The sequence below is a fragment of the Peromyscus leucopus genome, chromosome 18 (genome assembly GCF_004664715.2).
Source record: "Peromyscus leucopus breed LL Stock chromosome 18, UCI_PerLeu_2.1, whole genome shotgun sequence".
Classification (NCBI taxonomy): domain Eukaryota; kingdom Metazoa; phylum Chordata; class Mammalia; order Rodentia; family Cricetidae; genus Peromyscus; species Peromyscus leucopus.
In genome coordinates, this window is record NC_051078.1 from 5625602 (window position 1) to 5769780 (window position 144179).

Consider the following 144179-nt stretch of genomic DNA (forward strand, 5'->3'; position numbering starts at 1 on the left):
GTTGGGAGGGGCACTGGGGAATGGGAGGAGGGAGGACAGGGGAATCCACGGCTGAAATGTGAAATTAAGTTAATTATAAAATAAAAATATTTTAAAAATATCCCAACTTAACAAAAAAGAAAAGATTAAAAAATAGTGTGACAAAAGGGCCCCAAGCCTCTCCACTGATAAAGACAGGTAAACAAGAGATGTGCATTTTGAGTAATTGTTATTTGTTCTTAAATGGGACAATATAAATGAATTTCTAAATTTCTTGGAAAAAAGAAATTTGCCCTGGAGATGATCTCAACATGAATAGAGAGAAGCTGTTAGGAAAGGTTTAAATATCCCAAAGAAGGCAGTCTGGACACTTTCCTAGGAGAGCAATCCAAGAAGGGAAGAAAGGGAGAGGAGAAATATGTTGAGCAGAATGAACCTGGTCTTTTAAGGGGAACAATAATGTACCCCTCAGCTTAAGTTTAGGAACTGACATTTCCATGAACTATGCACTTGTTGTTTTTAAAAGAGAAAAACTTAAGTTTTCAAGCTTATCTAGAAGCACACGGCTTGATATTACCATCATGTTTTCACTATATTACCCAGGACCGTAACAGCATTTAACTTTGAGGATTAATGATCTAAAGTTACATTATTTAAGACTTGTAAAAAAATTTATTTTTTGTTAACTATTATCTCTGTCGGGAGTATCTATACACTTCTGGAAGTGGAAACAGAATTCTTTTAAAGGGAAAGATGCAGCAGACCACTTGCTGGGCCCTTAAGCTAAGTCTCCCAAGTGGAATGTGGGCTGAAGTATTCTACAAGAGTCATGATGACCATAAAAATAACTTCATACAGAGATACGTGTGGACAATGTCTCTGCCTCCAGGGCTGTCTTCATAAAAAAAAAAAAAAAAGATACTATCTTAAACCAGAAAATTTGTATAAAAAAAATTCTAAAAGGAATGTGTTAGGTGTCCTGGAGGGGAGCAATGTCCTTCAGAGACAGATAGTCCTATCCTTGTGACAAGAGTTTAAATATGAATTAAAAAAATAATGAAAGTATAATTATATTACTTTCCCCTTCCATTCCTTCCATCATCTTCCATTCATCTCCCTCTATTCTCTTCCCTATGTCCTTCCACTTTCATATTGGTAGCCTATTTTATTTAATTATTCTTGTTTTATGCACACACAAATCATACGTGTGTGTTATATATATTGACAAATATATAAATACAATGTGCTGAGTCCATTTTTTTGTTGTTATTGTGTGTATTGTTTCAGGGTGGATGACTTTGTATTTGATAACTTATCAAAAGGTCATCTCTGGGAGAGGCTAGTTCTCCCTCTACCCACAGTCATTAGTTGCCTTTAGTTCTTAGTCTAGGGTTTGGGCCATGAGCATTTTTTGTTCCATTCTATGCTAGCATGTCTAATGTTATTGTCATTCTTCAGGTCTTGTTTTTGTAGCCATTTCTAAGAGAGGCAATATTAAAACAGACCATCTGATATTCTGTCCCTTACAGTCTTCCTGGTCCACACTCTTTTGGGATATTACCTGAGCCATGGATACGGGAGCTAGCTGTACTGCAGATATATCCATTGGATCTTGGCTCCCACAATCTATTGATCTTTCCATCGTGCCCAATTATTGTATTCTATAATGATCTATTTGCCATAAAGAGAAGCTCCTTTGATGAAGGGTGAAAGGATAGGAATTAAAATGTAATTAAAGAGTTGTGCTCGTCGAGCACAGTGGTGGCAGTAGATCTTACTTGCCCTGCCTGTTGGCTAGGTTTCAAGTGCTAGGCCTGATTCCCCATCCCCACTGAGTGGATCCTAAGGTCACTTAGACAAGTGAGGCAGGTTTAGGAATATCTTGCCATGCTGCTCATTGTTGCTGGTTTATAATTGACAGAGCTGGATAGAACATTACTTATTTCTTTCCTCAATTTTCCAGTACAATGGAATCTAGACCACATGGAGGAAGTTTTCAGGTTAGATCTCTCTGAATAATCCGAGTCTTATGTCCTAAGAATGTGGTGTATTCAGCAATAAGAGCTTATCTTCAACCTCTGAGAGGCAACCAAGGTTAAAAACAATAGCCTATATTTTTCTGGCAGTTGTTTGGACTACCTGGACCCACCACTTAAGAGGAAGTATAAAGCATAGGTTGTTTGAAAAAGACTCAAGGAGTCATAATATTACCTAAAACTATATATAAGCTTATATATACATATATATTCATATATATATATATATATATATATATGTGAGCAAAGTTATACCATTTCTTCTGACAATGCTCCCCATAAGATCCATAGGCTAACGAAATGCACAGTAAATATGGAATTTTAAATATTTCCAACTTAGATGTTATTACTGGTGATTTTTCCCCCCTAAGGAAGATGAGCCTTCCTCTCCTGACAATAAGAATCTAAGGAGTGACACTCTGAATGCAGGATAACACACACACACACACTGTTTACAATAAACTCTCCCAGAATTCTTGATTTTATTCTCAACATCTAAAACAGGGGTGGAAGTGAAGCGGCTGCCATCTTGAATCCTATCTGAGCATCAGGATCTACATGCCACTGTCATGAGAACTGCCACCTGGCAACACTTTTACGTATTCGCTAAGGCCCCCCGACTCCCTAGCCCACGAGTTTAAAGAACAGTAATGTGTTGGACGTCTTCTTCAGAAGCCCGGTAATTCAAATAAATATTCCTTCTAGAACTGCACCATTTCCCATTAAATTGTTTCCTGACAAGATGTTGAATGTGTGGCTAACGTCTAAGAGGCTTTGGGGCTTGGTTTGGTGTAAGGAAGACATAGTTCACAGATGGCATTTCAGTCTGAATTAAAGGATGGAGAGGAGAGGTTCGGGAGGCGGACAAACGGGTTCAGACCTGGCAGTCACTAGAGTGTCTTCCTGACTCCTTCCTTACTACTGACAAAATGCTCAGATTTCTTTCATCAGACGTCAAACTTCCTTCCAAAAACATCAAAGTGCTTCTTTTTTTTTGTATAACAATTTACTACATGCTGAAAAGAAGAAAACAATGCAATTTAGATACAGTGACAGTAGTTCTAGTTGTGTCAACTGCGAAGTGTATGTAGATAAGCTGTATGGAAGACTCATTTGGCACCTAAAGCCTTGACAGGTTAAGGATGCACCTCAAGCTGCCCTGACTATTGGTCCTGTAGAATTCCTTACAGACTGTTCTGCTGAGTGCAAAATCCTGCTGGCTGGTGGCGGGGAGCTGGAGGACATGCTAGGTTCTTTGCCAAGTGATCACTCATGGAGGCCTGCTCTTCAGAGCTGGTAAGGGCAAAATCCTTCCCAGTACAGGCATTGTTATTCTGTGTAATGTCCCATTACCTAGCAAACCCTGACTCCATCATTACGAAGCAACTGAAGAAAACCTAAGTGTCAATCTCCAGCAGCTGTCCACTTGGATTTTGAGACAATCTCATTCTTTTGGGGCTCACAAAGTATGTTAAATAAGTTAAATAGATCAACCAACCACAGGGATCCACTTGTTTTTATATGGCCAGCTCCTAGACACAAGCAGACACCAACCCATTATGTATTGAGCATGAAGAAGAGAAAGGAAGAAATAACATTAGTTAAAATGATAGGTTTCTTAATTGATTATAACTAATGTATTCATGGTCTACTTATTAATTTTACTCAAGCATTTTAGGTAAATATTCTTTACCTTCATTTTATTTATGGTAGAAGAAATTGAGCTTCAGATATGAGTGATTCCTATGGAGTTCATAATTAAGCATTTACCACAAATTTCTCTGACTCCAAACATTGAGCTCATTACAGCCTAATGTACATTATTTGATGATGAATTAAGCCATGCCCCTGGTAGATGACAGTGTATTGACATATTTAGCTTCACAAAATTTTGACTGATACCCAGAAGGTTATTACAATGTCATAGTAATTTGTAGAAATATTTTTTGAACTCTCATATTTACAAATTCCCTTGACACCTTTAGAAAGAAGAAAAGGTTCAATAGTGGGATTGGTAGCCTCAGGAGGCCATTGCCTGCTCCCTTGGCTGGGAAGTAAAGATGTTCTGATTTAAAAGGCAGGTAGCAATTAAGAAGCACAGGATTAGACAACTCTGAGATTAATGGCAGCTGAGTAGGTAACATGGGATGCTTTTAGCTAATAGGAATTCTACATCACTCTTGAAGGTGCTGTAAAAAACACTCAAAGAACTTGGTTTGAAGGATTTTCAGAATGTCAGACATGCTTCTTAACATTGCATATCGAGTCAACCTATCTAGTGAATGAGGGCAGTTCATTATTTCAGGCTGCAGGTACTATCTGAGACCCACAGTGAGCAGGCACAGAAAGCTTTATCTTCGACCAGCTTTCTTTTCATTTAGTGAAAACTACTTATCAGTGTAGAATTCCTCTAAAAAGTTGATGGCCTTCATACACTTGTGATTCTGGGGATTGTGTGTACCGATGAGGACTCTTCAAAATATTAGTCTAATCATAACAAAATATCAAATGGCCACTGTAAATTACATGGTAACCTGAATGACATAATTAAAAAATTACATTCCCAAGTGATTTTTCATTGAAAACTTTTTTGTTGTTGTTGTTCTCATGTGTTTCCAAATCTCATTGATTTCAGGCTTGAAAGAAGGTAGCCCGGTTCTCATCACTGATTCTTCTTTATTCCTGAGTCAATGTTGTGATGGACTACTGCGTGAAAGTCACCCAGTGCTACCAAGTCCTTGTTGTTAGACCTGTGAATGTTATCTAAGACGAGAAAACACATCCTAGCCAGTACGATTCAATGAAGGGTGGGAAGACAGTCTGGGAATCTAGTCTGTTTCTCTGTATCACAGATGTCTGGAGAGAAAGGATGAAGAAGTCCAGCACAGAAGGGAGGACTCAGGGAAGACACAGGCAGATTGGAATGCTCCTGCACAAAACAAGGGAGTGAGTCTACAACCACAGGGATGTGGGTGTGGCATGAAATTCATTCTTTAGTAGAGAGCACAGCACATGGCCAATTACACATGCCTTATCAGTAATGCAGTGACAGATGATGCTTCCCTTTTATTTTCTTACTATTGACTAGATATGCTAAGTGTCCAAGGCTGACAAAAGATCCTCACAGGCAGGCAAACATTCTCATAGTCTAATAGATGAGAGAATTTAGAATCTGGAGGGGAAAAAAAGCTAATAAAAATATATTAAAGCCAGAGTCCCAAGGTGAGATTTTCAGTTTTGGTCTTTCCATTATATTTGTTATTTTCTAAACTAGTGAACAATTAAATTAGCTTCAAGTGAAATTTGATTTGATGATGCAAATTATATATAGTACTAGGTCTTAGTTTAAATTTATTTCCATATAATTCAAAATACTTTCTCTCCTGGCAAAGAGTTATTTATTGATTTATTTTGGAAGGGCCTTGATCTGTAGTTAGCTGGCTTAAAACTCAGTCTTCTATCCTGATGAGTTAACATTTTTTTCATTTGTGTTCCATATATACTATAGTTTTAGAAATAATAATTTTGTAAGTTAAGACAGTTTGGATTATAGATTTTAAAATGCTGTCAATCTGATATCTTCGATACATACTTTCAAAGAAGAGCCAAGATGAGATGTACTAAGCAACACTATTTTTCCACATTACAAAATCTGTGATTTTTGGCAGAGAGTTAGCTCAGTGGTTAAGGGCACTGGCTGCTCTTCCAGAGGACCTGGGTTCAATTCTCAGCATCCACATGGTGGCTGACAACTGTCTGTAACAGAAGACTTCTTCGGCCTCAGCAGAGACTAGGCATGCACATTGTGTACAGGCATACATGCAGGCAAAATACCCATACACATAAAAATAAATATATTTTTTTTTTATAATTTTTGTTTTCTTTTTTTTTTCTTTTTTTTTTTTTTTTTTTTTTGGTTTTTCGAGACAGGGTTTCTCTGTGTAGCTTTGCGCCTTTCCTGGGACTCACTTGGTAGCCCAGGCTGGCCTCGAACTCACAGAGATCTGCCTGGCTCTGCCTCCCGAGTGCTGGGATTAAAGGCGTGCGCCACCACCGCCCGGCTATATTTTTTAAAGAATAAAAATAACTGTGATTTGATTGGGCTTTGAGTATGTTTTTATATTTGTTCATCTCTAGTAGTCAACTGCACCATCCCATAACTACTGCTTCAGAGTATGATGTACTATTGCCTACATATTTGATATATACACATGAATGATTGAAGCAATAAACCAATTGAGTGACCCTGGCTGTAATCCATAGCTATGGGGAGGCTGAGGACAGAGGATCAGACATTCAGTGTCTTCATAGGCTACAGAGTGAGTTCAAGGCTAACCTGGTCCACTTGATAAGATTCTGTCTCAAAAGAAAAAGCATAGATGGGGCTAGAATGAAGCTTGGTTGTGGAGCACTTGCCTATTAAATGTAGTGAAGCACTTGCCTACTAAGTGCAGTGGAGCACCTGCCTAACTAACAATACATCTGTCTGTATATCTAGAATGTCAGTTCCTTTTACCCTAGTAATTCTAAGGTAAATACTTAGGGTCAAATATAGCAGCTATTCAGTGCCATTCTTATACGGCTGAGGGTCTCTGAAGTAATCAGTGAGTGTTGTTGTATATTTGTACATGTGTATGTATGTATATGTGTGGGTGGGTTTGTTGTGTGTATATGTATGATATTGTGTGGTGTATATGTATATGTGGTATGTGTGTTTGTGTGTGAAAGGGAGCAAGTAAGAGCTGTATTTGCATGGTGTGTGTGTTTATGTGTGATATATATGGTATATATATATATATATATATATATATATATACATATATATATATATATGGTGTGTGTAGGGGGCATGTATCCATGGTATGTGTGTATGGTGTATATATGGTGTGTGTGTGTGTGTGTGTGTGCACTCACATGCATGCATGTGTACTGTATAGATGTAGCTGTTCATGTGTGTGTATATATGGTGTGTGTGTGTATGCACTCACATGCATGCATGTGTACTGTATAGATGTAGCTGTTCGTGTGTGTGTGTGTGTGTGTGTGTGTGTGTGTGTATGTGTGTGTGTGTGATTATGTGCTGTTTATGTTTGATCCAATAATTTGCCTGAATCTGTAGTATAATTTCTCTATGGGCATCTTTAAATGACTTTATTATAAAAAACTTAAAGGTTTTGCTAAAAACTAGACTGGTCTTGGTAACAACACAAAACATTATCAACAAGGGATCCTAAAATCACCAGGGAACAAGGAAATATCCAGTTATACCTAGGAAAACAAAATCTGATAGTAATTCATGAAGTGCTGACTACTGTTTTACCTGAGAGGTGAGGGAAAGTGTATTAACTGGTAAACGTGGCAAGTGTCTGCACTGGGAGCCAATTTAACTTTCTTTTGGGCCTGCCTCAAGTGAGTTATTAGAAGTTATAAAGGCCATCTCTAATGGCTTCTTAGTGGAGGAGAGTGATAAAGAATATGCTTTTCTGTTGAGATTCTAAATTTAAAAACGTTAAAGAACAAAACTTCAGCACACAGGAAAAAATCAGAGGGTAGCCAGAGCTACACATTCTGGTCAGAAAGCAACAATCTTTAACCTTTGTAGAGAAAACAGCAAACATCAGGTAGGATCCAGTATTTTATCTGCTGAAACCAAAGATAGATGGAGACCTCAGTAAAGAAAACAGAAAAATACATTTGTAACAGTTTGGGCTATTTATTATTAGTGTTTAATACTTACAGTTTTTAATGTGTGTGTGTGTGTGTGTGTGTGTGTGTGTGTGTGTGTGTGTGTGTGTGTATGTGTGTGTGTTGCTGGAGGGCTTTTCTCCAGGTTCCCCAAGCCCCGCAGTCCCACAATTCACTTATAAAATAATCACTCAGACGCTTATATCACTTATAAACTGTATGGCCGTGGCAGGCTTCTTGCTAACTGTTCTTTTATCTTAAATTAACCCATTTTTATAAATCTATACCTTGCCACGTGGCTGGTGGCTTACCAGAGTCTTTACATGCTCTTGTCCTGGCGGTGGCTGCAGTGTCTCCCCCTCAGCCTTCCGCTTCCCAGAATTCTTCTCTCTCCTTGTCCCACCTACTTCCTGCCTGGTCACTGGCCATCAGTGTTTTATTTATATAGAACAATATCCACAGCATGTGTGTGTATGTGTGTGTATTTGTATGTGTGTGTGCGTATGTGTGTGTGTTTGTATGTGTGTGTATGTGTGTGTATGCTTGTGTGTGTGTATGTGTATGTGTGTGTGTATGTGTGTGTGCGTATGTGTGTGTGTTTGTATGTGTGTGTATGTATGTGTATGCTTGTGTGTGTGTGTGTGTGTGTGTGTGTGTGTGTGTATTCACTCACTGGTAACTGATCCCCTTGGAACTGAAGCAGTAGGCAATCAAGGGCTAACTAACATGGGTGCTGGGATCTGAACTCCAGTCCCTTCTAAGAACTGCAAGCATTCTTAACTCATGAACTATCTTTCCCTTTAGCCCTACTTACTATCATTTTTATTCTAATCTGATCAATTCTGTCAGATAACGTCATCACAGATATCGCTTTGTTTCCATGCAAGTCCTGACAAAACATTAAATTTGGCAGGAAATGTAAAGGTTATTTGATCTGAAAATCTTTTTTAAAAGAGATCCCAAAATGTTTACTTGTTGTGATGAAAACCGATTGATTTAGCCAGTGATCATTCTTAGAAGCCTTTCTGTCAGTCATACTCAATAGCAGGAGACATTCCCTTTGGTAAATCTTAGCTGAAGGGACATACTAAAGGCTGATCTTATTTAAAGGCCAGCAGCAGATTAAAGGTCTTGAGCTGAAACCTATTAAAAAATTTCAAGAAAGTCCACAGATGCAAGCCAGAGAGCAGACAAAAACCACAAACAAGCAAGGGGGCTTCAGGGTGACTCTCCTTGGTGTTCATGAAGCTTTCAGAACCCCAAAGTTGAACATCTGCTGCATCAGAAATGCTCACCTTCAGCCTCTGACTGGAAGCAGAACATCAGCTTGTGCCAAACCTCACAGTGTCCCCGGTGCTTGAGGGCCTTTGAGGACAGTATTTCCAAGTCTACAGAGGCATGGTGAGGATATTCTTCAAAATGTGAAACCTGGTGATTTATGTTGATTTTATTACACATAAATGAACAGCCTGTCTAGAAGCAAATAGAAGGTAGATGCTTCAACACAGGGGACTAATTAAGATGTCACAGTGTCACCCAAGAGTCCCCTAGTCATTTTCCTGGTAGATTTATCATCTGGAGAAAGTTGAGGCATTCCCTGTGGACTAAATTCTTTTCCATGATGTAACCAAGGCTTGTGTGAGTGATAAATGGACAAACTGAACTGAAGGCGATGCTCATTAATGAGCCTGGAGACTTTTTTCATTGTGTTTTATAACTAAGCATTTTATGTCACTGCTCCAGAATGAGAATGAAATACAGGATTCGGGTGACGTCATTGGACCGGAACTGAGAAAGGCATCACCCTCGTCCCTGTCTATAGTGTGACTAATGACTGTGATGTTGTCATCGCTGTTTCTGTTTAGATAGACTATAAAAGATGAGTCTCCCAGCTCACTAGCTGAGAGATGTCCACATATTTGTGTATTCATATATTAGAAAACATCTTACTGATTGAAAGTGCTTTATCTGACAACAATGTGCTGGTTTGAATGAGAAGTGTGCCCGTAGGCTCATATACATGAACACTTGGTCCCCATTTGGTAGAACCATTTTGGAAGGATTCGGATGTAAGGCCTTGTTGGATGAGGTATGCCCTTGGAAATGGTCTTTGAGGTTTCAAAAGACCATACCACTCCAAGTCTTCCTTTGCCTGATGGTTGTGTATGAAGCTGTGAGTTCTTAGCCACTGCTCAAGCATCAAGCCTGCCGACCTGCTGCCATGCTCCTCACCATGATGATCGTGAACACGAAGCCTCTGAAATCATAAGCACCAAACTAGACATTTTCCTTTATAAGTTGCCTTGGTTGTGGTGTTTTATCACTGCAAAAGAAATAAATTATATAACCAAGATAAGCACTATGTGAGTGTATATATATATATATATATATATATACATATATATATATATGTATATATATATATATATTAGGATGCCTTATTTTTTAATGCTTGACTGACTTAATTTTATTAACTTAATTTAAGAATGAAGACTATTAAATAAGATTCTTGAGGTGCCTTGATTTGGACTGAGTTCCTATATAAGGTCGCAAGGCACCAAACCAGGAAGTAATCTCTCAGGCAAAATGTCTGTGTAACTGGATCACAGCTGACTTGTTTATTTAAACCCCCTAGAATTCAGGACAGACACGGCAGTCAAGTCCTCGACACACCCTTTGTCTCAAACCCAATCAGGAATCATCGCATGCTTTAACCTTTACGGGAAACACGATCTAATGCAGCCTGATGTCAGCCAGCATGCCTTCCACATTACACTGCTCTCTTCTTGAGCTCAAGCCATCTCACAAGCACAACTGCACTGTCATGCCCGACGTCATGAATAGCTAATAAAACCCAACCTCGTCTTCAATTTGGTGATACTACGCCATTGTCAAAAGACTGTCGAGTGCTTGCTTGACTGTAACGTGACTTTTTTTCTATTTTTATTTGTATTTAAACACATTAAACATATACGTGCAATGTGCATCTTATAGTAAAATTCATCACTGTAATTTTACTAGTTTTTGAAAGACCCTCTGGTGATATATAAAAACTGTGAAACATTTAAGAGATTGTCATTTCTAGGATAATTGGACATTGAAAAATTATTAAGTGAAATTTTAAGTTTTGTTAAATAATGATAGCAGTAAAATTTAATGGTGTCTCCACACTTAGAAAAAGATGTAAAAATACCCAGGACAATGTTAATTTTGAAAGTGTTGTCATAGGGAAATTTGTGACAGACCAGTGGAATGAGGATGCTGACAAGTTTAATGAAAGGAAACACAGTATACATTAGTATGGTGAAACGATCAGGTATGTTAGGGGCTTAAGGATGCATTCAGAAATTATGGGCAAGGGACTGGGGAGGTAGTATAGTACACAAATTGCTTTTCCTGGAAGCTTGGGTACCCCATGATCTCAGCCACCACATAAATACAAGGTGGGTATGGAGGCCTGTTTAGGCTTATAAGTAGATACAGGGAATGTGTGGAGTACAGTAGCTCACTGGCCTTGTTATAGAGGCAAACTCTGAGATCAACTAAGAAACTCTGTATCAATGAGTAATGTGAGTATCAGTGATCAAGACTCCTGCTTCCAGCTTCATGCCTCTATGTGACCATGTGCACACATGTACCTATGAACACCTGTGAGCCCAAATACATACCAGCACCCATGTGTCCACACACATGCATGAAAAGTAAGAGATTAAGAGCCACTAAAGGGGCATCTAACACAGATTTCACTGCCCAACAAAACATTTAGAATATGTTGGATTATAGAAAGTAGGATGACCATCTTAATACCCAGATGATATTCTTTGGGTAGGCTAGATTGTAATGAGGCCAGACAAGTGGAAATTGAGCCATGCAGTTTGTTAGTACAGATGTGCGGTAGTCATCTTGGTCAGAGTAGATCCGGAGGAGTAGATGCGAGACCTGAAACATCTGTTGCTGGGATTGCAGGAAGATGGAGGGAGGGCAGTTTGAGAGCGGCATGCAGCATTGTCCAGATGTTATTCACAACCAGCAGTAGCAGCAATGCAGGGTGAAGAGAAGATGAGCTAAGGAAATGTCACATGACAATTTCAAAAATGGCCAACTCACACGAGGGAGATGGCATGGTGGTTAAGATATTTGCTGTGGGGCCATGAGGTGCTGAGTGTGAATATCCAGCATCCGTGTAAAATGTTGGCTGTGGGAGTGAGCTCCTGTAACCCCAGAGCTGGGGAGGAGGCGACAAGTGGGTACCAGGGAGCATATATGGCTAGCCAGACTTTATCTATCAGTGAGCTGGAAAGATAATGTCTCAAGCAATCAGGCAGAGACAGAGCAAGACATCCAACATTGACCTCTGGCCTACAGATAGACAGGTAGGCATCTCTGAGAGGGAGGTACTCTCTCTCTCTCCCTCTCTCTCTCTGAGTGTGTGTGTGTGTGTGTGTGTGTGTGTGTGTGTGTGTGTGTGTGTGTATTCATGTGTGTGGCCACCTGGGTTCAAGACAGAAATATTGTCCTCATGATCATTGACAATTTCATTGATGGTTTGATTCTTAAATATTTTTTTAATTTGTCCTCACAAATTGCAAAATAGGATGAGTGACCACCTATTATGACTGATAGACATGTGACTTAACAAAGGTCTTAGCTTCATGGTTCTCCTAATTTCCCACACTTAAAGCAAGTAAAATTAAACAGACTGAACAGATTGCAGTTAAACATTTATGAACAGGCACACACACACATGCATTCACACAATCAAAGTAAAAGAGGCCAGAAGCCATGAATTTGAGAGAACAAGTGTTGGCTGTACTTAGGAGATTTTGAAGGGAGGAGAGGGAAAGGAGCAAGCTATCTGATTCTATTTTAAGTTCAAAATGTTTTTAAAATATTCCTAAATATGTAGTTGGTCTTTTAGCTCGTGGCTACAAATTCTATTACTCTTTATCTTTCATCTGGAGCAGTATTCTCAACTTCTACGTTGCAACCCCTTTGGGAGTCAAATGACCCTGTCACAGAGGTCAACTAAGACAATTGAAAAACACAGATATTTACATTAAAATTCATATCAGTAGCAAAGTTACAGTTATGAGATAGCAACAAAAGTCATTTTATGGTTGGGGGTCACCACAGCATGAGGAACTGTATTAAAAGGGTCACAGCATTAGGAAGGTTGAGAACCTTTAAGTTATTGCATGTATTAGGAGTGGGCAAAGCCTTGTGGAATACTCTATGAAGAACTCTTTCTAATTAAAATCTTTGAGGGTATATGACATCTTATAAAATTAAACATAAACCCAAATTCCAGAGGAGAAGAGCATGGGATCACTTTGAAGATTCTACCCAAGTAAAAGTGACCTCATGTCAAGGACACCAGTTTGTAGGTCTTGATTTCAGCCACACTCTAAGCTCTTTGGCAACTCCAGTTTTCTAGGTTCCTTTACAGAGCAAAATGTGTGTTAAAATGCCTGCTTTTACCCTCAGTTCTGATTGTATGTCTGTTTTCCAGTTCAACTTTGAGCCAAGGTGACATGAGTCTTTCTGAGATAGATAAGCTTAGGTTGCAGCTGCAGGAATGACTTCATGGTGGATGCCTCCCCATGAGCCTGGCTCTCCAGAAGAAAGACAGGATGTTACCAGACAGATAGGTCCATAGAACTGACTGCCTCCATTTTCTTGAATTTTAGAAGTTATTAGAAAACAACAACTGGTAAAACCAAAAAAAAAAAAAAAAAAAAAAAAAAAAGATTTATTTACTGATTGCCCAAAGGGGATTGATGAAGAGATGAAGAAATCTAATTTCCACCTTTGCTTCAAGCGTTTGATTATCTTTCAATTTATACAAAGCCATGAGGCAAAGTCTAGAATATGTGTGTGCATTTAAGTTTGAGATTGGCTGGTAAGCCCTTTTCTGGTTGGAAGGGGACCTTGCTCCTCTGTCATTTCAGCTCCCCTTTATGAATGAAGTCTTTTATGCAAATCCAGGTAGAAGAAAACTGAGGCTTCAAGATCCCTGATTTGAAAAGAGAAAAGAACCATGAGTTTTGTGAGGTCCTGGGACGTCTGCTGCTGGCTTGGCATAGTTCTTCCTCAGTTCCTTTGAAACATAGAAGTCTTTTCTTCAGAGGTCAGCTCTACTGTGGGACTCCTGAGTTCCAGATAAATACACAAATTTTGCAAATGACAGGGGAAAGGAGAGGCATAACTATCTTTAGAGTACCGCCTCTTCTGCGGGCCCTTCAGTGTGAGATCACCGATCACCATTGATTTCTGCAACTTCATTCTTCCATCCTGTGGCTTTCAAACTAGACCTGGGTCTCTAGAAATTTTTATTTTCTCAAGGAATGATCAGCTCCCTTGGGTCTACTAACTTTACCAAACACTTTGGGAACATACTTTATAAGCATTTCCCAAAGTGTGGCTTCACTTAACAAAATGTCATGATTATGCTTTGTGCTATATGCATATGTAGGGATGTTTAAGGTAAGACACTAGTGTTAGCCAAATATTTCTTACCAATAATGCTTAGGTCCAGAAGTATTATATAGTTTAGTTTTTAAAATTTCAGTATATTTTCATATCCATGTGAGCATCTTGGAAATGAGATTCAAGTCTGAAAAATGTATCCATGCTTCATATACAGCATATACATACACTCTGGAGGTAATTTCATGCAACATTTTCAGGTGCTTGTGGTTGGACTGTGACAAATCACCAGATCAGATGTGGTATTTAATAGTGATGGTATCACACTGACATTTAAAATGTCTTGGATTTTGGAGCATTTAGATTTGTGGTTTTCAGACCAGGGATCCTATGATGTATTTACATGATTCAGAGAAACAAAACTAAGCTTTTATATGGTGTGCTGCAACTGACATTGTCTTACCCCAAAGAGTCTCTTTCTATTTATAAGTAAACTAATTGTCATAGCAGAGATAAGTGTCACATGACTATCTGCTATCAAAAAAAAAAGTGCCCAGCTCTGATCACCTCAGCCATGTCAATGAAATAAACACAACATTACAGGGACAGATAGGACTGTGGTAAAGGAGCTGTTAATGTGTCACATAGAAGGAAACACAAGAGGATACCCAGGCCATCTCTTCAGATTTCAGCCAGGATTCCCACTTGTTTCAGTTGCTCACAGTGTAAAGGGTGGCAGAGCATATACAGGATGGAAGGATAGCAGGGGATGGTGTTGCTGTGGCACTGCTTTCCTGATGTGTGCCTTACATTTGTGTGGGACTTTTAAAGGGTGGAGCTTCCCTTGAGGCTCAAATGGCTCTGTGCACAAACCCAGTGTCCCTGTTGGCCTACCCAACTAGACTTGGGTAGAATTTTCTTTGGTGAGCTGCTGTTTCTGGGGTTAGTGGCTATTTTAAAATACATCGCCATGGAAAGTAATTCAACATCAATTAAAATATACCTATGCAATAGAATGTTCAGGGGTATCTCTCTGTCCCATGGTTGAGTTTTGGGCTCAATTATCCCAAGTTGGTTCTGCCTTTTTGTGTGAACATTTACTCTTGTATAACTTTTGTATAACTTTTTTTGAGAAGGTTAATAAAATTTTGCACATACCAAAAAATGTATGGTTCAGGGGTACAGAGACCGTCGGCAGTTAAGAGTGTTTACTAACTTGGCATATATATGATCTACATTCATTTCCCAGTTACCCACATCAGGTACACCAGTTCCAAAGGGATCTGATACTCTCTGGATTCCAAAGACATCTGAATGCATATGAAAATATATATTTTTTCATATATATGTGTGTGTGTGTGTGTGTGTGTGTGTGTGTGTGTGTGTAATCACTAATACAACCTCAAACACATACACATACATGAAAACCATATTTCTTTCAGAAATATGTATGGCTTTTCAAATCATATTCATGAAAATGCCAGTGTTATGCAAATCTCCCATGTAGGCACAATAGAGGTTATTTTTTTTTTGTTTCATTTTTCATTCATTCCTTTTGGTGGTGCTGAAATTTGTTCTAATTTTTAAAATGAAATAATCTGAGGGGTCTTAAATGCTAAGGAGGAGAAAGCTGTCTAAAGTATTTCTTGTCAAGTAATTCGTGAAAAGGGCAGAAATCATGTTCCCAAGACAGCATTTGTGCACAATAAGGGGAAGCTACTAGAAGATGAAAAGAGAGACAAGAGCCTGTCCAGCTTATTTAACAGAGCTGTGAAATGAATCTGCCTGGAAATTGTCATATTTGGGTGTAGGTTCTCCTAGACAATTGGGGAAAGCCTTCCTGGGTCATTGGGTAGGGTCGTCTAGTCTATCCAGGCACACGCTGGCCAGTCCAGGCAGATAGTACAGCAAATATCAATGTGGAACATGAAAAATAATCATGTTTTTTTCTTTAGACCAGTAAGTTTATTTTGCAATGGTGAAAGCAGAGTGAGATTAAATAGTTTTGGTTTGGATTGATGGTGTCAGCGATTTTCATTCTTTTCTGTTTTTGGTGGTTCTGAAATTTTGTTTTAATTTATTTACAATGGGAGAAACCAAATGGGAATTAAATGTTAAAGAGCAGAAATAAGTGTAAAGACAATATCTATGTTCCAGAAAATGAAAGTGATATTTATAAAACATAAACTTAAATAAGAAAGTTGGATGTTAGATGATTTAATGTACTTAAAAGAGAAAAAGACCGAAAAAATGCAAAAACAAAATGTCTCCTTGGGTTTTTTTCTTGCTTGTTTGTTTGTTTTCCATGAAAGAGAGATAAAAAATAAGTTGAGTGAAGAGGGAGGTGGGAGGACCACAGAGGAGTTAAGAAATGGGAAAAACATGATCAAATATACTCTATGGAAATATTTTAATAAAATAATAAAAAAGAAAGGATTGCTCTCTGAAGGTTTGATGGGTGAATGCTGAGGTCATCTATGTTAGCATTCTATTGTCACATGACAGGCAGTGCATGCTCATCTCAGCCCTGCCCGAAAAAATGTTCCAGGGTTCTGCAAACAGAAGAGGAGCTCTAAATATTGTGTGGAAATGAAGGAGGAATGGGGGAAGTGATTCAAAATGACAGTTTCCCTTAGACAGCTCTAATGGCTCTCTAGCTGGGATTTAAATTGCAGTTTTGTGATCCTTATTACACAAAAGAAAAGCCAATGTGTTTATCATGAATAAACTAGAGAGAGCGAGCCATACTCTCTCCTATACAAGTCTCAGGGGACACCATGAGGTCCCTGAGATTTGTAAGCAAAAGCTGCTTTCCAATGGCCATGTGAAAGTATTCTCATTGCACTGGTCCTTCAGTGCCTGATGCTAGACTCCAGGCCCAGAGCTATTACTTTTTCACTTTCGTTAAGAAGCATTAATCCAGCCGGTCAATGATGGTTCATGCCATTAATCCCAGTATTGTGGAGGCAGAGCCAGGCAGATATCTGTGAGTTTGAGGCCAGCCTGGTCTACAGAGCAAGATCCAGGACAGGCACCAAAACTCTGTCTTGAAAAGCAGAAAAAAAAGCATTAATCCTTATTCACACAGGGAACATATTTTTACTTTGCAACCATGCCAAAGTTGTACATTTTTAGAAATTTCTCTCAAACACCCTAGTGCAGGCTCCTGATGGAATTAGCACCATTGCTGATTAATCTTTAGTTTCCTGTCGCAGCATGAGAGAAGAGTATATATAAAGAAGAATAACAACAAAAATATGATGCCTTGGAAGCCAGAGATTTTAAGCATCACTGTTGTTATATGTTGTAGTTTTACAAATAAGAAGTGAATTTTTGCAGAAACTTGTATATCCATAGGCACCTAATTACATTATATATACATAATCACTTAGTAACATATACATGCAATTACGCCCTCATCAGGTTTGAATTATTTTTTTACTACTCGTGAATAGGTTGAGGCACAGAGGGATAGAGAGAATAAGTGAGTTGTCTTAAGCCACACAACTACCAACGGCAAAGCCAGGAGACAAACACAGGATGTTCATTGACTCTCTTGAATCACTTGACTATTTTGTATTCATTAGGTTCTGTGCCGTTTTCTTCACATAAATTTAACACACTGAAAATAGTCACCAAGAAAAGTTGCCAGTGCCGTTAATATTACAAACAACATATTATGTCAAGCATATTAGTCATACTAATTTAATTGAATGTTATCTCCCTGCTAGGCTGAAATGCTTGAACCAACCACAGGTAAGTGAAAAACACAGATAAGCTGAATGTACATAGTTAAATGCAGAGGTGAGGTGAAAACATAGATTACTTAAATGCACAGATATACTTTGTGGTGATATCAATAAGCAGAAAACTATAGACATGTAGTTTTAGGAATTTATTTGAAGAGTTGTTTTAGTTCTTATAAATATATTGTAGTATAATTCATTAGTAATTGATATAATATTAGGAAAATGTTATGTAAATATGTAAATGTGTATAATACCACAGACATAACTGAATGTCATGATGCTACATAAAGGATGATAAAACTGAAGAAAAATGAAAATATATTTGTTTAATAACATTCCCTGAAATTGAAAACAGTATTTAAAAATGTTTAAAAATACAATGAGAAAAGTTCAAGCAACTTACATGTATTTAAACACATATATTTCTAAAGGAAATTATTGCCTATGGAAATGTAATCACAGAGCTTTTATGTAGAAAGTAATTCAGTGTACTTAAGCAATAGTTCCTGAATAGGAAAAGTATTATATGATAACCCATTGTTTTGAAGCACACAGGATTTCTAATTGCCACTCAGATTAAATTCATTCATAATGTAACAGTCAGAATCTTGTAGGGTTCAAATTAATTGCAGCTAGATTAAAGTAAACGTTTAAAGTTACTGTAATGGCGTCTATTAATTAACTGTGAAAGGCAATATCTTGTATTTGTTTTCTATAAGTAAAATAACAAAAAGGAGGAGTAAGAACTTCCTATTTGGATGGCTCTGTTAAAACAGAGAGTAGCTGAGAGGGATATTTTTCTGTTTGTCTAAATAGGGAACAAAGTTTTAGATTAAGTTCTGAATAGCCATTGAAAGGAAATGAAAAAGTAGGTGAGCACTGAACACACTACACAAGGTTACTTAGCATGTAGCAATTGCTGGAGTGTGTTAGGATCCACCTGTACAACATAAAATCAACATGGAACCTGCTTTTTTTCTTTGGAAACTATTTGATTAATAATGTGTACACTAAGATCCTGCCCGAACTCAAAAGTGCACCAAGTCATTAATTCCAGCGTCCCCATTAAAATAATTCTAGAATGAGTCCATTACACTTAATTTTTATGCAAATTTACTTGCTCTTATTGTCACAGTTCATTATAGTAGTGGGTAAGGATCAGTTTCAGGAGAGTTATGAGCACCAATGAAGAATGGGTGAGTGACTCTGAGAGCATCCTGCTTCTCATAAATGTATTTTTTTTCCTAGAGAGAGTGCCATGAGCACATACTCTCAGAAGTCACTCTTTTCTTTGATCAGAACATTCTCTAGGGCAGCAAATGCTTCATAAGCAGCTATCTTTGCAACAGTAATAAAATATGATTAGGAAGTAGAACAAGCTTTTTTGTACATTATTATTATGCTTTCTGGATCTGAATTAGAAACATGCATGTGCTCTGGTTAACATGCCTAGTACTCTTTACCCTATTTGAACCAAGTACCTTTATTTAGAACTTTGAGGAGATAGTGAAGCAAAATTACTTTGAAATTTAGAATATGCCCACTCTGCCTTTTTTTAATGTAAGGCTTTATAGTGCTCAGTCCCTTTACTATCAAATGAATAATTGCTTCTTCCTTCCACATTTTCTCTTCATTCCACAGTGAAATATAAATACTTAGGAAGAAATTGCACAATGCATATAAAAGGATTCAGCATAAACTAGAACCCAATTTATCATTCCTTCCTGAGCTGTTTCTATTAATTTCAATATTCAGTTCACTTTCAACATTTGCCATTCCCCTAATGTCTTGTCTTTCATACCTCAGTGCACTTAAATGTGTCAATCCATCTGCTAATCGATCTACTGTCAAATCCTGCTGTTAGTAACCAATGGTAATGCAACTTCCATGAAATAACCACCAATCATCACCAAGAAGATATTTTGAAATACACACTGAAATAGTACATCTAATTCATTTCTATTTATCCACTCTATTGTGTGACAGTCTGCTTTTCAGGTAGAAGTATTCAACTAATGTTCTTGATTTTAAATAATTATACTTCATCATGAGGAATGTCATATTTGAGATGTTCCTAAAGTACTAGGAGGAAATATGATATTTGATTTGACATCAGTCTTAAGAGATTACAAGAAAGTTATATAAAACAAAAAGCAGCTGGCATAGTTCCTGTAGAATGAGAAGAGATAGGAAAACATTAGAAGAGCACATGGTTGTACTGATGAGGAAGTACAAAACTACACACATGCATACCTTCATAAAGCAAATCTTTAAAAGTAAAAAATGGTGATAACTCAAGAGCCCCCTCAATTACCTAATGAAGCAGTGTTATCTGTTGAACAATGGGACTCAAGAGACATCCTCAAAAACAGTCTTTAGTCTCTGTATTAAGAATATAATATTTTGGTTAAGTACAGTTTTAGGAGAGATGTTACCAGTACCTCAAGACTTCCATTCTTTGTTCTTGACCTCCTTTAGAATGCTTTGGATAAATTTTCACTTCATCTTTGAAGTCTTAGGGAGACCCAGAACCAAAGGCATACTTCAAATATGACATGACACCCAACATAAGTGTGTAGCAAAAAAAAACCAAAACAAACAAACAACAACTGTGGTGATAAAATATTACCTCTCAAGTCCAGAATGACTTGTGTATACATCACATTCACACATGTGGGCACGGTTCCACATTCCTATTGTTGTGTACGTCGTTAGAGATATGACCTTCTTCATAAGAAAACACAATACAATGCTGGTTGTGAATGTGGAGTACCTGTCCCAGAGCCTAACATCTGTCAAGCATTTAATATGTTAACTCTTTTCCTATATCTTCTCTGATTATAAAAGCAGTCTAGAAAGACAAAAACAATGGAATGTAATTATAAATTATCAGCATTTCCAGAGTATATAAATTGGTGATTTTCAATGTATTTATTTTGTGTGTTCATTTTCTCCTCTCTCTGTTTCTCCCCTCTTCCCCCTTTCTCTCTGTGTGTGAACTTATACCACTTGTGTACAGGTGCCTGTGGAGGCCATACCATGGTATCAGAATTCCTTGGAGCTGGAATTGTAGGCAGCTGTGAGTCACCAAACAGAGATGCAGGTGCCCTTAAGGATTGAGTCATCTCTCCAGTCCCTAGGGTGATTCCTTAAGTTAGTTTTAAAAGGAGAACTCAACACGGACAAAAAGCTTATTGTAAAATGATGACTTTCAGTAAATAATTGTCAAGATACACACTCATATATACACATACATATCACTTTTACATGTATATGAAGAAATATTTACATTAATCATTTTAACAGGTGCCAATAAATTGAATAACAAAATAAGGAATAAATTCTCACCAAGTCTTGCCTCTACTGGTGTGTAAAATGAAAAAAGTTTCTTAATAAAAAAAGGAAAAAAATTCTCATGAAGTCTTTATTTCACTTTTTTTTATAGTTTTCATATGTTAAATAGACTTATGACCTTTGTATTCACTGTGGCCCAACACATTTTGGTTGACTGTCCTGTAATTCATTGAGCATACTATAGTTTCAGTGTTTGAGTGATATGCACATGGTTAGTTTTGTTGTTGCTGTAAGATTATATTTCTTTCTTTTAAAATATTTTTAAAGTTTTAATTATGTGCATGGTTTTGTGCCTGTGTGGTTGTATGAGCATATGTTCATGGATGCACCTAAAGGACAGGAGAGGTGTTAGATCTTCCAGAGTTGGAGTTACAGGCAGTTGTGGGATGCCAGGTGAGTGCTGGGAACTGAGTCAAGTCTGGTAGAAGAGCAGCAAATGCTGTTGCTGGCTGAGCTATCTCTCCAGCCCTGTATTTCAGTTTTAAAGTCAATTTCAATAGTCATTTGGATTCCAGAACAAATGCTTTGAATTATTGTTCCTGCTAAGTGACAGCTATTTTCCCCAGGAAGGTAAAATTCAAAGCATATAAGCAGTCATTTACTGTGTGAATATTATTTACTGAAACAAAAAATAAATAATGTGAAGCAAGCAATCTCTAATGGTACTTTCTTTATGGCTATTTATATTAACTTAAATAAATTTTATTGATCTATTTTGAACTTCTCATCCAGAATAAATTTGATAACTGATCCTGGTCATTAAAATTGTGTACAATGTTCATTAATCTAATGTAACTCCATTCTTTTTAATAAAATACATATTCATAATTTAAAAATAAAAATCTTTGAAACTGCCAGGTGGTGGTGGTGCATGCCTTTAATCCCAGCACTTGGGAGGCAGAGACAGGTGGATCTTTGTGAGTTCGAGGCCAGCCTTGGCTACAGAGTGAGTCCCAGGAAAAGGCACAAAGCTACACAGAGAAACACTATCTCAAAAAAAAAAAAAAATCTTTGAAACATTTGTTAGCCTTCTTAGGACTTGTCATCCTAAAATATATTTTATAATTAACAGAGTCACCTTCCCAATATTTGAGAAGCATATTTGGAGTGAGTCTTCTACTTGTGTAAGTCAAATGACACCAGAATTTCAAAAACAAAAAAGAAAAAAGAAAAAGAAAAGAAAAGAAACTATGCCAATCTTTTTTAATCTCCATATCAAAATGTAATTTAAAAATTTTTCAATCAATATAGAGGAAGCTCTCTGTAGAAACAAAAATGATAGAATATGATTATACATAGATAGTGTATATACTCTCAACAAAAGTCCTACACAAAACAGTGTCATCTTGAATTTCATCAACTTTGAAGAAAGTGAGCATACAGCTTCTTGTCCATTGTGCCCACTGGGGCTCAAGAACCTACATTTGGAGGCCAAGGGCAGATGTTTATTGATTTACAATGAATAATGCATAGAAGGAGCCCTAAGCTTGAATTTCCACACTGAAACCTCCTTCCGGTTGAATAGTGTATGAGCTACAGACTGGAGGCCTGTTGAGACTCTTATTTGTAGATTCTCTTCAGATAGACCCTTGACATAAAGAGCAAAGAGTGTTGTTGTCCTAGTACTGCAGTACACTCTTTTGGTGTTTGTTTATGCACGGATAACAACTTAAGATTTTCTCTGCAGCCTCAGGGTTTTAGACTGATGAAATGGTAGAAGCCCCCTTCACGATTTATCTCCTCTGTGTTGGCCAGGACACTATTGCAAGCAGTGTGAAACAACTGGACACCAGACCAATTATCATGAAACATTATATATTGCATTATCTAACTTATTACGAAAACACATGAGAATAAAGAATTGCTCAGTGTATTTAATTAAATAATAATAAAAAATAAACATGGTTTCAGGTTTTTTTCAGCATGAAGATGATGCTAATGCTATATATACATTAAAATCATACTAAAATATCACTCATATTTAATACTTTAGTGAAAATAAATTGAAAATATAAAGAGAAACATTAGAATTAGGTGCTTATTCAGTTGTCTCTAACAAACAAAATGCACATTTAGATGAAAACTTGCATAATGGCTTTAAGAAGCTTTTGTTGAAATATACTGAAAGAGAAGATAATCTTGGCTTTCATTTTGTATATTTTATTATTTTTCAAGTTACTAATCTTATGTATGAAGACAAAGAATTTTAAAATAAAAAAGTGCTATTAAAGTAAATGAAAAACATCTTTTTTTTTTTCCAAAGATAAAAGCAGTTAGCCCCTACCTACCATTTGTCCTTTAACCTAAAGCCCATGGAACAATTATTTTCCATTTTACAAGTCATGGGACAGAAACAGGGATACATGGAGAAGACATGTAGCAGGACCTGAAACTTATGTGGCCTGTTGCTAAAAATCATTATATAATCACGTGTATTTTTCTACTTAATATTGCAGTTTGAATTTTCTTACTCAGCATTTAACAATGATGGGATGTAAACAAAGGACAGAAAAGAGGAAAGTTTTTTACACAGTCAGACTTGAAAGCCACGGGGCAATGGAAGTGGGATGCAGAAACAATCCTTGTCGTTATCAGTGCTGACCATTAGTCTACCTTTAATTCTCCTCAGTTTTTGTATTCCTTGTACACGTGTGCTTCATTTTTTTTTCCCTTTGATATTCTGAGGGGCCTAAATATTAATGATGCACAATTAGTATGAAAATAAATTTAGTGAAACTCACAAAATTAAATTCTTGATCATTAAAACATTTTCCTGAGTTGTCAGTTCATGCCATGCATTCATAAAAACTCTTCATCTTGCTGGGCAGTGGTGGCGCACGCCTTTAATCCCAGCACTCGAGAGGCAGAGGCAGGCGGATCTCTGTGAGTTTGAGGCCAGCCTGGTCTCCAAAGTGAGCTCCAGGAAAGGCGCAAAGCTACACAGAGAAACCCTGTCTCGAAAAAACCAAAATAATAATAATAATAATAATAATAATAATAATAATAATAATAATTGAATATTCCAAATATGGGGCTTTAATTGAAGAAGTCTGAGAAGTAAATCAGAAAATAATTCTTCATCTCACAGTGAAAACATATTTCAGAACATCATAGTATATATCAGGGATGCATATAATAAGCCAAACAAGTTGGAATTCTCCATATATATCCCTATATAAATTAAATATTTATATATCATTTTTATACTACTCAGTTAAAATTTAGTTGAATTAAATTTATTAAGTTAAACATTACAATATTAATTCTATCTGAATAAATGTATTACTAATGTGATTCACACATAGAAAAAGCAAATAACATATTTAGACTTAAGACTCATTTCGGTTTAAGTTAAAAACCATGTTTGGAAGCCCTAGATTTGTATTTGTCTTTTCTTTTTTTACCTTTCATCTTAAACATTGAGGTAGGGTCTTTTCTGAACCTGGATATTTCTGTTTTGGCTTGTGTGATTAGCCTGCTTGCTTTGTGGGTACCTTGTCTTCCCCCAAGTGCTGGTAATAAGGGAAGATAGGCATACCCACTCATTCTAAGTGGATTTGAGACATCCAGTTTCCATCCTTCTTGTTTGTATGATGAATTCTTTACCTGCTGAACCATTTCCCTAGCCCCAGATGTGTGTATTTTTGTCTTAAGAGAGTCAGTGAACATTAGCATTCCCATTATCCTTAGAAATGGGAAAATATTTTAATTTAAACAGCAATAATAATAATCTTCAAACATGATCTCTACTCATGAACACTCTCCTTCCATGTTCCCTTATGCTTATTGAGGAAAATTGAATCAATGTATCACCATCACTTTTATTAGCATGTATAGCTATAAAATAATAACTTCCTATGTGCCTGGGTGTGTTGCCTGCACACATATGTGTAAGTATCATGCATGTACAGTACCCAAGGCGGCTGGAAGAGGGCATCAGACTCCTGGGACTGGAGATAGGGACCGTTGCGAATTATGATGTGGATCCTGGGGATTGAACCCTAGCCATCTGGAAGAGCAGCCAGTGCTCTTAGTCACTGTGTCATCTCTTCAGGACAGATAATAGCATTTTAATGATAAACTAGTTGACACGATATTACAAAAATAATCAGCTCAGGTAAATGTGTATTCTGCCCTTAGAACTATGGCATTCTAAATGTCCTTGTAGATGATGATTTCAGCCGGCCCTTACGGCATCATGTTTCTACCGTAGTTAAGAAATGTAAGACAGGGGCATTTGTTCCCGTAGGAAGAAGTGGAAAGGAGCAATGACTTGGGAGTGTAAAGGGTGAGACTGTAAGAGAAAGGACTCTGTATCTCACCTGGGAGGAAGCCAGGGGAAGGTGGTGGAGGGCTGAGAAGGCTATGAGAAAAACACCAACATCGAAGAGAATCACATAATCTGTGGGCTGGTATATATACATTTACATAAAATTTGCATATATGAATTTCTGAAAATACAATGGATGAGTTAGAAAGTGTAAGGGAGCATTGGGACAATACACAAAGCATAAAATTTCAGAAACTTCATCCTCAGGATACTGAGACAGACGAGCCAAACAAGTTGCAGAAAATACTGGAGAGACTACTAAAATCTAGTTGGAATTCTCTGTAAAACCCAATATCAATACTCCATGGAGATTCAGGTTTGGAGACTGGTCATATGTCTTAGCAGCTGGGAATTTGGATAAATTCATTCTACTTTAAAAATCTCAATCATAATGGAAAAAATTGTTTTCATTTCAGAAATGACATACTATCGATATTTTCTTCACTTTCACAGTTCATGAATTTTCATATAATTTAACCATTCCTCATTTCTTGCTGAAATAGCTACTGACCTTTATATTTTTTTAGTTTAAAGAATTGTTTACATTTGTTTGTTGGGTATGTGGGTTGGTGTTTGTGTGCCAAGGCACATGTGCAGAGGTTAGAGGACAATTTACAAGAATCTGTGCTACCCTTCCTTCATGTACATTCTGAGGGATCCAACTCAAACCATGAGGCCTGGCAACAAGGTCCACTACTCACGAGTCATCTCTTGGGCCTTCCCTGACCATTAAAGAAGAAGTTCTGCCGTGATACTTCTGTTGTCATATGAAGAATTCTGAATTGACAACATGCCGTGCATGAACAGAGGCAATTACCTATAATTTGTAGGTTAGACCAACGTGTTTGTGGCAGGATGCAGTGCATTTGTATGAAATTATAAAGAAATAAAAGCATATATATGAACCCTAGGCAAATAAAATGGCAAAAAAAGCAATGGAAATTTCTTTATCCCATCATAGAGAACTTTCTGCTTTTTTTTTCAAACTTTGCCATCTTGCTTCCCAAACCTGTGTAAAGCTAAGCCAGTAACTTGTTGCTGTCTAGCATGAAGCTGGAGTGAATATGTGTTTGTTAGTAATCAAGATAAGACAGAAACAGTTTAAAATTTGTCCCATAAGTGATGGATGTCCCCTGGCAGCGTCTCCAGTACACTGAAAGTAGTGACACTAGAATAAAAATGTCTTCCTGTGCTGCATTGTATCTGTGATGATGTGGGTACTGCTCCATAGACACTTTCATTGCCTAGCATGAAAAGCTGTGTTCCAGATTTTATTTTATTTTTTTTGCATGACATTCCTATGATCTTAGCTTTCTCAGGCAGATTTATTGGGCCCTTAGTACAGTTTGCCACCTTTGTGTCATCCTTCCAGTAAGGAGCCCTCTAATTACACCAACTGGAATTCATTTCAATAATTTGCAACTAAGAACCACAAAGGCACACTCATTGCCCAAGAGGCCTGATCACGTAGGGACTTGAAACAAATCTGGAAAGAAAGTTAGCTATGTTAGAATGAAAATAATCTGTAAGAGATATTCTTACATAGAAGATAAAACTGTCTTCCAATTAAATTCAAATGAAGTATTGCTATGAACTCAATCATCAACATGGCTTTAGTTTATTGGTCAATACTCATGCTCTTCAGTTACTTTTTTTTTCTGCCTTGTGTTATGTTAGCCTTGTAAATATTGGTCTAAATACATGACAAAGATAGCAGAGGTGATTATCTTATTGTCAGTATCACATTGTGGAAATATTGTCTTTTGGACTTTGGCCCTCTTTATTAATTTTATAAAACAAGAGAACTCAAAAGGAATCATTTTCCATTGTAATGGAGAAGGAAGACTAGTAGGCAAAACATAGGATTATATTTCTGGTGAGAGGTGAAAGTTTTGGGTTAAATTTCTTTATCTTTGCTATTTAATTGACAACATGATTTGGGAAGAAACAGTCTTAGGATAATTAACAAGGGCACAGATTTCCAGTTTAGGCACCTTCTCTCGCTGCCAAAAGAAGTTCTTGACATCATCAACTCACAAAAAAGAAGAGGCTTGTTTTGACTCATGGTTTCTAAGGTTCCAATCCATGATCTAGGTCCCTGTTGCTCTGGGCTTGTGATGGGCCAGAACACAGTGGCAGAAAGCATGTGGTTGAACAAGGCTACTAGAATATACAGTATGTATATGAATGTCCCGCTACTGTCAACGATCAATGAGAATGAGGTTCTGGATGCAGGGTTTTCATCCTCTACTTCAGTACAATCATGTGTGTCTCCAAGTGTACTCCATGGAGGCCCTTTGTCTCAGGAATCTCGGAGCTGTTGGTCTGGTGACAGGGAGAAAGAGGAACAGCAAAACAGCCCCAAGAATCAAGAGATTATTTTCTTGAGACGAGAAAGAATAAGTAACTAGAGTAGAAGCGCTGCGTCCTTGAGAACTGCTAGAAGGCAAGCCATTGCCAGCAGAAAGGGGCTTTTGTTTGTCCCCTGACATAAAAACACTGTGGTGGGAAAGACAGGCCCCAGCTCACCCATTGAGTAGATGCTCCGTCATAAACTTCAGTGCCAGTCAGAGGATTTCCTGGTTGGTTCTGCTGGATGGTGTAAGCCTGATGCCTCTGCTCTTTCGATTCAGTTATTCCAGTCTTTTCTGCGTTATACTGTAGGTACTCTATCAGGTGGTATTATCTGTTATCCTGTCTGTATGCTACTTGCTACTTCCACATGCCTAATAATGTAACTACTTCAAAACTGAAAGTATGGATATCATAGATAATTATCCTTGGAGAAAACACAGCACTGTCAACTACATTCTATAATTCAGCATAGTTATTCTGTATATGTATACGCATTTTGTATCAGTATTAGGAATGTAATCTGACTCATCACTAGGCAATAGCTAACCATGTGAATACATCAGAAATTATTTACCTCTTTACCTAGGAGTAATATTCGTATTTTTTTTGAGATTTGTGTTATTGCAAATAAAACTTCTATCAGTGTTTTAAAATACATCCTTGTTTAGGTATATGCCTTCATTTTCTAAACTTATTACATTATTGTGTGTTTCAGCCAGCAACACGTGAGTGTTCTTGTCCTTCTTGTTCATCAATAGTTAGAATTGTAACTGGCCAAAGCTTAACTGTAGTAGTATGTGTACAATCCAGTCTAAATATGATTTTCATAAATGCCATTTTAGTGACTAAGACTGAGCATTCTTCACATGCCTACTCTTTCCACACAGCTTCTTTGGTGATATTTCTATTTAACGGTGGTAGGTAACAAGTATTTAATTCCCTATTATTGAAATTTGATAGATCTTAAAACTATTTAGGATGTAAGTCATCACCTACATAATTTCAAAAAAGTGGCTTTTGCTGATCCTAAGGTTTTCATGTTGAACACGAATTATCATTTCTTTTCATATATTGATTTTGTCTTTTAATTCAAAACAAAGGAAAAATTTTCAGGGTAGAGTTCTATATTCTCTCCCCCATTTTGTAGTAGAAATTGTAGATATTAGGTTTTCATGGATTATGACACATTTTGTTGTTTTTCATACATGGTGGTTGGTATCTGGATCTATCTTTGCTTTATGGTGGCTACTGGACTTGATGTACACTGCATTTTGAAGAGAGTATCTTTTATCATTGAAGAGATTTTGTGTCTCTGTTGATAGGATTTATCATCAGCTTTGTAATCAGGCAGTGTTAAGTCTCTATGATTGTTTGTTTGGTATTTAAGTTGCTTTTACTGTTTCTGACCCTTAGGTTTGAGCATAAATTTAAAAGAAAATAGCTTTCAATTTTCAGACACAACTCGGGTTGGGATTTTCATTGGCTTAGAACGTTATCTAATGAACAATTTGGGAGAATTAACAGGTTAATTTAATTTTCTGAACTCTGAGTGAGGCTTACTTTTTTTATTTTTAGATACTTGATTTATCTTAAAAGTGCTTTCTGCCCCTTGGTACACAGGTTTGAATATTTGTCAGGACTTTCTAGAATGTTTTGTATTTTTAAGCTATTATAACAATTGTACTCAGAATGGTAGCACAAATCTTAAAAGGTCTTATTAATGAAAATAAACCTGGAGCCAGGTATTGGGGTGAATGCTGGAAGATCAGAGAAGCAGAACAAGCCACAGCCACCTCACCTTGCCAATTCCTCAGCTAATCCTGTTTCCTCAGACTGGACGAATCTGAGTCCTCATCCGAATGGCTCTCAACTGAACTGTTGCTCAAAAGCCTAAAAGTTTAACCAGTCTACTTCCTGGTTTTCACGCCTTATATACCTTTCTGCTTTCTGCCATTGCTTCCTGGGATTAAAGGCGTGAGTCACCATGCCTGGCTATTTCCAGTGTGGCTTTGAACTCACAGAGATCCAAATGGATCTCTGCCTCCAGAAGGCTAGGATTAAAGGTGTGAGTGCCACCATTTTCTGGCCTCTATGTCTGTCTAGTGGCTGTTCTGTTCTCTGACCCTAGATAAATTTACTAGGGTGCATAATATATTGGGGAACACAATATCAACACACAGATTAGGATCATATTAGCTACTAATTAGATTAGTGTGGCTCTCACCCCTCATCCAGAAAGCTTCTCTATCTCAGAAGACCATTCAAAAAGCCACAACCTTGGGTTTCCCCGGCACAACTGATAAATGTACAACACAGATCCTCCACCTAAGGCTGAGGGAACATCATGGAAAATGGTGTGAAAAGATTGTAAGAGCCAGAGGACCAGGAAATCTGAGGCAAAACTGTGTCTTCTAAAAATTACAGGGCACCTATATGCCCATGAAATCTCAAAAATATGGATGTCTAAACAAGATCTAAATCTTTCCAGCACCAGTTGACATCCAACTGTGGACAGGGGAAATTTCACAGAGCTCAACCCTTAGATGAAGAGCTATAAGGAATTAATAATGGTTGCTGAGTAAAGAGGTCTAATCTTTCCTGAGGATGAGTCCCCTAGTTAGTCATCCAATACCAACTGGCCAGTCCCAGAAACATACATATAAAAGCAAAACTGAACAGATTCATCAGGTTACATTCATGTATTTCTGCATTTAGATAGGTATGTAACAATGAATATTAATGAAAAAGAGTCTATGAATTTGAGACGAATGAAGTCAGAAAAAGACATAGGAGTTGGATGGAAGAAATTATGTACTATTCTAATTAGAAACAAAAATTTATAAATAAATTTTAAAAATAGGGTAAAATTGTAGAAATTGCCTGAATTATCATTTTTCATGCTCCTACAAAATTTTGATATTTTATTGTGAAAATTAGTGTATTTCCATGCCTATATTGTTGACTAAACTACAAGACTTATTTAAATTCCAACACTTTTGTATACCTGCAGTATTTTACTACATTTTTATTTTTAGAAAAGTGGTCAGTTTATCACATACTGTATACAGTTCTTTGGAATTTTATCTTTATGACCAGAATATGATATTCTCCAACTTCCACATCTTATACACACACACACACACACACACACACACACACACATACACAAATAATATTAATGAAGGCCAGATTGTAACATATCTTTTTAGGCCATGCTTTGGGCATCGTTTCTAAAGACTTTTCCAGAACTTAAGCCATTAAACTATATTCAATGTGTTTTATATTTTTTCACTTTATATTTTTAAAATATTTTATATTTTATAAGAATTTTCTTGCTATAAATAATGAATTTAGGTCAAAGTTCCTTACTTTTTGCCTATGAACCTATGTTACTTTCACTGGGTTGAGAATTTTCATCTTAGTAAAATTCTTTTAATTTGTTTCTACTGTTTTAAATTTGCAGTCCTACAGCGTTCTGACTTGCTTTCTCCCTGACAATAGATTGCTGTCTTTGTTCCTCTGCACACTATTTACCATTTTTCTCATTGTTTTAACAACCCTTTCTCATTTATTTGAGCAATTACTTATGATGTGCATATGCAGTTTACTGATGGTTCCCACGTCTGGGTATTATACAACAAATTGACTTGATTTAACATATTTTTTTTTATAAAATTCTAAACACAGATATTTTTAACAATCATTGCTCTTTGTTATGTTGTTCTGGTGAGTATCCTGTCTCAACTCTGTTATCATGGAAAGGCTTGCTTCAGTTTTCACATAGCTCATGAAAGCTGTTCAAAATTTTAATTATTTTTTCCTGTGTTTTGTTTTGCAAAGAGACCTATCCTCCTGAATCTTTTATGAATATTATTATTTTTATGAGTTGTTCAGGTTATTTTTCTACATTTTCTCTGGTGTGACATTCATCATACTCAATGAGGTTTTTCCCTCCTATTTTACTATTTTTAATCTTTAGAAGTTCAGTTAATATTACTTTGAATTCATCTGTTTAAATCTGATATTTAACACCTATAAAATATTGTAATCATAAATAGTTTAGTATCCACACTTTTAATTCTGTCTTACATATCAATTCTAGGTCTGTCTTGATTAAATGAACTTTAAACTTTCAATGTGAATCAGGGTACCCATGTTTATTTACATGTCTTGATGATTTTATTCTATTCCATGTAATGAGAAAATTTCCCTATTAAGTGTTAGATTCTTTTGTTTATATTTTCCTGACCTTTGCTCTTTGCCTCAAATTTTTTTAATTTTTTTGTTAACAGTAATATTAATTTTGACCTGGTTTTCAAATTTATTTGGCTGGACCAGATCAGTATTTAGTGTAGGATAATGAATTGCCTTCTATGAGATATCATGTTTCTCTCTTCTCTACATACTCTATTATACATGAAATATGCAATATATTTTTGGTGGAACCAAGAATTATTTCTTGACTTCTATGAGATTTGGATGCTATTTCCTCTGCATGTATCTTGTGATTCTTTACATTACGTCCTTTACTCCATTTATTTCATAAGTGTGAACTCTTAGATGCTTTCTCTTTGTTATACAAGAGTTTTTCCCTTTTGAAACTTCTCTCTCCTCCATTGATTTCTGCATAAAGACCTCTATAGTCTATATTTCCATTGCTGCCTTAGCTTCATATTTTCAAATAAAGGAGTATGCCAGGACTCTGCCATAGATCCCTTTCTATGTGGGGAAACCATGTTGAGGAAATCAACAGAATAAACATGAGGTATCAATTTTTTTTGGTTACTCTTCTAGGTAATATGAACTTTTCCTGCCTCTTAATGATTATCTGAAAGTCATTATACCAAGAATTGGTATTGTGCTTTGTTTTAGGCTAGTGGATAGTTCATTACTATTATTTCAACATTGGCAAACATTGCTTTTGATCTATACTTCAGTTAAAACAGGGACATGCATGTATGCTTGCTAGTTTTCTTAAATAACTGACCCATTATCATTCAGACATCAGCAGAGCATCTGGACATTTTGGCATGTCTGAGAAAGGATTTGTGTGGAAAAAGATTTTTCTGATACAAGCAAGATGAAGCTCTAAAATCACATTCTATCTATTTAATATCTGGTCTGAGTTTAATCCAAAAATAGTGGGTTCATTGGGGTTTTGAAAGGACTAATAAAGCAATGATTCTATAATATATAGCAGGCATTTCTTTTTTACTACGTAGAACTGTATTATAGATTTAGGGTTAGAAGTAATTGGTGGAGGATGTGTTTGAAAATACATTTTCTATAATTTTAACAGCTTTGTAGTATTCTTCAAAAGGATTCAACTTCTTCAATAATGGAGCAATTATTCTAAAAGTTGGCTTGGGTTTGGAAACTTAATGGGAGTCTAATTTCCCATCTGTATTGACTCAATCCATGTTTCTGTTCATCAACCCCAGAATTTTTCTGAGTAAGCTTAAATAATATTTTATTAGACTGACTCCATTCAAGACACAAGGTGAAAACTTAGCTTTCACTAAAGTTCCTTATGGGGCAAACTATTCTAATTGCCTTTCTAGTCCACTGGCCATTATACAGTTTCTAGCTCCTGATTTTAAAGTATTGTCATGTGTTTCTAAATCTGCATCAACACAATTTTTATTGAAATCAAAGACATTATCCAGAATGAGGAGCCGTTTCCATTTTCTTTGACATTCATAAAATAACTAAAGAGTATTCAAGGCTTCATTTTTTTTCCAGTAAGACTTTCTCTAATGCCTGTGATGGAAAAAGCAACCCTGTATTATTATAATCCCAAATAACACAGTGTTAATATAAATATGTGGCTCACAGACATTGCTTTTAGTTCTCTGATTTTAGCTTCATACACACATATTATGAGAGAGGAGTTCTGTTATCTCAATAGTATTGGATACAGGCTACACTGAACCATAGGTTTTGGCTTTGTCTCCTCCAATATACGATAATTCCACTTAAATTCCTTTTATATACATATGCAGTTTCTACAGTAGTAGGTTTCAATATGCTTTTCCAATGGTCACTGGTATTAGTTATTGCCTTTTTACCTCCTCTATTCTGCCCTCCCCATTTAATCCCTCTATTAAAATTTCCCCTTTGCCTCTTGATAACACAATATTTTGTTTCCTTTTTTAAAAAAAAAAAAAAAAAAAAAAAAAAACTCCCTTTTCCCCCACTGGTATTCTGCCATCTACCTAATCTCTGCTGATACTCTGAATGGAATGCATATCTAAAACTTAAAAGCTAACATCCACATATAAGAGAAAACATACAATCTTTCTGGGTCTGGGTTACATCAGTCATGATGCTTGTTTCCTGCAAATTTCATAATTTTATATCCTGAACAGCATTGCACAGTATACAGGTATCACATTTTCTTATCCATTATGTGTTGATTGGCATGGAGGAGGGTTTCAAATTCTTTCTATTGTGAACAAAGAAACAATGATCCTGTATGAGCAAGTATTTCTGCAGTAATGTGCAGAGTCCTTTGGTTTTATAATCAAGTGTGTTATAGTTAGATATTGTTGTAGATCTATTGTTATCTTTTTGAGGGACCTCTACATTAATTTCTACAATACATTATAAACTTTCAACAACAATGAATATGTGTTTTCCTTTTCCTACATCTTCTCCAGCATCTGATGTCATTTGTTTGTTTACTTATTTATTCATTTATTTATTTATTGAAAATAGATTCTTTTCTCATACAATACACCCCAAACTTTTCTTTTATTGGTCGTGGCCATTCTGTTTGGGAAAATATGAAATCTCAAAGTAGTTTTAACTTGCTTTTCTCTGATGTCTAAGGATACTGGACATTTTAGTATTGTTTCTCAGCCATTTGTGTATTGGTGAAATTATTAAGGCCACTCCATTTAGTTAAAAGGAAGATTTATTTAGTGGGTGACTTACAAATGAAGGAATAGGTAGATTGCAGGGGTCTGGGGAAGGTGTATCTTAGTCCAGCGGTGTTCTCTGGATCTCTGCTCAGTCAATCTCCACCGTCTAGGGTCCAGGAACAAAGAGAGCGATCACCCATCAAGGTCTCGGGTCTCCAGACACCTCCCTTGGCCCCGCCTCATAGGCGTGACAGTTGCCAGAGTCTCAATGGGGGTTGGAACTTCCAGAACCAAGCTGGAATGGCTGCCCACTACATTTGTGTCTGATGTTTTGAGAACTCTCTGTTTAGTTCTAAATCACATTTTTATAATCAGGTTATTTGTTTTCTCAGTGTTGTGTTTTGAGTTTTTAGATCTAACCTTCTGTTGGGTAGATAACTGGTAAACATTATTTTCTGTAGGCTGTTTCTTTGTTCAAATGATGGCATCCTTTGCTGTAAAGAAGCATTTTCACTTCACAAGGTCCAATGTGTTGTCAGTCTTAAAGCCAGAGCTATTGGAGCCCTTTTCAAAAAGTCCTTTCCTATGCCAATGAATTCAAGTCTATTTCTTATTTTCTCTTTTTCTTAAAATAAGGATCTCTTATCTTATGTTAATTCTTTTGAAAGTTTCCTGTCCTAATACTTCCTCAAAACAATCCTATTGGCCGGGCGTTGGTGGCGCACGCCTTTAATCCCAGCACTTGGGAGGCAGAGCCAGGCGGATCTCTGTGAGTTCGAGGCCAGCCTGGGCTACCAAGTGAGCTCCAGGAAAGGCGCAAAGCTACACAGAGAAACCCTGTCTCGAAAAAACAAAAAAAAAAAAAAAAAAAAAAAAAAAAAAAAAAAAAAAAAAAAAAAAAAAAACAATCCTATTAAAAGTTATTTTCCTGAAATTGTTATATAAAACCATCATTAATTTGTAAATGAAACCTGATAAACTCACTATAAAAATAAATTCAAGTTAATGTATTTTGTGATAATAAACAGTATAATATTTAGATGTCTATGATGCTCATAGATTCCAAATCTTCAGAAAAAAAACTTTTAAAAGTTTTACATATCATGATAAAATTTTCTGGTATAAAAAAATCAATCAAAATAATATGTTATATTAAAAAAACAAGGTAAAATTTAAGTTCTTATTTAAACTGACAGAAGAGGAACTTAAAATCTAACACATTTTTATGATAAATATATCTAAGAATCCTAGGAAAATAAAATCAATATCCAAACATATGAGTGGCACTGAAGTAAATAAATACTGTGTGATATACTGTGATAAATGCTGTGTGATAAAATACTGTGTAATATACTGTGGTAAAATACTGTGTGAAATAATGTGGTAAATACTGTGAAATAGCTACAATATCATAGACAATGATAAAACTAGAAATCTTTCTTGCAGAATCAGAGACTAGACAGAGAGCCTTACTTACTCTTCTGATGTTCACTGTTGTCATGGAAATTATTAGCCAGAGATATTGCACAAGAAAAAGAAATATGGAAAATTCAAATAAGAAAGGGTGATATAAGACCATCTGTATCCACTGATAAGATGATCCTATATCTAATACATTTACCAACACACACACACACACACACACACACACACACACCCTTACACAAACACAAATCAAATAGCGCTAAGGAAGTCAGCAAAATTATATTAGAAACATTTCTATGTACACTGAAAAAAATCTCAAGTAGAAATTAAGAAGGCAGTTATAACTGGGTTGATGACCCACCCCTGTAATCTCAGCACAAAGAGGGTTGAAGCAGGAGGATCATAAGTTCCAGACTATCACACGGTACATAGAGAGAAACTGTAAAATTTTCTTTTAACACTAGCTCCTAAAAATTACTATTCTTGAAATAAATGAAAGGCAGGTGACACTTATTGTTAATGGCCAACATCACAGGGTCTAGATTCATCTAGAAGACAAGCTTTCTGGGCATTCCTGTGAGAGAGTGTTTAGTTGGACATACCTGTGGGTGACTATCCTGAATATTTTAACTTATTACCCAACTCTTATTGGTGTAATTCCTAGGCTAGGATCCTGGGCTATACAAAAAAGGAGAGTGTATGCTTAGCATGAGCATTCATTGTTCTTTTCTTTCTAACTATGGATGGATGGAATACCACCAACTACTTCAAGTCCTGCTGTTCTGCCCTCCCTTGTCATGAAAATGTACTCAAACTGCAAACTAAAAAGAAGTCTTTTACCCTGAGTTGATTTTTAGGTTATTTTATCACATGAATTACAAAAGTAACTGAGACACTTTGTATACTGAAACTTGAACTATAAATCATTGCTGAAAAATATATATGTAAGTTGTATATTAAATCCTATATAATATGGAAGTTGTCACATGTTTAAGGAGTAATAGTTGATATTAATACTTAATGTATTAAGAATTGATACTGTTAGGATGTCAATTAAACCCAAACTCTCTATGAATCATATATAATCTCAAAATATACACATCCTTATTTTTAAAAATGAGTAAACCAATTTACAAATATATATGTAACTGAAAAAGAAATTCATCAAATCCAAATAATTGTGAAAATAAGAAAAAAATTATAACATGCATCTTTCTATTTTGAAAATCACCACAAATATACTGCTTTTAAAAGCATGATTCTTGCAGAACAATAGACATATGGGCTAATGGAATAGAATAGAGTACAGCACACCCTGAAATAAGCCATCATGTAGATTGGTGGTTGATTTTTTAACAAGAGAGACAAGATTGCTCATTTATGAAGTGTGGAGTTCTTAGAAACAGTGATGGGAAACTGGACATGTATGCTGAGAGTTTTTCTATGCCATCTTTACTTATTAGCACACACAGTGAAAATTCAGACCTAAAAGGAGAAAACTTTCTTCATGTTGGTTTTAGAAAGTATTTTATGGTTATGGTCTAATAAATACATAAAATAATGAGAGCAAAAACTTGACCTAATGAATGGCAATGAAAAATGGAAAAGAGTTGAAATCATGTGCCAACTAATGTTTTAATATCCATACTCTATAAAGAATTCATAAGACACAAGAGAAGCAAACAACTTCTGATAGAATCTTCAAGTTGAGCAGATCTGAAATCACTCAAGACACAAGACTCTAGCGAATCTCTAAAGGATTGTATAGAAAATCTTCATAGTTTTAAGTGGAAACTACATTAATCTACCAAGAACATTTTTCTTTGCCTGCCTGCCTTGTAGCTGTGACTATGAGTCCCTCAAAAATATCTTATGAATGACCATGATTACCTCTAGACTTTCTATTCAAAGAAATGAAAACAGGGACTATATCTATGAACTCGTGTTTACAGGAACACTATGTATAGTAGTTAAAGGAGGCAATCTATCAAGTATCTATCAACGGATGAGGTAATAAACAAAATGAGGTATATTTCCACAATGGAGTATTAGTTTGCAACCAGAAAAAGAAATGCAATTTTGATATAGTCTACAAAAGGAGGAATGAACACTGAAGTAATTTTAATTACTTAAATATGACAGACACATAAAGAAAACATTAATAAATTCACATGTATGAGGTACCAAAGCAAATTTATAGAGATACAAAATATCAGAATTTATTAAGAGTTAATGCATAGTAATTTTTTAATTAATCTAATCTGTTTCAGAAGATGATATAGTCATTTGGGTCTAAACCAAGATAATTCACATCATTTCAATGTATTTAATGCCACTCACAGTGGTTTGCATGAGAATAGTCCCCCATAGGCTTATATGTTTGCATGCTTTGTCACTAGCTTATAAACTGTTTGAGAGGGATTAAGGTTGGAGGTGGTACAGTGCTGATGGTGGGGTTTGGGGTTTAAAAAGCCCACACCAGACCCAGTGTCTCTCTCTGCTTGCTGTCTATAGGACTGGTTGTAAAGCTCTCAGGCACTGCTTCCACACAATGCCTTCCCACTTGTGGCTTTTCCCACCACGATGATAATGAACTAACTGAAATTATAAGCCAGCCCTGAGTTAATTAATTCTTTGTGCTAGAGTTACTTTGGTCATGGTGACTCGTCCTTGCCATATAATAGTAACTCAGACACTACCAGATTATACATATATAGACTGATGATATATATATAGATATAGATATAGATATAGATATAGATATAGATAACAGAAAGCAATACATATTTGTTATTGCTCAATGTCTATGGGTCAGAAACACAGGCTAGACATAAGTACTTGGTTTTGCTCCTGAATGGTGTGTCCTGTGCTGTGTTGTCCAGAGATGAAGGTCCTGTGGGGTCTGTTGGGTGTCTGCTGATTTTGTGTATTGTGTGGCTGTTACCTGGTTCAGATTCATCAGCGATGTTGGACTGAGAGGTTAGTGTCTTCATTGGCCTATGACCCACACTCTAAAGTGCCACAGGGGCTTTCTACAATGTATATAATTCCACTTTCATCATTGACACTAACTTCTTGAAACAGGAAAAAATTTACAGCAGCTCATTGGGTGCCATTATTACCAGGGCTTCCTCCAACAAGATTGCAACCCTGTGGGTTGGCAAAAGGTGTGGAGGTAAACCACTCACTCCAGATGATTTCAGGGAACAATGTCTGCTTTATTGCATGTAAAGAACTACTTGTATAGTGGAAGTCTATTGGCTCTGATTGGTTAGTACCTCACCCTAGATTGGACAGTGAGTGTTCTTACCACCAGGGCCTCCTTTCAGAAGAAGCATATAACAGGAGATGTGGAGAGTACAGACTTGTCAGCAGGCCATGTGTTGACTCATGGTACTTCAGATTTCAGTGTTCTGACTTCTGGGAACATCCAGGAACGTGGTGTGCCATGATTCTTGCTTAGAAGTGCAGTGTGCCAAGTAGGCTGAATTTTTCTCCTACAGTTCCCCCTTTTATATCACTTTTCCTTCTTGAGAGCAGAGTGCCCTGATCAATGAGCAGAATATGCCCATCAATATATTACAACTAAAGAGATAATAACATAGGTAAATAGGTTATAAGTGTTATGAAAGCAAAGAGGGTATCTGGACGTGGAAATTGCATCATTCCAAATTTTAGAATTTTATCTTATCAGAACCATGTCAGGAAATAGTTTGGAGCCATTAACAAACAACTAAGGACAAGGTCCTCTGACCTGCACCCTTAATAACAGAGGAGGGTTAGGTAACAATGCTCAATAACTGTCAGTATTGGCACTACTCGCAGTCAGTATAGTAAGCAAACATTTGAGCTGGATAGGTGTTTGCCACAATCTTTTGTGGCTACTCAATGTTATCTGCTTCATACTGGTATCAGCTGACCAGGGTTTAGTAAGCTTCACTGGGCTGTTGTAGGCTGAAGTTTCTGTCTTGCCAGTGACTCCCAAATACATGGCAGCTGCTTCCCAAATTACCACACAGGGGCTTATATTAATTATAAATGTTTGGCTGATAGCTCAGCCTTATTATTAACTAGCTCTTACACTTAAGTTAACCACAATTCTTACCTATGTTTAACTACATGTCTTGGTTCTTTTTTGCCATATGGAATTCTCATCTTGATTCTTCTGTATCTGGCTGGCACTCCTCCTCTGCCCCTCCGTCCTCTTCCAATCATTCTTAGTTTGATCACCCTTCCTATACTTCCTGCCTGGTACTGGCCAATCAGCATTTTATTTAAGCAATTTGAGTGACAAAACTTTACAGTGTACAAGAGGACTATTCCACAGCATTTCCCCCGTTTTTTGTCTAATTAAAAAGGATTTCACTTTAACATAGTAAGATTACATACAACAAAAACAGTTATCAAGTAAGAATTACAGTTGCAATATTTAGTCTTAATTGTATTTTACAAAAGCAGAGAAAACATTTAATTATCCATTCTGTCCTGGTGAGCCCAAAATTTCTATATCTAATTTATGATTTTTCATAACTAAAGAAAATTATAACTCTTTAGTCTTCAACTCCATCAAAGCACCCAGAATGTTGAAATGTTACCTAATGACAGGGACATCAGGCTGCCTGGACAGTCACACAAGGTTCCTCTGCAATGTTGGGGCATCCATCTTTGACCTACAGATCTAGCATGTCTGACAAACTTTCCTGTAAAATAGGGAATGTTGAAGGACTCTCCTACCTTGTCTTGGCAGTTTGGCGGTTGCCTTTTTTATGTCCTGGTGGTACAGTTTGGACAGTAACTGTTAAGATAAATAATGGAGTATTTTCTCTGCATTTGTCAAGTGCTAATGGGTAGACATTGTTAATGTAATTATTCCCTGTATATATTTGTATATAGTTATTATACTTATTGTATCTAGTTTTTCTGTGTTAGTTAAAATCTTTGCTTTTTATTTAGACATAAAGGGAGAATGTTGTGTGATACTTTTTTTTGACAATAAAGCTTGCCTTGTGATCAGATTGCTGAGCTAGCCACTAGTTAGCCATAGAGGTCTGGAGGTCTTTACAGACAGGAGATAGGAAATAATAAGGTGGGGCAGAGACAGGATCTTGGCCCTTTTGGTCAGAGGATTCAGAGAGGTAAGAAGTGACTGTGGGTGCTCTTTGCTTCTTTGATCTTTCAGCTTTTACTCTGATATCTGACTCCTGGTTTTTATTGATAAGACTAATTAGGTAGTCTGAATGCTTAAGTCTCTTCTTAGAGAGTACAGAGGTATCTCTTATAAGGTACTTTTCTCTGTTTGGGGATGGGCCTGGCCAGATGCTTCCAATGACGATAATTACAGGGAGGCTTGAAGTGGAGTTCTGGATGACCATAGCTGTCAGCACAGAAGGTTATCTAAATATTACTAGAAGTGGTTAGGTAAGGAGTTAAAGGTCTGTAAAGTTAGTAAGGAAGTAAGAAAGGAGGGTCCAAGCTGAATTGTGTAAAGCTATTACTTAACGTCCACCTGACCCAGACGTTGTCTACTTGTGGAATATACCTTAAATCAGGAGACTTGCATGTGGACTATTATTACTGCTAGTCCTTAAAAGTGGCTAAGGGAGATATCTGATTCCAGAGGAAGCCTTCCATGATGCTGTTCTCCAAATACCTGGAATGTGTATGTCCAGAGAGTGATCAGTCCACACTGTTAGCCCTTCTTAGGGAAAAATCAATTGGGAAAACTATGAAGGCACACATGATTTTCATAACAGAAGACAGCTGATATATAACAAGCCAAATAACACCAAAAGCTCCTTGGAATTTGGCTTCCTCAGGGTGGAATTCCTTGATCCCTCCAGGAATTTTGCCATAACCAGCTGAGTTCCTATAATATATTCCTGCGGCCTGAAGCACTTTCTCCATTTGTTTTTGAAATATGTAAGCATTTTGCATGTCAGCCTAGATAAACGACATTTTTTGAATGATGTTCAAACAATCTGGCTTTCTTAGCATCTGATTGCTTTATTATTGAACATCAATACCTTTCTTCCAACAATTTGACATGCCATTAATTGTGACTGTAAATCTGTGGTAGATCCTTGTAGAATTGTAATTGATGCCCAATGGCATCCAGCTACTGCCTAAATTGTTTATCAATAAAATTAATTCTGCTTTTGAAGAATATATCCTAAATCTAGATGTGCATAAATATATTCATAGATAATTTGTGCATATTGAACTCATGTGGAATGATGTTTTAAAGATGAACAATATTATATCCTAAAGCTCTTCATTTTAATAAAATAAAACATTTCTCATCTCACCTGATTTTTGTATGCTGAGTAACTGACTAATCACTCATATTTCATAAAAATGAAAACAGACATAACTTCGCTGTCTACATGTGTCGACTCTAACTTCATGCACAGGTAAGGCCTGCTTCCTACATGGGGAACTCTAGCACATTTATTTAAAATAGATTCCAGGGTAACATGAAATTACAGAACCCCATTACATTCTGGTGTGAGTCTCAGACAGTGATCAAAATGGGCGCAACAAGGTCCTTGTAACACTTCAACCACACAGTAAATGTACAGTAGCTACAAGTTTCAAATACACCAACCACAGAAACTCTGTAAGGTCAGAGCAGTGGCATCTGGGTAATTGCTCAATCAATTTCACATTTAAATTTCTTGTCAGTGTTCTCTCTGTCCTTCTCATCGACCTTCTTTATTTCTTCTTTTTCACACATAATTTCCTTTAATAAAATCTATCATGACAACACTGGTGGCTAAGTTACCTCAGACACTGAGTGATTTTTTTTCTGTTTCAATATTGTACTATTATGGTATAGTGGGGGACTATCAGGGGTCTTGACTTAATCTTTCCTGATCTGTGGTCCTCATGCAAGGTTTGGGGCATAGAATGTTAAATATACTAGTTACTGAGTAAGTTATTTTACTGCCAGTATATATCCCAAAGAGAGGCAATAAGTTTTATATGGGAATAGAATTTAATTAATGTTAATCCATCATAAAAGAGTCTTAGGTATTTCTTTTACCGGGCTCATGTCTTTTGTTTCCATATGGAAAAGCCAAGAGAAAGAGTTACAATATGAAAGTGTGCATGGACCTCCGTGTTCTGCTGTAATCCAGGCATATTTTTCTTCAAGGAATGCCAAATATGTGATGTGGCTCCATATCATGGTACATTTTTTTGGATGTCAAGTCTCTCACAAGATGGTGTTGTTTTAGACTTACTCTTCAATTCATGAAAGAGTTAGAATCCTGTGAGCCCATTGTTGAATGATAAAGTGGTATGCTTGATCACTCTATAGATTTGTTTTTTATGAGAATCAGAAACGTGACTTAAAGGAGGGCATTAAAACAATTCAGTACTCAAGGAGTCACAGGATGCCCCTGAAGGTTGATTTTGGGTTAAAGAATTTCTATTTCTTTTTTTTAAGCTTAAGATCTATACCCCAGAGCTTTCTATCCAAGCACACTTCTTTTGTGTCACTTAGTTTCAATTTTAACATAGTTTTAATAGATAACTGTGCATCATGTTTTTTCATGATCTTTCCCCATTTGCCCTCCCAAGCATTGGACATCATGGAATCCTTGTACATTTTCTTTATTGATGTCTGCACCTGAGAAGACATGCACAAAGTTTTGTTGTCATGAGAGGGCTCACAAGAACACAGAATGTGTGATAGGGGGAATCACACACAATAAACATGCTTTGTCTGTTCTTGACCTCTCTATGTAAACAAAATAAAGAAGGAGAAGCAAAGGGGGAAGTATTTGAGCCACAGTGCATCATCAACAACATTCTCAGCTGAACCTATTTGGTACTTCTAATTATGATGGCCCTTTTGATAAGTCCCTGGAGGGACTGGTGGGGGACGATACTGCCTCATCCTTCATTCATTGCATGTAGAATAACCTAGAAAGTCAGTTTGAATTCAGGTAAAGACTTTCACTATAAATTGTCAGATTTAACTTTTCATCTAGCTAAACAATGCCAGAAGATAGTGCTTTTGGCATCTGGAGAAACATTGTTTTAGTTTTGAGAGTGGGAATTGCTGAGTATTAAAGCTTCCAGTGAGGCACCAGTGAGAGAATGTGGAGAAATTTTCACCTGTGTTGTGACCCTTCCCAAACCTGTAGCTAATCTTTCAGAAAAATAATTATCTCCACAGTTTATATTCCTAGTTATAATCTTCAGGCCCTTTTTACCTACCAATTCTACATTTTTTGTTCAATAATGTCTTTCTTTCTTTAAAAATTGTTCTCCACGTTTAAAGTTAAGTCTATCTCATGTCAAGTTTCAGGTTTCCATCTTCCTTCTACAGTAGGAAGTAGCAAGGATGAGCCACGATGAAACAAGAATCATTGATGCCACCAAACCACAATGAAGAAAGGTGAATGAAAGTACTTAGTCAACTTTACAGAATGTTAGACATTAACAACAATCTTGCAAAAACATGAGAAATGTTAATTGAAGAAAATTTGTCAAATGTATAAGAACATGTTATCTGTGGAACTTCTAATTGTTTAATTCCCATTATTCTTTCTTGATGAATAGTAACTGAGAACCAAAAGCTTCCCAGTCAGAAGAGCAGAGACAACAGAACAGTGCCCATTACATGGGGCACAGCATCTTTTATACTGCTCCAAAAGCCATCGTGCAATTCTTGTCATTATTGGAACTGTCTTACAGTTCACTGGGAACTCTCATGTCCATACCAGACTTGACCTGATTTGTAACTTGCTCATTTCAAACATTTTCCCATATAGTATTTATGGAAAATGAGTATAAGTCACTTGGTGTTACATTCACAAGGGGTGGTAACATTGAGGTGAGAAAGACTGTACCAAACTTGAAATGAAACACTGGAGAATGAGTTGCCCAGAGGGAATTTTTAAAGTACGGTTTGACGTTTTAAAGTGTGGGAACTTGGGGCATAACATAAACATGCATGGAGGTATGCTGACCCAAGAGGTAGAAAAAAACACTTTTTTAGGGTAATATTGGGGGTCTCTGAAAGCAGAAAGTGAAAATTGTGAACACTCATCTAGACTGTTGCAATTTTGCAAAAATCTACAAGGATGCCTTGGCAAAAGCTCAAGAGATCTACAGGGTCACAACATTCAAGAAATCCTTGTCTACTTGCAAACTGGCCATCATACTGTGTAAAACAACTTTAGTAGTCAAACACGACCAAAGAGACAGACCTTGGAACATTCTTTCATGAAAATCATTAAAAATATCAATACTAAGGAACAACATTAAGACCTTCAGAGAGACCCAATACCTTGAACTAGCAGATCATATTGTTTAAACTATAAATTTTCAATGATCAAAAGTATGAAATACTTGTGGGGTGAAAAGAACCATCCAGGGAAGCATCACTCAGGAATCCTAAACATTAGTATTATTTTAGAAAATTCTAAATATTTTCAGTGGGAATTATATGAGTTCCTAAAACACAAAAGTGCCATTAAAAAAAGACAATACATTACCCATTAAATTCAGAATTTAGGTAATGTCAATGATAGTATTGTTTTATGAATTTGATTCATGCCTACCACATTGAAATTTACTTCTTTCACATTCTTTGTTTCACTATTACTTATTCACTATTTCTCTCTCCATCGACCTATCATCTATGTATAATCTATCTATCTACCTATTAACTATCTATCAACTCTTTTGTAAATATATTAAACATTAAATGTTTCTTTTAAAATGTAATATTCATTTAATCATATGTCATGGTGTAAAATAATTATTAAATTACCACATAATTTCAGATTAGTCAAGTATTTATGATTTTTTGTGAAACAAGTACATTTTGAGCTTAATGAAAGATGAAATTTTATTCGGAAGCTATAAAACCACACAATGAACATTCATTATTTTTTCATAGGGAGAATTAAAACCTACTTGATTTGGGTACATTTATAATACTACCTCTTCTAGTGTTCGTAGAGTAAGAGTAAACAGATGTGAGAAGCATGCAGCTTAGCCTTGAATATAGTGCAAAATATTCTTGAGAAAACAAATTGTTTATGTTTTCAAAATAGAGCTAAAATACTAAGTTCATGCAGTCTACCCACTACAGTGTTATTTCACATAACCTGCGCCCAGTCAGAAATACTGAAGTAATCAACATGGGAAAATACCAGGTGCAGATTCTATGAACACTTTTTCAGGCTTTCTTTCCATCTTGGTTCCATAGGTCAGTGCTGCTCATCGAGCAGTTAACTCTGCTATCATCTAGTAAGGACTGTGTTACCAATATTACATGAAGGGACACTGTGGTAATGGATCTTTCAAGTGTTCTAATATTAAAGTAAGTACATGTGCTACCTCTTCATTATCTAGCTATCTCTTATGCTTGACCGAGCATAACAGGCATACCCAAATACCAAAGCAATAGCTTTTGTGTTTCCTGTAAGTTCAAGCTCCAGGGAAAGGATAACTGAGCAGTTAGGACCCTGGAAAGGCAGAGAGTTTACTGTAGGCCAAGTTATCAGTTTGCCCTGTGCATTAAAACAAGTTCAAATTACTCTGCCTGAGCCTGCCATTAGCAGTTGCTCTGTTACATTATGCATGGCATTTGACTATTCATAGGGAGAAAAATACAGTGTTTTCCATTAGCGGTTTCCTATGAGTTTAAGTCTACAAATTACCGCAGATGTTTAGGCTGATGTGTAGCATCTTTGCATGTCTATTATGCTCATGCTACATTTATTATTAATATGAATGCCATGTGAGGGACTAAAATCAATAAGATTTCTATCAGCTCTAGTTTCATTCATTAAAATGCTTATGAAAATATGACACTGTGTTTATATGGTAGTCTAGGAACGATGGGGAGAAGTTCTTGCGATTTGTTGTACATCACAGCTAGTGCAAGAGAGTGTAAGATGGGAACCAAATGTTAGTTAAAGATAATGTGGTTGTTTATGAAACCAGGATGTGATGGCACTTAAGGATGACTATTAATTCTGGATCATAACCAATTTTATACACAGTAGAAAAAGCAGCATACAAGCTACAATGTATTCATTCACATACATTTATTAATCATTAATATTTCAGATTAAAATAATTAGATCATTTCTCCCATCTACCTCTCCCCACTTGTCTCTCTGTCAGATTATGGCCTTGTTTCCTTTAGTAGTTGTCACACACACACACACACGCACACATATACACACATACATGCATTTATGCATGCACATATTTCTCCTTCTCAGCATTCTTTAGTTGCCTCTGTCTAGGGTTGAGACCTGTTGAGATTTTCACCTCCCACATTCATATGTCTATTGTTGTTCACCCTGTTCAGGTCATATTTACTTCAAAGTGTTGGTAAGACTTCATAAGTGCAGCTTCTCTGACATTTCTAGGAGACATAATCTCATAGCAAATTTCAAGGTCCTCTCTGGATCTTACACTCTTTCTGCCTGTCTTCGGCAATAATCCCCAAGTCCTTAGGTTCAGGAATTGTGTTGTAGATATTTCTATTGGGAATGGGGTCCACAATTCTGTATTTTTATTGCTTGTAGTTTTTTTTGTGTGTGTGATGATCTCCATCTATAGCCAAGAGAAGTTTCCTTGATAAGACATGAGGACTATGCTTATTTGTATGTATTAGGATAAATATTTAGAATGTAGTTAGGGATTATTCTGATTTAGTAAAGCAATGTTGTAGGTTCTCCAAGAACCACAATGTCACTAGCCTCAGGTGCTTAGCTAGGGTTCCTGTACAAGGCCTGATTTCCCTCTTGTTGAACAGGCCTTAAGTCCAATTACAGAGCAGTTGGTTATTGGCAAGGTGTATATGCCTTGGTGGCTATGTTCGTCACTGGTGTGGTTCATAGTTGTCATAGCTGTATAGAACTATTGTTTGCTTCTTTGGAAGCTTGCATGGTGCTTAATGGTATCATAAAAGCTAGGGATAAGGTACGAGGCTATCAGGTCAGCTTCAACCTAAAGTACATGTTGCCTTCAGTCATCGGGACTTACACTCCATTTCTCTCAGAAATCCAAGAGCAAGAGCGATCTCCTGAATGTTTTGGAAGTTCCTTGGAAAACCCTGACTGTCAACTCAAAAGAAGTTTTCTCAAACACCTGGTGTTGTCTGTTTTTGTTAGATAGCCTATGGCTTTCAGGGAGAGCATTGGTAGCCCAGAGGGAAAATTTTATTTAAACTATATGAGCATAGATAGACAAAAGCATTTTTTATACTTTGTTTGTTTGTTTTGTTTTCGAGACAGGGTTTCTTTGTGTAGCTTTGCGCCTTTCCTGGAACTCACTATGTAGACCAGGCTGGCCTCGAACTCACAGAGATCCACCTGCCTCTGCCTCCTGAGTACTGGGATTAAAGGCGTGTGCCTGTTATACATATTTTTAAGGTAGAAAGTTAATAGTGTGATTTCTCATGACTGTTTCAGACATTATTACTATTGTTTACTCTCCTTTTGTATTTATGTCCCTCACTAACTAATCCCCTGTTTTCCTCTTCAGATCACTTGTATCCTATCATCCACAATCTCTGTTGCTCCTCCCTCCTCCCTTGTGTCACAGTGGACCCTTTTCTACTCTCCTGGGTTTTGTACTTATTCTAGATTATAACCTTGTAGCAGGGTCCTTGCTGTTGTTCCCTTTGGGGGCAGGGGCCAACTAGGCACCGAGTCAAACCATACAGACTCCAGGAGAATGTTGAAACAACAAGCTCAGTTTATTTAGGAAGAGGCAAGCCTTATATACCCTCCACCCCACCCTGGGGGGGAGGTCTGATGAATATGCATCTGCTGGTGTGACATGGCTGCCTCTCATTGGTCCAGGTCATCTCCAGATCATGTTTCAGCTGCTGTTGCTGAGACCATCAGGCAGACCCATATTGACTCTCAGGAAGTATCTTTTTTACTTGTTTGGGCATGTAAATGTTTGTCTTTCTCCTTCAACTGTGGTAGATAATTTTGCTGGGGATATTAGTCTACCATGGTGATGTTTTGGACTTGGAGTTCTGGACTTCTTTCAGGCTCTTCTTGCTTTCAGACTTTCCATTGACAAATCACTTCTTATTCTGATGGCTTTTCATATATATATATGGCTTATGGGCTTTTTCTCCTTCTGTTTTCTATTCTTCCTTTGTTCTGTATACTTAGTATATTAACTATGATATGCCATGGAAATGTTCTCTTATGGTTTAGCATATTTGGTGTTCTGTGTGCTTGTATCTGTATGGATACATCTTTCTCCAGTTTAGAGTTTTCTTCTGTGGTGGTTGTGAAAACCTGATCTATACCATTGCCCTGGGATTCTTCTCCTTCATCTGTTTCTATGATTTGGAAGTTTGTTCTTTCATGATCCTCCACACTTGCTACATGCCCTTTTCCCATGTTTATTTAAAAAAATTCATAGTTGCTGCTTATTTTGTCTAGATCCTCTATTGTTGAGTTCTCATATTCTAACTTCTACTTAATTTGTTATAGTTGTTAGGCTGTCCCTGATTTTTCTGGGTGGCTTATTGGGTTGTTTTTTTCACTTCCATCTCCAATTCAGCTTGAGTTTTCTTCAGTGTTTCTCTTTATTGAATTAATTTTGTTTTCAAATCTTGGGTTGATTTCATCATTTCTATCAGCTTTATGTTTTCGTTTTCTCGGGCATCACCCTCCTTAAGTTCTTTCTCTTCTGTGCTGTTTCTTTGTGCCTTCTTAAAACTCTTAGAATTCCTTATGAAGTTTATGATTTATTTTTAAACTATGTGTCCTGGCATTCATCTAAGTAATCTAAGTAGTAATCTAAGTACACTAGCAGACATTTCTATAGGGCTGGCAGATGCTGGCACAATGACACTGACTTAGTCATTCACATTGTCTGTACTTTTGCAAAGAGGTTTTGGCTTCTGGTCTTCTTTTGTTTGTTCTGTGTCTGATGCATGAATAGCATGTTGGGAGCAGAAAAGAGGATGTGCGACATAGGTTGTGTCTAGAGGGTAAATCTGGCTTAGGTAGAATGAAATCAAGTAGATTCAGGGGACTTGGAAGGTGCACAATGGTGTGTCTTGGTCCATGGTAAGTGTTTCAGGGTAGGTCTGAGGTTTGGAGAGAAAGAAGACGAGGACCAGACGATTATCTCAACTAGACCATAGGGAAGGATTTGCAGCATCTGGTTGGGGAGAGATTTGGGATGTGGTATCAGGGTTCAGTGTTGGGGTTCAGCCCCGAACTATCAAAGGGTCCCTTAAAGGATGGAGTGAGGAATTGGGAAATGATAGATGGAAATATAGATGAAGAAAAAGAAAGAGACATAGAATACCTTCTGGAGGGCCCTGGGTCAATACCAGCAGCTTCGAGTTTATTTCTAACTGGCTTTTTATATACTAGGAAGGGGATAGGCAAAAGACCTTCTCCTTTCAAGATCAAAGCACAATCTACAACCAAGTGTAGACCCTTTAAAACACCTGGTAAACATACGTTTGGCCAAATCATCCCATTATGCAGCCCTGCTGAGTAAAGTAAGCTCAAACTTTCTGACTTTCAGTAAGGCCTTACTTGGGGGTCTCTCTGGGCCCCCACAGTATGGGAGTGGCCTATAGATTGCAGTAAGTGAGGGTATATTCTATCAGAAGCCTGGGGGTAACAGTGCAGGCAGGGCTGGCCGGACTATCCTGGATCTCCAGATAGGGGACCCAGGCTAGCTGTTGGGGGTTTGGTATTGTTTGTCAAGGATCAGAGGTGACTCACCTCATATGGCTAGACTCTAGAGAAGGATTTGTATGATCTAGCTGGATTGTGAGCCTGAGTATCTGTTTTTACAAATGTTTCTAAATAAGAGAATATTCTATGATGAGAATTTGAACAGTTCTTGAAATTGAAAATTGGTCCCTTATGAAAGTTTAAAATCCTAGGATGAGTAAGAGTAGTGTATCTTATATTATATTATTATGGTATTGACCACAAAGTATATTGGGGAAAATTTATGTACCCAATCTCCAAAAATTTATAAATTTAGTAATTGAAATACATTTTTGAATATTTTACTTGCAGCTTTGACAGCATAAACATAATCACAATATAAATGATAAATTCATTTAAAAATAAAGTAAATTGAAGAGTATCCATATGATTCAAGCCAACATGTGAGGAGTTCAGACCAAAATCACATACACTAGGGTGTTTTGAACTTGTCCAGGAACTTTTCTCCTGGGAATTTTGGCCACTAGAAAGTGGTGGCTTTGTCTGTCACATTTTAATTAACTTATAAAGATAGCCAGAATCCAGAGCAGAGATTTCCAATAAGTCAATCATGGTATTTTTCAAGAAGCAAGCATATGTTATGTCATTCAAGGTGAAGAATAATATTTAATTGATAAAAGATGTGATAAGATTTATTATTAATGGTTTTAGGAAAATAAGTACAAAGAATCAGCAACAAAAAACGTCTTGTGAAAGAGAAATCATACTTCTTTCCTCATTGAATTTGGATCTTCAAACGGCACTAAATTTGACCAAAACAAACACAATTATGAGAAAAGAAAAATAAAACTTTCTTTGACACCAGGCTTTGTTTACATTGTTATCTGGATGAATAAAAGTGTTAATGATGGAAACTATGAAATAAATTTAGCAAGATTACGTGACACAATGTCAGTACCTGAATGAAATGCTTTTATTTAAATTAGATTTAAAAATGAAATAAGAGAACAAATATAATAATTGTAAGATCATAACATTGGAGTAGGCAAATAGTAAGTGTCAACAACACCTTCTCACCAAAAAAATAAATTCCTGAGTGATGAAGCATGTCTACATAAATTGAATGCTGAACAGAAGTAAGACAGAAGAAAAAGTATAGAGTCTAGGAACTAACACATAATTAGCAACCTGCGATACAGGAGATAGAGACATTAGATCACTAATAAGAGATGATTTATTTGTGGAACACAAAGCACATTAGTTCTGGAAACTGTAAAAATACATACTTAAAGGAGTCAGAAGACACATGAACCCCAAACTCCACAGGTTATTAATAAGGGTGAAGGACGTTGTACATGAAGTACTGGTCCCAGTGAACAATGCACTGGCATTTTTATCTTAAATGTCGTAATTTGCAAATCAATCAATAAGAAAATGATGCCATGCACATAATTTATAGATATTGACTAATTATATTTGAAAAATAATATGATGAATGTTCACTGACAAACAAGCATAGGATTCTCAGTTCTTTACTTCATGTAAAATTATGTGAATCCTCTTCATAATGTTTTTTGCAGAGATAGAGGTTCACAATTTTACCCAGGCTATCAGTTTCTTCACTAACTGGGAATGCAAACATAGCATCTATAGCCTTCATTTCTTTTCATGAAGAAAGGGAATACTCCTCTGTGTGTGTGTGTGTGTTTGTGTTTGTGTGTGTGTGTGTGTGTGTGTGTGTGTGCGCGCGCGCGCACGTGCGTGCGCATGTGCACGCTCTACACAGTGATTTTTTTCCAGAAATTTTGTTTGTTTTGAATTTGATTATTCATCTTTACAAAAAGTAGCAAGGATTATACGTGTAATCCATTCAAATCTCTACTTTCATAGTATAACTGCTTGATTGTAGACTATTAGATTAACATTTGGGATGTTGGGTCAATAAAAGAGCATGTCAAAACTCACCTTGGTTTATATTTCATGCAATTGTGAGATGCGGAGAATTACAAGGTGGATTAGAAAGTGTAATTCAGGAACTGGTATTTTGTTGGACTATCTGTAGCATATCTGATAGTGTCCCACTTTCTGAGAACTAGCTGTGAGACACTGTGTCACAACTGAAGGTGACAAGGGCTTTGTTGCTGGGACAGCTGTCACTTTGGCAAAATATCTGCCACCAAGCATCCTTTCACGTTCAGTACCTGCAACTGTCACTCTGATTTGGGTCCATGCAAGAACTACAGCGAAGCAAACGAAAACGGAACAAAGACATCGTTATCTCAGAAGCGAACCAACGGGAGGAAGCTTCAATTAGTCCGTACAAAACAGAAGGATGGATAGCATGAGGAGGTTTTTGCAGGGATTCCCAAGGACTCCATTTAGCTGATAATTTTAATGTACTTCCCAACAGACCTATTTAATGAGGAATAATGAAAATTAATGGCCGCTGGACAGCGCTTCACCGAACTTTAGGGAGGTTCACACACTGTTATATGGACTCAGCTCTGGCAGGATGATGAGCCACAGCTGAGCAGGTTCAGATGTGGGGCCCCCTTGCTGATTAGTCACGAGTCCGGTGTCGGCGACGACAAAGCGTGCTCCCTTGATATTCCTTAAGTCATGGCTGGAAGCAAGCTGTATATTAATGTCTCAACTCTGTGACCTGTGACATGGCTCAGCAGTGCAGAAACTCTTTGATTTTATCACAATATATAAAACCACCCAATATGAACATGTGAATTGTTATTACAGTGTTTGGATATCTACACATTTTCTACAGATGAATGTTTCATTACCATACTTTAATTTTGTGTCATACATCATTTTGGAAATTTCCAGTAAAGTTTATTTAGACAGAAAAGAACTTTCTATGATTTCTTCTACTTATTTTGTACTTTTTTTTTTCCTGGAGATTGTGTCTTTTTAAATAGAAGGCATTATGTACTACAATTTGAGCTACATACGTCCTGTTAATTCTTTTTCTTGCATTCCAAGCCTCCACTAGAAACCAGTTATCTATTTCCTGTCATTGTACATTAGTTTAATTTTTATAGTATTATTTAATGGAGTCATAATGCAAGTACACTTTTCTGTCTTTCTCATTTTTCATTATTATTTATTTCAAAGCATGTTTTATTTGTTGATGTTTATCTCTTTTAATTATCACATACTCTTTTATCTTGTTAGGGTCCATAGTTATGTTTCATGTATATACCACTATTAGTTTATCTATTTACCTGCTTTGCTTTATGTGTTGAATAGTTTCAGTTGAACAGCTGTGAGCATTCACAATTGTTCATAAGTTACTCCGAAGACAAACATTTTTATTTTCCAAGTGGAAAATCTTCAGAAAGGAACATCTGTGTCACGAGAGAGATGTATGTGACTTCAACAAACCACTGTACAGTAAGAGTCACATTTTACCTTCCCACCAATGTAGGAGTTTGGGAATTTCTGTGGCCAAAGGCGAATACCAAACATGGATATTTGTATTGTGTCTTAAATACTCAGTTTTTCTATTACATATATGGTATTAAAAGATCTGAACTGTGCTTTCAATTTATATTTCTCTAATGGCTTTTGATGTTGAATACCATTTCCTGTGCTGATTTTTCATGTGCAGAGGCTAGTTGCCTATTCCAACACTGTATACATAAGAATGTTTGGAATTTTTGTCGGCCACAAGGAAAGATATTTTGAACTCCTTAACCCCTCAGAGTGCTACCTTATTTGGAAATAAGGTTGTTGCTGATTCAACTGATCAGACCAGTACACATTGGATAAATGGCTTACTCTCCATCCTTAATCAAATGTCACTTAAAGGAACAGAAGTATCAGAAGAATATCATCTAGAGACGAAGAAGGAGAGCTTATGCAATTATAAGCCCAGGAGATGCTGAAAGTTGCCAGCAGTCACTGAAAGTTAGGTGATACATGCAGACAGTACTTTGTAGTGATATATTGTGTACCCCAATAAACTTGCATGGGGATCAGAGGACAGTGCTAGCCACTAGATTAAACACAGAGGCCAGACAAGGGTGGCCCACACTCTTAATCCTATTACTTGAGAGCAGAGATCAGTATGGATCTCTGTGAGTTCAAGGCCACACTGGAAACAGAGCCAGGCAGTTCAAGGCCACACTGGAAACAGAGCCAGGCAGTGGTGGCACTCATTTTTAAACCCTTTACTGGGAAGCACACATGTCTTTATTCCCAGGAGGTGATGTCTGGGCAGAGAAAGGTATATAAGGCATTAGGAAACAGGAACTTATTCTCTTGAGACTGTGGATTTCCTAGAGGTAAGAACTTGTGGCCTGCCTGTTCTGTTTCTCTGATCTTTCAGTTATCACCCTGATGGCTGGCACTGTTTTTTTTTTCTATTAATAAGACCATTTAACAATTCATGTTACAGTACTCCCTAATAGGCTATGCAAAGAACTAATGCCTTCCATATAATGATTTTGAACAATGAGCCCCAAAATGTGTGTAACCCCTTTATAACTGCTATAAAGTGTTTCATGTCTGAAGAGAAATGCACACTTACTTGATATGGACACATCATAGCTGGATCTTTCCAATGTGAAAATCTTTCATATGTGATGCAAGATTCTCAGATGCCAGCTGCTATTTCTCTGACTATAGTCTGTCTATTTTCTCCTGTTTTGTTGATGCTGGGAATGAATCCCAGGGAATTTGGGATTTTTAGAAATGTACTGTACTATTTAAGCTACATCCACAGCTATCTCTGTCCATATGATTTATGAGACATGTTGTAACTATGGTGCCAGGCTGACCTCAAATTTGCAGTATTCTCCTGTATCAGTTCTGCAACTGCCAAGTCTATGGTATTCACCATCACTCCAGGCATTTGACAATATTTTAGGATAGCAGTTCCTTATTTTAAGAAAGTCCCATTCCTAATGGGCCAGTGGAAGCCTAGTAGAATATTAGGATGCCAAATCTCCCAACCTTAAAGAGATAAGCCTCATACCAGCAATGAGTCCAGCACCACCATACAGCAGCAACAGTATGGCCTGCATTTTCCTTTGGTATCATCACTTCAAAGTAATAAAGCTAGAACAGAATATAAAAATAAGGATCAACAACATTATAATATCAAAAATGTCCAGATTTCACATAAAGTTATATATGATACAATGTATCCAGAAATCTCAGGTTCAATGACAATGGAAAATGTCAAGTGATAATCGTGAGAAAACAGAGATGTTGAGACTGACTTTCAGTCTTATCTAGCATTGATCATAACACTGTTTTAATGAAAGCATTTATAACAAGTCAGAAACAGTGACTCAGAAAAGATGTAGAAATAGAGAATACCGAATTGGTTATTGGGAGACGTTGCCTAGCAATATATCGTCATTTGTTTGCCCAGGTTGGACCAGAATTCGCCTAGTCAAGGCTTCCCTCAAACTCATGATGATCCCCTTCTTTCAACCTCCCAGGTTAGACTTTTAAAACTAAAAAATTCCATTCGGTTTTGGAGATAATAAAGTGGCGAGTTCTTCATATCAATATGAGAAATACAGAAGGAAGACCCAACACAATAAAATAAAGAAATCAAAATTATCAAAGTTAAATAGCAATAAGAATCCCAATTACAAAATACAGGCGCAGAATCTTAGGGGCATATTGACCATAGCGATGTATGTCATACTATTGTCATTGAATTCCTTAAAAAAAAAAAGAGGAGTGAAAGTTAGGAATAAGAACATACCTGAATAAACAATGATATGAAAATGTACATGATTTGACTGCAAATATACTTCTATGATCTCAAGATGATAAACAAATATAAAAGATAAGAATGTTCAGAAAGGGATGAGTACATATCATGAAAAACTCTCTGAAATGGAAGACAAAGATGGTGTTTTGGAAGCACTGGCAGCAAGCCGTACTCTACAGAAAGAGTACAATCCATGGACCAGCACGGATGTCATTCAATTATCCCAAGGTGCCTGAGCCGCCTCATCAGAGACCATCAAAATGAAAAGGAGCTGGTATACCAGATTGTAAGTTCTGAAGGGAAATTTCAGCTCACCTAGAATTTTGCATCCAGAGAAACATCATTTAACATGAAGCAGAAAATCTAGACAGAGTGAGAGAAGAAACACTTCTAGAATTCATTGCCAGAGACTTAACGCTTCCATTATTGTTAATCACTTATAAGAAAAGCAAAACTTTACCATTTAGTAGAGCATCATGATGAATACAGAAACTTCTTTGTGTACTTCCCCTAATATCAAGAGAACTATTTGTGGAAAGGATTAATTCTATAATTTAAAAAACACATATTTAGCACAAACTGGTCATGACCTCAAAAGCTACTTGCCTCAGCCCTTCACCGCCAGTATTACAAGTGAAGAAAACTCCTGGAGCTTGGCCTGGGACCCGGCTGTGGATCTCTGCATCTGCTCCCATCAGTCACTGGATGAGGGTTCTATGATGACAGTTAGGGTATTCAGCCCATCTGATCACCAGAGTAGACCAGCTCAGGCACCCTCTCGACCATTGCCCGTAGTCTATGGTGGAGTCATCTCTGTGGATTCCTGGGAACCTCCCCAGCACTCTGTTTCTCCCTATTCCCATGGTGCCTTCATTTATCATGGTATCTCTTTCCTGTTCTCCTACTCTGTTCCTGTTCCAGCTTGAACCTCCCAGTCCCCTAAGCTCTCATCCCCTGTCCCTTGCCCTCCATTACCCGCCCCCCATCCCCAGTTTGCTCATGTAGATCTCATCCATTTCTCCATCACTGGGTGATCCATGATCCTTCCTAGGGTCCTTTTTACTACCTAGCCTCCCTGGAGTTGTGGGTTGCAGTCTGGTTATCCTTTGCTTTACATCTAGTATCTACTTATGAGTGAGTGCATACCATGTTTGTCCTTCTGAGTTTGGGTTACTTCACTCAGGATGATATTTTCTAGTTCCATCCATTTGTCTGCAAACCTCATGGTGTCATTGTTTTACTCTGCTGACCTGCTTCAGCTGAATGTACCAGGCTCTACTGACTCCCCATGGGAGACCTTACCTTGGAGGATGTGGGAATGGAGGGTGGGTTGGGGGGAGGCTGGGGGGTGGGAAGAGGGAGGACAGGGGAATCTGTTGTTGATATGTAAAATGAATAGAAAATTTCTTAAAGAAAAGGAAAACCGGGTAAGATTTTACTTTCAGCAACAATTTTTTCTTACTCAATTCTTTTCTCATATTTTGCTTTCCAGCACTCTTGCTCAAACAGCAAGGCTTAAGAGAAGATTACATAACTTCACCTGATCATTTAGAGAGAAGAAAGTTTTCCTCAAAATGCTCACACTGTTTTAGCTACAAAATAAATACAATTAAAATGAACAAAACAATCTTGCACTAAAACACATTCAGGAAAATGTAAACATTGAATAAATAGAATAACAAATGGAAAACGTAACTGGTTTGCAGTTTTCCTATTGAAAAATAAAAGAATTTTTTAGACTTTTATTCTTCTCTTATGCATTACATCCTAACCACAATTTTCCTTCCCTCTGTTCTTTCCCAGTCCCTTCCACAACCTCCTCCCCCAGATCCACTCCTCCTACATTTCCCTTTAAGAAGAAAAGTAAAGGAAAAGAAAAGGCAAAGGGAAAAATGCTCCCTAGGGACATGCCACCACCGTGGCCTACCAGGATACAATCAGACAGATCACAAACCCGCCTATTGGGGCGGACAAGGCCACCCCACTAGGAGGAATAGTGTCCCAAGTGTAGGCAAAAGAATCAGAGACCCCCTACTCCCACTGTTGGGAGTCCTACAAGATCACCGAGCTATACACCACAAGGTATAGACAGAGGACCTAGTTCAGACCCACACACCCACACAGGCTCAGGGATTGTTGCTTCAGTGTCTGTGCCCCTATGATCCTGGCTTAGCTGATTCTGTAGGCCATGTTCTTCTGGTATCTTCTACCACCCCTTCCTCCTGACTCCTACAGTTCTCCTTCTCCCTCTTCTGCTGGGTTCCCCTGGCTCTGCCAAGTGTATGGCTGTGGGTCTCTGCATCTGCTCCGTCGGTTGCTGGATGCCTCCCCTCTGATGATGATTGGACTAGGCACTGGTCTATGATGCATAGCAGAATATCATTCACTAAAATATATTTGTAGAAAAATTAACAAACCATGCTTATTTTCTAGCGGGTATATAATTTCAAAAGCTTGAAGACATGACTGAGAATGAGTTATATACAGATTATAAAATTTTTCACTTTGATTTTTCCATCATTTTAATAAATGATATATTTTTATTCTAACTTTGAAGTTTTATTTTTTCTACTTCCTTTCCTGGTGCAACATTTCAAGTTGTTGAATTAGTTCTGGGAAAGCATAACAGGGTGGAATGTGCTATAACTGTCTCTATAATCTAAGCACTTGGCATCAAGGATGCTGGGGTGTTGTATGCTCCTCATACAAACTGTTAGCTTAAAAATCCATGATTTAGAATTACAATTTTCAGTTTTATTTAACTGAGAGTCGTCAATGTTTTATCCACTTAAAGTATATTTTACAATGATTTTAAATCTGAGGAGTGACCTAGAAGGGAACCTGGGTGTGCTGGATTCTGTTAAAGTGGTGCGTTGCAGGTCCTCTTAGAATTACAGCAGCTGATGTCGATGTCACCTGACCACAAAGGGCCAGCTCGGATAACATTCTGAGTCCTCTACGCACAGTTCACCCTGTTAAATGCCTAGCATCCCCAAAGGTAAACAGGGACACTTTCAGCTCTTTCAGGAAACAAACACTTTAGATCTCTAATCTTGAAGATACACAGCAACAGTTCAACCTTCAAACTAAGCAGTATCCAACAGTCTTTGAAAACAGAGCTCCAAGGTGATTTTATCAGGATATTGGGTTTCATTTTGGTAACATTGGGAGCTCAAGGGCATTGTGTGTAAAGGCTAGTGAAGGAGGCAGAATCATCTAAGAGGTTTTATCCTGGATAAGTGAACTGATTTTTTATCTTAATTGGGCTTCATTCTTTAGTTTGACGATATTTAAGTGGGTGAATCCTACAGACAATAAACTCACATCTTTTTTTTTTAAATCATTTTATGAACTAAGTTTCTTTCCAGACATCTGTTTGTACTAGATTTGATGAAACCCAAAAAATATTGAGCAGCCTCTATCCCAGAAGTTAAACTTTAATTACACAGACCTTTGAGGTGAGAAACAACTTGACATTGAAACTGTTTTGGGCCAGGAAGCTTTGCTTAAATATTTTCAGATGAACCCACACTTTCATTTAAAGATGTAAGGGGAGTAAAAGCTGTCTAGGTATTTAACTTTATACATGAAATTTAAATTTGCAGCAATTTTCTATTTAGTCTTTTAAAATATTTTAATACTATCATGATATGTCAATAGTCTAGTGATACCTATGACATTAAGTAATTACAGAGACTGGAGGGAAGGCTGAGAAGTTAGGGTGTGTTTACTGCTCTTCTAGAGGAAGCAGTTTTAATTCTTTAGCATCTGTGTCAGGCCGTACTCAAACACCTGTAACTCCAGTACCAGGGGCTGTGACACCCTCTTCTCACCTCTGCACACATATACACATGCTCACACAGACACATATATACACATAATTAAAAGTAAAATCAACCTTTAAAAACGTAGCCATAAGTGAGTTTCTTTATACAATTCAAATCCACCCAGGAATTGTTTTGAATATTCTTAAAGTAGTAAATCTACTTCAAGTGTCCAAATTATGGCACATGGAGGAAGAATAAACAGAGAGTCTTCACACACAGCATATGCTCATTGCTTTGAAGAATATAAAGAAGATTTACCTGAAAGGTGTTTTTTCTTGCTGAAGTCTAGCTCCGGATGAAGGCAGGGTCTGAAGATGGGTGGATGCAAGAGCAGCAGCAGGTGAATCAGACATGGGACACTTCTTAGTTTCATTTTAGGAGAGATGGACAGAGAGGAAGCATATCTTTGTATGGCTTTTCCTACTCTGAGAGCCATTCCCGGTGAAGAGGTCCCAGCAGAGGATGTGAGGAGTCGGTGGGGGAAGGAAGTGAGCCAGGCCGTGGTGGTCGGGAGAATCTTGCAGCCTGACTGACTAGCAGCCAGAGTGCTTCTTTATTTATACAGAATTTAGTAATAAGGGATACATTCATGATGCACCAAAACATAGATCATATCATTTTTGTTTTTGGACATGTCTTTCACTTCCTTTTGCTCATCTTTTATTCATCAACAATAAACTATGACAGAACAGAGTTATCATTTTCAATTATTTCCCTCAAATTTTGATATCATTAATAAACAGAGTTACCATTCTTACTCGGTAGCCCTATAAGCCATTTTTAAGAATCCAGAGGCATATGACAGCCTCTTCTCAGGCTCGTAGCTCTGGTTGCTTCAAGAATGCTAGATCAAAACAAAATCTTAAAGCCACCCCCAGTATTTTGGCATGTCCCAGGCAGTGTATTAACTCTTAGTGGTCAGAGTGCCCAGAAAAAAATCTTCAGGCCAAAGCTGCTACAGTTATTATTCAACTTCTGGCAAAATAAAATGTTTATACCTTTATAGAGTTTGTCTATATGTCTAATTTTGGCCTTCTGTTGTTCCTTGGTCATATGTCACCATAGTGGCTCTATATGTGCTGACTTTTCTTAGAAAGGGAGGTCTTGACATCTCATTCTTTTACATCTTTCCACTCTATACTTTGCTCATTAATATGTCTTTGTGTAGGGCAGAGGTATATGCCAAATAATTGTCTGAGTGTATAGTGGGAAGAGGCTTGTAATCTGAACAGTGGCCAATTCCTCTGGCCCACCGAATCTTGTTGACCTTTTTGAGTTTACTTCATTTTGATTATCTTATTCCTCAGTAAGTACTGGGACAAATGTTTCAAGAATGTCTCATAGCCTCATGAAGTGACCTCTGGCTTCTTTATGTGTCACAACCTCCAAGGCATAAGGAAGACCATCAAGTAGATAAGGATATCTCCCTCAAAGTGGGGGAATAGTATGTTCAGGACTATCCTGGGGAAGCTTAGAAGCAGCATTCCTGGGAGAAGGCATAAATGATTCATAAGGAATGTTCCATCAATCCAATATCCTCAAATTGTACAAATGTTAAAAGTGCCCCAAGTATCTAGCAGGTGGAGATGATAACCAAAGGTGGCATGGCAGCCACCACGTGACTCAGCTCTGCTAGATCCTTGTCAAGCAGCTGTGCTGACTTTATGACTTCTGCCATTCCATTCAGTTATGGCTGTGCCAATTTCTCAAGTGCTAACAGGAAGCAAGGTTAATAAAATTCTCTACATAGGCTGATACCCTTGCCTATCACAGATATTACAGCAGAAATCCTCTGTAAGCTAGATACTTTAGTGTCTCCTAGTAGTTTTTGTGTCTGGCAGAGCTAACCAGGGATTAGTAAACATCTCCTGGCAACATCTCTGCCCTTCAATGTGCTTTCAGTGAGAGTAAGCTCAGTTTAATGGATGTGCTTGACAGGGCAATCCATTATAAGTGCCTTAAAAGCAGACATAAGTAAAACAACCCAAACCACATCCACTGTTAATAATAGATGTGTATTCATCATTGGCAACTATTGATTATAGGCTTAAAAGGAAGTTCTTTGTGCATTGATTTTGGGGCCTTTGCCTTTGCTACATAGATAATTGCAAGCAACATGAGCTTAATGGAAGCGTGTTACCACTCTTGAAAAATTAAGTTATCATTCAAGATCCAAGGTGCAGTAATGTGAAGGCATGTCGCTTGTGAATAGAAACAGTGTGTGTTCGAAGAGATATTGTGAGCAAACACCTTGGAGATTTCTTAAGGACTGTTGACTGCTGGTTATTTGCATTCTTCGAATTCAGAGCTGTTGTATTCTAAATGTTTTAAACATCTGTGTCCTGCTTATGTCTGAGTTGAAAAACGACCTTTATCAATCCTTTGAACTATTTATTTTGCTCAGGACTCCCATTTTCTTTTCTTCCTCTTGTGTGACATAAGGCCTAGTAGTGCATTAATGGAAAGATCGGGCTTAAATATGGTGGTGTTCATGTTCTTGTGGACTAACATGAGAAATCATACAAATAAAGGGTCGATGAAGTAAGGGAAGGTCTAGGGCAAACTTCTGTAGTCTAAGAAACCCTAAGATGGGGAACATATTGAACAGTTACATCTGTGCTCTAATGTGAGAGCGAGCCATTAACTTGTGACTCTGATTCCCTGTTAAACCTGTTATGCCCCACAAGAACAGTGAGAGAAGGTACAAAAGGTTTCCTAATGGGATGATGTCATGGATAGTGATGACAACATACATGTAAAGGCAAATCACATTGTGAGAAAACCAAACGCACATGCAAGAGGAGTCATCTATGACTTTTCTAGACCTGAATACAGAAGATAGCATGGATTATCACAAATGCAGAATGACCAGTTAAAACCCAGTGATAAAAGTGGCTCTGATATCATGCTAGTAAGGTCCTCAGTACCTTTGAATACCAAGCTATAGGGATACAAATCTTTGTAGGGATATGAGATTCAATATTTAGAAGTTATTTTACTATAAGTAACTGCTTTGTTAGACATGTAAACAAAATACCAGTCAGAGCTCTGAGTGGCCACTCAGACTTTCATAAAAGGACTTAGGAGGTATAGAGAGAGCAATAAGAGTTTAAGAACAGTCTGAACTACAAAAGGAGCTGGGCGGTGGTGGCACACGCCTTTAATCCCAGCACTCGGGAGGCAGAGCCAGGCGGATCTCTGTGAGTTCGAGGCCAGCCTGGGCTACCAAGTGAGTCCCAGGAAAGGCGCAAAGCTACACAGAGAAACCCTGTCTCGAAAAAAAAAAAAAAAAAAACAAACAAACAAAAGGAAATTCAGTCTCAGAGACATATAGAAACTACTGACTGAAAGTAACAAAGACCAATGAAATATATATATATATATGTATATATATATATATATTCTCTTCACCTGCAGAAAAAAAAGATATGGATGATATCTTTTTTTCTGCAGGTGAAGAGAATATATATCCTGTTGTAAAAGATAGATACATTTTCATAGTGTAGATTTATGTCCGCAAGAATTTGTTCCTGTGTCCATATCTGACTTGCTTACTCTTCCCTTGCTGTGATAAAATACCATGGGCAAGGTCACTTATAAAAACAATTATTTGGTTTTACAATTTCAAAGGCTTAGGAGTCCATCATGGCGCGGCTCTGTAGCAGCGAGCACCATGCATGTTGGCCACAGCAGCTCAAAGCTCATACCTTGATCTGTAAGTAGGAGGCAAAGAGAGAACATTGGGAATTTCAGGAGTCATTTGAAGCCTTAAAGCCTCCTTTAGTGACACACCTCCTCCAACAAGGCCATACCTCCTCGTCCTCCCCAAACAGTTTCACCAACTGGGGACCAAATATTCAATCATATGAGCCTATCGGGGTGATTCTTATTCAAACCACCACAACATTTGTAAACAGTGTGTGTGTGTGTGTGTGTGTGTGTGTGTGTCTATTGATATCATCTATATGATATATAGCAAAATGTCCATTACTTTTTAGGGTGTAGTATTTTGTAAATTAATGCAAGTTAAAATGATCCTTATTTATATTCTTCCTCTTGTTGCTTAGTAATTGTTCAACTTCATACATCATTCATGACATTTCTCATTGAAATCTAATACATTTGTTAAATATTTAATAATTTACTGCTTGTATAATAAGTTTCAACAATAGTGAGATTTCCTTACCCGGAAGCTCTGGACTTGCAAAGTCAATGAGAAATGAAGAGTTACTGTTAGGTATCTACCAATCAGTGTGAATATCAAACAGCTTATGCATGGTGAATAAGACTAATAGCTAGTATTACATTTGAGTTACTGTCACTGAAAGAACATTCTCATTCTTGAGAAGGCAGGAAGATAGTGTATTTCTATTTGCATCACTTCAGATGAAATATTTTAAAATATTTACATGAAGCCAATTCACAGTTGCAATTCTTTCCCCATACTCTTTTCCTATTAGTACAATAATACATCCATCCAATTCTCTGGCATAAATTATGATGTACTTACATGAACTGTAATTATCAGTTAAATGACAAGAACAGACCAATATTTATGCCTTCTAAATGTTCACAGAGTTTAAATTACATTAAACACATTTTATTACATTCACAACTGGAAATAAGGCAGATCTAGAGCACTCTGTTATTTAGTGCCAGCAAGGAGAATATAAATTATCAAATTTCTCTGACTACTCAGTTAAGTCAAAACACTCAGTCCAAAATTGTTGAAAAGAGTACATTAACAATGATTTTTAAGATAGATTTAACACTAAAAAAGTAAATTAATGGTTGTATTTAATACATTACAATTCACTCACAGCTAGCACTGCTTTTACCTGTCAATAGTATCTGTCACTATTTCTCTTTATTATTAAAAATTTTTAATTTCAAAATTAGTGGATATAAAATACCACAACTTATACTGAGACATTGTGGTTAAAAACAGTGTAATTTGTTATCTCATTGTGTGTGTGTGTGTGTGTGTGTGTGTGTGTGTGTGTGTGTGTGTGTGTATTAGGAATATAAGTTTTTCTATCTGAGTTTCATAGCCACAAGGTCTCTTGATATGTTGACCAAGTAACCTCTTTTACCACCAGGGGGCAAGAGTTGCAACATACATGTGATAGCCAGTTATGGAATGGTACCTGTCTTGAAGAGCCTTGATTTGGGATCACCAAGGACTGACCTCATCAGGACACTGTAGCTAGAGTTTTCCTATCTTGCCCACAGTCAGGACAAATCATTGTCACCCACCAGTCCCACAGCTGCTCAGACTCAACCAAGTAAACACAGAGACTTATATTGCTTTCAAACTGTATGGCCGTGGCAGGCTTCTTGCTAACTGTTCTTATAGCTTAAATTAATCCATTTCCATAAATCTATATCCTGCCACACAGCTCGTGGCTAACCAGTACTTTACATCTTCCTTGTCCTGGTGGCGGCTCCAGGCAGTGACTCCTTCTGCCTTCCTGTTCTTTTATTTCTCCTCTCTGTTAGTCCTGCCTAAACTTCCTGCCTAACCATGGCCAATCAGGTTTTATTTATTGACCAATCAGAGCAACTTGACATACAGACCATCCCCCAGCACAGCCAAGTGCAGACCATCTCAGACACCTGCACTCAGCCCCGTGGTCCTAATCATCCTCTATGCGGACCTGCTGGGTAAAGCCACAAGGAACCCAAGAACAGGCTCCCACAGGACATACAGAACATCCCATAGCAGGACACAGTATAGAATAGCACTGGACTGATTCTGAAAGAATATGGAAAGGGGAAATCTGGAGACATCTGAGTCCTACATGGCCAGATTTTTGTCCCAAAGCAGAAGGCCAATCGTCTCAGACTGCCATGAAGAATCCTAGAGTCTTCCTCATGATATCTTAAACACAGAGAGCTGGGGAATGCTTTAAGAAAAAAATGGCTTTGCTCATACAGGACAAAGGAGGGCCCATGAAGTCCAGAAAAGGCACAGCAATTCCCATAGAACAGAAGCCTATGGATCTTCGCTAGGTGGATGAGAGTGGGAGACAGCATTCCGCAAACTGCATTTCTCTTGCTGTGTCATGAGGTTACAGTGCATCTTTCTTCTGAAGCTGCACCACTGAAGGCTTAACTGAGGCTGAGACACTTACCATTTATTCTCACGTTTCCTAGCAGGCCTCCATCTCTTCACATTAGCCTCTTCATATGGTGGTCTCATGGCACGGCCCCGCGGCTTCTCCAAAATAACTGAGATCCGAGAGAGCAATAGAGAGGATATTTCTGATAGAGTTTATATTCTTTTCATAATGAATTTAAAATGTCCTTCTGTCACTTTTGGGGGTCTTTCTATTGTTTGCCCATCAATAGATGAAGGCCATTAGCTAAGGCAGAATTGTGCAATAGGAGGGACTCTTGGTGTTCCATTTAGAACCCGACTGACTCTCCAGTCAATGTCGTCTCTTCCATTCATACATTTATATAAGCCATCAAAGTATTATCCATTCACAGCAGTGGCTTGAAAAACTGTGACAAAATAAATCAGGTTCAGGAAAAGATGAAGAGCTTGTGTTATTATTTCAAGTAAAACTTCTCATGTCTTTATGGACTCATACCTTTTATCGTAAGACTTACAAACTTAATGTTTTCTTCTATTTTCACATTGGATATGCTGTGTCAGTTATCTTGTTCGAAATTTGGAAAGTATGAACTGGAAATAAACTGTCTCAACATGTTCTCTGCTTCTTTGTTTCACTAGAGTCTCTTGATTCCATATATTTGGTCCTATATACTGATTCTATATATAGTCTTTCTTCTACGAAAGTTATCCAGCACTTGCAGCTAATCAGGTTTCTCAGTCAGCTTCATCTAGCAGAATTCCAGCCTCCAAATGTGTTTCACATTCTGTATTCTGTCTGTCGTCTTCATCCCCAACTGGCAATAGCAGTGCACATTTAACTATTTTAAAACCTTTGGTAATTTGGTTCATGTATATGGCGTAATTATGTCATATTTACACCCCACTCCCTTCCACATACTCCTGGAGTTCCCTCCACACATACCTCCCTCTCAAATGTATGCTATTTTAAATAGATTTTTTTTTAAATGATGCCTCTTAGTGCTGCCCATATGTGCATGGATATAAAACCATCTACTGGACCTTGGAAAGTCTTAGGAGTCGCATTTCTAAAGAGACCTGACTCTCTCTACAGCAACCATTAACTGCCAAGAGCCCCTCATCTGTTGCACCCCTGCTCTGTACACACTGAAGTAGTGACAGGCTTGATCTTGGAACTGAGTGTTCATGACTGTTATTGCCCCATCTTATCCACAAGATACTTTTTCAGCACTCCTCCCTGACTGTGGCTCCTGAAATAGTTCTGCTCCCAGTTTGTACTCTTCCCCAAACCCTAAGAGAAGGGAGTTTGTTATAGAAGATCCATTTAGGACTTAGAAATCTGTGGAGTTCTTAACTTGCTCTCTGCCTCTTTACCAGTTGTGAATTTATTCATTAACCACCACCCACAGCAAAAAGAAACTTCTCTGTTGAGGGCTAAAAATTATATCTATAGAAAAGTTTGGGACAATGTCCATCTAGGAAAATAATTTTCTAGTTCCCATGAACTCCATGCCCAAAGGTTATCCATTCTGTTTTACAGTACCAAGAATCAATTCTATTCTGTGGAGTGGAACTTAAGGCCAATTAAAAATCTATGGGTTATTCCCACAACATTCCAAGTCAGTATTAGCATGAGATATATGCTTCATTTCTTTGGCTTCTGTCGAGAAAGCTAAATGGAACGTACTAAAGTTTCCCTAGTTTATCATAGGACCAAGAATATCTGTCATATAGTCCCCTTAGACAATGTTTTGCATAGCTGAATAGTACTCATAGGCACTATGTTAATAAAGACAAAAATTACCCAAGGTGGAATCTATGCTCTTTACAGCCTAATCTTGGAAGTCATAATTTATCACTTTTACTGCATTCATTCATTAGAAATTAGTCTCTAAGTCCATTCATACACAAGGTGGGGGGTGTACAATGGAGGGAAAATAAGTAGAGTAGTTGATGAGCTCAGAGGCCGCCTGCAGTAAATATCATATGCAGAGTTAAATAAAAGCCTATATCAACAGCACAGGTAACATTTAAACATATTTAAGAATACTAATAAGCCTTGGCCTGATACAAGTGATGACAGATTCCACATTTAAAATAGTATAGTTTAGTACATCAACTCAATTGTATAGAAATTTTCTAGTTATTTAGTTAACATTTTGCTGAAGAATATTTATTCAACTGCATTAAAAATGCTCCTACTCTTTGGGTATGTAGCCTCTGTTAAAGTAAAATATGAATCATTAGTGCAAATATTTCAAATACATTTTTTTTAACATGTGAACACTAATAATTACATAATTTATTTTCTAACCTGGGCACTTAGAGAATGGAATTATTAATATTTAATGGTAATGGATTATAGTTACATTAATGTTATCATTTATCAATACCTAATGAAATGATTATGTTATCACCATGTTTAAACTAGGACCAGTACAGTTGCAGACAGACGCGCGCGCGCACATGCACACACACACACACACACACACACACAAACTCATGCACAATGCCTATTGCCATCTTACATGCACATGGTGATATTGGACTGTGTAATCACTTTCTCTCATGCGTAGATAGAATAACACTTAGAACCATTTTACTTATAAAATTTATTTTCCAATTTTAATATTTATGAAGCTACACCGTAGAATAAGTGTAAAGAAAAAAACTTGAAATAAAAAAGGCGAAGATTTGTTCACCACGCAAAGGCTAACAGACTTTTAATATGAATCTTATTTTATTAAAAAATAATTAAACTGGTAATGGACTGTAAGTAGGGGAGAATATTTCCATTTCTTTCTATGAAACCTGCTGATTGTAAGTTGAAGAATTTCTATTTCATCAATTTAAGGGAAGTAAGGCTGGGTTCTCTCTCTGTTTTCAAATTGTGTACATCTTTAAAGATGAGACACAGTTTCATTAAGACTGGATTTTTCCTAGAAGTAAAATGGGTCAAATCCTGAGAATCATGGTTGACTTTCATTAGAGCCAAGAACTGGATTAAATAATGAAATTTTAGCCATCTCTCTGTCCTTATTACCCTTCTTTTAGCTTATACAATGCAAGCAGAAAATACTTTATTTCTTAATATGTATATTTCAGGGTAGATATGAATCATTAACATAATTTTTCTTATCTTAGAATATATATATTTTCTTGCTTATATGCCTTAGAATGTACATATATATAATATATATATATATATAATACAATATAATATACTTGTATATGTTATATACATATACACACACAATTGAATTCAAATGTTGTTTCTGTGAATGAGATAATTTAGTTAATATACAAAGTACATTTTATTTTCTGATTTCTTTTTACTGTGTATCAAAATTAAAGTTATTTTGTTTAAAAATACTAAAATCTAAGTAAAGCTTGAGTATGAAAAAAATATTAAAGGTAGTTTATAGACTTTATAGTTTATAGACAGGAACAGTCAAGTGCTAGAACATTAAACTAAATTTTAACTTTATCTTCATTCTTCTTTTATTTTTTATATTAATGTAAAATCTTAATTCATTTTTCATGAGTCTATCAATATAAAATTTTTCATATATGTTCTGTACCAGCTCCTGTGGGATGTTCTGTATGCTGTGAATGTGTTGTTCTGATTGGTTGATAAATAAAAAGCTGATTGGCCAGTAACCAGGCAGGAAGTATAGGTGAGATAAACAGACAAAGAGAATTCTGAGAAGTGGAAGGCTGAGTCAGGAGACGCCAGCGAGCCCCACAAGGAGCAACATGTAATGGGACGCAGGTAAAGCCACGGAACATGTGACGATACATAGGTTAATAGTTATGGGCTAATTTAAGATATAAGAGCTGGCTAGCAAAAGGCTTGCACCATGGCCTTGCAGTTATAATTAATATAAGCCTCTGTGTGTTTACTTGGAGGACTCAAGTGGCAGAGATTTGTCCCAACCTCCAGCAGGCCAGGACACAGGAAAACTTCTGGATACAACCAGCACACAGGCTCACTGAGATCCTTAACTTTTACCACTGTTATGACCTATTATGCAATAAGTCAGCCCCAAATCTAACAGTATAAAACAACAATTATTTCTTTCAGTAACTGGAAGGATTTCCCAAAAAGGATTGAAGAGTAAATATTTCAGGTTTTGTAGGTGTAACGTTTTTGTTACATGTGTTCAGTACTACCATTATAGAATCAAAGCAGCCACAGACAGACAGTATGTAGATAATTTCAATGTGATTTTAGTAATATGGTATGAATTCAAGAAGTCGAATGGATTACTTTGGAGGTCACTGGTGTTGCACCTGGCTTATCATCCTTTTAGTGGTAGGGTTCATTAGTTGCACAGTCCATATGATTCTCATTGTCCAGAAGACTATCAGTTTTATTTCCATGGAGGTGGGAATAGAAATGTGAACGACCTCCACAGTTCCTGGGATGTAACTGGCACAGCATCGATTTCTCTGTATTGTGTTTCCTGAAGAGAGCAGGAAAGCCTGGTCACAGTGAAAGGATATTGAATGTCTACTCTATTAGAAAGACTCATTGCAACCAGTGTGGGTGTGGCTGCAGTTGGTGTACCCCATCCTCTATGGCACTCATGACTACCACAACATGGATGCCTCTTTACCGTTGCTTCTGCCAGAAAATGCTTTAAGACCTACAATGTACTGAAATTAGGGTATGTATCTATACTTTGAACAAATCAACTCAACACAATCTGAGGGGCAGCTTGTCCAATGGGTGGTCACCTTTCTGTCTGTGTTGCATGTGTATTATGAAGTATCACAGGTTATTTCTGCATTGCCAACATTAACAGTCATTCTAAACTATGGAAGCTGAATCTTTAGTGTTTATTTTACTAAACCTTTCATTCATTTTGTAATAATCTCCATCTCATATTCTTGATTTCTGAAACACTATACTAATTTTCCTTTTCAGTAAGTAAATTTTTACATTCAATGATTAAGCATATGTATTTTACAGTGCATTTATTAAACTTCTTTTTCATTCCAAATATATACTCAATTGAGTGGTAGTTATTTCATTTAATTGTAACTACCACATGAACATAATATTGTTAAGTCGGTAATTTCCAACTTATCTCCAGATTTATTCATAGTTACCCAGTAAGTGTATGCTGATGTCTAGAATTAGTGATCAAATAAGATACTATTTGTTAAAGTTTCCTCTATTTCCAAGTCCCTAAAACACAGTTGTCAACATAAACAATTCAAATGGAAGGTTTTGAAGAAGGAGCTCATTGTGGTTGTTTTTCAAGCCTTTCTAAACTAAATGACTCAATCACTTTGTATTCTTGAGCCATCAGAAATATTCATGTTTATAATTGAAGAAACTAGATGTTTTCTTATTAAAGGAATTGTTTTTCTTTGGTTTATTACTCAAATACTAATATCAATTTGTTATTTCATTTTAATAAACCATCTTGTCTTACATTTTTTTACAGTCAGGCAGGTTATAAGACCAATTTCAATCCTGCCTTAAGATAGTTGAAAAAAAAGTTTGTGCTTTTAGGATTCAAAATAAGAAACCAAAGCTGTCTTGCCTGATAGTATCTACTAAATGAGGTTTTTGTATTTGCTTTGGAAAAATATTGTCCTCCTGTTATATATATGCAGAAATTATTTTCAGAAATTTACTTATTGAGTGACTTTAGTAATTTCAAACAATTTCAAAATCATCTATCAACATTTCAATAAGATTGTAGATTCAAATAGTGATCACCCTATTGGTCAAATGTAAAAGGATCAGAATGTTCTGGGAACAGCATCACTTACTATATTTGGGGATATATATACTGGTTCTTTCTTTCATATGTTTGGAAATTAAACACAACTTATATGGGCTCCCATGCCATTATTAGATATGTTAGCAGCACTGTTTTATAGTAAGCTAAATAACTCCTGAAAGATACTTTTTAATCTATCATTCATCATGGGGAAATATATAGGAAACATTTAAGGTAAGATCGCTTGTAGACATACACACACACACACACACACACACACACACACACACACACACACACACAGAGTTCCTTTATGCTACATGTACAAGGTATTTGCCAAGAGTGACTGATTTTTTTTGGGGGGGGCAGAGGGAGGCTTGTGTCCCAACTTCAAGATAACTCATTAAATTATGCAAGTGTTCCAATATCCTAAAAGATCAAAAATTTCTTCAATCTATTGTAAGAAAGGAGATTAAATTTATGATCGAATCACATGTTATACTGCTTTGAAATATATGCAAATGGCATGTTGTAAAAGTGTGCTGGGCCATTAGGAATGAGTGTATTTCAACAGAAGTCAGGAATAAAAGGTTAGTGAGCATTATGCTTCAATTAAACTTTTTATTAGAAAGAATAGCTATTCCTTGTGTTTAGGTATAAGACAGAATCATACAGACCTCAAACTCTGATTGTCAAAACATCAATAAAAGTAAACTTGCAAAATGAGCTAATACATGAAAATGTAACTATGCAGAGTAGTTTTATCTTTCATGAGGCTAAGTGCAATTAGTGCCCAGTAAAATTCCCTTCATTTCTTCTATTTTAAATCAAGTGAGCCTAAGCCAGAGGAATATTACATATCATACTTTACACAAGCCAAACAAACAGAACTTTGCTCTTTTGTTTTTTTTGATAAGAATGATATTTAATAACATAATCTACTTTAAAAGATCATGAGCTTGGACAACATTATGTATCTAAGAAGTTGATGTCATAGGTTTATTTTTTAAAAAGTCTGTTGGGCATTGTGACATTAAAATGTTAATCCTGACACTGCAGCCTTAACCTCTTCAGAATGGAAGTGCAGTGTGATTTAATATTAATTGTTATCCCAGTAGATTGTCTGTTGAATTAGAATTGATGTCATCCTGTTTTAATGGATTTCAGGTGATCTCTATTGTTAGAGATCTATTGTAAACATATTAGATCACTGACGGCCCGGCAGCGGCAGCCAACAGGGACATACAGGCCCAGTTGCTGCAGAGGTAGACGAGCCCGGCAACAGCGACAAGCAGAGGCAGGGACGCCTCTAACCCCAACACCGGGGGAAGAAGCTATCTCCATGGGATGGAACAAGAGCAAATTTGAACACTCAGTCTGAGGACAACCCAGGGCCCAGCTGCTGATCCTGTGAAACCCAAAAACTTGGAGGTGTTGGTGAGACTACCCCGCTCAGCTGAAATACATCTGGAAGAGAATTCAGATGCCTACAGTTTGAAGTCTGAAGACACAAGATCAGCTGAGGAGTTGACGCATGAACAAAACGTGACCTGGGAACACAGAAGAAGGCGCTGCCCAGCCACCAAACCAGATCACCAGAATCATAAGTATATACTTCACCGACTGAGATCAGCTGCCCCTAAAGAAACAGCCCAATAGCACCAATTTAACCAAGAACTCCTACTGAACCAAGACTAAAAATAAAACATTCCCTCAATGAGGAAATAAAAACTTTCCTTAAAGAGGAAATGAAAAACTCCATTAAAGAGGAAATAAAAAACTCCCTTAAAGAAAGGGAAGAAAAAAACGAACAAAAATGGGAAGAAATCAAAGAAAGCCAAGAAAAAGCAATTAAACAGATGAAAGAAACATTCCAAAATCTGCAAAATGAATTTGAGACAATAAAGAAAACACATGCTGAGGGAATGCTGGAAATAGAAATCCTGACTAAACGAAGAGGAACTACAGAAACAAGCATAACCAACTGATTGCAAGTGATGGAACAGAGAATCTCTGACACTGAAGACACGATAGAGAAAATAGATTCGTCAGTCAAAGAAAACACTAAAGACAAAAAAGTCGTAACACAAAACGTCCAGGAAATTTGGAACACCATGAAAAGACAAAACCTAAGAATTATAGGGATAGAAGAAGAAGAAGAATACTAACTCAAAGGCAAAGAAAATATATTCAACAAAATCATAGAAGAAAACTTTCCTAACATAAAGAAAGAAATACCTATGAAGATACAAGAAGCTTACAGAACACTGAATAGGCTGGATCCAAAAAAAAAAAAAAAGTCCCCTCGCCACATAATAATCAAAACACTAAACACACAGAACACAGAAAAAATATTAAGAGCCGCAAAGGATAAAGACCAAGTAACATATAAAGGGAAACCCATCAGAATAACACCAGACTTCTCAATAGAGACTATGAAAGCTAGAAGATCATGGACAAATCTTATGCAGACACTAAGAGACCACGGATGCCAACCCAGACTATTATACCCAGCAAAACTCTCAATCACCATAGGCGGAGTAAACAAAATATTCCAGGATAAAACCAGATTTAATCAATACCTGTCCACAAAACCCAGCCCTACAGAAAGCACTAGAAGGGAAAATCCAACCCAAAGAAGCTAAACACATCCATGAAAAAATCAAGCAATAGATAATCCCACACCAACATACACCAAAGAAGGACAACACAACACAACCACAAAAAGTAACAGGAATTAACAATCACTGGTCATTAATATCCATCAATATCAATGGTCTCAACTCACCTATAAAAAGACACAGGCTAACAGAATGGATATGAAAACAGGACCCATCCATCTGCTGCATACAAGAAACACACCTTAACTTCAAAGACAGACACTACCTCCGAGTAAAGGGCGGGGGAAAAGGCTTTCCAAGCAAACGAACCTAAGAAACAAGCTGGTGTAGCTATCCTAATATCTAATAAAATAGACTTCAAACTAAGATCAATCAAAAGAGATCAGGATGGACATTACATATTTATCACGGGAAAAATCCACCAAGATGAAGTCTCGATTCTAAACATTTATGCTCAAAATACAAAAGCACCCACATTAATAAAAGAAACACTACTAAAGTTTAAAACACACATCAAACCCCACACATTAGTAGTGGGAGATTTTAACATACCACTCTCACCAAAAGACAGATGTACCAGACTGAAACTTAACAAAGAAATAAAGGACCTAACAGATGTTATGACTCAAATGGACTTAATAGATATCTACAGAACATTCCATCCTAACACAAAAGAATGTACCTTCTTCTCAGCACCCCATGGAAACTTCTCAAAAATTGACCACATGCTTGGCCACAAAACAAATCTCAACAGATACAAAAAAAATTGGAATAACCTCCTGTATCTTATCAGACCACAATGCCTTAAAGTTAGACCTCAAAAACAACAAAAATTATAGAAAACCCAAAAACTCATGGAAACTGAATAATGCCCACCTGAAACATCAATGGGTCAAGGAAGAAATAAAGAAATTAAAGAGTTCCTAGAATTCAATGAAAATGAAAGTACAACATACCCAAACTTATGGGACACTATGAAAGCAGTGATAAGAGGAAAATTCATAGCTCTAAATGCACACACAAAGAAGATGGAGCAATCCCATACCAATGAATTAACAGCACAACTGAAAGCTCTAGAACAAAAAGAAACAAACTCACCCAGGAGAAATAGACGCCAGGAAATAATCAAATTGAGGGCTGAAATCAACGAAATAGAAAACAAGAGAACAATACAAAAAAATCAATGAAACAAAGAGTTGGTTTTTTGAAAAAATCAACAAGATAGACAAACCCCTAGCCAAATTAACCAAAAGGCAAAGAGAGAGCACCCAAATTCACAAAATCAGAAATGAAAAGGGAGACATAACAACAGACAATGAGGAAATCCAGAGAATCATCAGATCATACTTAAAAACCTGTACTCCACAAAAATGGAAAACCAGGAAGAAATGAATAATTTTCTGGATAAATACCACATACCAAAATTAAATCAAGACCAGATAAACCATTTTAAATAGACCAATAACCCCTAAAGAAATAGAAACAGTCATCAAAAGCCTCCCAACCAAAAAAATCCCAGGACCAGATGGTTTCAGTGCAGAATTCTACCAGACTCTCAAAGAAGAACTAATACCAATACTCTTCAAAGTGTTCCACACAATAGAAACAGAAGGAACACTACCAAACTCTTTTTATGAGGCTACAATTACCCTGATACCCAAACCACACAAAGATGCAACAAAGAAAGAGAACTACAGACCAATCTCCCTCATGAACATTGATGCAAAAATACTCAACAAAATATTGGCAAACCGAATCCAAGAATACATCAAAACAATTATCCATCACGACCAAGTAGGATTCATCCCAGGGATGCAAGGATGGTTCAACCTATGAAAATCAGTCAATGTAATACACCATATAAACAAACTGAAAGAAAAAAAAACACATGATCATCTCCTTAGATGCTGAATAAACCTTTGACAAAATCCAACACCCCTTCATGATAAAGGTCTTAGAAAGATTAGGAATACAAGGAACATTTCTAAACATAATAAAAGCAATTTATAGCAAGCCAACAGCAAACATCAAATTAAACGGAGAGAAACTCAAAGCGATATCACTAAATTCAGGAACAAGACAAGGCTGTCCACTCTCCCCATATTTATTCAATATAGTACTAGAAGTTCTAGCTAGAGCAATAAGACAACAAAAGGAGATCAAAGGGATACAAATTGGCAAGGAAGAAGTCAAACTTTCACTATTTGCAGATAATATGATAGTATACATAAGTGGACCCAAAAACTCTACCAGGGAACTCCTACAGCTGATAAACTCCTTCAGTAAAGTGGCAGGATACAGCATCAACTCAAAAAAATCAGTTTCCCTCCTATACACAAATGATAAATGGGCTGAGAAAGAAGTAAGAGAAACATTACCCTTTACAATAGCCACAAATAATATAAAATACCTTGAGATAACACTAATTAAACAAGTGAAGCACCTTTTTAAAAAGAACTTTAAATCTCTAAAGAAAGAAATTGAAGAAGATATCAGAAAATGGAAGGATCTCCCATGCTCATGGATAGGTGGGATTAACATAGTAAAAATGGCGATCTTACCAAAAGCAATCTACAGATTCAATGCAATCCCCATCAAAATCCCAACACAATTCTTCACAGACTTGGAAAGAAAAATACTCAACTTCATATGGAAAAACAAAGACCCAGGATAGCTAAAAGATAAAGCAACCTTTGGAGGCATCACCATCCCTGACCTCAAACTCTACTATAGAGCTATAGTAATAAAAACAGCTTGGTACTGGTATAAAAACTGACATACGGACCAATGGAATTGAATTGAAGACTGACCCTGACATTAATCCATGCACATATGAACACCTGGTTTTTGACAAAGGAGCCAAAACTATACAATGGAAAAAAGAAAGTATCTTCAACAAATGGTGCTGGCATAACTGGATCTCAATATGTAAAAGATTACAAATAGATCCATATCTGTCACCATGCACAAAACCCAAGTCCAAGTGGATCAAAGACCATAAATCCAGTTACACTAAACTTAATAGAAAAGAAAGTAGGAAGCATTCTTGAACGCATTGGCACCGGAGACCATTTCCTAAATAAAACACCAACAGCACAGACCCTGAGCACAACAATTAATAAATGGGACCTCTTGAAACGGAGAAGCTTTTACAGGGCAAAAGACACAGTCAATAAGACAAAAAGACAGCCAACAGAATGGGAAAAGATCTTCACCAAGCCCATATCTGACAGATCTGATTGATCTCCACAGTATATAAAGAACTCAAGAAACTAGACATCAAAATACTTAACAGTCCAATTAAAAAATGGGCTAAAGAGCTAAACAGAGAATTCAAAAAACAAGAACTACAAATGGCTGAAAAGACATTTAAAGAAATGCTCAACATCCTTAATCATCAGAGAAATGCAAATCAAAACAACTCTGAGATACCACCTTACACCTGTTAGAATGGCTACGATCAAAAACACCAATGACAGTCAATGTTGGAGAGGATGTGGAGCAAAGGGAACACTCCTCCACTGTTGGTGGGAATGTAAACTTGTACAACCACTGTGGAAATCAGTATGGCGGTTTCTCAGAAAATTAGGAATCGAACTACCTCAAGACCCAGCCATCCCACTCTTAGGCATATACCCAAGGAATGCTGATTCATACCATAAAGATACATGCTCAGCTATGTTCATAGCAGCACTATTTGTAATAGTCAGAACCTGGAAACAATCTAGATGCCCGTCAATGGAAGAATGGATGAAAAAAAAATGTGGTACATATACACAATGGAGTACTACTCAGCAGAGAAAAACAATGAAAGCATGAAATTTGCAGGCAAATGGATGGAACTAGAAAAAATCATCCTGACTAAGGTAACCCAAACCCAGAAAGACAGTCCTGGTATGTACTCACTCATAAGTGGATTCTAGATATAAAAATCAGCCCACAACCCAAAGAACCATGAAGGCTATATATATAGCATGGAGGTCCCTAGTATGACTGTGGCTTATAATAAATTTCAGTTTTACTCAATTATTGAAAAAAATAGCCAAATGAATGGAAACACATTAACTATGAACGAAAGGCTGAGGGGCCCCCAGCTGGATCAGGCCCTCTGAATAGGTGTGACAGTTGTTTGGCTTGATCAGTTTGGGAGGCAACTAGGCAGTGTGACCAAGTTCTGTGCTCATTGCATGAGTTGGCTGTTTGAAACCTGGAGCTTATGCAGGGACACTTGGCTCAGTCTGGGAGGAAGGGACTGGACCTGCCTGGACTGAGTCTACCAGGTTGATCACAGTCCTCAGGGGAGGATTTTCCCTGGAGGAGGTGGAAATGGGGAGTGGGCTGAGGGTAAGGGGAGGGTGTGGGAGGTGGGAGAATAGGGGAACCCGTGGCTTATATGTAGATCTGAATGGTATTGTTAAATAAAATTTAAAAAAAAAAACATATTAGATCACTTGATCCTTTCATCTGGTTCACGGGTATTTAGGCCATCTTACATAAGGAAAACCAGAACTTGTGTAGATGACATAGCCTTGTAGCTGTTACAGGGTTGTGATTGGAAATTCAGTTATGCTAACAATATTGCTTTGAGATATTGTTCATTACACTTCTATCCTTCCTAGAAAGTGATACCTGCCATTCAGCACATACGTCTTCTACTGTGACAGATTTCCTGTCACAAGTTCTGTAAATGAGGAAAGATGCTAAACATTTCCTAAATAATTAAAAAAAAATTACCTCCTTTCTTTGTGAATGCATGTAATTGTTTTTCATTTATTTTTTTCTTTTACAGTTATTTTAATTTTCATTGGCAGATTAATTGAACATATTTGCAGAGTACAATGTGTCACTTAATTACATAAATAATATGTGTAATTCTTGGATCTTGGTTATTGACAAAAGACAGAGGCCTGGGTGTTGGTCCACCTAAGCTATCCTAACTGCTCAAGCATATTTATTACATCCTGCGGCCATATAATAGGTGATTTTTAAAATATCTGTGGCCCTAAATTTCTGATTTCTTTCTATTAGCTATTGATATTTGTTGTAAATTTGCTTAGTCTTGTCAAGTTCATCAATGTTGCTGATGACTCACTTAACAGTTATTACTATATACTTCAGTATTCTGTCTCAGAAGGGGTCTTTCCAGTGAGATTTCACAGAAAGGACCTGGGAACTTCTGAACTTCTTACATTTTTATGAATAATCATATCCTGTCTCTAAATTTACACTTCTACTTTTAATTCAAGCTTAATCTCTTAAACCACTTCAAAGCTTATATTGCAATTTCAGAATATTTCATGGCCATTTCTGTGATTTCAATGCCAACATTAGTTATTAATGCCAGTATTACTTAGAATAAAATTAGAAACTAAAAATTCTCAAAATTTTAATAAATTTCTTGCCAGGCAAAGGTGATGAGTGCCTATAATTCCACTAGAGGCAGAGGCAGAGGCAGAGGCAGAGGCAGAGGCAGTTGAATCTCTGTGAGTTCAAGGCTAGCTTGGTCTACAAAAAGAATTCCAGGACAGCCAGAGCTATTACACAGAGGAACCCTTTCTCAAAAAAACACACAAACAAACAAGCAAAAAGAATGTCTTTGTTCTGGAGTTCTTAGACAGTTTTGCAAATGGGTTATAGTTTAAAGTTTTAACAATGTTAATGTGTTCAGATCTGAATTAGAACAATATTGAATATGTTGTTTTAAACAGTTGAATAAGGAAGCCAGTTACACTGCCAATGTAAGAAACGAGGATCCAAGAATGTTGTTCATTCTGTGCATATGCAATTACTCACTTCAATTAGTCGCTTTGGTATTTAAAACACTTTGATGGAATATTTTGTAAATTAATTAGTAAGGCAGAATAAACTGTGTAAAAAGAAATATGTCAAAAAGGAGAAACACTCACAGAACCCCAGGAGGTTATTAAAATTTCTCTTTTTCTTTTTACATGTTTCTTTTCATGACAAGATAGCTATTTTTTCTGACCCAAATGACATCTTTGTAACATCTTTTAATAAAAAAAGAAGAAAATGTTTTGAATGTATAAAATACTTAGTACACAAGTTATCCACATTGACTGGCATTCATTCTTTGTACGTAATTAGAACTTCATCAAACCTTAAAATGTCGAACTGCATCAGGAATTATGGTGTCGATTTGCTCTGTACATCTCCGGCTATATTATATTTTTTATTGTTCTGTTCTGCTTCTTCTCACGGTATCTATGGTACTAAGTTACACAGAGGAATTTTTTATGCAAGTATATAATGAAGTTTGAGCATATCCCATCATGCCTACCCTCCCCTTCTGCAATATACCGTCCTCCTGTTAGTCACTTTATTCCTGTAGACATCTCTGCCTTTACTTTCATGTTATTTGTACATACAAGATTTGATAGATCTCTATAAAAAGGAACCACATACGATAAAAAATGTATATGATAGTTGTCTTTCTGAGATGACATAATTCACTTACCATGATTGTATGGTTGTGGCTCATCACACCATTTCCTGATTTTGGCATCTGCTTAGGTTTAAAACATTTCAGGGTTTATGGAAACACTGTTTTCTTTATCGGTTCCTTTATTGACAGGCACCAAGATTGGTTCCATGACTTATGGATGATAGATAATATTTCAGTGAATATCAGTGGGGAACTAGCTCTGACCCATTGACATGTAGTCTTTTGGATAAATACTCAAGAGTTAGCTAGACCACGTTACAGGGTTATTTTGAGCTTTTGATCTCTGTACTTAATTACATAATGGTTGGGGTAGTTTACCCACTTGTACATAAGAGCTCCCTTCTGCCTTCATCTTCCCAAACACTTGTTATATGCTTTCATAATGACAGCCATTCTGACTGGGGCGAGATGGAATCTCAGTATAATTGTAATTTGCAATTTTATGATGGCTAGTGAGGATTTTTTTTTTAAATTTCTATTGGCCATTATTTCTTAAAGAACTGCCTTCTCATTTAATCAACCTGTGTATTTATTGCATTTTAAATTTTTTGTTATTTATTTATTGAGTCCTTTATATACTGTAGAGACTAATCTTATATCTGATGCATAGCTAGGTCGAGTTACGAATAAATCCACAGGTAAAAAGATAATGCAGAAGATGTCAAATTAAGGCAAATATAAGGAGGGTTTTATAATATTACTGTTCTTCCATTCTGTAAGCTGTCTCTTTCTTTATTAGATTAATTGTTTTCCTGACAGTACAGACAGTTTTTAGTGCTTGGGTCTCCACTTGTCATTTCTTGGACAATTCTATTTCCTGTTCAAGTTTAGTCCTATTCAGACAGTGCTTGTATATGCTGTTTTTTTTTTTTTAAGTATATTTTCCTCTGGCAATTGGCAATTGCAGAGGTTCAGGTCTTACATTGAAGTTTTTCGTCCATTTTGAAGTCTCTCTCTCTCTTTCTCTTCTCTCTCTCTCTCTCTCTCTCTCTCTCTCTCTCTCTCTCTCTCTCTGTGCGCGCGCGCGTGTGTACAGGGTGAGAGATAGGCATCTAGTTTCACGTGTCTACAAGTGAATGTCCAGTTTCCCATTATCCTGTGTTGTGATAAGACTGTTGATCCAGTGTAATTGCTTTGGGAGCTTTGTGAACAATCGGGCATTGAAAGCTGTGCAGAGGAACTGCTCTGTTCATGCTTGTCTTCTTGACTGTGCTGTACAGCTCTGGTTACTGTAGGTCGGCCCAGCGTCACATCCGCCCTGGTGATCTCTCCAGCCTTGTAACATTGTTGCTTTTGCTATCCTGGGTCTCTCTTGAGCTGCTACCTGAATTTCAAGACTTTTTTTTATTATTATTTTTATTTCTTTGAAGAATGATACTAGACTTTTGGTGGTGATTCCACTGGATCAATAGTTTGCTTTTGGAATACAATGATTTTTTTCTTACAATATTAATTATTTCAGTCCATAAGCATGGGAGTCCTTTCCATCTTGTAGCAACATCTTCAAATGTATTAGGCAATGTTTTTAAGTATCCATTGTAGGCATATTTCATTCCCATTGTTGGGATTAGTCTAAAGACTTTTTTTTGAGGCATTGTGAATGAGGTTGTTTCTCTTGTTTCATTCTCACTGTTTGCTACAGGCAACAATATGTTTACAATTTAACAAAAAAAAAGCATATGGTGTTCCAGGTTTTGAAGTATTCTACATGTCTTCAAAACTAGATAAACCAAATACCAAACAAGCATGTAAGCAACTATGTGAAAGGCAGAAATTGATATTGAGAGTAAATGCTAGTGCATTCAATTTAGAAATTAAAAATCAGAAAGGTAATTATTAATATTTGCAGTACAATGGTGGTATATGATATTGAGAGACATAAATATCATGTCTTCTATTTAACCAATTGGAAAATTATGACCCTATATTATTAAAAATAAAAATTTATTCTGATGTGTGTGTGTGTGTGTGTGTGTGTGTGTGTGTGTGTGTGTGTTCTAATCTAAAATCTTAAGTGGTTGGTTTTTGAACCTAGTTTTTCATGTACACTGGGCAAGAGCAACATTAATGAACTACATTCTCATACCTATATACATTTATATGTCAGGTTACATGGTATAGTATAGTTTTAAAACTCACACCTGTATCTAATACATCCTATTCGTGACTGCATTTTCTCCCTGTCCCACTGCAACACTGTTCTTGAAAAGTTCTCAACACCTCTGTGGACTATTGGTGTGGACTATTGTAGCTGAAAGTTTTCCTGTGTCCTGCCCAGTCCTGCAGAAGATCAGACCCAAATAAACACACAAAGGCATGTATTATTTTTAAACTATATGGCCTAATGGCTCAGGATTCTCGCTAGCTAGCTTTTACATCTTAAATTAACCCATTTCTATAAATCTACACTTTGCTACATGGCTTGTGGCTTACTGGAACTTTACATCTTGCTTTATCTAGCAACTGCTAGCAGCATCTCCCAGCTCTGATTTTCTCCTTCCTCATTCTGTAGTTAGAATGTCCCATCTAACCTTATTCTGCCTCACCATTGGCCAAACAGCTTTATTTATCAACCAATCAGAGCAACACACATTCACAGCATACAGAACAACATTCCAAAGCAGACTATGTAATGTAAAAATATGCTTTTAAAAAAGAACTGTGCAGAATTGATTTTCCATATCTTTGTGGGGAGAAAACTGAGTCTTACTGTACACAAATGCTTGTTTGTTGGATGAAATCTCTATGAATTATCTCATCAAATGTTACAGGAGACTGTTTTGTAATACTGTAGCTTGAGTTTTTCTGCCTTGCCCACAGTCAGGACAAATCTCTGTCACCCGCCAGTCCCACAGCCACTCAGACCCAACCAAGTAAACACAGAGACTTATATTGCTTACAAACTGTATGGCCGTGGCAGGCTTCTTGTTAACTATTCTTATATCTTAAAGTAACGCATTTCTACAAATCTATACCTCGCCACGTGGCTGGTGGCTTATCGGTGTCTTCACATGCTGCTGGTCATGGCGGCAGCTGCAGCGTCTCTGGTCATGGCGGCGGCTGCAGCGTCTCTGGTCTTGGTGGCAGCTGCAGCCAGTCCTTCTGCCTTCCTGTCCTTTTATTTCTCCTCTCTGTTAGTCCCGCCTATCCTTCCTGCCTAGCCACAGCCGATCAGGTTTTATTTATTAACCAATCAGAACAACTTGACATACAGACCATCCCCCAGCACAGCCAAGTGCAGACCATCTCAAACACCTGCACTCAGGCCCATGGTCCTAATCATCCTCTATACAGACCTGCTGGGTAACGCCACAAAGAACCCAAGAAGGGCTCCCACAGGACATACAGAACATCCCACAGCATAATACATACAATTTTTCTAGGTAAACTTAATGTATATCATATAAGATTAGACTTTTTGTGAATTTTGCTCTTGAAAACAATAATTTATAACTAAATTGTATCTAATCTTTGTCCAATTTATGTGACTTTCAACACTTTATTAGAAATTCTAATTAAAACAAAAATGAGATTTACCTAAAAAATGTAAGCCTCTAATGTGCACTTAATTGTGTAAGCAGATGAGGATCTGTTTTCTATAGTTATGAGGAATTTTGTGTCATTCTTTTTAATCCAATATAATATTGTGTATACAAATAAATATTTTAGCATAGTAGACTTCTAAGTCTGATGATAATCATTGCCTCTATCTGGATATCAATACAGGACTAAGATTTGAAAGATTTGATCTTAAAATAATGCTTATCTTTGTATTATATTTCATCAGTAGACTCAGAATTTATTGCTTAATTGCACCAAACCTCAGTGCATCTTGCATGTTGATTAGGTAATAGTTTTATGTAATTGTCTGGATCATTTAATTATACATCCATGGATTGACTACACTCTATACACAGTAGCCCCACAAAGGACAACAGCTATAATTGCTGTGTATTGTTACTGAAGATTAACTTGCTGTCTCAGCAGACTGGCTTTGTATTTTAGCATTTTACCAGTTAGAATGATTTTTTTTTTGGGTGAATTTCAGCACTGAGATTTATGTTTCTAATTTCAACTGCTTATATCCATTTTTTATTTAATTCCAATTCAGCAATCTCAACTGTGATACCCAGAGTTACTTAAAAGCCTCAACACTATAATAAAGTTTGAGAGATGAGAGAATAACTAACCCCGGTCTCAGCCTCTGTATAGGTACATATATACATTCATCTACATAATAATTGCATATAATGTGTCATTATCAGTAGATATTAATGACTCTATATAAATTATCATGATATATAGGATCACAAGTAAATGTTAATTTTGTTAATATAATTACAGGTTAATTATGCCATATGCAACATCATGTAGAATCTGATTATTAAGTATAATGTGTACTTACATTAATACACATTTAATAGTGAAGAATTACATTATGTAGGGTAACATGCTTTTCCACTTATTATAAACTTAACTGTTAACTTGAATAAAACTATATTTATATATTATATGCCCTCTGATAATAACATCTATTGCAAAGTATCACCTCATATTTCTATTGCCCTTGTGATGGTTTGGGTCCTGACAGAGACTTTGCTGAATATGTGATTAAGATGTTGAACAGAATCCACAGCAGTCTGCTAGGAAGGAAGTAATCCATGCAGTTTATATGAAAATGAATATATCCAGAATTCTCATCTTATTTGAAGGGAAAATACATATTTATATAGAAGTATACCTCATAATGTTTTATTCTTCTGCCATAGAAGATAGTAAAGAGAAGAGAGTCATTATAAGTCCAGGTACTCATAGTGAATTCATTATGCCCACTCTCAATTTCTACAAAATCCTTTGAACATACTTTTTAGATATTAAATTCTGGTGGCTAGATTAAAAAAAAAAAACTGTATTGTGGAGACTGTTTATATTGACTTGTGGCCTGTTCCATAATCCCGTGAACTTAGCAGCCTTTCGCATTAACTACAAAGTGGGCTTTTCCTTCCCCACCTGTCCTAAGCTGATAATAGATGTGAAGCAGGTTACAAAGAGTACAGGGGAAGCACTCTGTCACTCTGTTTTGAATTTTCCTTATGCTCCAGCAATTGACTATTCATCCTATTGAACACTGAGAGAAACTATGCGCATACCTTACCCTACCCCTCAAGTTACCTTAGTAACCTCAGTAAGAATTAAACTCACCAGAGGTATCCTATAGTCACATTAGAGTGCAAAGTCAAGTAGTATTTAGAAATCTCCATTCTATTTTATATAGTTCTTCTCCATCAATGTTTTTATGGCATATTTTTCTTAATACTATTGTTAAGATTTCAAATAGTAACCAAAAGTAAGTTAGTCGTGGAAACTCTTTTTTTTTTTCTTCTAGAAATAATCCTCTATGAAGACAGTCTCAACCCTGTGTTCCTCTTCCTGTATGCTTTCTCTTCCAAGAAGCAGCATTTTGCACAATCAAATACATTTTGCCATGTATGCTCTGGCCTTACATGACACTTTATGCTACTGAAGGGATATAATTAGAAAACATAGCAGTTAAAAAAATCACAAATGTCATTTTTCAAAACTGTCAGAAAATTTTCAATTTGCACATGAGGATGTTTGTTAATTGGACTGAGTCCCTGTCTAGCTGTAATTTTTGCCAGTTTCAGTTAAAAGAAGATCTGCTGGACCACAGCTGGGTTTTGTTCTAGGAGGTGGAGCCCACTGTTAATAAGAATCATTTAGAGAACAATGCACATGCATAATTAACTCTGCCTTATTTCCATGTTTAAAATTCTGCTTATCAAGAATAATTGTTGAACTAAGCCTTCAGGGATGTCTGGAGTAAGTACCTGTTTTTGAACTTCTGGTAGATTAATGGTACCACAAAGTGTTTTAGTCATTAGGCCAAAACATTACAGCTATTTGAAGCATTTAACAGGAACACCGCTACCAAATTTCTTAATAACAGTAGATATCAGAGAGTTACAGTAGTGTTCAAATTCTTCTTTTTGGCAATGAAATACATTCAGGGTCCAAGAGAACAGAGAGGGCACCTGCTGAGCTTGCAATCTATTTGTAAGCTAATTTTCTGTGTGTGCAAATATCATATTTACTACAGCACAGAGATGCTTAACAATACCAGTGATCTTTCCTTGCTAAGAAACTTCCAGACTATATTATCAGCATTTTTCGCATCTAAATAGGGCATTTTCAGGCAAAGAAAAGTGAAAAGAGACCTGTCACTAAAATTATTTTTCAATATTACCTCAAAAGAGCACTCTGTTCTGTCATTAGAGGGAGATGGGAAAGAGGTTTCAATGGCATATACTAAAGGACACAGAAAATCAAAATTAAAGCATTAGCTAATGTGAACCTGAGCCCTAAATGACTACACAGAGTAGAGCCCTTCTCACTGTGAAAACCTTTCATACTGAAATTCAGAGTGTACAAGAGTTTTTTTATTTTTTTATTTTATTTTTATAATTTATCAGTTATGGGGGTGGGGGAAATGAGGGTCCTAAAAGGAATAAAATGTTTTAGTAGTTAGTTTCATTTGACATTTCCATTGTCCCTTTGTCGGGAGAAAACTTTTTATACCTTGTTGGAGTGACTTTTTTCCTTCGAGACTATGTGAAAAGCAGTGGCTCATGCTCATTCTCATCTAAAAAGCTTCTAGCCCTATGGGTAGGCATGGACTGATTTAGCTGGGTAATTCAGAATCCTCAACACTGTTGAGCTCCTTAGAAAACCACAAGGTTGGAGCATTGTAAACTCTGCCTTATTTTATCTTAAGAACACTCAGTTCTGATTGACCAGGCTCCCTCCTCATGGTCTCCAAGTGTGGCAGCAGGTGTGATCTCAAGAAGGACATGTACCTTTGCCTCCTCCACACACTCTTCTTGTACCTATCACATACTTTGATCCAAGTAAACACACTAACATCAAAATGTAAAATCCATGTTCATTTCTAGTATCTGGTCAGTTATGAAACACTGAGTCAAACCAACACTTCAACATTGGAGTCTTTCTCCAGCAAAAAACCTCAGGTAAGATATCAAATATGCACAGTTTCCCTAATATGGGCTTGAGGAAAATGTTACAGTTAAATAGATATTTAAGCATATTTCTTAATATTCGATACTTTTTAGGGGAGGGCAAACTTATGTCTATGCAATGAATTTGAATACACACAGGTTTATTATTGAACTCAATCAGGTTATGAACCACACTCAGCAATACAACATATATGTGGTGCATTTACAAAGAACTTATTCTATAAATAGAGTTGGAAGACCCAATTAAGAAAAGAATATAAAGCCATTTGTGAAAGTCTCTCAGTAAGGTGATGAGTGTTTTAAAGAAGGATTCTTTATGAACATGTATTCTATGTTCTTATAACCATAGTGAGTGTACGAAAATTAAAATGAAGGCATTTCTTGATTCCTACGAGTCATATATAATTTTCTCTATGAGGCTGACATTTTATAGAGAAAGTGGAGGTACTCAATGAGGACCAACAAGAATCTACTCCAACATCTCTGCTTCCTTTTAGACTTCTGGAGTGTCGTTACTATCCTACGGACTTGTTGCACCCATACCGAGGATTTTCTAAAGTCATGTTGAAGTTCTTATCTTCTACAAGAAAATTTGAATACCTCTATGCATTTTTAATCTGTTCGCCATCATTTAAAATGCCAATTATTGTTATTTGCCTTTTAATTAATTATTTGAGAATTTTATACAACATATTTGGATCATATTCATACACTTTTCCAGCAGCTCCAGAATGATCCATTTCCATTGCCACCCATTTTTGCAATCTCATTTTTTATTAACACAGTCAGTACAGTTAAAGATCCCCATAGGGCTGTTGGCATGCACTGGAATGTGATGACTGTACTGGGGGCCATACTCTTAAAGAAGGACCCTAACTCTCCTCCTCCCATCTATCAATGTAAGTAGCTAAGGATGGGACTTGGAACCACCTGTCCTCCCTATGCTGGGATTTTTATCTGGCCCAGACTTGCACAGGTCTTGTGTATATCTCAGAACAGAGTTCATACAGGCATCTGGAAAGCTGTGCCATTAATTGCCTCTGACACTCACAAATCTATGAACTTTATGCAAGATGGTGAAAAAAAAAAACAAATTTTAGAAGAATAAGAGAAAAGTAGAGGCGAGACCACTTTAATATCTACATAGTTGGCTGCAGAGGGTTATTAATCATTCTTTATTTTTAAATGTTACACCATCAGATAATGTAATTGGTAGAGATTTTACTAGAATAGAAAAATTTAACATATCAAACATTTACATGAAAAAATGTATTCCAACTTTACATAAACGTGTTCAGAGCAAATGAACTAAGAATGTGGTGGCTCATGCACTTAAGAGGCATAGACAGGCTGATTACTGTGAGTTCAAGACCAGCCTAGTGTACAAGGGGGGTTCCAGGACAACTACTAGAACTTCTACACAAAGAAATCTTGTCTCAAAAAGGACCACTCCCCCCAAAAAAAAGAAGAAGGAAAAAGAATAGGTGGCAAAATAATATGTGGAGTAATTAAAGAGCTATAATTAGTCAAATGCTGTGGGATGTTCTGTATGTCCTGTGGGAGCCCTTCTTGGGTTCTTTGTGGCGTTACCCAGCAGGTCCGCATAGAGGATGATTAGGACCATGGGCCTGAGTGCAGGTGTCTGAGATGGTCTGCACTTGGCTGTGCTGGGGGATGGTCTGTATGTCAAGTTGTTCTGATTGGTCAATAAATAAAACCTGATTGGCTGTGGCTAGGCAGGAAGGATAGGCGGGACTAACAGAGAGGAGAAATAAAAGGACAGGAAGGCAGAAGGACTGACTGCCAGATGCCAGATGCCGCCAGTACAAGAAGCATGTGAAGATGCTGGTAAGCCACGAGCCACGTGGCAAGGTATAGATTTCTAGAAATGGGTTACTTTAAGATATAAGAAAAGTTAGCAAGAAGCCTGCCACGGCCATACAGTTTGTATGCAATATAAGTTTCTGTGTTTGCTTGGTTGGGTCTGAGCGGCTGTGGGACTGGCGGGTGACAAGGATTTGTCCTGACTGTGGGCAAGGCAGGAAGACTCTGGCAACAGTCAAAAGTTTATTAAAATTTAAAAGACCAATGTACATTCTTATAAATACTCATTTAACAAACAATTTAAAAACCATAAATACAAACAAACTAAACAGACATAAAATTAGATATGAATGCTATTTTCTTATGATAATATTTTATAATATTATGGGTTTTTGTACATGTTGCTACTTCAGGCTATATCTAATAGCACGAATGGAAGAAGTATTTCATGATATAATTTGATGGGAGTATTTTTGGTTTTATACTCACCTATTTTACAGCAAATTCAACATTAAGACAGCTTTCTATACAGAAAATAATAAGTGCATGTAATTTTTAACCAAAATTCTCACTAATAATATTTAATTTTTAAGCCAAGCAGTTAAAATGAATCTGCACAAGTTACAGGCAAAGCTATTGTGCCTCACAGCTAGAATGATCACAGTAGTTAATTTCCATATTCTAATGGTTTTAAACCATAACTAAGAATGATTCAGAAGGTAGAGAAATGTGTATATGTAACACAAACCTTAAAAGGTCTTATTAGTAAAAAAAAAAAAAAAAAACTTGGAGCCCGATAATGGGGTGAAATATGAAAGATTAGAGGGATAGAACAAGACAGCAACAAGTTCTTCCCACTAGGAAATCCTCAGCCCAAGAGAGAGCTGCTCTGGGATGTTTTGTATGTTAAATATGTTGCTCTGATTGGTTGATAAATAAAACACTGATTGGCCAGTAGCCAGGCAGGAAGTACAGGCAAGACAAGGAGAGAGGAGAATTCTGTTGAAGTGGAAGGCTGAGTGAGAGAGACACTGCCAGATGCCGCCATGAGAAGATGTTAAGATACCGGTAAGCCATGAGCCACGTGGCAACTTATAGATTAATAGAAATGGGTTGATTTAAGATGTAAGAACTAAATAGCTAGAAGCCTGAGCCATTAGGCCCAACAGTTTAAATAATATAAGTCTCTGTGTGTTTACTTGGTTGGGTCTGAGTGGCTGTGGGACTGGCGGGTAAGAGAGATTTGTCCTGACAGTGGGCCAGGCAGGACCAGGAAAATTTCAGCTACAGAGAGCTACTTCCTGTATACTCACTTATATAAATATCTTTCTGTGTCCTGCCATCTTATTTCCTCTCTGCCCTGCTACATCACTTCCTCTTTCCACCAGCATGTTCCACCACACCTGCCTCTGTTCCTCATGGGGCCTTGTACTCAGAGATCCGGATGATCTCTGCCTCTTGAATGCTAAGATTAAATGCATGTATCACTGCCTGACCTCTATATTTAATATAGTGGCTGGCTTTATCCTTGATCCCCAGGCAAGCTTTATTTGTTAGAGCACAAATAAAATATCAGCACATGTACAAGTATTTCACATTCATAAGCTGTGTTAGGAGATCACAGGGGAGTATGTTTATAAATTAAGGCTGATATCACTGAAGACAAAGTCAGTGTTTCATATATCTCAGTGCCATGGGTATCACAATTGTTTTCCATTGCTATCCCCAAAGCATGATAAATTAGTGACTTAAGGAAACACAACCACTGTAGATAAATTTCTAAATGGTCTTATTAAAAAAAAATGGAACCAAATATAGGGGTAAACGCTTGAGAGAGATAGGGAATTATGGAAAGCCACAGCTACCTTACCTCACCAACTCAGCTGCTTCCAAATGTGAGTTACTTCCTGTCTACCTACACCTATATGCCTTGCTATTTTGCCATTTGATTTGCTGTCCCTGTCCAGTTACCTCACTTCCTCTTCCTGTCCATCTCTGTCACTTCCTGTCTATATGTAGAGACTTCCATGGTTAACTAGTGTTGGAATTTAAGGTGCATGCCATCACACCTGGCTCTGTCTCCAGTGTGGCCTTGAACTCACAGAGATCCAGTAAGATCCCTGCCTGCCAAGGGATGGGATTAAAGACGTGTGCTACCATTACCTGACTTCTTTGTTTACTTATAATGGCTGTTCCTATCCCTCTGATCTCCAGGCAAGCTTTATTTATTAAAACACAAATAAAATATCAAATTTCAGCACAAAACACGTTCTCTTACAGTCTTCCCAGGTTTAGTTTAGGGTGTTAAGACTTTGGATTCCATCTGGACAGCCTTGGAAGAATTTTTTCTTTGCTCTTTTGGGTTGGTTGTGAGATCCTGCTTCTGTAATTGTCAAGCAAAGATCTGTTTGATTGGTGGTTTGTTACATGAAGTTCACTGATGGTTTTTAGAAATAACCACATTTCTGGGCTCATGGCCTTGATTTTCATTTATTTTGTCTCTGAATCAACCTTCTTTCTTCATCTCAAGGTATTTAATATTTATTACATAAGCAAATTAATAAATTAGTATTCCATATAAGGTAATATAGCTCTGGATTTAAGGCATTAAGTCATGATGTGCATTTTTGGGACATTTATTCTATTCAATACATAAGAATATAAAACTAAAATTGGTTTTAAATTTGTTGAATCCTTAGTTTTATCATCTAGATAGTTAATGGTTTATCTTCTAGGAAACAAAATTTCCATCTGTTCTTACCTGTTTCAAAGAAATATTTAGGGGTGATATCCTCATGCAGGCAGAAGCCATATCTGTTATGGACAACAGTTTTCTTAGTTATACTGAAAATGACAAAATGAATTCCATCTTTCATAACCAGGCTTTACAATTCAAAAGGAATTTTTCTGGTAGGTTTTGATGGTTGGTTTCTGATTCTGTGAGGCCCTGAACTGATGCCCTTAATAAGTGAAAGACCATGTCTTGTAAATTTGAGTGCTCTGTTCATTCTGTGGTCTCACTGGATCTTGACAATCCATTTTGCTATTCATTAAAAACAAAAAACAAAAAACTGTGCTCTTTTACTTTCTGCTGGACCAAGTAATTTATTTAAATTTATGCTTCCTGGCATACTTTAAGTTTAAAAAATAGAGCCTGGTGCTGCACACAGTGATGGGCAAAAAAATTACAAATATTCACTTTTAAATGCCACAATTTCTATAATAAATGGCCTTATATACTTATTATTTAGTTTCAAAGTATATTGAAAGTAAATGACCTGTTTTACTTGTATTCAGTTAAAGAGTAAATTAATGTGGACATGCCTATATTTTCTGTCTTTATGTATTGAATGAGAAAATATTTTGAACTGTAAATGTACAGATGCATGAAATTTGGAGAGAGACTTTAGAACCATTAACCATGAATGCTATCCAAACAACAACTTAGGTGAAATATCATTAAGTAATTTACTTGCATTTTAATATACATATATTGGTCTTTACTATGATAGTAGAGTTATTCAGCCATGTCAACTGAGGAGGCATAAAACTAAAATAATTCCCCCAAACTTATTTCATATGTGAAGTGATATAGTTATGGATGCATAAACATCTTTGAGTATAAGACACATTAAAAGCAAAGGTGTATTTGTCAGGAGAGCCTTTGGGGATGACAGAAAAGCGTAACAGTTCTACAACATTGTACCAGAAACTTTCACTCAAAATAAGTCACTTTTTCCAGGCTTTTTACCTGCTTGTTTTTATCCTTCTACTGGGTTGCCTTGTCCAGCTTCAATATTTGGCCTTTTCTTGTATCTTGTTTTGTCATGGAGGTTTGTTGTCTCTTGGATGTCTGCTCTTTTCTGAAGGGAAACAGGAGGAGTGGATCTAGGGGAGAGGGTAATGATGGTGGGGGGGTGGGAGGAGTGGAGGGAGGAGAAACCATGGCCAGGATGTATAGTCTGTTATATATATATATATATATAGCTATATTCCATAGCTATAAGACACCAACTAGATATTCCATCCTGAAACAGCAGAATTTATCTTTAAAATTTTTTTTCTCTAAAATTTTGCTAGTATAACATATTTTGATTTACCCTACCCCAACTTTTACAGTTCCTTCCAGCCTATCTGTCTGAACAACTTCAGATTTGTTCTCTATCATAAACAGACAAGCAAATAAGCAAAGAAAAATAAAGCCACAAAGACATCCAAAATAGTAACAACAAAAGATCAAAAAAAAAAAGATCAAAATGAACTAAAAAATAAAATCAATAAGACAAAAGTGAATAAAAAAAAAAGAATGTGGAACGTTTTATGTTGGCCACCTACTCCTAGGCATAAGGCCTGACCTGTGGTATGGTTGATATATGCATGGACACCACTGGAGAAAACTGGATTTTCTAGTCTCCAAATAGCTTCTTGGTTAGAGGTATGTTGTAGAATACTATTTCAAGTTCTGTTACTTTTATTTATGCTCTGGAACATTTGTTTAATGATGCAAAGAGGTGTTTGATTAAATAAAATTCATCTGCGGTCAAGAGGCTGGGTCAACAATTAGCTGACAGGAAGTGGTAGGGAGGAGCTAGGTGAAAAAGGGTTTATAAGTTGCAGGAGGGTTTTTTCGGAGGATGAGCAAGGAGAGGAGGTGAGCTGCTTGCTATTCAGCTTCTGAAGAGCAGAATTCCACCTTAGCCTTTGACTCTTGAGTTCTTTAGAGGTAGAGAGGTTTAGTTAAGTTCCCTTTGCAGCTTTGCGAGACTTGGCACCAAAGGAAATAGATTTTTTTTCTCTAGCTAAGGGCCTTGTGGCCTGACCTCTGCTGGTAGTGGTGGAGTTGCAGTTGCTGATTCAGACACCTGTGTCTTAAAGGCAGCAACCATTTATATAAAGCACAATGGGGGTAAGTCTTCATCCCCATCTCCTTATCATTATGGTTGGTTACTCCAATTATATTTCTGCCGTTTTTTGTACCAGTGTATCCTGCAGGCCAGTGGCAGGTGTAGACTGAAGCCTTTGTAGGTGGTTACCTTTCTCTTCTGGTAGGATGGGTACTTCCAGCCCCAGAAATGTTAGTTAGTAGGGATGAAGCTTAGAGTCAGGCATTAAGTGCTGTCTTCAGCCACAGGTCCTTACCTTCCAGTTGTGGAGAGCAACTAATATCTTTGGGAATATTCAGTCATGTTAGGGATTGGTGTTTATAGGAGTATTAAGACTCAATCAGATGTAACTCGCTGTCACTGAAGGTTTTAATTTGGTGGGTATAAGATACCAATTTGGGGCATTCTCTTCCCAAAAAATGGTGACTCCATTTAAATTTCTCTCATATATGTACATGTTTTAGGAAATGTCTACAGTAGTGGGTTTTCTTATCACTTTTGAAAAGGACTTCAATATGAGCTCTCCCTCATCATAATCTCTCCTCTCTCCTTCCCTCCAACTCCCACTTAATCCTCATATCTGGTTTCCCCTTTATCTCTTTTTAATGCTATATTCTATTTCTCCTTTATCAGAAGATACCTTTCTTACCTAGTTACTTGCTAGCTTCCCAATCTCTGATTGAAACACTCATATATAAAACTTGAACGCTAACACCCATTTATAAAAGAAAACATGCAATGCTTCTCTGTCTGGGTCTGGGTTTCTTCACACAGAATGATTTTCTTTTCTGGCTCCATTCATGTATCTGCAAATTCTATAATTTCATTTTCCACAGTACCTAAATAATGTTTTATTGTGTAAGTATACCCCATTTTCCTTATCCATTGATTGATTGATAGACATGTAGGCTCTTTCCAATTTCTGGATATTATGAATAGAACAACAAAGAACTTGTATGAGCAAGTATCTCTGTGGTAAGATGCGGAGTCCTTTGGGTCTATGCCCCAAAGTGGTATAGCTGAATCTTGTGACAACTAATGCTCAGATTTTTGAGGAATAACTACACTGATGTCAATAAGGACTGTACCAGTTTGCATTCCCATCAGCAATGAATAAGTGTCCCTCCTTCTCCGGATCCACATATGTAAGAGCTGTCGTGGGTTTTATTGACCTTGGTCACTTGATGGTGTAAGATGGAATCTAAGTAATTTTGATTTGCATTTCCTTGTTGACTAAGGATGCTGAACATTTAAAGTGTTTCTCAGGCATGTGTGTTTCATCTTTGAGAACTCTCTATTTCTGTATCCCATTTTTAAATTGGGTTATTTGTTTTCTTGATGTTTAGATATTTTTAGTTCTTTATATATTCTAGTTACTAACCATCTTTCTAATATATAATTAGTAAAGATTTTTTTCCCATGACACAGCCTGCTGCTTTGTCTGAATGATGGTATCTTTTGCCATATAGCTTTTTGGGTTTATTTATTCCCATTTATTAATTGTTTTCATTATTGCTTGTGCTATCAGTGTCTTTGTTCAGAAAGTATTTTTCTATGCCAATGAGTTCAAGACTATTTCCTATTTTATCTGCCATCAGATTCAGAGTACTGGTTCTTACATTGCTGTCACTGATATACTTAGAATTGAGTTTTGTGAAGTGTGGTACATATTAATCTATTTCCATTCTTCTAATTGCAGTCACCCATTTTTTGAGCAGCACTGCTTGCTGAAGATGCAGTTTTTCCTCCTTTGTGTATTTGGCATATATAAACACACACACACACACACACACACACACACATCAGGTGTCCAAAGTTGTCTGGGATTGTCTAAGTCTTCTACAAGTCTGTTTTTATAGAAATATCATTTTGTGTTAATCACTATATTGTAGTACAAGCCAGGCAATGATAGCGCAAGCCTTTAACCACAGCACTCAGGAGGCAAAGGCAGGCAGATCTCTGTGAGACCAGCCTGGTCTCCAAAGTGAGTTCCAGGGAAGGCAAAAAGCTACACAGAGAAACCCTGTCTTGAAAAACCGTAAAAAAACAAAACAAAACAAAACAAAAAACCCTCTGTAGTAGAACTTGAAATCAGGGGTGCTGATACCTCCAGGAGTTCCTTTATTATTCAGGATTGTTTTAGCTATCATTTTTTTTGTTAGCGCGCGCGCGTGCGTGCGTGCGTGCGTGTGTGTGTGTGTGTGTGTGTGTGTGTGTGTGTGTTTCCAGGTAAAGTCTGAATTTTCCCCCTTAATTTCTGAGATGAACTGGGTTGGAATTTTGATGGAAATTGTGTTGAGTCTATACATTGCTTTTGGTAGGATGGCCATTCTCACAATATTAAACCTACTGATTTCAAGGGCATGAGGTTCATCCCAACTTCTGTTATCTACTTCAATTTCTTTCTTCACTGACCTAAAGGCTTTATTGTAGAAGTCTTACTTTCTTGGTTCAAGTTATACCAAAATATTTTGTGAGGTGATTGTTAAAGGTATTATTGTCTTTATTTCTTTCTCAGTATGCTCCCTCATTTGTGGGTAGAAAGGCTATTGATATTTGTGTGTTAATTTTGTATCCTGCTAATTTGTTGCAGATGTCTATCAATTGTGGATGTTTCTCCACAATTTACTGTATAAAATTATACCATCTGCAAATAAAAATACTTTGATTTTTTCCTTTCCTGATTGACTCTTCTTGTTTCCCTTCAATTATCTCATTTCTCTAGCTAAGACTTCAAGTGATTTATTCAATAGGTATGGAGAGACCCAATATCCTTAATTGTTCTTTATGTTAACAGGAGTGCTTTGAGTTTCTCTTGATTTAGGTTTGGGGTGGCTGTGGCTTGCTTTGGCTTTCCTTTATTAAGTTGAGATATGTCCCTCATAATTTTAGTCTTTCCAGGACTTTCAATTGGGAGGGTGCAGTGTTTGGTTTTGTTAAAGGTCTTTTGTGCATCTAATGCAACGGTTGTTTGGTGTTTGTCTTTAGGTCTGTTTAGATGGAGGATTACATTCATTGATTTACATATGTTGAACCATCCTTGCATCTCTGGGATGAATTCAACTGATCGCAGTTGATAATTTTTAGTATGTGTTCTTGAATTAGGTTTGCAAATATTTTATTGAGTTTTTTTTTTTTTTTACATCTGTGTTCATGTAATTTCTTTTCTTGGGTACGTTATGCATTATTGATAGTCTCAGTAAATGAATTAGAAAATGATCCTTCATTGCCTATTATGTAGAATAACGTGAAATATATTGGCATTCGTTATTTTGCTTGTTTGTTTGTTTTTGTTTCTTAAGATAGGATTTCTCTTTGTAATAGCCTTGGTTGTCCTAAAACTTTCTCTGTAGACCAGGTTGGGCTCATATAGACTAGACTGGCCTTGGAAGAGTGGTGATTAATTCCAGTTTTTTGTTGTTGTGGTGTAGGTTCCCACATACAGACAGACACTTTTGACTAATTGCTCTGGAATTATTTATGTATTGTGTCTTCTTGGCTGTGTAGGTAACCTTTTCATACTGAAGTTTTCCTTCTACTACCTTCTGTAGGGCTGGGTTGGTGGGCAAAAACTACTTACATTTGTTTTATGGAGAAATGTTTTCTTTTTCTCTATCAATTGTGATTGATAGTTTTGCTGGATATAATAGTCTGGTTGGGCATCTGTGGTCTCTCAGTTTGTAGAACATTTATCCAGGCCCTTCTGGATTTTAGAGTCTTTATTTATAAGTCAGGTGCTATTCTAATGGGCCTATATTTATATGTGATGTGCAGCTTTTAATGTCCTTTCTTTGTTCTCTTCCTTTAATGTTTTGCTTCTATTGAATGATGGTAAGTTTCTATTTTGGCCTTTCTATTTTTTCCTATATGCCTCTTTTAAAAAATTATTATTTTAATTATTTATTCATTTTCATGTGTAATAGTATTTTGTGTGCATGCACGTTATGTGCAATGGTATTTTGTGTGCATGTATGTCTCTGTGAGGGTCTCAGATCCCCTAGAGGTAGAGTTACAGGCAGTTGTAAACTGCCATGTGGGTGCTGGGAATTGAACCCTGGTCCTCTGGAAGAACAGACAGGGCTCTTAACCAGTGAGCCGTCTCTCCAGTCCCTTCTGTATGGCTCTTATGACATGATAAACATTTTTCTTTAGTTTGGGAACATTTTCTTCTGTGATTTTATTAAAAATCTTTGTGTGTATGTGATTTTGACCTTCCTTTTCTTCCTTACTCTGTACCTATTATTTATATAGTTGGTCATTACATAGTGTCCCAGATTTCCTGGATGTTTTGTGCTTGAATATTCTTAGCTTTAACATTTCCTCTTTTGTGCTATCCATTTCTTCTACCTTGCCTTCTCTTTTCTTTATCTCTTTTTTTACTATTATTGTTATTGTTTATTTTTGGTGAGTTGTACCTTCAAAGTTTTTGTTTGAAATCTTGAAGTTTTTCTTTACACTTTTATTTTACTTTGGGTTTTCTTTGGTGATTCAATTCCTTCATTAAATTGTTCTTTCATGTCTAGATTTGTTTTGTCTCATTAATTTTTATAGTCTTCTTGAAGGCATGTACTCATGTATTCTTTAGTGTCTTTGAACATGTTCATATTGCTATTTAGAATTCCTTGTCACGTGCTTTGTGAAAATTGCTTGTCTCATGGCCTAACTCAGTAGAGTTGCTGTCTTCTCAAGGAGACTTATTGTCTTGGCTGTTTACATTCGTGTTTTCGCCCTGGAATGTAGATGTGTGGCTAAAATATTTATGATGTTTTCGATGATTCTTGGTGTAGATGCATGATCTAAATTTTTGTTGTGTGATTGTTCCATTGTTCAATTGCTGTTTTCCAATCTCGATCCTAGCCAAGGGTGGCAGTTGTGGGGTCCCTTCTGGAGACCTGTTCAGTGGTGAGTCACACTTGATGGACTGGGAGGAAAAGCAGAGAGGGATGATCGGGAAGGACACTGGGAACTCTGGATTCTCACCAAGGCTGGGAGGAGGGGCTCCTACAAGAAGACCTCAGCAGGGCTAAGAGTAACTTAGGAGATACTGGAATGAAGAACAGGAATGTGGGTGTTGGTCCTTTACCTGAGTTACAGCCTCATAAGGCAGCTTTGGGTACCTGGTAGAGTAGAGATAAGTTCTACAGGTTGTCAGCGACTGGAGGTTCTAGAGAAAAGCCTCAAATGTACCCCAGGATAAATAGGGGGACCCTGAAGAACATATATTCTTATCACATGCACATGAGATATACTGCAAGAGAGTTGGCCTTCTATGCTATGGCTAATATAAGCCCCTAATAATGTCAAAGGGGTAGATTCATACAAATGTATTCTCTAAAATACAATGTAGAAAAATTAGACATTAAAAAATGGGAGGGATCTCAAATATGTAAAAATTAAACATTGTACTTTACAGTAAAAATTGTCAAGAAAAAAATTATAAAGAACACTAGAAAATTATATGAAAGAAATTAATTGAGGTGCTATAAATTTACAGTGCACTTGGAGAATGCTGGAGGAGAGATTTCTATCTCTACATAAGAAGAACTTAAGTCAATTCCTTAAAACCTACTGGAAGACTTTGAAAAGGGGGACAAACACAAGGAAACCTAGAGCAGAGATAAGAAACTAATCAAATCTGAATGCCAACTAATAAATTAGGCAAAGGAAAACAATAGTGAAAGGATTTTTAAAAGTAAATTCTTTGAAAGTATTAACAATATTAAAAAAATAGACTACTCAAAAATGAAATAAAAATGGCTCAAATTATGAATATTGTGAGTGAAGGATTGGTCATCACTACCTACCTTACAGATATAATATGGAATGTGAGGAAGACATAATGAAACATTGATGCCTCAAACCTGATATTTTAGGTGAAATAGAAATTTTTCGACAAAGATTTAAGCTGCTGAATGGGGTAAATTACACCATGTAAATTCCTGTTATGAGTTATTTGTTGATTAATTTAACAAAAATAAGAATAATTAACACTCTTTAAAAATACTTCCAAAAAATTAAAAAAAGAGAAGAAAAAAACAAAAACGTAAAATTCCCTAACTCCTTCTATAAACTTAAGTTAACATATAAGTTAATACTGGGACAAAGACAAAGCAACATATTTTCTTTCACAAATTTATACTTAGCTTGATGCTCAAGATGGTCAATTTATACTTATATCCTCCATGATTTCACATTTCTTTATGACAAATGATTCAAAATATTTTCTTGTGGCTTTTTGAATTGCAGTCTGTTGCTAACAACAGGAGCCTTACTATACAAAATAAGCCTATCAGACCATCTAACTCTGATCTACTGTAGCTTAATATCTATTAATAAACTTTCTGCATTCCTTACCCTATTTTTCACAGCCTCTGCTATGCACCATTATTCGGCATATACCTTGCTTTGGATAAGACCAAATTCAGCAGCTGAAATATGGTTTCAATGAAATGCATATTGCTTTTGCAGCCTGTTAACACAGGAAACTCAAGTAGAACCACAGTAAGTCATAATTTCATTAATAAGTTCCCTTTCTTGATATATATGATGTGTATACACATATGTGTATATATTTGATTTTGTTTTAATATACATATGAATGCACACATATGCAGATTTGTATAAGTTATTTATGATAAACCATATTCTATCAAATAATATTAAACCACTAGAAAAATATCCTTCTGTTGTCCCTTTCACTTACATGGATTATTGGATCTGCCACATTTATTGTTTTCAATGGTTCACACTCTTGTTTCTTCTTATCTCAAATTTGAGACCACTAAGATCTATCTGTAAGTACACATGTGTGTATGTGTACTTGTTTATGTGTATGTGAGTGTATTCATGTGTGTGCCTGGGTATGTATATAGTGTGTATGTGTGTATGTGTTTGTCTCTGTGTGCATGTGTTATGTGTATGTGTCCATGTGTGTCTGGGTCTGCATGTGTGTATGTGTGTAAGTATGTGAGTGCATGCACATGTGTGTATAAATTTTACATTTAGTTTATTTCATGTCACTAAACAGTTTCCTATGCTTCTGTATTCTCATTACTTTGTTAATTTCTCCCACAGAGTTTTCACGTATTTCTTTAAACCATTGTCTTTCCTTGCAATTTTCCATACACACACACACACACACACACACACACACACACACACACACACACACACACTAGACCACCATGTTGTTCCCAAGGTCCCAGATGATCTGTCATCATCTCCTGCTGCTCCATCTCCTTCTCCCCATTCTTGTCTTGTTCTGCTTCTCCTTCCGATCCCTTCTGTCACTGCTCCTCCCTCATTCTTCCTGACTTCCTTGCTTCTTCTTCTTCTTCCTCTTGATGTTAAATGTCACTTTTGGGTGTTACTCAAGCTCTAACTTACTCTTGATTTCATTAGCTATGGCTTCATCAACATATTTATTGACATCTCTATAGATGTGCATACATTACATATAAACATAATATGCAAAATATAACATTATATATGTACACACACTAAAACATCCATTTATTTTTTACAGTGTTCATCTCTGACAAAGTTTCTCTCTTTTTTACTTAAATCATCAATCGCATGTTTTCTGTGCTAGGCCTTTTAGCTGATTAGTAATACTTATTTTAAATTCCCTAGAACTTTGAATGTATGAGTCATATTTATGTCTAATTTTGTTGACAAATTTATTTTCTCTGGGTATATATGCACATTTTCCTTCCTTCTATGTCTCAGTGAAATATACTGGCATCTTGAAAACAGTCAGTGAATGCCATCTATGCTTGTAATTGACATACAAATTTTTTTCCCCTTAGGCCTTTTATGTCTGACTTGATTCAATAAACCAAATTCGCGAGTTGAATATTTGCTATGGTGGTTTCTATGTTTATCCTGAGTGTGCTGCAGCCACATGTTCCTTCAGTATCACCCAAACTGCTTCAAATGTGCCTAGTGCCTGTGATTAAGGCAGCTTCTCCCCCACCCTTTCTTCGTCTCCCAACTACAAGGTTTATCACCTGTCATTCAACACTGCATGTGCTGCTGGCTACCTGGAAATCACGTAGTATTCTCCTTCACTTCAGTTCCTCATGGGGGCTGAGGTTGGGCTTCTCAAAGATATTGGCCTTACCCAGGATCAGAGTTTTCTGATTGTCTGACTCAATGAATTCTTCTTCCTCTTGCAGTGTGGTTGTAAGATATTTGTGTTTAGTTTAGTGTTCTCAGGTACTACAGGTTATCCCCTCTGGCATGGGCTAGGCTTTACCAATCCTGAAGGCTCTACTCTGAGGAGGTGAAGGAGCAGACATTATTAAATGCTGCACAGGTTCCTTGTGTTGCTATTCAGTATTCTTGTCTTCTATGCTAGGAAATATTCTCTTCTTTTCCAGCTTTTCTCTCAATAAGTTTTTATAATCCTAAAAAGGCTGTGAATCTTCTGTGAGTTAGCGAATACTGGGATACCAGCACTCATGATGGCCTGTATTTCTGTTAGCATTTCATGAAAACTTCGACTGGAATCATTTTTAATTGCTGTGTGGTGCCCAGTGTGTCACTGAAAATGTAGGAGGTACTTCTCTGTTGAAGTTGTGTTTATCTTTTTGTTTCAGTTTCGCCTTTTACCCTGTGAGGAAGATCTTTGGTCAGTTCACACAATTATGATTCCACAAATAGTCTGGCTTCAGATTGTTTTGTTTGTTTAGGTTTTTTTAATGAATGCTGTATTCTTTTTTCTTTCTGTATTCCACGTGAAAGTCAAAAGTGATCAATGATAACATCCAGAAAGAAAATTCCTCATCTCATTACTATTTTAAGGAAGTTGCTATTACTTTGGTTCTTTGAAGAGTATGATTAGGTGAGAACAAAATTAGAACCAGAAATAAATATCAACAATCAATAGAGAAAAATCTCAGCCATAGGCCTAAGCATTTTAGATAAATTTAAGAAGAGGATGAATGAGAAGAAGGAGGAGGAGGAGAAGGAGGAGAAGGGGGAGGAGAAGAAGGAGGAGGAAGAGGAGGAAGAGGAGGAGGAGGGGAAGGAGGAGGGGAAGGAGGAGGGGAAGGAGGAGGAGGAGAAGGAGGAGGAGGAGGAGGAGGAGGAGGAGGAGGAGGAGGAGAAGAAGAAGAAGAAGAAGAAGAAGAAGAAGAAGAAGAAGAAGAAGAAGAAGAAGAAGAAGAAGGAGAACGAGGGTGAAAAAGAGAAAGAGAAGAACATGAAGAAGGACAAGGACAAGAAAGGAACGAGAAGGGGAGGAGGAAAAGAAGAAGGAGGGTATCAAGATTAGAAAAGGAGATCTGAGGAATAGTGTTGTTAATCCAGTAATATTTCCCATTTAGGAAAAAAACTTAGGGTTCATTGGTTTATTTGATCTCCTTATTGGGTTAATTATGTGTTCATTAGTTATAAATTTACAAAAAGGTTTTTCAAAGCTAAAGTAATGTTCAATTGGAAAAATGAGTTTCCATACTGTTAAAAGGTTAATGTGGTGGTATTTCTTCTTTAATTCATGAATGTTACAAATTGCACTTGCGCATTTCCTTTTTTAATGTCTTTTTACTCTTTGAAAATTTCATACATACATAATGTATGCAACTGATTTGATCACATTACCACTTCTTCCCTTCAGCTTTTACCAAGTGCACCCACACCCACCTTCCACCCTCCCAATTTCAGGTTCCTTATTTTTCCTCTGGTGCCCTACTATGTCCTATCAGTTTGAATCCTGTCAACATGTGCATGAGTGTGGAGCTATCTCTGGAAACACGGGAGACCTACAAGTCACCTCACCCTCAAAGAACAATGATTGTCCATTCTTCTGCAGCTACCAGCTGCTCATAGCCCATCAGAAGAGAATGGGCCCTAGGAAGCACCTTCCTCCTCTGTGTGGGAAGTTCGGATGGTTTGATCTTTGTAGGTCATGAGCAGGTATCCACAGCGATGTGAGTTGATGAATACAATAGCCATGCCATGTCCAGTAGACAGAATTTTCCCAGAAGTCCTTACCAACCTCTGGTTATTACAATGTTTCCACCCAGGCTTACAGCATGCTCTATAAGCCTTGGAGGGATATCCTATTTAGGGGTAATCACTGTACTGTGATTGCATTTTGACCACTTGTGAGGGTATTTTTTTGTTTTTTGTTTTTTGTTTTTTTGTTTTGTTTTGTTTTATTAACTGCCAACAATTCTAAAAAGAAGCTTTGCTGGTGAGGGTTAAGAGCTGCACTAATTCATGGGGATTTGATGATTTTTCTCCAAACAGACTTTATACCCCTTCCATCACTATGAAAGTTAGCTAGTAGGGCAGAATCTTTCATGTCAGTAACAGCTTGATTTCTCCATATCACTTCTCCCAAGTGTGTGGGATTCCCAGCAATAAGATTTGACCATTTACTGCAGTAAATCATAAATCCTATAGTTTAAAAAATACCTGCATTAAGAAATTAATCTGTAGTCAAGTCCAAGGGAAAAAAAACTAAGGGAACATGACTATATGGGATAAATATTATTAATATATGAGATACCAGCTTTAGTTTAGATTATATTCAATGAATTATCGGCATACAGTTAAATGAACATATTAGAATTACAGTACCCAGGAAAATCTGAATCAAAATAGGGACAATAGAAGCAGACTTTTTTCCATAAAGCTTTCTTCTAAGAAGCAAACAATCTCTGTTTATGTTTCATTTGCAAAATTCAAATACATTAGGTAACACAGAATTAGCTCTCTCAACCAAGCCAAGGTTTAGAAATTTATATCTTGGATAACCAGAAAAGAATATAAACAGACATCTCAAGTTGAGTGTCAAGATAAGAACTGTTTATGCAAGTTTATTTCCCTTTTTGATGTATTGAGTGACCTGTTACTAAGCAGTAAATCTATCAGAGTCACTCATTTACATGTGGATAGCACTGCTGATTCAACCAACACCCAAACATAATGCTATTCTGTACACTTGTTCCTGCTTGTAAACACTACCTAAGTGTCTTAGATAAATATATCTAAGCATTTAAACAGGCTTGTTTTCAAGACATTGTCAAGATGAAGCATGGCAAGAAATGTTCTATCTATCAAAGGAAAAACACCTAGAATTACATTTCTACTTAAGGCTCCTGAGACAGTGAAGCTGCTCCTTCATGCTCGATACGACTAAGCACGGGATAATCTACACATGGTGAAATAAAAGGGTGAATGTCCTTGCTCACGTTCCCTGTCAGTGTTTTTACTGCTGTAAAACTTGGGTTCTTCTAACAGTGGATGATTAATTACATTTTACCATTAAAGAGTCAGTTTAAAATTAGAGCAGTGTGCAAAGACACAGCACAGAAATGTTAATGTATCCCATTGTATTATTAGTAAGAAATGGGCGTATTCATGAAAGCATCATCACCATGCTGGGTCCCTGAGCATCAGAAGCCAGTCCTTTGTAAAGGGACTAACTTGACTCTTGAACTTGATTTCATTTTTATGAACATAGAAATTTACCTGCCACATAATCATTTAAAAAGTGCATGATGGCCGGGCGGTGGTGGCGCACGCCTTTAATCCCAGCACTCGGGAGGCAGAGCCAGGCGGATCTCTGTGAGTTCGAGGCCAGCCTGGACTACCTAGTGAGTTCCAGGAAAGGCACAAAGCTACACAGAGAAACCCTGTCTCAAACCAAAAAAAAAAAAAAAAATGCATGATGAAATATGAAACTGCTCTCCAAATGGTCTTTTGTGTTCTGTGATTACATGGAATATAAATTTGGAGTTTAAAATATGGTTCATAATCATGAGGAATTTGGTTCTTTCTCTCTCTCTCTCTCTCTCTCTCTCTCTCTCTCTCTCTCTCTCTCTCTCTCTCTCTGTGTGTGTGTGTGTGTGTAATATGTATAAGTACAGGTGTTGGTTCAGTGAAGAAAGAATTCAAACCATGCTGTGTATTATGGCCCCAAACTAGCAAATTGTCCTCCTTATCTCAGTAAAATAACTCAATGTGTGACATTGAGGCTGAGTGACATTATGATTACTGAAGAAGAGTGGTACTGTGTATGGACTCCTATCTCATAAACCTATCAAATAATTAGGCTATTATTAATTATTCCATGTTATTGTATAGAGAAATATTCCTGTAAAAATAATGTCTATTTCAAGTGCATTTTTCTAAGCAATAGCTTCAGAATATATCTTATTTGACTTTTTAAAATTATTTTGTTTTGATTTTATCTGGAAGAATATTTTGCCTGCATATGTGTCGATTCACCATGTTCATGACTAGTGCTTTTAGAGGCCAGAAGAGTAAATCACATACCCTCAAAACTGGTTGTGCAAATGGTTGTGAGCCACCATATGGTTGCTGGGAACTGAATCTGGGTACTCTGGAAGAGCAGCCAGTGTTCTTAACCACGAAGCCCCTTATGTGAATTTTTAATTTGGGTAAGATAGACCTCTTGTGTATATTACTGCCGCTTTTTCATTACTAATCTCGTAGAAAATATAAGCTCACACAGGATTTATATATGGTACATTCTTTACTGGAAGACATATTATTTAAGGATTGTATTATGTACAATATATTACTTCCAAACCCAAATTTTGTGTTCTAAGGAGTAAGCCCCAGCATGCTTTTAAAATTAAATATATAGGCCTATAAAAATCATCTAAAAAACAGTAACAACTGATCATTTTCTCCAAACATTCTTGTTTTGGTTGTTTGTTTTGCTAGGCAGTTGTTCTGCCATGAATCAATCCCTGTGACTAACTTGAATAAACTCTTGACAAGTTCTGAGACTGTTTTCAGTGACTCCACATCCTAGAAACTTGCCCATAAGAACACACTTTGTACCAAGTTATCTGCTAAGTGATCTAAGGTACTATCCTCTCTACCTTTGGTATCTAAAGAAATTTCATCATTTACCATCACCAACTGGTATCTGACTGCACTCGCATACCTTCTGCAAGAATCCTGTTAGGTTTATTATGCACAGATGTCTACCCTTGGCATCCCCTCTTCATCCTTTTCCACCTTCCAGCCCCTTGAAACTATTTGTTGATGTCAAATAGGCATTGATCCTGTTGATGTCAATTATTTATGTTGTCATGACCCCCCCCCCCAAAAAAATGACTGGTTTCATACTGTCTATCTGTCTTTGACAACCTATAATGAGTTTATTTAAAAGTAACTTCTAGAAACCTCTTCTTTACTCATTTTGCTTTCCTTCACTTATATCATGGACTCAGAGAAAAAGAAAATAATTCCAGTTGTTTCTTTGATTCAAAGTATACTCTAACATTACTGGTACTATAGGAAACACACCTGTGTGTGCTAGAGTAATACCAAGTAATAAATAAAGGAAGGAGTTCTTAAATGACTTAGTGTGTTAGTAAGGGTTCTGCAGAGGACCAGAACCAGTGGGATGAATACATACATACATACATACATACATACATACACACATTATATTAAATAATTTATTAATTTGGATATAGTAGAAGAGTAACAATAACACCTGAAAGCTGAGCACCCAACTGTTACTTGGTCCTTGTGGCTGGGTGTCTCAGCAGTTGGAGTAATCCCACAGTCGCTGTCTGTCACTGAAGAAGCTGACAACCTGGTTATAACTCAGTACATGGGGCTATGTGCCTCAGCAAACCTGGAAAGCTCTGGCAGAACCATTGGTCCAGGATGGAAGCTTGATAAAGCTATTTCTGACAATCAGGGGAGGAAGCAGCAGCAGCAGCAACAGCTACAGCAGCAACAGAGTCAATCGGCTGGGCAGTCAGAAGGAAAACCAGGTGAGAAAAGGGGAAGTAATCTTTCTGCTTTACCATTCATCTCCTACACCACTCCCAAAGGTGCTTCCAGCTGTCCTCATGGGTCTTCCACGACCATTAAGGCCATCAGGACAGCTGTTCAGCTGAGTCTCCACTTAGGCAATTCTAATTTATGGCAAGTTGACTTAAAACCAAACAATATCTGGTAAGAAGCTCTTCTGAGCAGACAGGATATGCTTCTCTATTGAGAGTGTAGCTGCAGAAGATCACAAAGCTGGTTAGTGTCAGCAGCATGATTAGAACTTGACCTGCAGTCAGTTCATGCATTTTGTAATCACTTATTACATTTTAAGACCCATGCTTTTGCTGCTTGTGCCTCTTAAGACACCAGAAAGAGATGAGCGGAGGAATGTTTAGAGACACATAGTCCAATCATGAATTTAAACTACTGAGTCAGTCCTTGGTTTCCTTATCCACACTGGGATATTTCTGTCAGTCAAAGCTATGCTCATGAAAGATCACCCCATCTCCACAAGGTGCAAGGTGGAAGCCACTGTGTGGAATGGAATGAGGGAAACCTGAATCTGCCTTGTTTCTTTTGGTGGCCTTGTCACCCAGAAGACATGGAAAGCCCTGCTCCTCACAGGCAGGGTACAGAAGGGTAGTGAGGAGATGGTGAGATGTGGCTGGAAGCACTCAGTCAGAAATTCATTCTTCCCTTTGTGATATTACACATAGCATCAATTCCTTTCCCAAGAGGAAAAAGAAGAACCACATGGAAAGCGATTGTATCAAGCTTTCTGTTTTAAACATTTTTTTTTTTTGTAGCAGGAACTGTATGTCAATTGCCAAACACTACAAAAGAGTCAGCAAGCTGTTGTTAAGCTTCCAGTTTAAGAAACATACCCATCCCCAGCTCCTCATTTGATCACATCCTCAGTATGCAAGCTTTCTCTAGAAAGCAAAAGTGACAGAAAATACGCATTATTATTTACAAAAGAGCAAACCGATCCCAAAGGTCCACAGAAGCAGACACACCCATCCTAAATAAAGGACAATCAAGTCATGTAACAGAAATACATTGTAACATTAAAACTGGAAAATATCTACTAAAAGTACCATAATCAAATGATTTTCATCAACAAATGGATGAGAAATGGATATATGGTTTTGGGTTTTGGTTTGTTTGTTTTTTGCTTGAACTTTTGTGATTGTTTTAGTTCTTCCCATTTTTTTTTCTTGTTTTAAGGTACATTACTTTAGCTGGCTTTAAAGTCAATATTTTCTCTTTAACACTGTGTGTTGTGTTCATTAAAATACCATGATTATCATCCAGTGAGGGGGTCTGATTCCGGGGATGGGTCCTGAGGCATTTGTGCAAAGTGATCTCCTCGCTTCATCAAAGTGGCTTTGCTAAGAAATTTTGTCTTTCATAGAAACAACAATTGGAACAATTAATTAGTCTCAATTTTAATTAAATGATGATCTCATTTAGCTCTGATTAAATTACAACAACTAGATAAATCCAGACAGCAGCATTTAACTAATCTAATTAGGTATGGTATTGCTTTTCTGTACTGTCACAGAAGGACTACGGATTGGTGCCAGTGCATTTCCTGAACAGAATTCCTTGCACTTGACTTGGATTGACATAAAAAGGCCAGGCAAAACAGAGCTGAACTATATCTCACACCATGTTTTTTTTTTTTTTTTTTCCAATTTAGAACTATTGGAAAAGATGCCTAGCAAATAAGTGGGTCTGTTTCCCTATTTAAATGCAATTTAAAATCTCAATGGTAGGGTTTATGTTCTCTCAAGAAATACATTTGTAAGATCTTTGCTGTTACCAAGGTTTAATTTCCCTGTAGAAAGCCCATCCTCTGCAGGTCCTCTATCTGGTTTATTGTGTTTTAAAAATTGATCCTCAGTATTGTGTTTTTCTCTCCTCTCTTTTGTTTTTCCTCATCTCCTGTGCCTAAGAGGATTGAATCCCTGGAGTTATACACCATGACCAACTTTCAAATACCTGTATTTCTCAGTGGATCTCTGCGTTTCAGCAGAGGAAGAGATGTGGTCACAAAAAAACAAAACTAAATGAAACATGACTGATTGGTACTGTTTCTACTAACAAACTTTATAATAAATATCCTAGCACCAGAGAGTCAACTGTTCAAATAAAAATTTATTAGAGATAGGATGAACAAATAGAAGTCAATTTTATTCTAAGAATATTGTAACAAATGAAAACAACTTCTATTTCATTTTTCTTTTTTTTAAGACAGAATCTCATATGTAGACTGGAACTCACTGTGAAGCAGAGGAAAACTTTGAACTTTCAGCCCTCCCCCCGACAGTGCTTCTCATTGAAATCTTGCTCACCAGCTAAATTCTGTGCTGGTGAATGAACCTAGCAATTCATGAATGAAAAGTAAGCACTGTTCCAATTGAGCTACAACCTTAGCCCTGAATACATACAGCATCTCAGAAAGTTTTATAAAAATATTCATTATTTTAATTATATCACGTTTTCTTTAATTCGGCCCTTTATCGTCAATTGATGTTTATTTTAAAAAACAAAACAAATACATCGTTTGTTTTAAAACTTTTTTCTATATTATTTATTGTTTCTGTGCATGTATATGTCATAGTATGTATGTGGAGGCAAAAGAGCAATTTGGAATATTTAGTTCTTGCTTTCCCCAATGTGAATCCTACTAATAGAACTCAGGTTGTTAGAGTTAATTTCCTTGACTGTGGAGCCATCTAGCCATCCCACAACAGGTTCCATCCTTGTGTGAAACATGTATTCATTTATTTTTATGTGCACAAGTATTTTGCAATGATGTATGTATAGGTACCATGCATACTCCTGGTGGTGTTGGAGGTCAGAGGAGGCCATTGAATCCTCTGTAACTGAGTCACAAGTGATTGTAAAAACCTGCCAAGTATATGTGTGTGTGTGTGTGTATATATATATACACACACACACACACACACATACATATATATGTGTGTGTGTCCTTTATATTCATATAGTGACATTCTATTCAGATATCTTGACATATATATTTATATTTATGCATATATTAACATATCCTATTTGAATGTGTTATTTGACATTTCAAATCTTAAACAAACACAGACATGAACATAGAAGGGAGATTGCCAAGAAAGAGAAAGGAGCCCCGTAGAATAAGAAAGCAAAGAAGTATGAGTCTATGTCAGGTGGTGAATATGGTCATACTACATTATATCCACAAATGAAGAGTTATAATAAAGCCCATCACTTTAGGCATTTAATGTATGTTAATAAAATGGTGACTTATAAGTGTAAAAAATTAATTGAAAGAGCTGTGGTGTGCTTGAGTCCTCCATCATGTGTGTTGCACAACCAGCCCTGGATCTCTGAAGTGCGGTGGAAGGTACATCTTCACGCCAGTGGTAACCAGTTCATCTGTCAGAGTCATATGGCAATAAGCCTTAGTTGGGGTTAAAAGACCAGGGATGAGGGGTGGAAATGATGGCCTGGACAGGAAAGAACACTTGTTCTTGCAGATAGCCTGGCTTCAGTTCCCAGTACTCACATGATGGTTTACAGCTATCTGTAACTTCATTTCAGATCATATCTTCTCTTTGGACTTCCATGAGCATTCATGCATAAGGCACAAATTCACACACAGAGGCAAATACCCATCCACTAAAACCAAAACAGATACACACTGATTAGGAATGACTGGTTGTCAGTCTTTCCACTTGTCCTACTGACTCTGGATCCACTGAAAAAGATGTATGTGCTGTATTATTGGATTTGTCACTTAAAAAACACAAACCATGTCATATTTTTTTTAGGTATTTTGAAGCAAGTAATGTTTCAGTCTTTGTTTGTTTTGCCTGACTCCAATCTTTAAGTGAATTTAATTTATATGATCTACACTAACAAGTGATATGTTTTAGGTTAGTTGAACAAAAATGTATTTCTCTCTCTCACTTTTCTTTTTTCCTCTTGTTTCCTTGTCCTTTTCCCTCTGTCCTCATTTGCCTCTCAAAATGCATTAATTTCTGTAATTACATTATAGAAAATTGCCAACTTCAGTGGCAAAATTCAGGTTTCCAAAGTAGGCAGAAATAGGACAATGCTCCCTATTCACATCTTTTAACATTTTTAAAAAATTAAATGTATTTTTGTATGAAGAACATAAAATTCTTATCTATAGTCCTTTGAAATTAAAACATAATTGCCTGATTTTTAAACTAAAATATAATTACATAATTTCTCCAGCTGGAGAGATGTCTCAAAGGTGAAAAGCCCTGACTGTTCTTCTACAGGTCCCAGGTATCAGTCCTATCATCCACAGGCAGCTCACAATCATCTTAATTCCAGTTCCAGAGGATCCCATGCCTCCTTCTGAACTGAATGTTTGTAATGTACAAGGCATACATAGAGAGAAAACACCCATGCACATAAAATGAAATTTAAATAATTTCAGAAAAGTAATTGCATCGTTCTTTTCTAAGTAGAAAATTCCTCCTAATTCCAACCCCCGCCCCTGCCCCTTACTCCCTCTCAAATTCTTGGTTTCTTTTTCTTTAGTTATAATTACATTTATAAATCAATGCATAAATATATAAATACAACCTGCTGAGTCTATATGACTTGGTTTAGTATGTATATGATTTCAAGGCTTATTATTTAGTGTTGGATAACCAATTAAAGGACTCATTCCTACAGAAGAGAAATTCTCCTAATCTCAACTCACATTAGTTCCCTCTCTAGGGTTGTGCCCTGTGAGAATACAGCCTTCTTCACCTGTCTATTGTTGTTGTTATTCTGTGAGTCCTGTTTACACAACCATATTGTTGAGACACAATGGGTAACTTCAATTTATGTGTTATACAGGAAATATCTACCATCAGAGTAGTGTTTTCCAGAGTTATTAGCTCCCAGGTTTGTAGCATGAATCTTAAAAGTTCTTATTAATAAAATCAAACCTGAGGCGAGTTATTGGGGTCCATGCTGGTAGATCAGAGAGACAGAACAAGCCACAGCTATCTCACCTCACCGGATCCTCAGCTGGTCTTGTCTTCTCAGACTGGAGGCCTCTGAGTCCTCATCCGGAATGGGTCTCAGCTGAATTACTGCTCAAAAGCCTGAATGATTAACCAGCCAAAATCTTTTAGTTTCTGGTCCTCACGCCTTATATATCTTTTTGCTTTCTACCACCACTCCCTGGGATTAAAGACTGGCTTTCTGGGATTAAAGGCGTGTGTCACCATGCTTGGCTATTTCCAATGTGGCCTTGAACTCACAGAGATCCAGAGGGATTTCTCTCTCTGGAATGCCAGGATTAAAGGTGTGAGTGCCACCATTTTCTAGCCTTTGTATTTAGTGGCTGTCTGTTCTCTGACCCCAGATAAATTTATTAGAGTACACAATATTTTGGGGAACACAATACCACCACACAGGTTCTCATAATATTTTACATATAACCATAATTTGGAGGTAAATTTTCTTTAAGTCATTAGAGTAGCTTTTGGACAAAACATTATAACTGCTTAGGTAACACATGCATGTATAACCCCAGTGCAGATGAGCATTACCAAAACAATCAGTCTTCATCATAAAAATTAATGTTTTCATCAGAATCACAGCAACACACAGGTTTTACTATACAGTTATAACTTTATGAGATTTGAAGTCTACAATTAGCATTTTCGTATTTGATTTTTGCCTTCACATTTCGTATTATTAATATGTTATTGAAGCCATTCCTCCTGGTACAATATGTAATCATCATCCTGAACGTGATACCACCTAAGTAGAAGCCAAATCAAGGGCCATCGCAGGAACTGAAGACCAAGAACAACATTAAATTAGTGCAATATTTATAGCACTATCGGTAGAAATGACGAGAGGGGCATTTATTACTTTAACCAACAAGGGGGCTTAGACTCCATTTTGCGATCTTGCCATCCTCCTCAGTGTAATTGGAATGTGATTTAGTGGGTGATAATTGAGTATCCGAAAAAACGCACATAACTGAGAAACAGAAACAGACTTGAGAAGTACATGGCCTAATTGATGTCCCGAGGACATTGAGCAGCTGGAGGCTGCACTTCATTATTCTGTTCGTTCCCACCAGGGGAGGTGAGCGGATGACTACAAAACCTCCACTCTTTCCCCGCTCCCTCTCTTTCAGCTGCCACTGTGCTTCTCCAGCTATGTACTCAGAATCTGTGAAAAATTAACTACTCCTGAAACACAGGGCGATTCTTCAGAGTCGTGAGATTTTTACAGTGTGTGTGTGTGTGTGTGTGTTGAATTGCATCTCCAATTAAAAAGCACTGAAGTGCCTTCTGAACCAAGATCTCTGCCTCCGTGGACTGCAAATCCCCAAATTAACTGCAGATGAGTTGGGCCTTTTTTTTTTATACGTGCTGGTATTCAAATTAACATCATCCAGATTGACACATGGGATTCATAGGAACAGATGAGAAATCAGCCAAAAGGCTGCTGTTCTCATTTAATAAGTGTGCAAACTCACTTGAGAAATCATTCAAAAGGAATTTCTGAGTATCTGTAGACGTAGATAGAACATTTAGCTGTTGTTTTAATGGACAGCAATGTAATCCGGGTTTAAATACCTCTTACAAATTGTTATGGAAATCTATTACCTCATAATAACTCCATAATTTGGGTTTTTTTCAGTTTAACTAGTAAGAGAAACGTGAATATTTAACTCATGTCCCAAAAGGCTCACAGAAAACATGAATTTGATAATAAAAATTGAGTTATTTAGATAATAGAGTTGAAAGAAGTGAGGCTTTATTTCAACTATAATATACATGTGTACTATTCAGGACCTGTATTTGATCCCACCAGTGAACAGATCAAATAGAGTTTTTAACTCTGAAAGCAATACAGAATAAGATCTTCAAATGAAACATTTATAATAAAATTCATTTTACAAGGCAAGGTAAGGAAATGAATGGAAAATTGATATTTGTTATTTATTCTTTTTTAAAATCACATTCTTGTAATATACTCACAGAAACAGCTAGATTAAGGCAGTCAATAAACAGTTTTCTCAGTCCTAAACTCTGTACATCTCAGTTAACTTCTTTTCACTTAGAACGGCCATTCTGAAGGCCGGAGCTTCACTTAGGGCTTTGTAGCTTCACTATCAATTAGATTCTTACTTACTTATCCACCATAAAAGGAAAAAAAAATAACCAGGTAGAGTAGAAACTAGAGAAAAACAGCTATTTGTCTTTCATAACTTATGTAATGTTTTGTCAGAATTCTGTCCTTCCTCATCATTGCCTAACATCACTTTTTCCTTGGTCTCATTTCTCAGTGTTATACTATTCCCACACTCATACCTGCTTTGAAATATGCAAATATACATTATAGGCTTGGCTATCAATATGGTGGGGAGACAGTATTTTCTTTTTTGCTTTCTGAGTTTGTGTCAACTCACTTAATATGCTTTCTAAGTCCATCCATTTTCCTGCAAATTTCATCTTTTTTTCTTTATGGTTGAATATTATTTCATTCTGTGTATATACACATTTTGCTTTTCACTCCATTGACAAATATCCAAGTGGGTTCCATTCCCTAATCATCATAAACAGAGAGACAAGAAACACAGATTCTCTGAGTGTGTGTCCAGGAGTAGAGTAGCTTGCTCATATTGTAGTCCTATTTTTAATCAATGAGGAATCTCTAAACTGGTTTCCATGCTGCTATTTTGGTTTCTGTTCCCACAAGCAGTGAATAATGGTTCTTATTTCCACACACCCTCTCTAGCATTTGTTGTTACATTTTTTAATGAAAGCTATGATTGCTTGAATGAAAATGGTCCCCATAGATTCATATGCTTGGAGACTTGGTCTCCAATTGGTGGAACTCTTTGGGAAGGGTGCAGAAGTGTGACCCAGTTGGAGAAGTTAGGTGACTGGGGGTTAGACTTTGCAGTTTCAAAGGACTTACCCAATTCCCAATGTGCTTTCCTCTACGTTCTACTTATGGACCAAGAGGTGAGCTCTTAGGAATTGCTACAGCTGACCTTTTGCACAGACACCATAAACTCTACCTGAAACAGTGAACTGGTATTAAATGATTCCTTTTATAAGTTTCTTTGATTATGGTGTTTTGTCACAGCAACAGAAAAACAACTTTGGCAGCATTGTGTAACTGGATTGGGTTATTTCTGTGACAGACTTGGCCGTGTGCGTGTGCGTGCGTGTGTGCGTGCGTGCGTGCGTGCGTGTGTTTAGAAGAATGTGGAAAACTTTGGACTATGAAAAGAGTTGAGCACAGTAAGCAGAGCCTATTGCATCATCCTATTAGGATCTTGGAAGACAATAGTGCTGGCACCTATGTACAGCGGAGTCCACCCCAAGAGGTTTCAGAGGGGATCAATTGTAGCAACTTTGTTAGAGGCTATTATTGTGATATTGTAGACAAGAATGTCGTAACTTTCAGACCTTATCCTAAAAATGTGTCTGAGGTTAAACTGAAAAGCAATGGTTCTACCCAAATTAGCATCACAGAATGCCTTAGATGTCCTCTTGGTTTCCCATACAACACTGCTTCTGACAAAGAAACTCACTTCACAGTCAAAAATGCGTGACAGTGGGCCCACACTCGTGGAATTCATTTGTCTTCCCATGTTCCCAACTTCTTGAAGCAGTTGAACACTACATGTTCCCCAACTTCTTGATGTATTGGCCTTTTGAAATAAACAATGATAGCGCCAGTTGTATGGCAGTATTTTGTAGCTTAAGTTTTCTCTGGTTCTGCCCAGCCCCACAGACCCTGCAGCCACTTATAAAATAATCACTCAGAAGCTTATATTAATTAAAACTGCTCAGCCATTAGCTCAGGCCTACCACTGACTAGCTCTTACATTTAAACTCAGATCATTTCTATTAATCTATATGTCACCATGTTTTCCATGGCTTTACTTGTGTACTATTACATACTGCTCCGTGGATGGTGGGCTGGCATCTCCTCCTCAATTCTGTTTTTCCTTCCCCAAACTCTCCTTGTGTGCTTATCCTGCCTGTACTTCCTGTCTGGCTACTGACAAATCAGCGTTTTATTTATCAGTCAATCAGAGTAACACATTCACAGCATACAGAGCAACATCACTCATCAGCAGTAACCTGGAGGGCCTCATTTTTCTCACATAAATAATATCCTGATCACAAGTTCTTCTGCCTGTACTCGTCCTATTTCCTCCCCACCTTCTGTCCCATCCAGATCCATCCCCTTCCTTTCTCTCATTAGAAGACAAATGGGCTTTTAATGGATAATAAGATAATAATACCTATAATGAGATTAAACAAAAACTACACATGAGAACTGGACAAAACAAACCAACAGAAGGAAAAGATCCCAAGAGATGGAACAAAAAAATGGAGGTCCACTGAGAAAGCCCACAAAACACTAAACTAGAAGTCATTACACACACACACACACACACACACACACACACACACACACACATATATATATATATATATATATATATATATATATATATATATGAAATTAAAAGCCCTAATATGGCATTATGAGACAAGGAAGTTCCCAAGAAGTCATTGAGTTTGTTATTCGTTTTCTGTTGGCCATTTCCTGCTAATCATACCCTTAAGAGTGGTTTATTACTGGGCAGTGGTGGCACACGCCTTTAATCCCTGCACTCGGAAGGCAGAGCCAGGTGGATCTCTGGATCTCTGTGAGTTTGAGGCCAGCCTGTTCTACAGAGTGAGATCCAGGACAGGTACCAAAACTACATGGAGAAACCCTGTCTCAAAAAAAAGCAAAAACAAAAACAAAAACAAAAACAAAAACAAAAACAAAAAAACGAAACAAACAAAAAAAAAAGAATGTTTTGTTTCCCCAGCGAGACCACTTTGGAAGAAAGGGTTATCAATTGAAGATTTATTGTAGGTTAGGTATGAGACATGTGTCCACTTCTCCTTTTCAACTCTTTGGCCCCACCTGATTCAGACCTGTGCAGGCCCTGTATATGGCTGCCTTAGTCTTGGAAATTAATCATGACATAGGGAGATGCGACAGTGTATTAAGTTGGCAAGGGGTGGATTTGCAATAGCTGATCTTGTCATCTTGAATACATCTGGAATCAACTAAAACTGGAGCAGCTAGGAACACAGAGAAATTTTCTTGATTAGAACATTTAAGGTGGGAAGACTCACCCTAAATCTTGGCCAAAACTTCTGGTAGCAGCCCACATAAAATGACACAAAAGAAATAAGGTTTTTGCTTTTGGCCTGCATTCCCTCACCCTTATTGGCATGTTCATCTAGCCTGTTGCTAAGGATTCCTTTGCTAGTATTATAATCTATTATTTTGGGATTCCAACATAGACCACACAGACCACATCTAACTTTGTGGACTGTACAGCTACTGGATTTCTGGTCTCTCTCTTGGAAAACAGTCATTGTTAGACTAGCCAGATCACAGTCTGTAAGTCAAACTCATAGTTCTCCTTTATATGTGATTTTATGAACAAAATAGGCAGATAACTATGCTCTCAAGAAAAGCCAAATGGCTCATCTTTCTCCTTTCTTCTGTTTGATTCATTAGTACTGTCCATAAAATTCATTCATTTAGGTTTTGTGAGTGAGCTGCCTTGAACATCGTAAATTAAAATATTATTTCTTTAAAATAATGTGAAGTTTAATAGATAAATAACTGAAGTCTTTTGATGTAGAATGCTTTGTAGTTTGGATAATTACTGTGAGAAATTGTGACATTCTCAGTAAATATGTGTTTTTTTTTTTTTTTTTTTTTTTTTTTTTTTTTTTAGCAAATACCAAAATAAATAAAATAGGGAAGGAGAGATGGCTCAGCACCTAAGAGTTCCTTGTTCTTGAAGAGGACATGAGTTTAATTTACAGCACTCCCATGGCAGCTAACAACCTTCTGTATTTCCAGTTCAGGAATCAGAGACCCTCTTCTTACCCCATTGAAACCAAGTGTGAAAGTGATACACAGACAGATATGCAAGCAAAACACTTATATACATAAAATAAAAAATAATCAAGCCTAAAAATAAAATAAATTAAAATAATAAGCCAATATATCTTTTTTAACAACTGAAACATACTAAAATATATAATCCTGGGCTCTATGGCTTATGTTTTTAAGCCAAGCATTGAAGAGACAATTAAAACATTTTAAGACCACATTATTTTGATTTTCTGGAAGTAGATGACTATGGATGATAAACAGAACCTTGGTGATAAGTACACACCACAGCTTTTACTACACTTCTGAAGTAGACACATAAAAGCCATTAAAATCAATTTACTTATATATACAGTTATTTGTGTTTAATTGGCAATTTAATTACGAAAACTAATTCTTTAAATATGACACTATTATAACACAAATTGCTAAAAAAAAGTCTTATTAAAAAGAAAAAACATAAAACCCGGAGCCAGATATTGGAATGAAAGTTGAAAGATCAGAGAAGCAGAGCAAGAGCCACAGCCGACCTCTTCTCTCCAACTCCTCAGCCAATCCTGTTTCCATGAATGCTCAAACTGAAAGCCTCTGAGTCCTTGCCCTTGAGGGTCTCAGTTGAACTGCTGCTTAGTTCCTGTGTCCTCACACCTTATACACTGTTCTCCACCCAGCTATGTCACTTCCTAGGATTAAAAGAATGTGTGTTTACCAGTACCGGGATTAAAGGCATGTGCCACCACAGCCTGGCTCTGTTCTCAGTGTGGCCTTGAACTCACAGAGATCCAGATGGATCTCTGCCTCCTAAGTGATAGGATTAAGGGTATGTGCCATCACTGTCTGGCCTCTATGTCTAATCTAGTGGCTGGCTCTGTCCTCTGATCTCCAGATGAATTTTTTAGGGTATACAATATATCACCACACACTATGATTTTTTTCTCCACCGATAAATAGCTAAATAGAGAAGGATAAACAACTATGGAATTATCTAATAGTTGAAAGGAAACTTACAGAAACTAGAACAATGACTTGATGTAGTTAAGGATCAAATTCTAGTCATATATATCATAATTACCAAAATATTGTGAAGTAAGAAACACATTTTGAATGTGTATTTTATAATCTTGTGGCAGAAATCATGACTCAATTTTCGAGTAATTGATAAAAGTATTAGTAACAAGATATTTGTATTTTATGAATTTATTAAGTTAAAGTGGACTTTACATCATGCTTATAGCCATCTGATTTCATGTATTTTGTATAGTAACCCCTCCTCAGACATATGGCTCACAAATAACATCCTTAAATGGAAGTTGTCACTTCATTGTGTTTTCATTTATTGTATAGAAAATTGTTAGTTTGAAGTAGTAACACTCTATTTAATATTTGCTTTTAATGTCTGTTCAATAGTTTTAAATAGAAAACCAGATTACCACTGAAGTTAAATTGTCACTGTTGAAACATTTCAAACCTCTAAAGACATACAAAGAAATCCTGCTTAAAATATATAATGTTTACAAAAAAGTCTATAGAAGTGCGCCAAAGTCTTAAAAACATCCCTTTAGTAAATTTTAATGATAAGTTGATATAAAAATTATTTAAATGTTCAGTATTCACATGTGAAAATCACATCACTATCACAGCTGTGTGTGCTTAGCCTACCAGTTTAAAAGGTAGACAATCTTATGAATAGTATTTGAGTCAAAAAATTCATATATTGTATGTAGGAATTGGTTTAAATATTTTGGAACTCTTTTGGCATTATCCATCAAGCCTAGGGCTTAATACATTAATTATTTGACAAATCCCTTTCTAATGCTGTAGTCAATGATACTATGCACAAATATGTTACAAAAGATATACATGCCGACATTCATTTCAACACTACTTCTAATTAGAAGACATAAACAACCTCCTGTCCATCAGCACTGCACTTTATACATTAGTGGTGGTTTTATACAATTCATTATAATTCCACAATGATGGGGGATGTATAAATCTCAGATATAGGTGTCAACCCAAATATAACACACGGGAAAGGCCAATTAAAGTTTCCTTTGCCTATAATTAAAAGGTAGGTTTAACTGATCCATGCGTGGCTGTGGTTATTCTCTGAGAAAGTGCTTGCTTGGGGAGAGATAGAGGATTGTATTCACAGTGACTATTTGCATTTGATTTCAATATTGTATACATGGATGTAGAAACTATATGAAAACTTGTAGGGTATACTATAATGGTGTGTATGTGTGTGTACTTTTATACACATGTGACACATTTCAATCAGGTTTATTTAAAATCCACATACATGCATAGTATGATCACTATTAACAGTTTATTTTTTTATTCTACATTGAATTCCACAAGCCTTTAACATTATGTTTTCTTTTTGTTGTTTTTTTTTTGTTTTTTTTTTTTTTGCATTAAGATTTTGGATGAGCAACTTTGAAAGCCACACCAGAAGTTGTGGCACTAGAGAAAAAAATAAAAATCATACCCTTCCAATTGCTGCCTTTGATAGAAAGGTGTATTTTGGTTGTGCTCATGAGTAATTTTGTTTGGTTCTGTCCTATAATTCATCAGTCTATTGTACCTGTGTTATAATTTATATATGAGCAACTTGTGCCATATATAATCACTAATGTTCAAGTATAATTGTCATTTCATTTTTAAAAACATAACTTGCACTACCACTTACTTTTGACTGATATTAGTAACAATAGAACATTTTAAATGTACAATGTTCAAGACAGCCTTTTAGCAGAAACTAATAAATGAATTCTAAGGCCAGTGTTTATGAACCAAATAGATGAAAGAAGAAATATTTTGCCATTTATGTTTTTCTTTAGGTCTTAGTTGTCTATTTTTGCTCATCAATGGCAAACTCAAATGAAGTTAGGTTCATTCCACTGTCTGTTATAAAATTCTAATTTCCAATAATCTCAGATACAGTATGCCAGTGTCGCTGATGATGGCATTGCCTATTACTGCCTAAAAGATAGCCAGAAAATCAGCAGTTGTATTGGTGAGGAATGCAGACTGGCTTACATAGGAACTCTGATTCAGGGCACCTGGTGTGGTGAGCATGTGTACCAGGGCTGCAGTACTCAAAGCCTGAAATGGAGAAGTTGCTTCCAAACTTACTCATTATCTGTAGGTTGTCTGGAGATTTTTGTCATGTTTGCTTTGCTGGGTCTTCCCCTGCTGTGAAGCATAAAGTTTACTGCAGCAGAGTGAACAGCAGACAAGGATGAGAGGATGAAAGAGAACCTGACTCAGAACTGAACCACAGCCTTCATAAGCCAGTCTATGAAGTAAAGGCATATCGTGTTTTTCTTACATTTGGTAGAAACAAGTTCTAGGTCATGCTACATACAAGGCTTGGAAATCACACTATGATGTGGTACCATAAGGTGTGAATCTCTGGGAACAGATTTAGAAGTTCATTCCTAAAGAGGATTTTTTCAAAACCAACCTGACTTCTCTCTTAAAAAATAGCACTTATATGATTTCAGTTTACTAGAAATATAATCACCAGCAAGTCAGAATTATGAGGATAGGGAAATACAATTTCTACTTCCTAGTAAGGGTAATAAACTATTTTCTAGGATTTAGAAATTATTATTGATGGAAATGACTTAAAATCCCTGGCATTGTCTAGGTGCAGTTTTCCTATTCCCCGATGTCTTTACAGAAAAAGTATATTTCATATATTGCTTTTGTATCTGCATTTCTTGGCTAATAAATTATTTATGATGTTCGATATCAAATTATACTGTCAATGAAACAGCCTATTGGTGTATTCACACAAATGATATCTAGTCAAAATTGGCATAGTAGGTTCTTTTGATCATTTGTGGATTTTAATCTTCTTGGAGAAAAAAAATATCAGTGTTGAAGATTTAGAAATTTGTATTATTTTGTTTTGTATGTCTATGTATGTATTTCTATGTGCATGCTATCATGTATGCAAGAGCTGGATGTTGAGGACCAAGAGATCAATCTCATGTGTCTCCATCAGAATTTTCTCCACTTATTTATTTACTTGTCTAATTGAGGCAGAGTGTTTGATTGAAACAAAAGTTTGCCAATTAGCTGAACTGGCTGTCAGTAAGCTCCAGGGATCCACTGTCTTTGCTGTCCCAGTACTGTTCTAGCAGACTACACAGGCTGCGTAGAACTTACGATGTCTGCATGACAAGCACTTGACTGACTGAGCCAACCCTACGATGCTTATTCACCAATTCCATAATGTAAACCAAAATGCTTAGAAGTCCAAGTGTGAGGTTGTAATTGTTTTAATTTTAAAATGCAGAATGCTTACTTATTTCTTATAGTCCATACTGACTTTATGAATATCAGAGGATAACACTTTGCATGACCAAAATATTAATTATGGGAAACAAAAGCATCACAACATAGATGTTCTACTAGGACAAAGGAATACGTTTTAAGTCCTAAAGCAAGGTAAGCAAAATTTTGTTTTGTAGTTTTGCTTTTATTTTTTTTTCAGATTACGAACTTTAGAAATAAGCTGAAAGAAGTCTGTTTTCAAAATGGAGTTCTGAACATTTTCTTTTTGTCTAATTTTGACAAAGAAAATCATTTTATTTATTTAAAAATTTCATTATTTCACCAGGAATTAATTATGAATCTTATTCATTTGGGGTGGGTGCACTTATACCAAATCATGCATGTGGAGGCCAGAAGAAAATTTTCTGGAGTTTGTTCTGTCCTGTCATCTTTGTGTGGTCTCTGTGAATAATATTCAGGTCATGAAGCTCATGTGGGAAGTATGTGAGCTTTATCCATTGGACCATCTCTTATGCACCCACCTGTAATTATTTCTTCAGCTTCTTAATCACAAACACTATTTTTTTTTTGCAATATCTTCCAGGTTGGCCCAGAATTCATTATCTAGTTCAGGCTGTCCTTGAATTTCACAAGGCCCTGTTGCTTCAGCCTTCAGAGTTTCGGGGTTATATACATGAGCTTGGTTAAATACACATCATATATTAGAAGGTCAAGGGGTTTGCTGTCAAACCTGAGGACCTGAATCCTAAATCTGGGTTCCACAAGGTACAAGGAGATGAATAACTCCCGAAAGCTGTATTCTGACTTCCACAATGGCATCCGTGTGTCCATGCACATATACTTGATCACACACTCACACCCCACACCACAATACCCCCCGACACACACATGCAACGTAATGGAGAAATAAACTTTGATCTAATATTTTCAATTCCTGAAATTTAGTCTGCCAATATCAACTAACAGTAATTAAAACACACATGAAAATATATTTAACCAAAGCATTGTTTAAAAGACTATTGTTTTGTTTGTTTATTTGTTTTTAAATGGAGGCTTTGGGAGCACTGGAGAGATCATTCAGTGGTAAGAGCACTTTATGCTCTTGCAAAAGACACACATCAGGTGGCTTACATCTACTTGTAACTGCAGATCCAGGGTATCTGACACATCTAGCCCCTTTGGGCACCTGCACTTATGAGCACAAACTCTCATGAAGAGACACCTAACTAGACATAATTTAAAACAATAAATATAAATGTTTTAAAAAGTCAAAGGGAAGTTTTATATCACAGAAATTGCTTAGATATGTTGTTTAATTCTTAGATAATAGAATGTTAAAGAGAAAATTATGGATTTCTCCATATATACATATAGATAGATATAGATATTTAGACATATGTATAGATATGGAACAGTTTATATCTTATTAGGAAAAAGAATAATACAAATAATTTATGTAAAGCAAATTTGGAGCTTAGAGGCAATTCATTTTTAAATGACATAACTCATTTATTAATCGTTATAAAGTTATTGAAGAAAATTGGGCCACAGGAACATAGATACTTGTTTATTATCAATAAATGTTAAGGGGCTAGATTGTATTATGTGTACAGAAATACGAAAGCATAAACACAGTCTAGTCTCTTTTATAGTACTCTGGTATTTTACTGTGATGGTGAAAAAAGTACACAAGCAATTAGATATGTGAAATCTACTGTTTATTTAGGTGTACTAAAGTCTCTATGCAGAATGAGAAGGACCCTTCAGGAAAGCCTGACATGGAGACTCCCAGCTATCCAGAAGTTAAACTAAAACTCAGCACTATGTATTCACAAAGTAAAGAGATGTTGAAGCTAATCATGAGTGTATACTCAGTAAATAATTACTTATATTTGTTCCTATATCACATATCATCTATGTGTGTATGTCTGTATGTATCTATATCTTCATATATTGATCATCTACCTATGTATCTATGTATTTACATATTTGCCTAATTTGCCATCAACTTATAACCTGTATGTCACTCATCTATCATCTACCACCATATGTCTGTCTATCTATCTATCTATCTATCTATCTATCTATCTATCTATCTAAAATCTATCCATAAAAGTCATCAACTTCTTAATTTTCTCCATTCTGTCATAAAAATGGCGTGTTCAAGTTGGAGAAATTTCTTCAATTGGACTCAAGAAAAAAATATATTCAGAAACTTCACCTGACAAAACACAAACATAGTATTCCATTCTGTCATAAGCTATTAAAATTGTCAAATTGTTTTGATTTATGATAATATAAAACCTTAATAGTATAGAACTTTCTAGAAGTTTGTTTCTTCGTGGAGAAATTAAATATTACCACAGTGGGAAAGTATCTGCCATGGAGTATGAGCATCTAAGTTTGATCCACAGAACTCACTTCACAAAAGACAGGCATAGTAGCCCATGGTTGTAACCCTACTTTCGGAAGGTGCAGATTGGAGGTTCACAGGGTTTGCTAGCTTAATGAATGAGATTTATGTCAGGTGAGAGATTCAGTCTCTAATTCAAAGGGGGAAACCAGTCAAGTCTCAACAAATAAAAAATAATAGTAAATGAAATAGTTCCTTGTGTCCTATTAGACCATAAAGCAATAGAACTACTAATCAAAAAAAAAAAAAAAAGAAAGAAAAGAAACTAAAGAAACCATGAATATACTAGAGACTTAAGCAAGACATTTTTGAATAAACAGTAGGTCAACTAAGAAATCAAAGAGGATTTTTTTTAAAATATCCAGAGATAGAAGACAATAGAAATGAATTCTCCCATATCCATGATGTCACTAATACAGAGCATCAGACTAGCTTCTAGTATCAGGAACGGATTCTCTCTTGCTCTGTAGGTTATGATGTCCAGTTAGAAAGATGTTGTTTATAATCACTGCTTTATTAAACCAGCATAATCCCTAACAACTACCTAACATTAGTCCATATACTCACACATACATGTAGTTTTCACCCCTCATTTGGGAAATTTCTCTTTGCAATGGGAGGATTTCACTACAAAAACAAAACAAAACAACAAAAAAAAACATAATCAACCAAAGTACAGCATTGTAGAGACCAGCTCCAAGAGATGTACCTCTAAAATGCCTCTGTATGTAAAACTCAAAATAGAGGGAGTAGAAATATTCCAAGAGCCAGACTATCATGGAGTTTTTTTTGGGTCTATATCTCCTAATAACATTAAAAAAACTACATCCATAAAGTCTCACAGACATGACTGCCCAAACATGAGCTGCACAGGGACAGCAACAATACACTTGCCAAAATAGACATGGAAAAGCCCACAAGACCTCAACCGCAAAGTGCTATATGCGACCCAGACTAAGAAATGCTGAATGTGGGAGAAACAGTTTTCCCCAGGGAAAATAATATCAACTGTTCAGCCTTGAAAACATGCATGCAAGTAACATTACACAGACTGAGCAGGTTATACTTGGGGGTGTAGATGTATTTACCTATGTGCAGGCAATAACGATTAATGAAAAGGAGGCTGTGAATTTGAAAGAGAGCAAGAAGAGTTACATGGAAGGGTTTGGAGAGAGCAAAAAGGAAAGGTAGAAATACTGTATTTATAATCTCAAACATTGTTAAAGTAAAAAAAAAAAAAAGATATTTGAAAATGCATGCATCCTATCAGGTACTGTGGAATGTAGCTCAGGCCCTACACTGACTTCTGAGGCCTCTAGACTGTAATCTTCATTGCAAGGCATCTCTGATACCAAAAAAAGTTTCTGTCTGTTTCCCTTTATAAACCTCTGAGAGAATTTAGCTACAGGACTGAAGCTAGTTTTAAAGGGTTACAACAACAGATGAACTGAATGCTCCCCCTGCCCCACACAAAAAGATGTAGTTTTATTAAGTATTCTTCCAGGCTGGTTGGGTAATTAGAATTATTGTGATTGTCAAGCAAAGGAACATTACAGGCCAAGTAAATTATCTTGGGCTATCGTTAGCCCTTTAATAGTGTTTTTAATAGCCATTCATTGTTTGCCTCTGTGTTTGACTATTAAGTAAAACCCTTTGGAATATACTAAAAGTCTACTAGCTTCTATTAACCTGTCTTTGGGAAGGTTTCTATTGCTGTGAGGATGAACCATGACCACAGCTACTCTTGTAAATGAAAGTATTTCATTGGGGCTGGCTTGCCTTTTCAGAGGTTTAGTCCATTATCATCATGGCAGGAATCATGGCAACATACAGGCAGACATGGTGCTGGAGAAGGAGCTGAGAGTTCTACATCTTGATCTGCAGGCAGCAAGAGGAATATTGAGTCCCTGGGTGTGGCTTGAGCATATATGAGACCTCAAAGCCCACCTCCACAGTGGCACACTTTCTTCAACAAGGCCATACCTCCTAATAATGCCACTCCCTATGGGCCAAGCATGAGTTGATGGGGGTCTATAGCTATTCAAACCACATGACCTGAAGGCTAAGGATGTCATAAAAGAGCTTTTGAGGTCAATTACAGAGATGCCTATGCTTTGCTGTAACCTGCCAACCTGATGATTGCATCTGTATTCTCTTAAAAGGTCTTCATTCGTAGCTTTACTTCTGTTTTATAAAACTTTATGAAAGTCTTACCACATGAGAACATGGCATTTGGAGTAAATTCACTCTGTGTTCCTGAGCTTTGGTTGCTCATATTTGGATCCAAAATAAATGTTGAGCTGGCTATTGTATTTTTGCCTCAATACAAAGAACACATCCCTAATCCCTATTGTGAGGAACGTGGAGGAAATGAAGACTGATTGTCAGTAAACGCCTCTGAGGTACAATCAGGCCTCAGAAGGACATTCGCTCATGCAATTATTTATTTATTTTTTTTATTTTCAGTTTCATGTTGTCTATTCTCTGTATATCTGGCATATTTTATTTTCAGTTTGACTTCAGGAAGTATGAATAGTTTATTGTATTAATTTTGCTCTCAGTACCTGCAGCCTAACACAGCCTTCTCACAGATTGGCTTCGGTCTCCATCTACTTTTCCTCATTCTCTCTCATCTCTGCTCCACTCTTGATTGTCATTATTTCTTACTTTGATTTTCTTTTCATTTCTTTCTCTTCAAGCTCACTTTCTTTCATCAACACTCAATAAAGGCATTTTTCAAAGCTGATTGCTAAAGAATCTCATTTATCACCTCCTAGATTTTTTTATCAGTAGTCAAATCATCAGACTTTTCGTTTTTACTTTTATGCTTTCAAAGGTACATGGATGCTTGAGAGTGGCTTGGGGGTTCTTTCCTAGAGATCAGCTAGCATTGATTATAGCCAGTGTGTCCTTATTATGTTTGCATTTAAGCAGTTAAGTTTTGAAAATAATAAAGGGATAGCTTTAATGGGAATATGTACAATATTTCTAACATTTTGTGTCCTTTTCTGATTTCTTACTATCAAAACCAAACTACCTTTCTAAACTCAGATGACAATTATATCGTAGCAATGCAAGCAATGTCTAAGTGATGCTTTCAGTAGTTGAATAGTATGTGGTAGAGGATTGTGGAAATCCTTAATTATGCCAGGAATTGACATACTGACATTTATCTCTACTGAGAATAATATTGGGACATGATTCTTTCCAGGAAAGAGAGCTCCAACAATGATGGGAGCAGCTGGCTGGGCAGACTATTATTGTTTGTTTCTGTTTGGTTTTGTTGAGCACTTGAGCCTGTACTGGACAAGTTACTTGGTCTACACATGGTATTTCCAGTACCCCTTAAAGGTCAGAATGACAGCTGTCCAGTAGCAATGCTCTCTGCTGGAAGTATTTATTCAGTGATCAAACCTTAAGCGTTTTTTAAGCACTGCTCATTATTTTACATGATTTGTAAGAATTCAGTTTTATGAGCATTAGAGTCCCCTCTTACTTTTCCAACTCATAAAGACAAACAATGTGGAAAAATTTAAATACCTTTGATATCCTGTTCATAGAGCTGTGAGGATATGTTGAATTATTTTGTAATTTTGAAGTGTCATGTTAATATATGCTATTTTCATTATTTATTATATATGCATATTTATTATGTAAATTTCCACCAGACACTACATAAATAAGTAAATAAAATAAAACTTCACATCTAATAGATGGTTGATTTCTTCATATGTTGGCCTTAACCATCACCACAAAGTCAAGAATACATAGTGATGTCATAAGCATCTATCTTCGTATAAAAGAAACAGTATTAATATGCTAAATGCTATTGTACATGATACATTTAAATAGATAATAAATGAAACAGAAGAAGATTTGTTGTAGTATATTTTGAGCAAATAGTCTAGTAAATGTCCATTTAACACTAACATAGTTCAGTCTACAAAAGAAAACTACTAACTGGGATTGACAGTTGTAAATTATTTTCTCTACTAGACTCTGGATCCTTGTGCATTTGACTTATTTCCTGTATCTTTTACCTATGTAATATTTTAGCTTTATCCCCCCAGGACATATATGGTAATATAACACATGCGTTTAGTAGTCATCACTTAGAAATGTTGAGTGCTCTTATTGCAGTTCATGACTTTAAACAATTGACTCTAAGTTAAAGAAACTATCTAAATAAAGGCATTACCTGTGGGAAAAAATGTCATCAGTGTCTCATCACTCTGCCCAGTTGCCCCATTAGTCTTTGTAGACAGAAGGGTAGAACTTCACTTAAATGATGCTTGATAAGTAAAACTCTTAGGAATTCTCAAAGAGTTCATGTCTTTATCTCAATCATGATTATATCTCAAAGTAATTATGAAACTTGAACTTGCACTAATTAAAGGAATATGATGTTATCATGTCCATCTCTGAACAATCTAAATATGATTTCATGTGCTTATTTACCTTCAGGTTGTGCAATGTACGTCTTTCTCCTATTAATTATACTTTCATGCTTCTTCAATGAATTTTAAAATTTTCATATGAAGAAATGCTGCTTTGGTCTCAATAAATCAGTCAATAACTCACTGCTTGTCTATACTTTGAACTTTGTGAGATAAAATGAAGAATCCATGAACTTGAATATTCAGCTACAGTGATGGAGCTGGTGGAGAGATAGCTGGAGGTTTTGAGCACTTCTTGGTTTTGTAGAAGAATTGGGTTTGGTACTTAGCACCCACATTGTGACTCACAACCATATTTAATTCCAATTCCAGGGGATCTGGCACCCTTTTCTGACATCCAGAGGTATCAGGAATGCACTTGGTTCATACATATACATGTAAGCAAAACATAAAAAAATTAAAAAATATCAAAATACAACAATGTACATATACTTAAAACATTAAAAGTTTTTGTGTACTTACTCTATAATTTCCAGAAATGAGTTTTTTTCACCTAACACACACACACATAGATGTAGCATGAATCTTAAAATGTCTTATTAATAAACACAAACCCAAGCCAGGTATTGGGGTAAATGCTGGAAGATCAGAGAAACAAAACAAGCCACAGCTAACCTCACCTGGCCAACTTCTCAGCTGATCTTGTTTCCTCAGACTGGAAGCCTCTGTGTCCTCATATCTGAATGGCTCTGAGCTGAACTGTGCTGCTCAAACCAGGCAAATGCTTCTAGTTTCTGGTCTTCGTGCCTTATATATCTTTCTGCTTTCTACCATCACTCCTTGGGATTAAAGGCTCACTTTCTGGGATTAAAGGCATGAGTCACCATGCTTGGCTATATCCTTGAACACACAGAGATCGAGGTAGATCTCTGCCTCTGGAATGCTAGGATTAAAGGTGTGTGGTACCACTGCCTATCCTCTATGTTTAATATTGTGGCTGTTCTGTCTCTGACCCCAGATAAGTTTATTAGAGTGCAGAATATTTTGGGGAACACAATACCACTATATATATATATATATATATATATATATATATATATATATATATATCACTTATGTTATATTAAAAAAGTTTAGCACACTTGAATTATTGCTTCACTTTTATTTCATTTATATGAAGTTTTTACAGGTTTATATTTATTTATATTCTGAAAGCTCTTTGCTTTTGAGCCTCAATTGAATTTGTCAACCTGATAAGTAATGTTAAATATTTATATCCCAATAGGTTTGAAAATACCTGAAAGGAGTGTTCTTACTTAGTAGACAAATATGTTTTTAAAACACATCCTCAGAATTCAAACAATATGTAAATCTAGCAAATATTTGTTCACAAGAAGCCCCATCCAACGACTGAGGGATCTGGATGCAGAGATCCACGGCTAGGCCCTGGGTGGAGCTTCAGGAATCTAATTAGCGAGAAAGAGGAGAGTTTATATGAGTGAGAATTATTGAAACCAAGATTGGATAAAGCATGGGGACAAATAGCCAAATGAATGGAAACACATGAACTATGAACCAAAGGCTGAGGGGCCCCCAACTGGATCAGGCCCTCTGAAAATAGGTGAGACAGTTGATTGGCTTGATCTGTTTGGGAGGCATCCAGCAGTGGTACCGGGTCCTGTGCTCATTGCATGAGTTGGCTGTTTGAAACCTGGGGCTTATGCAGGGACGCTTGGCTCAGTCTGGGAGGAGGGACTGGAACTGCCTGGACTGAGTCTACCAGGTTGATCTCAGTTCTCGGGGGAGGCTTTGCTGTGGAGGAGGTGGGAATGGGGGTGTGTGCTGGGGGGTAGGAGACGGGGGCAGGAGCGGGGAGAACAAGGGAATCCATGGCTGATATGTAGAACTGGGTGGTATTGTAAAATAAAATAAAAGGAAAAAGAAAAGAAAGAACAACAGAAGGTAATGAGGAGTGAATGCAATCAGAACACATTATAAACATGTTTGAAAATGTAGCTGTGAAACATATCATTGTATATGCTAATAAAAATCTAAAAATAAAAAAAAAATAGAACCACTCTAAATTTTTTGGAGAATAATATTCTGATGTTCTGGTACAATACAGATGTTTGGGCCATTCATTGGAAAGGTCCCTGCGAGGAATCCTGTGGTATAGATAGCATTTAGTGCATCAAGATCTTCCATTATTATCATTTATTGTTCCCTTTCTTATCTGTGTTATGCCTCCTCCTTCTTGCCAACACTTCCAAGAAGTATACAGCATTTTCTCTTTCCTGTTTTGAGTATACACCTATGATTTTGACAGACACAACATGAGCGTGTATAGACAGATTTGTAAACAGTCTTATTAAATACAGAGGTAATAGCCAGAGAGATCAGAGCAAATAGCCATGACTAGCCTTAGCTTACCACCATGCAATAGCTTCCACAGAGAAAGCTTCTTCCCATCTGACCTATGCTTTTATTGCCTTTCTGTTTTGCCTTCTCATTGGCTCTAAGCCCAGCCACATCACTTCCTTGTCACTGCCTGTCTATACAGACCTCCAGGTCTCTATGGTTGGTACTGGGATTAAAGGCTCACATCACCACGCTTGGCTGTGCCCTTGACTACACAGAGACTCTGCCTGCCATGCGATCAGACTAAGGGCATGGGCTACCACCACCTGACTTCTGTTTATGGTTCACTGACCTCTGATCTCCAAATGCATTAATTGAAGATATAGGAACTAGATAACAAATCCTGCCATGGCTATACAGTTTATAAGTAATATAAGTCTCTGTGTGTTTACTTGAGTCTGAGCAGCTGCAGGAGCCAGGTAGACACAGGAAAATTCCAGTTACAAGCCTGTGTACAGGATGCCACATTTTATTGCATGCTTTCCATGTGCATTTGTGACTCATTGGGGTTCCTCTCCCCCTTTACCTTCACAAAAAGAACCTGTTACCTATAACTCAAATAATTATTTCCTGGTTGCTTTGCTGCTGTTTGTTTCTTGCCTCTTTTGCTATTTTTTTCCTTTTTGTTTTGGTTTGAGACAGTATCTCCCTGTGTAGACCATCTCGCAAGCTTTTCCTAGCACATCTGAGTGCTGACCAAAATTTCTCTACAAAACACAGCTATTATCAACAATGTAGGTCAGTGGTATGGTGATATTTTTGTCCCCCCAATATATTGTGCACCCTAATAAACTTACCTGGGTTCAGAGAACACATCAGCCACTATATTAAACATAGTTTTAGGCAGTGGTAGCACACACCTTTAATCCTAGCATTCCAGAGGTAGAGATCCATCTGGAGCTCTGTGAGTTCAAAGCCACATTGGAAAACACCAGGCATGGTGACACACACCTTTAATCCCAGGAAGTGATGACAGGAAGCAGAAAGGTATATAAGGCATAAGGTCTAAGAACTAGAACCTTGTTAAGCTTTGAGGCTTTTAGCAGCAGTTCAGTTGAGATCCATTCACGTGAGGACACAGAGGCTTCCAGTTTGAGGAAACAAGGTCAGCTGAGGAATTGGTGAGGTGAGGTTGGATGTGGCTTGTTCTGTTTCTCTGATCTTTCAGTGTTCACCAAAATACTTGGCTCTGGGTTTGTTTTAATTAATAAGACCTTTTAAGATTCATCTACACAGTGGAGTTATTTGCAGTTGGTGAAATCAGATCACATATATATGTGAGTAGCTTTAGGTCTCAAATAGGGTTTTCCTCACTGTTTGCATAGGTAGTTGCACAAAACAAAAATGAAAACACATCGTAAACAAGAATTATGGGAAGAGTAGTCACAGGAAGTTCTCCCTAAGATAACAGCTGATCTGCCTTGGGTAGAGTCTTGCATTCATCCAAAGAAATGAAAGCCACTGTGACTCAAGAAGAGAGCATGGAATTCCCATTTCTAACAGTTTTTAACTGGCTCTCAACAACAGTATCTCTGAGAAAAATCACAAGGAAAATGTGACAGACCTTGGTAAAACTGATATGTATTACAATATCACAAACGAGATGAGAACTTAGAGACTTTTGTAAAGCAACGTAGTACATGTGAAGTAAAACAAAATAATTGAAAATATACTGATTACAGTTGCAAAATCTACTTATTAAATAACCAATGGAAATAATGCACAAATAAAGTATGCATGCACAAATAGAATAAATAAAACCAAATACCATAGGAAACTGAAAACTGTAAAAAGGTAAGCAATGCTCTCGAGAACCACATATCCAGCATACCAGACTGGCAGTGAAAATACTAAAAACTATTCTGTAATGCATGGAAGACACAGTTCATCCCATGGTTAGTTTTTACAAACATATGAATTTATTAACAGTCTGCTCAACTCTCTATAGACACCTTCAGATCTTTGTCTTGTGTCACTCTGTTTTTCAGCACTCTGTCTCATCAACTCTAGCCAGACTATCCAAATCTGTATTCTCATTTCTTTAACCCACAGTGTTCTCTGACTTCAGGCAAATGGAAATCCTCTCAAGTCAGTAACACTGGGGGAGTCTGAGCGCTTGCTACTTATAATATTACAATCATAATAATTTTGTAGTCAGAATGTTATCCTGAAATCTAATCCTTCACCCTTTTCCACTATTTTTGGTATTTGTAAAAATGCATATTAACATCCCCCAACAGTGGGCAGTCATAAAATATGAGAACTAATGTTTCTTCAAGTTAGAGATGTGTATGGCAAATAAGCACAGGAAAAATGCTTGGCCATGTTGATCGTTATTGAAGGGAAGGTTAAATGATAATGAGATCTCTTTAGACACATGTTAAAATTACTAGAATTAAGAAAGTTGACCAACCATGTCCTTTAAAGAATGTGGATGGGCTCTAACAAAAATCCCCTTGTTGAGCCCAGAAAACTTCCTTACAAGTTGTTGGGCAGGGAGATCCAAGAGACTACAAAACTATATAGGCCATTGGCATTGCCTTTGGCTGCCTCCCAGACATAGAATGTAAGCTGTTATTGCTGAAGACACCATACACCACAGATCCAGGACTTAGAGGAATCAAGTTTAAACAGAACCAGAATCATCCTCCAGGAGTACAAAGTTTCATAGCGCTAGAAGGAGTTATGCAAGCTGCCAAGGGGAAGGGGAATCAATAATCCTACTTAGCTGTAACATCTATAAACAAAAACAATAACCTGAATGGTAAGAAACCCCAAAAAGGTAGAATAATGGTATTTATATCCTGGGGGTAACCAACAGCTGTCCAGTTGTACGTGAATCCTAATATATAGAAATAAATTCATGCCAGGCACTGTCAACCTAGCCCGATACATGTGGCATGTGAGATCACAAACCCTAGAGAAGAACCGATTATTGTCATCTTCACAAAATGGTGGAACTTCCAACTGCATCCTAAAATAGTTACCTTATATCCCAGAGATACATGTAGCTCTTCTCCATCAAACAAGCTTCTTTTTGTAGCATTACAGAAAGCCATACCTTTTCAAATCACAGAACAATCGACCATGGGGTGCCCAGCCCTATCTGATACATCTACAACACAAGCCCTGCACCCAAGGCTCAGGAAACATGAGAGAAGAGGAGGCAGATAGATAGTATAAACCAATACATTAGGTTTTACTGAAAGAAAGAGCCTTCTGTGTATGACAGGGAAGCTGTGCCCAGGAAATCTCAGCAGTATCCAGCCTAACTAAGACCTGAGAAATGACAACACCAATTGACATGCCAGTGTGGATAAAGAACTGCAGGCAATTAATGGCTGCTGGCAGAGGAGAATCAGTTTTCCCTAGGGGCAAGTCCCCTGATAGGTTATTAAATCAGCTTTAAATACATGTAAGCAACACTAAATGAATTTGAGTAGCTGTAATTAAGTGCACACATAATGCATGTGTGTGTGTGTGTGTTACAATAATAATTAAGAGTAAGAGATCATAGGATTGGAGGAATGATATAAATACAGTACTCTATATGAAATTTTAGAAAGTTTTTAAAATGTAAAGGAAAAGAAATTTGGGTAATGGAATGTGACACTCCCACTTTGGAAGCAGTCTTTTTGGTTTATTAAAGAATGAACCATGAGCCTACCCTATGATCCAGAATTTCCAATGCATCTATAAAAATATATGACATGACATATAGATTCAATGTGAGGTTCTGAGTTGAATTCTAAAACAGGAAAATAATTATCTGGGACTAGAGATGTATCTCAGTGGTATAATGCTTGTTTAGCCTGTATCATATCTATGTCTCATTCCATGACGCTATAGATCTGCCTAATTATCTTAGGATTTACTATTTCTGTGAGAAGACACCATGACCATTGCAACTATTAAAAAGAAAGCATTTAATTGAGTGGACTCACTTGTAGTTCAGGTTCAGTCCATCATGACGGGGGAGCATGGAGGCATGCAGGCAGGCATGGTGCTGGAGAAAGAGTTGAGTGCCCTACATCTTGCATGCAACAGGAAGTTGACTGACACCCTGGGGAGTATCCTCAGTGTATAAAAACTCAAAGCTCACCCCCACAGTGACACACTTCCTCCAACAAGTCCACACCCACTTCAACAAAGCCACACCTCCTAATAGTACAACTTTCAATGAGATTATGGGATTATGGGAGCCAATTACATTCAAACTACTACAGTAAGACAGCATAAAACAAAATTCTTTACCACTATTCCTATTAATTAATTGAAAATTATTTGTTTTATGTGTTTCACTGTTTTAGGAGTGGAATGTTGGTTACCAGAAGCCAGAGGTTGGGAAGGGGAGTGTGGTACTTAAGGCAATGTATCCAAACTTGCAGTTATGCTGAGAGAATAAATACTAAGACTTAGAATACAGCATCAAGATGGTAATTTAAAATTCGTACTGAAGTAGATATGAGGTGTTCTTACCTCACAAACAAGTAAATGTGAAATTAAGGACGTGAGAGTGTTGTGTGCTTATAGAAATCAGTTCACAGTGAGTGTGTGCTTCAGAGCTTTATGGGTGCAACCTAAACACAAAAAATAGAAAGATATCAATATAGGAAAATAAATATATGCAGATGACAAATAAACATGAAAAAATCTACATTTAGTTGTTGGATATTTGAATTAAATCAATTATAATACAATAAGAATAAATATAGAAAATATAAAAAAAAAAAACAGAGTCGCATTTCTTTAGGCAAATGTTACCAAAAAAAAAAAAAAAGTAATAGCAACATCCTTCCAGAATAAAGAAAGTATGAAATACTACAGAAAATGAAGAGTGTAGAGGGTACTTTTGTTTGTCTGGTTTGCTGTGACAGAATACTAAGTTATGAGCAATTTATAAACAATTGGAACTACCCATTTCAACTGCTTAGATCGTTGAGGCTTCAAGTTCCACTTATAAAATATTGCGTATATATTATAGGAGAAATTTTAATTAGTAGTAATAGTGGTAGCAATTTTGTGTGGTGTGAATCTATGGCACTGTGGATTGAAATAGGGACATGATACAGGGTAAACAAAATTTTTTTTCACACATCTGTTGTCTGCAAAGTCTAAGACTAGAAGATGTCAGTGTTCACTGTGTTGTAAGATCCCTGCTCTCACACTTAAATTCCTCCTAAAGATCCTTAGCCCTGAATGTTGTCACAAGAACAAACTCAGTTTCACCACACAGATTTCACAGGGGGGCACTTCTGACATACATCAGGAAGCAAAGATTTCATTATACCTGAAGACTGCCCCCTCCATGCTGCCACTGTTTCTAGAAAGAATAACTCTACCAGTAGCTGAAATTCAGACTTCATTATTTTCCACTGTGGAGTAAATTTGTGAAGTTCTGAGACTAGCCTAAGAACTCTGGGTCAATGTATCAGGTTAGAAAATGTCTAGTTTGGTTGCTTGTTTCTAATTATTGCATTTGTTCCTTTTGCCCATAATGAAATATCCTACCCTTGCACTTTATAGGAACACTTCATCTTTTAATTTTGAAAGTGAGAGATTTATTTTGGCTCACAGATTCAGTTGATTGCGGCAGAATGGTGTAAGGAACAATATTCCTAACCTTATGGCAACCAGGAAGCAGAGAGATGCAATGCTCAAACTTATGGCTTCTAGTGGCCATGCTTTACTCTTTCCAGGCCACCAGCCTGCCTTATTCAGAGTGGGCATTGCCCAATTAATTAATCTTTAGAAAAGCTCTTACAGCCATGTCCAGGGGTGGGTTGAGATGATCGGCAAAGCACTTCTCAATTGATTACGTTGTGATGCCTTCCATCTTTGGTCAGTGGGAAATGCTCCAAGCAAGCTCCTGAGTTCTTTTGACACAGTTCTAGCAATTTTGCTTCCTTGGAGTCTCCTAGAGCAAGATTTACCATGACTGTTTTGTACATCCCTTGCTTCAGATCTGTAATCTATCTTTCTCCATTGAGCTCTGAACTTTTCAAACAATAAAAAGTATTTAGGAGTCACTCTCTGGGCCATTCTTTCTGGCCTCTCTTCTGTGAGGTTCATTGAGCTCTGGTGGGTGAGATTTGATGGAAACATCCCATTTGAGATGAGTGCTCCAAAGTGTTCCTCTCCCTCTTTCCCTCCCTTCCTCTCTCCTTCTCCCCCACCTCTTTCTCTGCATAATATCTGACTATAAGTATCTATATTTGGTCTCATCTACTCCAAGAGGAAGCTTCTCTGATAATAATGAGTTATCTAAGAGTATAGCAGAGTATAATTAGGAGTCATTTTATCACTGAGATATTTTTTCTTTTTCTTTTATACTTTTATTGATTCTTTGTGGATTTTACATCATGTATTCCAATTCCACTTATCTTCCCATACCCTCACATCTGCCCTTTGCCCTTGCCAACCTCTCCACACAAAACAAAACAAAATTTAAAAGAAAAATCAAAACCAGACAAAACAAAGAAAACTTAACAAATAAACAATAACAACGGGAGGGAGGGAGGAAGGGAGGGAGGGAGGGAAGGAGGGAGGGAGAGAGAGAGAGAGAGAGAGAGAGAGAGAGAGAGAGAGAGAGAGAGAGAGAGAGAGAGAGAGAGAGAAACAGAGAGAGAAACAGAGGAAGGGAGAGTAATCTTGTAGTGGAAACTGTAGTGTGGCCCTTTGGACTCAGTTTTTCCTTTAGTCCATTCATCTTTACTTGCAAGTGTTTATTGCCAAGAATCATTGTTCTTGCCCAAGGCCTCTGGCTTCTGCTAAGGCACCAATCCTGGGCTCTCACTGGGGCTCCTTTGGGATATCCTGTTGTGGCCTGTGTCGTGGAGATCCTGTAGCTTTGGATCTGTAGGTTTGTCCCCTTCAACTGCTCCAACGGTTCATAGATTAGGTTAATGTTGGGGTGAGCCAGCTCACAGCCCTGGTTGGGCGTGGGTAGTATCTAGATTGGTCACCCTTCCAGCTTTCCCTCATAGGCTGTTGGGAATATTATTTTTAGGTGTATTACTTTTGTGTATGTTGCAGTTGTTTAACTTTGTGAAGCTATGTTACTCTGCCTATCTGAAACACCCAATGGTTTAATAAAAAAAAAAAAATGCCAGAACATAGGGATGAAGACTCTGTGTAGGCTCCAGCTCAACATCATTTCCATTAAAGGCTAGGCTCACAACCAAAAAGATAAGAAGAAAAATTTTAAATATTTTTAAAGATTGTTTTTTATTGTGTGTGTGTGTGTGTGTGTGTGTGTGTGTGTGTGTGTGTGTGTGTATGGGTGTGTGTATGAGTATATGCCATAAGTACTTGGGTGCCCACAGAGGCCAGAAAAGGGCATTCCATCCCAAGAAGCTGGAGTTACAGGTGGTCATGAGCTGCTTTGTGTATGCTGGGACTTGAACTCTGAAAGACAAGCAAGGGCCCCTAACTGCTGGACCATATCTTCAGCCCCAAAGTACTTTATAAATGACCAGTACTGAATTATATTTCTGAAAGTCATGGATATGTCACTGGCGTGGATTATGTTTATATGAGTTTTACTGTTTGTACTACTATCGATAGCATTGTCAGAATTAATCATAAATGGTCCAGAATTATGCCATTAACTTCTATGTCAGGTTGTGAGTCTTCCAATTCTACATGAAAATCTACAGTGCTTTTTGTACTCCAGGGTTGCTATTATTCACTATTTAGGACTAGTCTCTTATAAGCATCCACTTAGATGGTTTTGAGAACATTTTAGTATAGAATCAATTTCTTTCATTGATTTTCATTTAAAGCTATAAACACTAATATAGCATAACAGCAGGGTAAAACCAGTTTCACTTAATGTCAGTCCTGTGTTTGAAGAGATATGAGCCATGTTTTTTTAAGTACTTTAGATATTTATTGATTGTAGCAAATAATCAAGCGTTGACCAAATACAAATGCCAAATCACAAACATTCTGTGATAAAGGTATTGAGAGACTCATGTTTAACATTGTTAAAACCCCACATTTATGCATGAAGTATATTTAGTTTGGTATATATTAATTAGGTTGTAATTTATAAGTACAAGAAATCCCAGGTTGGAAGCCATTGAACAGCATTTAATGATAAGGAATTTCGTTAAGTGTCCTTGACCTGCATCTCAAAGAAGAAAATTACCAACTTGTCACTTGACTCTGCACTTGAGAGAAGGCTCTAAATTGCCATCGAAGGAACAGTGGAACACAAGGCAGGATGTTAGAGTTCAGTGCTATTCACTCCGGTGAGAGAAGACTTTACTAATTAAGCAGTTGCAGTTGTGCTAAGTATAGAGGAAAACAAAGCCAGACCACTTGTCAGTGTGGAGAGTGGCAGTCATCTCCTTGCAGGGCTAAGGTAGATTCTACAATCAAATAAGAAGCATGTTTAAAAGCTACGGCATTAAAAAAAAAGCATGCATAAAAGCTTGCATGAAAGTCACAACATAAAAGCAAGCATGTATACATTACATGACCCAGTATAGTTCCTATGTTCTGCTTCCTGGTCCTTTTCTTATCACTTATTTATTCTTACAGGACAGGGAAGCCAGATCCACAGAGGAAGCAATGACTTGTTCTAGCGCAGGGTTCATTCGATTCTGATATTGGACTGTACAAAGAGCTGAACCCTCAAAGCTGGCTTTGCCTCTCTCTATAGCAAAAGCCTACTCTCGGTAACATCCAAACTCAAAGTTGCTTGGAAGCCCTTCACCGCTCTTGTAAGAGTGGACTGGCTGTCTGTTGCGCCTCTCAGATCACTTTCTAACCCTCCCAAGAGTGCTTTACCACTTTGGATTATTTAGTACTTTAATAGTTTGCTCTAAAAGAAACTGTATATTTCCTCGAGCAAGGTGACATTTATTGTTTCCCAGTAACCATCAAAGTAAAAGAAAATGGAAGTTATGGCTAAGTGGTAACTGAGTACTTTAATGGTTTCAAAGGAACAAAAATACAGAGGATGGATCCATAGTACTAATGTTGTACTATTTGATGGTACTTATTTCTCTGTACCTTTTTAATGCTTTCTCTTAAGGGAGTAAAAGAGACAGGCAGAATAATAGCATTCCTAATAGAGCCTGGAAGACCATTTGATGTTGGTAATTAGTAGCTAAACCATAAATCCTATGAAGTCCCACCACCCTGTGACGAGCAACACTGCTTCTGATACAAACCAGGGCAGAATATTTCTGTCTGCCAATTTGAGAAAAAAATCACTTCTGTGTCTCATTTTTGTTTCTTGGGAAGTAAATCTTTAAGGGAAGATGTTACCCTTAGTATACCTCAGTTAACCATAATAAGATTTCTAAACTATTCCTTTTACCCACACAAAGTTCAATTTCTCTACTTCCTCTAAGAGAACATCTGGGGTAAAAGTCACCTGTAAATATTATTCATGGGGGTAACATTGAGCAGATGTGACGTTCTGGCTCATGCAGAAAGGTGATCTTGAATGTGGCATTCTCCTTTCCTAGTGATGCCCTTTCTTAAATACTGCCTGGAGTGTTTACTGTTCTCCATCATTTAGTCGATGGGCTAGAACAGAAAAATGTCAGGAAGAGCTTTACAGAAATGTTTCCTTATGTGTATGTGTGGCTTTTGTCTTGGCATTTAATTGGTCGATTCTGTAGTATTTAGAAATCTTTTGGTTATTTTTTTTTTGTATCTTTTTACTTCTGTTCCGTAACTCTTCTTAGACTAACTGCATACATTCTTCTCTCAATTCCCATTTTTACAGAGTGAGTGATGAAACATTGGTAATGGCTGCTCAGTGTATTCAATTCCAAGGTGGATTCATCATACAAGTTAAAAATAGATAAAACTCTTCCCTATCTGGGATGTTAACATCACCACCAGATAAATAATGCAATCTTCTGATCCTTGTTGAGAAACAGATCAATAAAAATTTCAAAATCCCACTATATAAAGTAAAACCAAAGCCCTCCTTTTCCAGTAATGACTGCACTGAGAGGTTCTCACTTGGTATTATTTTAGTTGCCTGAACTTGTTTCTGTGGAAGCATATCATTCTAGAGTATAAGTGCTGTGTGTGCAGTGGGGGTAATGTAGATCCTACACACAGCATTTAAACAGCAGGGCACTGAAAGAAGGAAGAGATTACAAGTAAAAGAAAGAGGTCAATAGCCTTTAGTTTTAAGTAAACAAAAAACTGGAACAGGTTGACATGCCAATAGATTTAAACAGCAATGTAGAGACACCCACTTCACATTCCCCCATGCACACAAAGACTGCACTGTTTTATTTTGCTCTTGGTTTAAGACCAAGATTAAAATTATATGAAATCCAAATTTCCTTATCACCATTTTCTAGTGCAAATATATAAAGATACTCAGGGAAAGATGATTTAGTTATTAAAATGTTAAAATGGATCTTGTGAAATATATATCTATATCTATATATCTATATCTATATATCTATATATATAAAGATAGAGATATATATCTTATGCTTGAATAACTATATCTATATATCTATATATAACTATATATAAATATCTATATATCTATATATATCTATATATAAGATATATATTTATATATATATATCTTATGCTTGAATAACTCTGGTCATTATAACAGAATAGAGACATTAATATGATGAATAAAGATTGCTCTCACAATAACACTGAAATGATTGCCATGTTCTGAACTTCTTCATGATAAATGATCAATATATTCTCCTGTTATAATATCTGTTATACATAATCCAAGAAT